This window comes from Anolis carolinensis, chromosome 3, assembly GCF_035594765.1.
Source record: "Anolis carolinensis isolate JA03-04 chromosome 3, rAnoCar3.1.pri, whole genome shotgun sequence".
NCBI lineage: Eukaryota > Metazoa > Chordata > Lepidosauria > Squamata > Dactyloidae > Anolis > Anolis carolinensis.
The window spans coordinates 260,596,944-260,721,301 of NC_085843.1; the positions used below are offsets into that span (position 1 = coordinate 260,596,944).

Here is a 124,358-nt window from a genome sequence, read left to right on the forward strand (position 1 = left end):
TTTAAAAAAAAACATAAAAATATAAAGGTCTAAATTTAAAATGTCTTCTGCCTTTTACTTGCCAAGCATAAGAATCAATCAGTTGTTGCACCTGGTGTGCATCAATAGTTAGAAAAGAGCAATTATTTCACAAGTGAACCACAGCAACTAGGGCTGCCAGGTGTCTCTTATTGTAAGAGTCATCCTTATATAGTTATCCTATATAGGCAGCTACTATATGGTAGGAGCACAGAACCATGTGCATAGGACTCCCTTCACTGCAACCATTCTGATTTCCTTGTACAGTATATACAGCCCTCCCTCCATATTCACAGGTTCAGTATCCACAGGTTCAACTATCCAGGGCTTGAAACTATCTTTTTAAACTCCAAAAAGCAAAACTTGATTTTGCCATTTTATATAAGGGACACCAATTTACTGCCATTGTATAAAATGAAATGTAAGCATCCATGGGTTTTGATATACATGGGAAATTCTGTAATTGAACCTCAGCAGATGACAAGGGTTGACTGTTTTCTTATATTTCATTTAATACATATTTTTAAAATTCGAGTGTCTCACATGGAAGTTCCACAATGCTGCCACTGATTAAGTCTTTATCTGTTTAACTTGAAGACTCCTATAATGTCATCTTTTCTTTGATTTATTAAACTTTTTAATAATAATAAGTTTGAAACTTGCAAATACTCAAGATATCCAATTTAAATAAGTAATGAAGCTAGAAATGAAGGCAGAAATTGCAGTAGCATGACTGGAGCAACTGAATACGGTAGGTAATATTTTTTTCCCTATAATATATAGTTTTGATGTGCAAGCAAGTTATGTTATTTAAAACTCCCCTGTAAAGGTTTTCTCTAAATATTCAAATAAAATATCTAGTCATGTGTTTTATTTTCATTTATATTTAAGGAAAATAGAACATTACTGCAAGGTGTTTTCCCTCCCTCAGAGCCCTCCTACAGATAATATGCTAACAGAATGAAATCCTTAAAGATGCATTTGCCTGAAATGAAATGCATTAGTGTAATTACAAAGCGGAATTTGACTTTGATATAAGCATGAAAAAAGGAAAAACAGCATAGTTCTGATATAAATAATAATCATTATAAAAACTACTATGTGTGATAATCCTCTAGAAAACACAGCCAGTTCTGACCGCCTACTAAGATTTAGGAGGGGGACAGTGGAAAGGGAAGCCTTAACAACCCACCCATTGACCAGGAGTATTTCTCTGAAGCAAAAGTGATGTAAATACTTTATGAAAGGATTGATTTGAGAGTCCACTCCTGCCTTGCTTCCTCAACAGCCATTTACAAAGAAAGAAGGGAAGAATTATGCCTTACAGTTTCAGTAGGGAAGGCAAGGTTTCAGGCAGATAGACTGATTATCTGGAGATACAAGGATCCAACAAATAAATACTCACATACTGCACATATGGGCATCCATTTTACAGGTTGAGAATGCCTTATCTGAAATGCTTGGGACCAGAAGTATTTTGGACTTTTTCAAATTATAGAATACTTGCATAGGTAAAGATAAATGCTTCCCCTTGACATTAAATCTAGTCATATCCGACTCTGGGGTGTGGTGCTCATCTCAATTTCTAAGCCAAAGAGCTGGCGTTGTCCATAGACACCTCCAAGATCATGTGGCCAGCATGACTGCATGGAGCGCCGTCACCTTCCCACTGAAGCAGTACCTATTGATCTACTCACATTTGCATATTTTTGAACTGCTAGGTTGGCAGAAGCTGGGGCTAATAGTGGGAGCTCACCCCACTCCCTGGATTCGAACCACCGATCTTTCGGTCAGCAATTTCAGCTGTTTAACCCTCTGTGCCACCAGGGGCTCCTAGAATACTTGCATATACACAATGAAATATCATGGAGATAAGAAACTCTACACATGTGACCTGAAAATAATTGTATACACAATATTTTCAGTAATTGTGTGCATGAAACAAAGGATGTATCTATGTTTACCACTTAAGCCAGTGTGAAACCAGCAGAGGAGTAAGTGATTTCACATGTGAAGTCCTGATACGGTCAGAAGTCTAGCTGATGTTTATAATGTACCAGAGGCTGACCGCAAACTGGTTCAATTGCTTCACAGCTAAGGAGGAATTGTGTCCCGCCCCCACTTTCCGTCATAATGCACATGTGCAGATTGTTAGCGCATCCATCACTTAATCGGTTTTCTATGAGATGTGGTTTACAGTTAGTCGGGCTGATGCGCATTACAGGCGTTATTTTCAGTTTAAAGCCCTTAATGCACACTGCTGTGCATGTTTGAGGTATGTGTCATATAAACACACCTTCTAAGTGCCTTAAGTGGTTAGTGTAGATGTGCCCAAAATGTGTGTACACTGAGCCATCAGAAAACAAAGATGCTACTCTCAGCCAGCCATTTGGACTGTTTTGGATTTTGGACTTTGGAATTCGAGTGAAGAATAACATATACAAACATATTTCATAATCTGTATAAACCCAGTACTGGGTTTGCTATGAGATAAAGATGTAGGGATGAACTGTCAGGATACTGGTATTCTTTCTTCACTTTTATTTTTCTGATATTTTAAACCAAGCAGGCATTATAGTGAAGCCAAGACTTGGCAAAAGAGAGCATTGCAACTGTTCTGTGCTGTCAACAGCTCCCTTCACCCAGCCCTCCTACTGCCAGCTTAATGCCTTTTAGCAAACAAAGGATCCAGCTCAACGCTTTGCCCTTTTCTACTCTACTCTGTCACTACACTCATGCATACAGCATTAATCGTTTTTAGTTATTAACAACAGTAACAGAAGATAACACGAGGCAACAGCACTTCATTTATCCTCTTGACAAGACATAAGCCACCATTTTGACAGGCAGGCAGGCTCACAAGGAGGGCTCTCCCATCGCTGACAATCACCCACTTTGTGTGTTACAGGGGTCCATCTGCAATGCCACTGTCAGCAATGGAAGCCTGGCACACATAAGTACCATATGCTCTCAGCTGTTATCCTGTTACAAAGCTAAGTGACACAATAAATTAACAAATCTACAAGGATGGTTTATAGTTAATCACTTTATTGTTAAAGCATCTGAATTACTGCTAGCAATTAAACAGATTAATATTTTAATACTTAACTGGTTTGCCAAGAACAGGAAAAGTCATACAGAATCATTTATTTTTCTGTGTCATAGTTATATTTTTTTCTAGAGTCGAAGCAAGATTGTTAAAATAGTAGTCTCATCAGACCAGTTAAGCATTTAAATAAATGGTTTAGAACAACCAGTAATACATAATGTTCCTCCAAAGTAAATACAGTCATGTGCTCTCATCTTACGATCAGGTCAATTAATCTTGGAAGGAGGAGTACACAACAACGGTTACGCGGCAACAGACTTGATCTTCGGTCCAATGAACACTGCCTTGAATGCAAGCCCAACATTTCTAAGTGGATTTGTGACTGCAACCTCAGAAAGTGGTCTACAAACATAATGCACAGGTACATTGGTCTGTGAATTTTGGCCACCATGAAATAAACAAAGCTTGAATCTGAAAAATCCAAACAGCCACATTCATACCAGTCACAACAAAGTGGGTGAATGCTTCTATAGCTATTCAGGTTGCATCTGCACAACAAAGGGATAACAGGATGTTTGTGTAAAACTGTGTGCAATTTCCCTATAGTTCAATGGCTATCACCCATAAAGTAATAGCTCACAAAAAGTTTACAAGAAAATCAAGTATCCACTTGGCTGCATTAGAAACAAAATAAGCCTCAGTGTAAACTCATGTTAAATATGAGACTGTTTGGGTTGGCATCATTTCTACCTCTTCTGGATTACTACAGGTATATAATACACAGCTCGAGCTACCAAGGCTGCAACTACTTTGCTTCGATATATACAATGACAAGAACGTGTAGTGTCCACAGAACAGAGTACAGAGCTCATAATATCTTCATGATTATTTTAGTTAATTGTAGGTTGGGTTTTAGGAAGCAAATATCATCTGATTATGAAAAGGCCGTTGTTTGTGCTGCTGGCATGCACTCAACTGAACCAGGAAAACTTGAAGTAAGTCCAGCACCTAATGGCAATATGAACTTTACATCTTGTTAGAAGACAATGTAGACAGAAGTCAGCATAAGCTGACTAGGTTCCCTACCTATCATTTGGTTTTGTGAACAGAGCCTAATATCCATTAAAAACATAACTGGAAAAAGGTATTCTGCTCTCAACAACATAATATTCACTCCTATAAATCAGCAACCAGATCCACACACCGACAGATATCACCAGCACTTTCACATCACGCTCCACTCATTAAGCCTTATATTTCCTTCTTCTGCTGGGCATCTAGAATGGAATAGAATGTATATTCAACTTATATGAATTTCCAGTCATGCAACAATCTCAAGAAGTATTTTCTCTGATGTTTTCATTTTCTTCCAAGACAGGAGCCACCAACAGAAGAGAAGGCATTTTATAATATTATTCTGATAGAAAGAATATAATGCTACATCCTGTTCCATCTGGTGTTTCCCCCCAAAAATCCCTGTGCTTTCAGAGACGGGTTCTTAGCCAGGTTGCAAACTGTTTTAACTTTTGTAGATATTTATTATTGGTAATGTGCTCTCTAAGTTTCTCAATGAATGATTCTTCTTTCCAGATTCCTTTATGTTTCTTGACGGCTTTCAGTTCAGCTTGAAGCAGCCTTTTGTGAAGCTTCCAGTATATCCGGGATTCATGTGCAAGTCCTTCAATGTTAACTGTCTTGCCAAGACCTTGCCTCAAGATGTCTTCATTCAGACAGACACTGGAAAATCTACCCTGTTTGGAAGAACATTGAAAGCATTGCTGTGTGTGTCCTTTACGAGAATGAAAGTACAATCCACAGTGAATAAGCTGAAATTATTCATTGTATCCACATCTCAAGGAAAATGACCTTTTGAGAAATTTGCTGGGTCTGCCAGGCAATTCTATGGTATGCTTTCCCTCGAAATTACCAAACAGTCACACTGCAGGACCTAGCAAATTCCCAGAGAGGATACCACCCTAAGAATTTCTAAGTCTCCCAGTGCAATTCTATGGTCTGCTGGAACTGGAAGTCAGATGATTTAATAGCATTTCAGATATATCTCTGGTTTCAGGTAACTCTAGCCCAGCAGATATGGAGGTCTTAACTGTGGTAAAGAAAAAGACTGCAATCCTAAAGTTAACCTAGTGGGACCTACAGAGTAAACATGCTTAGAATCTGGATTCCCACTTTCCCCTGCATTATTTACCTTTTTGATCACCACAAGGCAATGAAGCACTGAGTCCTTCCTTTCCAGAAGTTGGAACCACATCATTTGTGAGGGTTTTATTTCACTTTTCAACCAGATCGTGCCACCTGGTGCCAGCTCGACACCAGCAAGCCTGACCAGCAACAATCCGTCTGCATGCCCTAGGGACACATGCATAATAACATTTTGTTTTGTGACGTTATCAGAACAATATTATTGACTTTCTTATTCAATTTAAGCAGTGTAGAGCAACTGGAGTTCTATGCTACTTTGAAATAAATGACTAAATTTAATTTTAGTCTCAGCTGGAAAAAAAGGAAATTCATAGGACTGACATTAGCACTGCCTAACAAATTCCATTTTTTTCAATACGTCTACTTTACTTGGGATTAATATTGGATATAAAACCAAGAACCAACGGTGCTATTACATTATCAAGGGTGTTAATATGAGATTCAGGAAACAATTGTAATCTAGGTATTTTAATTTTCTGTCTCAAAAGTGATGATAATTTATAGACAGAATGAAATATTTTAGAATGTTTTACTAAGAAACATTAAGGTCACAGCCATGTACTGTATACCTCATAACGAAGTAATATTTGAGACTCACAGATGTTTTAAAACTGTGTTTATACTAAAGAAGCCTATTGCAAGGGGCTACAATTTGGGTTCCTGGCATTCATAAGACAAGTTCTGGATTGGGTTGCACTCCCCCTGAAAGACTGTGTCTGCAGCCTGGGAGTACTCATGAATCCATCTCTCCAAATGTCAGCCCAAGGTGCTTACTACCAATTTCTATGACAGTCAAGAGGGCTTACTACCAATTTCTGCTGATATGCAGCTGAACCCCTTCCTAGATTTGGAGGACTTGAAGATAGTAGTGCATGCACTAGCAACCTCAAGGTTCGAATTCTACAATGCATTGGGCTACCTTTGTAAAAAGTTTGGAAATTCCAGTTAGTTCAAAATGCAACAGCCAGATTGGTCACAGGAACATTTAGAAGTGAGCACATTACACCTATATTACAGCCCACTCCATTTGTTGCCAATTACTTTCCGGGCAAAATACAAATATATAAGTCTAACAAATAAGTATTTAAAGAGATTAGCTGCTAAAAGTCTTCTGAAATATCCACACACGTTTCATTTGTCTTGCATATCCCCCTTTAAGGACACTTGTTCAACCATGCTCAGGCAACCGTTCATGAATGTTTTATTTTATCACTATGAGCATATTCACAGATTTCATCCTACTTACATCTCTTCTGCAAAGATGAAATAATTGGAATGGTGATAGGAATATGTTCAATTTCAAATCCTTGATCAGTTATTTGGTGTAACCGTCCACGAAGCTTAACATTCTTCTCTATAAATTCTGAAGGTATTTCCAAAACATTTGTGAATTTGGTTGTCTATTCATAAAAGAAAGAGAGGAAGAAAGAAAGGACAAAAACATGAAAATATAAAGGAAAGGTAACATTAGACTAGACCACTGTAATATATGCATGACTGAGCAGCAAAACTTTTAATCATTCATTAGAAAGGTTCAGTCTATGGCAAATTCTCACTGTACAAACTGGTCCTATAGAACTTAAGCACCCTTAGCTCTGTATTCCACATTCATTATTACCTAGATCAAGTTCTTGAGATGAAATGGTCGAAATAAGAATACTGCAACTTTCTAGTTCACCCATAACCCTTGCTCATCCTTGCCACCACAGTCAATGGCGAGGAATGCTAGGAGTTGCAGTCTATTTTGCCCATCTCTGAACTAAAACACACAAATGAAGTTTTTGTTTAGACATTTCTAAGGAAAAACTTAGTATTTGCCATAGTCTGCACATTATTTTATCCCTGTACAATTTAACTGTGAGCCATTTCTCACATTAGTAACGGTTTTCCCCCTGACATTAGGTCTAGTCATGTCCGAGTCTGGGAGTTGGTGCTATTGTACTTTGGATATATCATGGAGACAGTATGACTCACTGGAAATGTTTTAGAAAGTGGAAGACAACAGAAAAATTAGGAAGACTACAGTACAGATTGATTGATTCAAGGGAGCCACATACTTGCATTTGCAAGACTTGGGCTGTTAATGACTGAGTCCTTTAGCGAGTTCTCATTCAAAGGGTGACCAAAAGTTGGAACTGACAGATGGAAGCAAGAACAACAACAAGGGCTGGTACAAACAGCTGGAGTTTCCTACTAAAACTGGCTCTTATATATGCTGCTCATATATTATCTGGCCTCTAGTCAGACAGGTGACCAGAACTTAATTTATTTCCCAAAATTTGAGGCATAAAACCTTGCAAAGGCCTTGCATCCGAAGGTTATGTCAACAAACAAAAAAATAACTCTGGGGAATGTTCACAGTTTGATACTTCAAGGTCTAAAAGCAACTAACATTTATAAAGAGGACATTCAAAGGAGATATACAATAACCTTGGGCTCCATTCTGGGATGAAGAAGATGGGGGTGCAAATAAACAAATATTCTTAGATGAAAATACTCAAATTAAGCAATGTTTGTGGCAATAAAATTTGATTAAAATCAAAACGGTTAGGATTTGTAGCATACTGAGGCTGACTTAGGCTTTATATAGCTGTGCTATAACTGTATAAAACATAGCAGAAGCCATTCCTCATAAAATACAGCACATAAAAGAAGGGCAGTGGTGATGAATTTTATTGATGTTATACTTTTAGTGTTGAACTGTTAAAGCTGCTTTATAATCTTATAAATTGTTCCACTCAGTCCACAACTTACCAGTTAACACTCTTTGCCAGTAAAACTACTCCAGCTATGGCCATTCCAGTGCTGATATTCTGTAGAAAGTAATGAGATAATTTTCAGATCATTGGCATTATACATATTTCCCCTTTGAATATAGAAAGACAAATTTACATCTAAATTGAAATAATACATGGTTAAAAAGATTCCTGGAAAATTATACTTTTCATCCTGCAAACTGATACACAGAAAGCCATAAAAAAGAACTCATTCCAAAGGGTTGACCCAATAAAAGCAAAGCAACATTAACTGAATAATAGTCAACTAAAGAATACTATTGATGGAAGCAATGCCACACATGCATATTTGGGAGCAAGCCTTAATTAACCAGATTTAGTTTTTTGAAATTTGTTTAGTACAGACGTATGCACTTTGCAGAGATAGATTTAATTGCAAGCAAACATGCATAGGTTTATGCTAAAGTATTTATTTGGAGAAAAGTCACCCTTATATCAGCGAGATTTGCTTCCACATAAATATGTATGAGACAGGCTATACTTTGAAAATGGTCTTCATAAAAGTCATAAAGATTAGACTGTAGAAGACAGGCAGACAGAAGTTGTTCCAAGATATTTTTATTCTGGAACTAACCCATAGAAAACACCAGATATCTGGTTTAATACATATTTCCTGCTTAGTTTCTATGATGTTTGGTTCAGATTCCGCAGAGAAATGGCCTAGTGCAAGCTCAGTGGTCACCCAAAGGGACTATCTTGAAATCCTACAATATAGGACAGAATACATAAGGTAAAGGTAAAGGTTTCCCCTGACATTAAGTCCAATCATGTCTGACTCTGGGGGTTGGTGCTCATCTCCATTTCTAAGCCAAAGAGCGGGTGTTGTCCATAGACATCTCCAAGGTCATGTGGCCAGCATGACTGCATGGAGCGCCGTTACCTTTCCGCCGGAGCGGTACCTATTGATCTACTCACATTGGCATGTTTTCGAACTGCTAGGTTGGCAGGAGCTGGAGCTAACAGCGGCCGCTCCTGGGGTTTGAACCTGGGACCTTTCGGTCTCCAGCTCAGTAATGATAAAGTTGCAAGCATGAAGAATTTAATTTAGGATTAATTTGAACTGAAATATAGTAAAAGTTACAATGTTTCTTCAATTAAATCTTTTGAGTAGTCAAAAATGCCCCAAAAGAAATTGTACATCATTAAAAAGGAGGAAAAAAAACCCAGGATTTCTTCTAGATTTTTTTGAAAGGGCAGATGTAACAGAGGAGAAAGACTGATCTTCCCAGATGCTATTTGCTCCACTTGGAAAAACACATAGGGTCCTTGTATGTCTTATTCCAAGATTTTCTATCTAGTAAAACAAATTAGCAAACTGGTATCTCACAAATTGATAAGCACCGTGCAGAATACACACCTTTGCATCCCAAAGGGACATCTAAATATGCAGCTAAACACTTCCTTTAGAGATAAATATTCACATCCATTTCCTTGCATCCATCACTGAAGTACATAGTGCATGGAAACAGAAACAGAATGAACTAAATCGGATGAGTCCCAAAATACACCTCCATGTTATTTAATCCAGTCACCTGTTACAAGTTAATTGTCTCAAGTTTGTTACCAGGCATGAGATCCAAATCTGCTTTAATCCTGATTGAAGTATGCCATGTTTTAATAAAGAAGAGAGCCTTCTGAGGACATACATAGCATCCTAACTACAACCTGAAATGAACTGATGATTCAGTGAAAAAGGCCTGTGTGGAAGTCTAGTGGTGAGTCTAATGACACACCACTTCTTTTACAGGATGTCCTAAAAATGTATACCACCTTACAAAACTAATTATAGGAATGGTGATTGTTTGATGGCCAAGCCAATATTCTTACTATGAATGATCAATGTTATAATTATTTCATCAAAATTACACATTACACATTTCATCTTACATTATCATTTCATGTTCAAGGGTTCAAATTGTCACCCCTGCGCAACAATGCGCTGCTCGAAGCACAGACTTTCAAATTTCTACTTAAAAGTTTCTCCTATAATTTCGTGACCTTTCTTTACTTCTAGAATGTTTAACCTTGCTATGTTTACATTTTTACAGATGCAGAAGGGCTGTACAGGCAGCCCGTCTGTATCCAGATTCAGACATCCCTGGCTTGGAAATATTCCAAAACAATTCAAAAATCTAACCTTGATATGACCATTTTATACAAAGGTATGGAGCCGTGGTGGCACAATAAGTTAAACCCTTGTGCCAGCTGAACTGCTGACCTAAAGGTTGCCGGTTTGAATACACAAGATGGGGTGAGCTCCCAACTGTCAGCTCTAGCTTGCGGGGACATGAGAGAAGCCTCAGGTAACACATCTGGGCGTCCTCTGGGCAACGTCTCTGTAGATAGCCAATTCTCTCACACAAGAAGCGATTTGCAGTATGTTCTCAAGTCGCTCTTGACACGATAAGGGTATTACGCCATTATATTATGGAATATGAACATCCACATATTTTGGTATCCATGAGGAGTCCTTGCTCTAATGTGTGTGTGTGTGCATGTGTGTGAAAACATGCAAAACAATGTAATAATCCCAAATTCTAAACTCCTAAGTGTATATATATATTTGGAATAAATTATAAACCAGTAAGAGAAAATACCCTAGAGCAGGCATGGGCAAACTTTGGCCCTCCAGGTGTTTTGGGCTTCAACTCCCACAATTCATAACAGTTGGTAAGCTGGCTGGAATTTCTGGGAGTTGAAGTCCAAAATACCTGGAGGGCCCAAGTTTGTGCATGCCTGCCCTAGAGCCAGTAGTTCCCAACCTGTGCTCCGCGTCTGGCTCCAGGAAAATAAAATATATAGATTATTAAATGAAATTAAAGAATAAGAAACAAAATAAGAAAACTTGAAAATCAATTATCAACAAGAAAAAAAATTGGCAAGTTGAATTTGCCACTGTGCAAAAAATAAAATGAAAATGCAACCACAGATATGTTATTTTATGCTATATCTTAATTTAGGCCGATTGTTGCACTACAGTGCACTCTGGTTCTGTTGCTAACAGAAGTGGCTTGATTGACTGAACTTTGGAAGAATTTTTATGTATGGTTGAGCTTTGACAAAATCATGTGGATACACCTCGATTGGGGTAGCAGGCCACTTTAGTTAACAGAACAATTTTTTTAATCTATTATTTTATAAAGTTTATTGTTAATTGTTTGCTTGTGTGGTATCCTGTTGTTTTATACAGATTGGATGTGTTATTAATTGTTTATTCCACTCTATTCCTTTACCTTTACTATTTTATTGTACTTAATGTTGTGAGCCACTCTGAGTCCCTTTGGGAGATAGGGCGGGATATAAATAAAGATTATTATTACAGTAGTCTTGGTTATCCAACGTTCTGGATTATCTAACGCAGTCTGCCTCCCATTTGTATCTACAGCTTTCTCTAGGCAGCGAGGACTGAACTTTTTACGGACTTAACTTCCAACAATGTCATTTTACGCAATTCTGCCTTTATTTGTAGTCAATTTGTTAGTAGTCAATGTATTTATAATCAATGTTTTCAATACATTGCGATGTTTTGGTGTTAAATTCGTAAATACAGTAATTATCACATAACGTTACCATGTACTGAACTGCTTTTTCTGTCAATTTGTTGCAAAACATAATGTTTTGGCACTTAATTTGTAAAATCATAACGTTTAATAGGACTTTTCCTGAATCCCTCCATATGATCCAACATTTTTGCTTATCCAACGTTCTGCCAGCCCGTTTATGTTGGATAAACAAGACTCTACTGTATTATTATTATCATTATCATGTGGTATGGGTGATAATTGAGAACCTATTGAGATATTATAGATTTCAAAGTTTTTAAAATAGTTTTGTGGCATGGATATTGCATGGTTGTTTAGATATCTCTTTACATTCCCTTACTATTTATCCTAGGAATGGGCAAACTTGTGCCCTCCAGGTGTTTTGGACTGCAACTCCCACAATTCCTAACAGCCTACCGGCTGTTAGGAATTGTGGGAGTTGCAGTCCAAAACACCTGGAGGGCACAAGTTTGCCCATGCTAGAATCCCCTCTTCCTCGTCCCCCCCCCCATAAGACATAAGGTAGGCCTAAGTGGCTCCCCCATAGAAACTGATTCTAAAAAGTCCCACAGGAGCCAATGCGTGTGGGAACCACTCTGGCCTACTACAGGTACTACAGACCTGGCTTGACACTGGAAGCCAAGCAGGAAGGCCACCAATGAACACCACAGGTGCGGTTTTGCCTTTCCCTGACCAGGCCAGGCCTCCTTCCCTTCCTTCTTCCCCTCCTGGGGACTCTTTTGGGCAACGTACCCGGAGCAGAGTCAGGTGTGCGTCCGCCCATTCGGAGAGGCGGGCCACATTGTGATGCGCCGCTCCCGCCCCACTCGGCTCCCCCGCCATCAAAACACGGAACTCCTCCGCCACCAGCACTTCCTCACTGCTTTCGCCCGACGCCCAGTCCGCAGCGCCACCTACTGGAGGGTTGGCGGATGAGCAGCAAGAGCCAAGGTCCTCTCCTCACAGCCTAGGACAATGATGGGCAACCTTTTGTGTCAAAATTCACCAAAAAAAACACCTAGCATGACTTGGGTGGTGTGTCACTTTGAGAAAAAAACCCCATAATTTCGCAATATGTATAGTTTAAATAACAAAAATATATAATTGTAATATATAACTGTATTTAATAAATCAAAAACTATTTACTACCATTATTTCCATGTACAACAATATATGGTACCTCTTGCAGCTTCCACGCTGATTTCTCTCTATTCTAGTTTCCATGTAGTCATGAATAATAAATACAGTAGAGTCTCACTTATCCAACATAAACGGGCCAGCAGAATGTTGGATAAGCGAATATGTTGGATAATAAGAAGGGATTCAGGAAAAGCTGATTAAACATCAAATTAGGTAATGATTATACAAATTAAGCACCAAAACATCATGTTATACAACAAATTTGACAGAAAAAGTAGTTCAATACGCAGTAATGCTATGTAGTAATTACTGTATTTACGAATTTAGCACCAAAATATCACGATGTATTGAAAATATTGACTATAAAAATGTGTTGGATAATCCAGAATGTTGGATAAGCGAGTGTTGGATAAGTGAGACTCTACTGTAATATAATCTATATATATAAAAGAGTGATGGCATCAGGGCAGCGGACAAAACAACAAAACTACAGGCCCCCCAACCTCGAAATTTGACATCACAACCCATCATCCACGGCTCTAGGTTGATACAACAAAAAGAAAAGAAAAATAAAGTCCTAATTAGAGGGAGAGCAATAATTGTTTTTATCCAATTGCTGCCAGTTACAAGGCTAAGTTCCGCCCACTTGGTCTCCTAGCAACCTACTCAGCCCAGGGGACAGGCACAGTTAGGCCTCACTTAGGCCTCTTCCACGAATTATCTAATTTGCACTGGATTATATGGCAGTGAAGACTCAAGGCCCTTCCACACAGCTATATAACCCATTTAGAATCTTATATTATCTGCTTGGCACTGGATTATCTTGACTCCAAATGCCATATAATCCACTTCAGTGTGCATTTTATACAGCTGTGAAGAAGGGGGCTCATATAATCCTGTTCTAAGCAGAAAATATAAGATTATAAATATACAGTAGAGTCTCACTTATCCAACATAAACAGGCCGGCAAATGTTGGATAAGTGAATATGTTGGATAATAAGAAGGGATTCAGGAAAAGCTGATTAAACATCAAATTAGGTAATGATTATACAAATTAAGCACCAAAACATCATGTTATACAACAAATTTGACAAAAAAAGTAGTTCCATGCGCAGTAATGCCATGTAGTAATTACTGTATTACAAACTTACCACCAAAAAATCACAATGAATTTAAAACACTGACTACAAAAACATTGACTACTAAAAGGCAGACTGCGTTGGATAATCCAGAACATTGGATAAGCGAATGTTGGATAAGTGAGATTCTATTGTAATATATACCACCATACTTCGCCACAGCAACGCGTGGCCGGGCACAGCTAGTAATAATATAATAGTATGATAATATACTACAATAATAATAGAATAATAATAGAATATATATATAATGTAATGTGCATAATTCCCATGGAGTAAACAACAAAACCACTGGACCAAATCACACCAAATTTGGCCACAAAATACATAGTCACCCAATCAATCTGCATGCGGCAGCGTGTCAGCAAAAATGGCTAGGCGTGTCAGTGCTGACACGCATGTCATAGGTTGGCCATCACTGGCCTAGGAGGAACAAGAGTGCTCTTTCCTGCCCAGCAAGGAGGAAATCTACCCAAGCCTGGCATGAAAGTCTCTTTGAAAAGCAGCTTCAAGCCAGGCATGGGCATACTTGGACCCTCTAGGTGTTTTGGACTTCAACTCCCACAATTTCTAACAGCCAATTGTGGAAATTGAAGTCCAAAACACCTGGAAGACTCAAGTTTGCCCTTGCCTGGTGAATTTGTCCTTTAGGAATTAACATAGCAAAGGCATTTGCTTTCCCCCTGTATCCCTTTTCTAGCTATAAACCAGGCTTGGGCTGGAACATAGCTTTCCAAACATTTCATGTCGGAGACACACTTGTTATAAATGCATCATTTCACAACACGGTTATTTCAGTTTTACTAGCCAACGACAGGGTAAACCAACCCCCTTTAAGAGATATGAATTGTGATGGCAAAATGTTGTCAGCAGGGCCGTAGCCAGAAAAAAAATTTCGAGGGGTTTTTTTTGAAAATTTTGAACCCCCCCCCCCCCCCCCCCCACCGGCTACAGGACTGTCAATACAGTAGTCTCACTTATCCAACATAAATGGGCCGGCAGAACGTTGGATAAGCAAATACGTTGGATAACAAGGAGAGATTAAGGAGAAGCCTATTAAACATCAAATTAGGTTATGATTTTACAAATGAAGCACCAAAACATCATGTTATACAACAAATTTGACAGAAAAAGAAGTTCAATACGCAGTAATGCTATATTGTAATTCCTCTATTTACGAATTTAGCACCAAAATATCACGATATATGGAAAACATTGACTACAAAAATGCGTTGGATAATCCAGAACGTTGGATAAGTGAGACTCTACTGTATCTGCTTGAGATAGTACCTGGAGGGACTCTTAATTTTTTGCGTCTCATAGACTTAGCATGGGGATTTGGTTAACCAGTTAAAATTCATGAGTAAACCAGGGTTTTTTTAACCTGAAAATTTTGAGGGGGGGGGGGGTTAACCCCTAAACCCCACCCCCAGCTACTGGCCTGGTTGTCAAAGGTTTTCATGACCAGAATCACTGGGTTGCTGTGAGTTTCCCAGGCAGGAAGCAGCCAGACCTTGAAACTGAAAGGCTATGCAATGCTAATCAAGGTGGCCAATTGAAACATCCACACTTGCCTCCAAAAGACAAAAGTTCTTTCTCCCACCCTGAACATTCCACAGATATATAGACCCCATAGACCTCACAACTTCTGAGGATGCCTGCCATAGATGCAGGTGAAACATCAGGAAAGAATGCTTCAGGAACATGGCCATACAGCCCAGAAAACTCACAGCAACCCAATGGCAAAATGTATAGTGATACAATGTATCCATGCTGTCCATGCAGTCATGCATGCAGTCATGCCGGCCACATGACCTTGGAGGTGTCTACAGACAACGCCGGCTCTTCAGCTTAGAAATTGAGGTGAGCACCAACACCCAGAGTCGGACACGACTGGACTTAACATCAGGGGAAACTTTTACCTTTACCTTTTTACAACATATCTCAGTGAAAGCCTTTGCAGCATATTTGTGTAGCATGTGCATAAATTTGCACAGATTGAGCATACCTTCTCCAAAATTCTTGAGATCAGAAGTGGATTCTTTTCAGCTTTTGGAATACCTGAATATATACACATACAAAATGTGATACATTGGAGATGAGGCCGAAGTCTGAAAATGAATATATTTCCAAGATTTGTGCCCTTTCTCATTACATTTGCAATACACCGTTTGGAAAGCTCTGGACTACAGAACCAGCCACATTCAAAATGTTTTGGGGACCCTTATTCTATCATCATGTTGGCTGAATTTGGTAGAAATCGCAGTCGTAACACATCTGGAAGACATGGGACAAGTTTTGATTTGGGGTAACTTGGGCCAAGGCCTCTTAACAACCTTAAACTGCATTAAGAAAATTGCACTCCAGATGAAATATTCAAGTTCTGCACTCCAGATCAGCCCTGAGGTAAAGCGCCCATATAGCGTAATAAAAGCTCAGTACATTTATTGGTTTCTGTGTTAGCGGAGCAGTGAATCCAGTCCAGTTTTTTGTTTTAAAGGCATCACACAAGGTGCTTACTCTCATCCAAGATAAGTACTGTAGCTCCTTTAAGCTTCAGAGTAAAACCTGGAATAGATTCACCACCACACAAGACACAAGAAATCATGTTTCGACTAACAAGTCAAATCCATTATAGTTGGAAATAGCAAACAGATTTTGCCTAAGATGGAATATGTTCCATTTTAGAAGTTGGAAGTGTTTCAATGGGCCAGCAGTATCTCCCCATCTTTCAGGACGATGAACAGTCACTTCTAAAAGAATTTAAAAATAGCAATACAGTACTTCAATTTACAGCACATTTTCAGGGTGCAGATAAATGGGTACTTACAAATTTTGACAGAAATATATGATATACGTATAATTCATCTCCAACAAAACAATTAGATAGTATAAAGAAGCTCTTCCTTGTCATCTAACTGGTCTTGCTAACACCAATAGTAAAAATTTAATTTGGATATTATAAAGTCCCCTCTTCTGGAAAACGAATTTGTTTAAATAGTTTGCCTCAAGTACTGTATTCTAGGTTTCTTCAAAAGGCAAATGTACTGCACCATACTTCAACACCCACATTGGGTCAAACTTTGCAGAACAGGCAAAAATAAAGAATTACTGTATTAAACTACAGTATAATATTGAAATGTTTACAGTTCATGGAAAACCCAGCATTAATGGCCTAGCTTTGTAAAATGAAGAAGGACAAGCGAAGATAGCATTGCAGAGTGCTGGATACTATCAGCAGGCTAAGTAGTTCAAATGATACGTATCAAATAATACTTTTATCAGACCTCAACATATCTCCTTCCTTGACAGAAGGTGGTTATTGCAATAAGAACAAGTAAGGCTGTTTCACTTTTCATGAGATAATTGTACTTGATTTCCTAAAAGCAATCTATTATTCTGAAAACAGGAAACAATTACATGCCAAGGGGATTTTATATTATCATATATCAGGCTCTACATTAGAAGTTTCCTGTGTAATTTACATAGCTTGCAGTTGAAATGTTACATTTACCTTTTCACATATTACGGATAGCTCTAATAACTACAGTTTTAATGGAATGTCAGTTTATGTAATATATTAAAAGTCAAAAGGCAGGTGCTACATTCCACAACCTGCTAAGCCATAGTGATTTCATATACAGTGTTCCCTCACTACTTCGCGGTTCACTTTTCGCGGATTCGCTGTTTCACGGTTTTTCAATAAACTCTAAAAGACTACTATAAATCATAAAAAATTACAATTTACAGCCTACGGAAGGGAGGAAGGGGAAGCTGAAGGAAGAGAAAAGGGGCCCAAGCAGCAACAGGAGGAGAAGGAGGCGATTTATCAACACACAATTGGTTGATAAAGACTTAAAATAGTGTATAACTACTAAAATAATGTATAAATATTTAAATAAATGTAGTGTCCCTACTTCGTGGATTTTCACTTATTGCGGGTGGTCCTGGAACCTAACCCCAGCGATAAGTGAGGGAACACTGTACTGTAACTAGCTGTGCCCGGCCACATGTTGCTGTGGCTTATGGGAATCATTTGTTGGCCAGTTGGAATACCAGTGAATAGCCTTGCAGCCTCAAGGCTTGGCTGTCTTCTACCAAGGTTAATCCTTTGTTGGTCTGGTTGAATTGTACAGAATAGCCTTGCAGCTTCAATGCCTGGCTGTGTTATAGCTAGGAGAATTCTTGTTTGGCAAGCTGGACTAGCACCCTCAATCAAAGAGCCGCTTTGAAGCCTGGCTTTGTAGGGGAATCATTGTTTGGCCAACTGGAATTGCACTAAATAGTCTTGCAGCTTGCAAGCCTGGCCGCTTTCTACCTTGTGGAATCCTTGGTTGCCCAGGTTGAATGGCAATTAATAGTCTCGGTGTGGCAAGTATGAATGATGCAATTAGTCACCTTGATTAACATTTAATGGCCTTGCAACTTCAAAGCCTGGCTGCTTCCTGCCTTGGGGAATCCTTTGTTGGGAGGTGTTAGCTGGCCCTGATTGTTTTCTGTCTGGAATTCCCCTGTCTTCTGAGTGTTGTTCTTTATTTACTGTCCTGATTTTAGAGTTTTTTAATGTTCTGTTTTATTATACCACAGTACCTTTATATATTATATTTATAATCTTATATTATCTGCTTAGAACTGGATTATATGAGGCCCCTTCTACACAACTATATAAAATCCACACTGAAGTGGATTATATGGCAGTGTGGACTCAAAATAATCCAGTTCAACGCCAATACTGTGGATTATGTGCCTTGGCATTCAGGGTTATATAGCTGTGTGAAAGGGCCTTGAGTCTACACTGCCATATAATCCAGTTCAAATCAGATAATCTGTATTTTATAGGCATTTCTAACTAAATGAACTGGAAGGCACCCTAGCACAAAGGACAGATCAGAGACTATATTTTGGAAATCAAAAGTCTCTGTGAGGAAAGGAAATCTTTGAAGTCTATTCAGTTCTGGATGGTTATTGCCACACAGTATAAAGTCCCAACATGACTGGATTCTATGTATCTTTCCACTGACTTTAATACAATGTTTACATGACTTTATGCATCACTGTCTTATATGGCTTTTGAATCTAATTTGAATACAATTCTGATGTGACTTGAATTAATACAGTTCAGACAGACTTCGGCTAACTCCTTCTAGCTTCCTATGCTTCCTTCCAGGGCTACACACTAACTGACAAAAAAAACTACCATTTGGAAGCTGGTGGCATGACAATGGCTCTTCCTTGTCCTCTGATTTGGACTTTATTTTTCTAGAATTTTTTGATTGAAAAACATACCTTGGATGACTTTTGTGGCCAGATTTGGTGTGATTGGGTTCAGTGGTTTTGCTGTTTACTCCATAATAAAGTGCCACATTACATTTATATAGATAGATAGATATCCCAAAGGGAGGGATATTGTTCACACTATAAGGATGCAACACTGATTTAAGAATATTAAATGTCTATGAATAGAACAGGAAATGATGGTTTACCCTTGGGTTTCCCAAATAAACATTTAGAAGCATAAACATACAAGAAAGCTCCCTAAATTAATCTCTGAAGGTTAAACTTAAACTCATCCACAGACATAAAACCAGGAGGTCTGAAACACTTTGAAGCTCAAGGTTTTCAGAATGCCAAGTGGAGTTCTTGGATCTTCTTCCCCATAGAATCGCAGAGTTGGAAGAGACAACATGGGCCATACAGTCCAACCCCCTAATCCACCTAACAGTAGTATTATCGAGCCCAGATTTTACTGGTTTATTTCATCAAAGGCCCTACATCCACAGCATTTAAAGGCCAGAATACCATTCTATGTGTCAGAAGCTATTTTGAACATTCACAGAATTTTAAAAGTGACATTGATAAATATGGGTGAGTGAGGATAAGGTGTTAGAGAAATGTTAACCCACAGACCTCTTCAAAGCAAGTGGATTTGTTAAATGATCCTTTGGATCTCATATATTATGATTAAAATGGTTCTCCAAGTCGCATTTCATTTTACTTTGGCTTTGCTATAATGCTGTGCTTTAATTACGCATTACAAAAACTCTATAGCATTAGATTTTAAAAATGCATAAACTTTATTTATATTGGCACACTGTATAAACAGTAATACAGAAATGAAAATTTGATTGTGCATGTTCAGGAACCCAGCACCCTTTCCTAGAAATGTTCCCATCCCAAATGCTACCTAGAGATAAGAAATGATTTTTTTTTTGTTACTAGGTATTTTATTTATGCTGTGACAAAACAAAACAAAAAATAGAATAATAAATACATGTTGAAAGGAAACCAAATACCCACGAATGAACTACTCTATGCATATATCACTGAAGCTAATATTTTATTTGCACTCATCTGGATCAAATATAAGGCAAACAAAATCAGATTATTGTCAACAATGAAAAAAATGAGAATACACCAAAAGCACTAAGCATTTTTCATTCAAGTAAACAGGTGTGTATATTATAGTTATATGTCACTGCTATATTACAATGACATGACAAGGGGAGAAAACTTAAGTTTCAAACTCTGTGAGGCACAATGCAACAAATCTCTACACTTAAAAAACATATAAGCTAAGTCACTAGCAAATTAAACACCGTTACTTGCACTTAATATAGTTCAGGTCCATGGATTACATCAAAGTAATCATATTATGAATTGGATTATCGATTTTAATGATGAACAACAACCTTGAAACTTTTTACATATGGAGCTATTTTAAGGTTATAGGGAAAATCCAGGACTGCTCTAAATTATATATGGGACAGCCATAAGAAGTACCAGTCTCTCAATTAAAATTGCTTTAAAAGAGTTTCAAGGTTGCAGTCTTCCACTGAAATCTATAAAGCAATTACCAACAATATTCTGAAGTAAATCTAGCTTTTAGTGACTAATTTATTGATGACTTAGGTTATGCACCCCTTCCATGTCAATGTAGTGATGATCACTGCATTCTAGGGAATAGTTTGAACTTTAAAGGAGCTGTTCAAAATGATAACCCTTTCCTAGAGATCAGCCTTGGACCATGGACATAACTTTCAATGCTGCCACTGAAATTCAGAACAAATTCACTATATTTCATTTAACTGGATTTTGTTCCTTATATGGTGATTAATACAGAACAAATGAAGTCTAAAGAATTTGTGCTGATAGTGTTAAAACTCTTTTTTGATACTAGAATCCCAATCTGATCCTTGGAAGCAAGAGCCACTCCCTCAAGAAAGTGTGCTTAAGATATTTAGCTTCCTTTTCCTAGACTTAAGATTTATTTACACTCTGAACAGAGTTTTATAAGAAAAAAAAACTTGTGCAATATAAATCCTACAGATTCACTTGGAATCAAAAATCAATATACATTTCAGAAAGAAGTGACTTCTTGAAATAACCAATAAAACAGAGACAAAAATTGATATTAATATTTCAGCATTTCATACCAGCATCAGAAGTATGACATTAGGCTGTCACACCTTTTGAAAGTATGTGAAAGATGTAAAAAATACATCCATACAGTGCCCCTTTACGGTACATCATTAAGGCACTAAAGCAAAGATTCCCTCTTAACAAGGATAATTATAACGAACTACTTTATCTGCTACAGATTTGTAGCATCTGTGGGAACAGTTGAATGATGTACATCAAAATCTCATGCCTGCTCTCAAGTATCATTGACCAGCTTTTTCACAACAAAAAAACACAATCTCTTTTTCCTGCTTCTTTTGTGTTTCATACACTAGCAAAGTGTATTCATTTCTTAAAAATCCATATATTTGGGTTTTTTTACACTGAAACTGAATTTACTGCTATCATTCTTGTTCCTCTTTTGAAAGCTTTGTCCTCAGTACTGGTTCCAATGCCTTCTGGCCTCTTTGCTGCTTGCTCATGACAACTTAGCATCCCATGAGCTTATTAACACATCTTCATACTTATGCTATAGTAAAGAAAATTATTTGCAAATCAAAGTGCCTTTGAAGTAAAGTGTGTATGCTTTGTTTTTTAAAAAGCTATTTATAAAAATATTTCTCTTATAAATCTTTAAAGCTTATAGCAGCCAGAAAAATACATGTAAGAGAAGTTTTGCTAGGTGTTTTCTCCTACAAAGTATAATCATGACCTAAATTATAAAAAATTAAAAGAAAAATATTTCTCTCTTTTATAACTTTTTACTATATACATTCAATGTTTATATTAAATCAAAATTTTGATGTACCCTATCCAGGTGTTTTTTTGTTCTGAGGTAATGTTAAATAAATCAACCAGAAGGCAGCAAACAGTCAATGGAAGTTTTAAAAATCTCTGGAGATTTTGATTACTTCTTTGAAATCTTAAGATGAATTCTGGATGGTGAGGACAAATTTTATTACTGACCCATATACTTCTTTCCAGGGTTTACTTTCTTCGTAAAGTCATTTGGCATGACTAAACTAACCATTTTCCAATATGTATTATTTTATCCCCATATATAATATTTTTCTCATTCTTTCTGGTCTTCTGTTTCCATTAACTTGTTCTCCTGCATTTCCATGAAGATGCTCTTTCATCCTGGAGCTTTTTGAATCTAGGTCCAAGAAACAGCCACCAAGCAAATCCCAAAGCAACGCATACCAGAGACTCGACATAATAACCGTCCAGTGTAATAACACAGGATCCACCCTCTTTGGTACAAAGCTGCAAGACAGAAGGGGTAGGGTGGTATTATATTAATTACTTAAGTTAAAAATGCATTAAGCCTAGTAAACAACTAATTGCTTTTGACATCAAAAATACGAAGATTCCTCCATTTATTTCAGTTGATTTTCTAAGACTTTAAATTCTATCATAACAAAGCTCAGCAATGATATACAGTTGAAGGCTTTGTCAAATGTAATAGAAAGCCAGTGGTCTCCAAAACGAAATCCAAATTCAAACAATAAATACATTTTAATAGAAATGTAGAGAACATGTAAAAACAAAAATAACCTAATTTGTCTTATAAAGCCTTTGAAACAAGGAAATCAATGTAGAGTATCAGTGCCGTCATGTAAACTAAAACGGGGAACTTCTACTTACTTCTGTAGCAGCTGCAGTGGCACAACTGTGTCCTTGAACTCCAATGCACTCTTTTGCTGTAAGTGGATCCACAAGCCAAAGGGCTACAGTGGCAGGCCAATTTCCTCCCAGATTTGACACTGTGTTAAGTAGTGTCATATATGTCCCCCCAATAAGCGGGTCACTAACTTTGGCATTGAAAGCCATGATTGCAACATACATACTGTACACCGTGACCTAGGGAACAATAAGCAATAAAATACTCAGAGAATCAAGGTAAGGATGTAATTTTTATGCAAACATTGTATTACATTAGCTCTCCTGAAGTATTTGATATTACTAATCTATCTTTTTGAAATAATTCAGTTAAACAATGTGGAGGAATTAACAAGAGATGACACCAGACATAGCAAGATTCCAGGGCACCAAAAAAACCCAAAAATAGCAGCTTGCTCCTGAGCCTCAGGCCCCATCTACACTGCCATATAAAATCCAGATTATCTGCTTTGAACTGTAATATATTAGCCTACAGTACCAGATAATCCAGTTCAAAGCAGATAATCCAGATTTTATATGGAAGTGTAGCCTCATTCCTATCCCATAACATTTACAAATGCAAGCAGTTGAAGCTACTTAATCATTTCTGTTATTCTCCAACAAGATATAGCCAAAAATGAATAATATGAAATGGGATACATGTTATGGATATTATGTTGTACTGTCTTTCCTTTTTACTGAAAACATAGAAAAGCAAGGAGTTAGGAATTCTGAGTCTAGATTGCTATTTTTTCTCACAACTCTGACACATATTATCCTGCCACACACTTCTATTATTGAGAACAAATGAAAGAAACAGGGTGAAGATGTTGAGCAGGATCACTTGTGCTTTCTGCTCTCTTTTAGATTAATTATGCTAACTAGTAGCACATGCTAGAGATATCTTGGAAATCAATACTGTCAAAGGCTCACAGTTCTAATTGCTGCTATAGTTGCTTTTACCAACGACTGGAAGTGAATACCTGAATAACAAACAAGTGTGAGTTTGTTTTTGTTTACCTGCTGTTTGCATCACAATAAAAATACTATGAACCTGCTCAGTTTTGAGTATTATTTGCACAGAAAGTGGAATTCAGGGGAATTCATTTCAATTCCAGCTTGTAACACAGCTGTTAGTCTAAATCAAGAACATTCAAGATAAGCACATCTGCAAGGTCCTGTAATTAAACCGGAGTTTGCTACTGCAAAATGTAGTGGCAGCTGCCAACTTGGACAGGTTTAAAAAGGGATTAGCCCATGGAGGATAAGGTTAAGCTGAAGGCTATCAATGGTGACTGGTCATTATAGCTATATACTACACTTAGTATCAGTGGCAGTAATAAGCCTCTGCTTACCAGTTCCTATAGAAAACAAAGACATTACTATTCAGGATTTGAATACAGGCTTCCCACAGGCAACAGGTTTGCCATGATAGGAAACAGAATGCTGGACTCAATAGCTGATCCAGCAGAGCTTTGAAGAAATTTTAATCATGCAGTTACATTTGTTTTACTGACTATATGATGAAAATATATGATCTACTTAAAGACTTCAGAAAAGAAGACAAGTATATGTAATGAACCTGCATATAGTTATAGCAAGTTTGTGGGTCACACAAATCCTTGGACTCCCATCTATGGGGACCTCAAAAGCACATTTTAAAGAAATTGTGTGGGTTTCAAGCTATTTTTGCCCACAAACTATGCAGAAAATTCCTCAAATGCATTAAAACATGCAAAATTCCACAATCCCTTAATACTGTACCTCTGTTTTCTTCCACAGACATCCTTGAAATGGCAACAAGAAGTAAAGGCAACACTTTGTTACCATTTTGAGAGAAAATGAAGAATGAATGGAGCTGTTTGGGATAATGCATGTTTATGGGAATGAGGCAGTTCACAAGAGTATCTGGTGGGGGGAAATTGGTCCCACCACTGTAATAAAGACTACTGCAATATACTGGGGCTGGGGATATGTGTGTATGTATGTAGGTAGGTATAATAACAGATAACTGTTGAAAATGAACCTTAATTTAAATAGGAAAATTATAATAGTGTTACCTGGTGTAAGGCATAACTCAGCAACAATACAATGTAGTAATAGATCGGAAAGCCTCCTTCATATTTAACTTTAGGAGTCCACCACACCAAGAAGGCAAATTCCAATCCAAACAGTAATCTGTAATGGGGGAAAAATGAGAAAAAAATCCTGGATTGATTAACAGAATATAACTTGATTACATTATTCAACAGAATATAACTTGATTAGACTACAAGTTATGATCATAAATAAATCAAAGATAGCTGCAAGAAAAAACAAATCATGGTGCCCACTAGACAATTTCTAGTGCCCCCATATACTGCCTGTGAAAAACTCAGTTTGAATTAACCTTAGTATGAATGAAACAAAGCAGTAAAATGTATTCTAAAGTTCACTTATCTCAGAGTAATTATGGCTTATTTATAACAGAAATAAATCATTCACATGCATCCTACTTTATAAACTTAAAGGATCCTGTTTAATCATAGAAATTCTTATTGGGTTTTGATGGATAAAAGAAAACTGAAAGTAGGACGATACTTGCAGAGACACTTAAACCTAATGCTTTCCATACAGAAATGAGAAGCCCAGAAAGAATGAAAAAAACCCACAAAATCAATTTAAAGAAAATATAGCACAAATTATTTCTAGCATCAAAAGTACCATTAACCATATGGAAACATGATCTGTCTTCACACATTTAAACCTTTATGTCCCCACTTTGCCTTGTAGCTATCATATAAGTTCAAAATAAACTGAAAGTTCAGCACAAACTACAGCGTCACTCATTTGTAATTAATACAAATGCAATAAGTAAAATTTCTGTTGCCAAACACAGTTCTTGGAAGGCCTCATTCAACCACATTACTTTACTTCAGAATAAGTTCCCCTACTGAACAGTAAGAGAAGAAACCCCAACATATACACCTCATTGTTCTTAATTACTACAAAATAGTTCCACATTAATAAATTAAGCTGTATATTAACAAACAGAAAAACCAACATATTTTACCTAAATGGCATAGCTTTGTAAAATGTATTCAGAGGCTGTGGACCTGCTGTATATTTGCTGATAATCACAGGCAATATAATTTGCAGTGGAACCATTGGAACAGCAAGTAGAGCTAAATGTTCTTTAGGTACTCCTTCTTCTACCAGTTTGAGTCCTGTTACTGCATCTGCTGCTGAGAATCCAACCTGCAACATAAAGTCTTGTTTATTTCTATTATGTTGGTCATGTGCAAAGCATTTTACAATCTGTCTCATACTCATCTTCATAACAAGTCATATAATAGGTCATTTTTTAATACTTGCACCTGGTTACATATCAAAGGATTATCTGGAAAGACAGCAAAGATCAAACTCCCAACACTATGACCAAGAACTGCAGGTTAAGTTTTTGTGTATAAAAAAAATCCAGTGGTTAGCTAAACCGAACCCTGCCTGTCTGCCTTATACAATAATGACTGTATTGAAATACAGCACCATTAACAAGCCATGGTTTTCATTGTTTTCCATCTAAAACCGTGACAAGACAAGAAACCAGAATAAAATCCCAAGAACAGAGGCTGTTTTGGAAATTCCTGTTGATGGTTGCTACATCACAGGGGTAGAAGTGTGCTGATGAAGATGAGCATGGAGCACATGGGGTATGAAAACAAGTAAATAGCTGTAAAACATAGCATGACTCCTGTGTATTTTGAAGGTTAAGGAATGGTATGGGTTTAGTTGTAGTTAGTACAATGTCTATACTTAGGCAGCATGATCCAAGGAAAGAATCTGGACAGCTACTTATCCTAGGAAAGCAGCCAACTAGAAGGCTAACCTATTTGTCATGATGGCTCTTAGCCAAATGAATTTTGACTATTGTGCTAAACATTGACCCAAAAATACAGCTTGGAACTCTGAACAGGTCCTGACATAAAATTTCCTTTAGTCTTCTATAACCAAATGTCAAATCTGATTTACCCAAACTATTTCAAATGTTTGTTAACAAACAACACATCTTAAAACAATCTATCAGGACAGATAAGAGGAAGTTGTTCAGCAGTACTATGAAGATCTTGACTATCAACATTGCCTAGGAAACAATCTGAAGAGGAGATTTTTGTGTGAGATAAACAGGATCTACAACATTACAGTAGAGTGCTCCAGTTCCAGCCAGATAGGTCCTTTCAAAAATGCCCTATTCCATTTCACCGATACTTCAGTTTTTCTATGCTACCTATGAAATGCAGGATTTTGTAGTGATTAAGTATACTCAGTCCTTACAGAAGAGGCTCTCAGGCATTGTCCTTTAATGGATTTGTGTTTCTATGCTTTTCCAAATGAGACTGAATGGGTAACTATGGTTTAATGGGTAACTACATTAAACCATGTGTTCACTACAGCACATCATGAAAGCAAGAGGGAGCAGGTTGCAAAGCTACTTCTTCTCTTGACTGATTCAACCAGCCAGTGAGGCCCTAGATTATTGCCTTTTCCCTTCCTTTAATGTTCTTGATACAAGATCAGTCTGGAAGACAGAAAGAGCAGCATTTTGGAAAAATAAGAGATGACTTGCTTTGTCTTTCCTACCACAGAGATGCAGGAGGGCAAAGCAGCGGCATATCCAACCTGGTTGGATGAGTATTATAGGCCTGGAAGGATTTATGTCTGGAACAGATACAAAACTGCCATGTAGTATGGACTTGTCATGTCATGTGGAATGGTAATTCTTCATACAGGCAAATGGTTCAATTGTCTTAACCATTATGCAAAGCTATTTTGATGGCATGTGAATTAGTTAAAATTACATAAGCTGTAGATCACGGTGTGCTTAAACTTTGTCCAATTTTGGTTTAAGCTAAATGCAGGATGATATCTTAGAACCTATGTCTTGGTCAATGAGCCCAGTATTATCTCTCTGATTGGTATCAGCTCTTGATATCTAAAGCAGAAGTTTTCTCTATTATTAACTTAATGCATTGAAACTGAACCCGTGACTCTTCATGAAAATATTGCAGTCTAATTGTGATGTATGGTCCCTTCTTTGCAGAGCCTTGAAAAAGATAAGAGGACAAACTACTGAAAATGTATACACTTCAAATCACTGTACTAGAAACAGTGTTCAGGCATTAATTTGTACATGTGGGTACAGCTGTGCTGTTTACACATGCTGCTGTCAACCCATTCTTGTATATACTAGGTATTATGTCTAAGAGAACCAGTAATGGGGACTGTGCAGCCCTCCGAATGTTAAACTCCCATCTCCCATGGCCTTAACAGTGAATTATACATCTGTATAAGTTCAATCATTGCCTTTAAGAAGCAATTAGATAGACATGGGTTGGCTATGCATATAAGCTTGCATGCACACTATAGGTTATGTATATTATGTATTCATACTATGTGTGTACTTACCGTAGGAGCTCTGCCAGGCATTGCAACGGAAGTCATCACTGTACTAATACTATGCAGGTATTCAAAATAGTAATTGAAAAATGCTTTCATCCTACTGCTCCTATTAAAGCGCATGCCTCGGGTGATACAAAGATCTCAAAAATCTTGCAGAAACCTTTGCATTAGTACACAGACAAGAGAATAAAATTGACACTATTGCTTTCTACTACATCGGGGAATGGGGGGAACAGAAAAAATATATTTTAAATCACACAACAATCACAGCAGCCTTTCCATTTATTACTTGTCACTGCATGCACATCTATGGGTAAATAGCAACTTATAAAAATGACATGCTAGTAATTGCAAAAAATACTCACCTTTGCAGTTAAAATCATGGCACAGAACATTAGGACTGCAGGCATTCTAACTATTGAGAAAAGCAGCTTGTATGTATCCATGATGCCTTTTGTTTCTTCTCTTGAATGAGAAATTCTCTTATCTTCTTTTTTCAAGAGTGCTACCAAGGTGGTAGTTATTAAGAAAACAGCACCCCAATAAAAGAGGAAATCTGCAAAGACAAATTATTCTGCTTACAATTTAATGTATTTTTCACTGGTCAAATGCAGTAATACATGATTCAAATGTATATTTCCCGTCACAAAAGTACACTATTTATTGCAAACGTTTTATTCCATGCTTTGACTTTAGTGTAGTTATCTGTTGTTATATGGCTTTAGCTCATTTCTAAATTATGGTAAACCTAAACTAACCCTGAAGAGCAAGCATGGAGTAATGGGTTGAGTGATAGTCCAGAACTGGGAAACCAGGAATCAAATCCTACTCAATTACAGAAAGCCACTTGTGAGCCTTTCATACTCTCTGAGACTCAAGGGAATGTAATGGCAAATTCCTTCTGCACAAATTTTGCCAAGAAAACCCCATGATAACTTGACCTTGTAGATTGGAAATGACAAAGATACAAAACAATAGCCACAAGCAACCTACAATGGCCAATTTGTTCAGAGGGAGTTTGCCATTGCTGTCCCATTGCTAAGTGTGCATTTATATGGAAGAATCAATGCAGTCTGATACCATTTTAACTGTCGCAGATCAATACTATAGAATCCTGGGAACTATAGTTTGGTGAGCTGAAGACCTCGTAAAACTACAACTCCCATGGTATTGAACTATGGAAGTTAAAGTGGTGTTAAGCTGCATTAATTCTACAGTGTAAATGCACCCTGAGACAATATGATCTTCCATAGTCGATCCATTGCTGAGTTGAATTTCAAACTCTTAGTCTTCAGGAGCCCCAGTCCAACACTCAAACGACTATTCTATGCTGATTCTTCTTAATTCCCAACTAATAAAATTTGTGAATAATGATTAATTTGATTAACTGAACACATAGCAAAATGTAAGAGCAGCCATCTCGAAGTCCCACAGATTTTTACTGCATCATTGTTTGTTTGATTTTTAAAATTTTATTCTGCTAGAATTTAATCTCCTAAAGGCAGAAACTGTACAAATGATTTGCTTCCATATCCCCCTGAAAATGATTATATAATACAAGGTGATAGTATGTACTTTACTATTAAATAAAACACATATTTACAGTGATTGCAGGGTATTGCCTCTTAAAATAGACCGAAGTCATGAAATTATTTTATGGTATACAATTTCTCCCAGTGCTATAAAATAGCTGTTTTTCAACGCAAGCTACTATATACTGTACAAAACAAACAAAAAGCACTGATAGTACAAATTGCTATAAGCACTTCTAGCAGTGCAAAGCCACACTTTAGTGTTACATAGATGCAGAAAAAAGATAGATTCAAATGAGGTTATAGAGAGCAAGAAAAGTGATATAAACAACGTGTTAAAACATAGAGGGGTGACATGGATTCTCTTCCTGGCATACCTCATTGGATTGTTGCAAAGATAAAATGATGATTGTTTTATGAATACTATCCTAGAAGTTCTTCCTTCCATTCTATTTTTTTTTAAAAAAAAACAGAGCTTGTGAAAGGCTTTTGTAAAACAATCCTATTTAGATTGTCTCCAAATATGTTTCTTTTTCAGAGAAAGAAGATGCCAATTTTCACAATGCTTAAATAACAGCAGGCTTTTGATGGTTGTAATTTAATAGCCCTTAAGTTATTTCCACAATGCAGAAGTATTACAAGAGCTGACGTAGCAGACTGATCTGTTACAGTAAGACAGAGATCTGAGCTGATATATCTACAAGTGTCTTCATAGTCTTTAAAAGTAGCAAAAATAGATTAAAGAGAAAAGTTTACGAATGCTATTTTTATAAGAATTAGCTGTTAATTAATACCATCACTACGTCCTGTCCAAATATTAAAAAATAAGCCACTAATTGGCATAATAGCCCGTATGAAATTATTACTTTTTATTTTTAAAGAATCATGTATTAAATCTAGTTCCCAACAGAATATTTCACTCAACATAAGAAAGCAAAATAATAAAGTGACTGGACTTTACAAAATATTATTTCCTTCGCCCTTATTGGTTCCCACCTGGGTCAAAAGGACAAAGCCTGCTCTTCATTCCAGATAGTAGGACCAACAAAGAGTATAGCCCCTAAACTGAGGTTGTCGTACTTTGGCCATATTATGAGAAGAGATGACTCACTAGAAAAGACAAAAATGGTTGGTAAGGTTGAGGGCAGTAGGGAAAGAAGATGACCACATTTCAGATGGATAGACTTAATCAGTGAAGCAACAGCCCAGAGTCTGCGGGACAACAAAATCCCGTAATGCATGCCTTTACTCTTCCACATATAAGTGAACTTCCCACCTAAGTGAATTAATCTATATTTGGGATAGATCAGTTTTGAATTTTAAAATACTTTGACGAGAAAAAAAAATCCCATTACTTTTTACAATGACAAGACTAATTCCAACAGGAAATCAAGGCCACTCTGATATTCCTCCTCTGAAGAGAAATGAACAAATTTGAGAAGACTTTAACTATTTTGTATAAACATTATAACAATCAAACCACCCTTGAGTGAACATGACATGTATTAGAAATATTTTCTCTCTCTTCCATTACCTCTAAGCTTGGACAAAGGTAACTTGACGTAGGTTCCTTAATGAAAGCTATCGTCATAGTGTAGGCATAGCAATAGCATTGATTAATGAATCCCAATTCTTGATGGTAATCTAAACAAAAAATGCAAATATAAAGCTGCCATCTGGTACAAAGGAGCTTTATATTATTTCATATTCTCAATGTATATTCTAATACAGCAGCATGCCCTATATTGTGCATACTGGTTTTGTATTAAGCAAACATATTTCACTGGATCTATGGCGCTATCGAATGTAAGGCGCACTTCATTTTTTAAGCTTCAGTTTTAGGAAAAAATAATTTTCTAAGAATATTTTTTAGGATTTCCTCTGCATGCACAATACCTTTTCAGTGGAGTCTTTCCTGTGGAGTGAAGAGTGTGTGAAGAAACCAACAAGTTATTTGTCTGCATGAGTCTATAAAGTATTAGGTCTATGGGCCTGGTTGGGAAGACACCAGGAACAGAAAATGGGGCTTAGCACAAATATTGGTAAGCAGCCGTCTGATTGAGGCTATGCAAAATGGAGGGGGCATGGAAGAGCTGCTTGGAGCTGGGGCCCTTCCCCCTTCTCGTCACTCGGAGATAAGGCAGTTTTGAAAGAAAAACTCAAAACCAGATAACCCAGTTCAAGGCAGATATGGTGGGATTTTCTGCCTTGATATTCTGGGTTATATGGCTGTGTGGAAGGTCCCTAGTTCTTCCCACAATCCACAAGAGGGACCTACTCAAAACTTTCTCTATTAGCATGAAAACACTGTCTTTACTTACTACGGTACAGATGAAGAATTTTTCAACCTGAAATGAATTTAATCTTAAAAGTGGAATATAAGTTATCTTCATGAACCCCTGCATCATTAACAGCTGAATGGAACTGGTATGACACTCAGGCTAGGTTGGCTTTTTAAATTGTTATTATCCGATGTAAATTGCTTATTTTAAATTTCTGTTGTACAATGTTCAGTGTTGCTTTTTCATATTTAAAATTTTAGGGCCATTTTTTATATAGGCATTTAATGTTTGCCTGGTTTGTTGGAAACCACCCTGAGTCCTCATGGGGAGATAGGGTGGGATACAAATAAAGTTTTATTATTATTATTATTATTATGGTTATTATTATACTATAATTACTACTATCCTATTCAGAGAGTGAAAGGGATAAACCTGTCAAAAGGCGCATCAAGCCAACCCTGACTGGGACTGACTTTCACCTGAAATCCGATGCCCTTACTGTAGAAGAACATGCGGATCAAGAATAAGGCTCCAGCCACCTACGTATCCACCACCAAGATACTACACTTGGAAACTACTGAACAGACTGCACTCTAGCACCACGAGATGCAGAGCCAAACTTAAGAAATTGTGCTACAAAGTGGAGTCCATGACATGCAAGTGTATGGAAGAGCAAACCACAGATCACCTACTACAATGCAGTCTGAGCCCTGCCACATGCAGAATGCAGAACCTTTTTTATAGCAACACCAGAGGCACTCCAAGTGGCCAGCTACTGGTCAAAGGACATTTAGTATAATGCCAAGTTTTTAACTTTGTTTTTTAAATACATTACAACTGTATCCTTGGTTCACTTCTGATACGATAAATAAATACTACACTTGAAGGACCATCATACTCGGACAACAAGGGATTGGCTAAGTTAGTAAGTATTCACTTCAACAAATAATACCTGAAAGTGTAACAATTCCTTGGGGTTGAGGCTGAAACCGCAAATACTTGTTGCAAAAAGAAGCTGATTCAAGCGCTAAGAACAAGACATTCCCCAGGAAGTAGCCAGCCGTCTGGCCCACAGAGTTGCAAGTGGACGCATAGCCCACATTCTCTCGAGACAACATAGTCAACGCCCAGCCGTCCACTGCAATATCCTGAGTGGCTGCCAGAAACTCAAACAAGAAGAAGGTGACAGTAAGGGCCAGCACGTCGGGGCTCTTGCCATCTGCTCCCCCAAGCAGAGAGTCCACCTGCATGGAAAGGTACATCATGAAGAGGCCCAAGGTGTATTGAGTAGGCACCAGCCAGGACTTGCGGCGGCCGAAGCTCTTGAAGTAGACGGCATCCACCAAGGGGGCCCAGAGGAGCTTCAAGCTGAAGGGCCAGAAGACAAAGCTAAAGAAAGCCTGGTCCTTATAGCTCACATTCTTGCTCTGCAGGATGAGCGGGATGCTGCCCGCAAGTCCCAAAGGAATGCCTTGCAAGACATAGAGGAAAAGGAGGAGTAGGATGCTGCCCAGCTCTGCTCGGTAGCCTTGAGGGTGCCCAAGAGGGCTGGCATTGGGTTCTCCAAGCAGGGCCTCACGGTCTCCGCCGGCACCCGCCTCAGCAGGGCCGTCTTCATAGAAATCCAGGCCCGAAGTGTCGTTCTTCAAGACGTCTAGGGAGCTCTGGTAGTTGCCAGGCCGGCGTTGGCGGCTGCTGTCCTTGCAGGAAGTGATGGGGGACATATCACAGACGTAGTCCAAGGCCGTCGTCCTGGGAAGGCGAGGAGAGCCCTCCCCAAGGCCTGACACACAGGAATGCCTTACAGGCCCACAGAAGAGGCCCAATTCTGACCAGAGGAGGTGTCAGTGTCAATGCTGTCCTCTGAAAGGCTCTCTGAGTGGGCACCTCTCTGGTAAACTCCTCAGGAAGGAGGCAGAGAATGAGAGCAAGAGTCAATTCTTCACCTTTTCTGCCCTCTAATGTTAGGCTCTGCCTCACAAAGCAACACCACAGGGCTCAGAATGGAGGCGCCGCTTCTCTCTTCGGTATGACTCCCTTTTTCCTCCCATCCAAGTCCCCACATCAATTACTTTCCGCTCTTGGCCCGGCTGAGTCCGACCCTCAAAAGCTTCCGGACGGGAAACACAAACCCACGATGTTTGACTACCGCCGAGACAGCGAAAGCACCTGGGAGCCGTGGTGTTTTCCTACTGGCCGAGGAGAGGTGAACGTCACGAGTGAGACAGCCTATCATAGCAAAGGCCTGGGAGAGTAGGCGGGACCGTAGCCGTAACGAGGCAGGTTCAGTGCTGTAAGGACTAAGCAGAGGGTCAACGGGAAGGAGCCGATTGCGAAAGGACGGCAGTGTTTCCTCTATTCGAGCCCCCTCCAGGTTGTTTTTTTTTGGACTTCAACTCCCAGAAGCCTCAGCCGCCGCAGCCAATGGTCAGAGATTCTGGGAGATGAAGTCCACAAAAACCTAGCCGAGCAGTTTGGCAAACTCCTGACGTTTCGCCCTCATCTATGGCAGGCATCCTCAGAGATTGTGTGGTACAGTAGAGTCACACTTATCCAAGCTAAACGGGCCGGCAGAAACTTGGATAAGCGAATATCTTGGATAATAAGGAGGGATTAAGGAAAAGCCTATTAAACATCAAATTAGGTTATGATTTTGCACATTAAGCACCAAAACATCATGTTATACAACAAATTTGACAGAAAAAGTAGTTCAATACGCAGTAATGTTATGTTGTAATTACCGTGTTTACGAATTTAGCACCAGAATATCATGATATATTGAAAACATTGACTACAAAAATGCCTTGGATAATCCAGAACCTTGGATAAGCAAGTCTTGTATAAGTGAGACTCTACTGTATATTAGAAATTGTGGCAGGGCCAGGGTGGGAGAAGTAACTCTGTCTGTTGGAGGCAAGTGTGAATGTTACAATTAATCACCTTGATTAGCATTGCAGCTTCAAAACCTGGCTGATTCCTGCCTGGGGGAGTCCTTTGTTGGGAGGTGTTAGCTGGCCCAGAGCAGAGTTTGGCAAACTCTGCTCTGGGTTGCTGTGAGTTTTCCGGGCTGTATGGACATTTTCCAGAAGCAGTCTCTCCTGAAGTTTCACCCATATCTATGGCAGGCATCCTCAGAGGTTTTGAGGTCCGTTGGAAACTAAGCAAGTGGAGTTTATATATTTGTGGGATGTCCATGATGGTAGAAAAAACTCTTGTCTGTGAGGCAAGTGTGAATGTTGCAATTAATCACCATTTGAACTGCCATGGCTCAGTGCAATGGAAGCCTGCGAGTTGTAGCTTTATAAGGTCTTTAGCCTTCTCTGCCAAAGAGTTGTGGGATTTCAGCAAACTACATCTTCCAATATTGCATACCATTGAGCCATATTACCTAAAGTGGTATCAAACTGCATTCATTCTACAGTGTAGATAAGGCACGGGCAAACTTCAGCCCTCCAGATATTTTGGATATCAGCTATGTCAATTCCTAACAGCCTACCAGCTGTTAGGAATTTTGGGAGGAAATCTAAAACACCTGGAGGGCCAAAGTTTGCCCATGCCTAGTGTAAATGCACCCTGAGTCTTGTAAAGCTTCCTCCCAAGTAAGGTAACAAGTTGGGGTTTCTTTCTTTTCTTTTTTTACATTTTTCTGTAAGAAGGCTAAAATTTAATAATATAATAATAAAACTTTATTTGTTTAAAGAAAAAGTGTTCTGACACCATGATTCAGGGAAATAATATCGGAATCAAATGTCTAAAAGCTTAAGCTACATACTAAGATAATTACCGTTGAATTTTAAAAGGAGAGGGGGGAAAAGATAAGAATGGAGAGAAAAGGTGGCCATAGCTCTGGAATAAAGGTCCTACATAGATTGTCTGGCATTTTAAAGTCAAGGTTCTTACCCAAGTGGAGAGCCACTTTATTTATATTTGTTATGTTGATATCTCATATTTTCTCTAAAAAGTTCAAGAGGCACACAAGGCTCCTTCTCTGCCAAGTCTTAAGTTTACAATAACTTTGTGAGGTAGGGCAAGCTAAAAGCATTCCTCCAGACTCACCATGTTCTGCTGCTGCTTGGTTTTATTTTATTAAGCTTCATTTATTTATTCAATTTACTGAATATTCCACCTTTTTCCTAACAAGGGACCCAAGTTTAAACTAAAAACCTGTTAATACAGAAAGAAAAAAATGAATTAGCTATGTATAAAAACACCCATAATTTAAAACAACATAAAATAAAGTCATAATAACAATAATAAAAATGCAACATACACACCCATTAAAAGTTCTTTAAGGGTTTTTACTGAGCTAGCCCTACAATCATATACTAGACATTAAATAATTTCTCCCTCCCCTCTGGTGCATCCAAGAAATAAAGGGGGAGAAGGAAGCTTAAATCAGCTTTAACCTCACATGCAGGTATATTTTGTCTATTACAGTACTGAACAGTTTATTTCAGGAATGAACTGGCCACCTATGAATTTTCCTTGCCTAAGAAAATCCTATGAATTTCACGGAGTTGCAATAAGTCAACAGGCAACTTGAAGGTACATACACCTACGCATAGTTTAGAGGACATGGGGATCAAGCTTGTTGACACACACAAAATCCACAATCCTTGCTGATTTACATTGTATCAACTGTACTGTAGTTGGATCGGACAGTCAACAGCTCATCATGGAAATGGATTGGAAGGGGAAGCTTTTCAGGTCATGATGAATTTTCCTTATGTCATGTTGGTTTAGAAATCCTGCTTGGAAAAAAAACGACAATTTTGACTGTTCAGAAGGCCGGATTGCTCTGTTGAAACAAAAGTAAGAGATTATTTTCAGAGGCTGGTTGCTTGGCATCTGCTAGTGCACCAGCACCATAGGAGCACTTACTGCAGTCGTACCCCATGGAAAAGCACTTCCTGCTATGAGTTGTCTCTTCTGTCCCTGGGTAACAGTATGACAGAGTGGTCTTCAATATGTCCAGAGTGATTAAAACCAAATCCCTGCTTGATACTACAACTTTTTCACCTGAAAAAGTAGTGTTCTTGCTCTACATGAAAGAAGCTATTCAAACAGGCAATCTATCACATGAGACAACTTGTGCAAGTTTTCAGTTCTATATAGCAGTAAAAGGCACAGCACACCTGCTTTTCTTTTTCCTTGACCTCCTTACCAAAACTCTAAATGTCTGTAGCTTTATCCTGCTCTTTCTTAATTTTGTGGTGATACCCTTGGAACTTTTTCAATGTTCACATGCTAGAGAAGATGTAGAGGGACATTCTGGTCTTTGAGACTAGCTAGAAGACAATAAAGTCCTTTGGGACATCTCCTTCCATGGAATGGCAAGAGGAAGATCAGCTAAGCCTCAGACATCAGCAGCAAAGGAACAGTTGTAGGGAACGTTTCCTTCATATCTCTAAGGCCAGAAGAAATTCTGCTCTAAGTGCTATTTGCCCTTGGACCACAAAATCAAAGGAAAAGTTTCTGATGCAGCCCAAGAAAGATGAAAGTGGTAAGTGAAAAATCCAGAAATAACACTCTAAAGATGGGTTGCTGCTAGTTTTTCAGGCTGTACAGCCATGTTCCAGTAGCATTTATCTTCTGACATTTCACCTCCATGGCCAGCATTTTCAGAAGTCTGTTGGAGGTGAGGCAAATGGAGTATATATGCATCTGTAGAATGCCCAGGGTGGAAGAAAGAACCCATTTCTGTTTAAAGAAAGTGTGAATGTTGCAATTAGCAACCTTGAATAGCATGAGTAGCGATGAAGCTGCAAAGTCAATCAGTGAGGGTATCTGCATAGAGGTAGCCTAACCTCTGTTGCCTGGAGGCATCCTTTATTTGGGAAGTGTTAACTGGCAACTGATTGCTTGCTGTCTGGAGTTCTCCTGTTCTGAGTGGTGTTCATTATTTACTGTCTTGATTCTGATATTTTTAAAATATTGATAACCAGATTTTGTTTATTTTCATGGTTTCCTCCTTTCTGTTGAAGTGGTTCACATGCTTGTGGATTTCAATGGCTTCTCTGTGTAGTCTGACATAATGGTTGTCAGAGGGGTGTAGAATTTCTGTTCTCAAATAATATTCTTTGTCCAGGTTGGTTCATCATGTGCTGTACTATAGCTGACTTCTCTGTTGAATTAGTCTGCAGTGCCTTTCATGTTCTTTGATTCGTATTTGGGCACTGTGTTTGGTGGTCCCTATGTAGGCTTGTCCAGCTGCATGGTATATGGTAGACTCCTGCAGTGGTTAGAGGATTCCTTCTTATCCTTTCATTGAATTTTCTTAGTTGGTCTGTAGATTGGTGTAGGTTGTGTTTCTTCATCAGTTTCCCTATGCAGTCAATAGTTCCCCTGATGTATGGTAAGACCACTTTTCCTCTAGGTGAATCTTTGTCTTTGCTTTCGTGGGTTGTTCTTGGTCTTGCAGCTCTTCTGATGTCTGTTGTAGAATACCCATTAGACTGTAAAGCCTGGTTTAGGTGGTGATGATTTTTTTAATTAGACCAGAACATATGTGTAGGGTTTAAATCCTAAACTGCTTGGGGCTTTAAAGGTCATCATCTTTAGTCATGCCCAGAAATCTATTGGTAACTAACTAAACCAAAAATATGCAAAAAGGATTCAAGAGCTGTACATAAGGTTGAAGACTTGTTGCTGTTTTATATGGTGGGATTTTTATCTATATCTGAATTAATAATTTTTATTTGAACTTTATAATAACAGTATTATTTCTTTAAAAAATACAACTAGCAGCCTCTAGTGAGTAGAACATGGAACTGCATGATCAGTCTACACCTTAAAGCCAGAACTCTGGTCACTAAAACATTCACTTATTGCTCTACAATTCTAATGTTGAGTGGGAATCTTTATCTTTTCAGAGGCTTTGGATTACAACTACCAGAGTTCCTTAACATAGGCTATGCTGTTTGAGACTGATGGATATTGTAGGGCAAAACAATCTGGAGGAGTGAGTTTCTCAACTGAATTGAAACACACAGCGTAAGATATTTGATAAGTCTTAATTGCACTTTAACTCTATCCTGCAATCATGAACAGTGGAATGGGTTACCTTGGAAAGTGATGGGCTCTTCTTCATTGGAGATCTTTAAGCAGGTTGGATGCCTATCTATCAGGGGTAGTTTAGCTGTGGATTCTTTCATTGGTTGAGGTTTGGATTAGAGAGGCTTTGGGATCCTTTCCAAGTCTACAATTCTTTCTACTTCCTGTTTCAAAACCTTGAACATTTTGCCAGCAAACAAATCATGATTATAAACATTTCTCTTTCCCCAACTTTCTTCCAGTCTTATAATTACTTTGGTATGCTGCCAAAGGGATAAAATATGCCCATAAATTTCCAGAACATGCTATTACCTGCTATTAGTATGACACTGTATGTTTCATGCCTGATTAATGTAAGAATACAGCATTTAGAGTGTTTACACTGTATCACGCCAGATATATTTACCTAGGATTTGTGAGAGAACTGCTATTTATTAAATATAGTACAGAGATGAATGTCTTCAACTAACTGTTGTTTTTTTCTTATATCTTCCTGGATTTTGTATTCCATTACCAAGCACTATATGATCACAGGAATGTACTGTCTTGCAGTTTAAAAACTGGAATAAACTCAGCACTTGACATTACCTGGGCAATTGATGCTAAATGAGCAAAAGTACACATTCAAAGCCAAATAAATAATTTACATAATTAAATGTACAGCTGCACTCTAGATGAGATGAAGATTTGTAAGTAATCATTTCCTCTAACTCAGAACTGAGTCTACCAAAACTGGAGAATTAGCACCCTTTCTCCTTCCTGGAGACAACCCACAAAAACTGGATATTCAGGGCCAGGAATTTGGCAGACTGCTCATCTGTCTGACAACGTTCTTTCCATAGACATGCAATTTTGCTCTTCCTTTTCCTGGTTTATATTGCAAATGTAACACATTTTTAATCTGATGTCTCAAGCAGTGTGCCAAATGTAGTGGAATTCTCATTTCTTTGAAAGCACTTGCTGTTGAAAATATGCTTCTCCTGAGACTGCTTAAAGCTGCTTTAAATCTCCCTGAGAAGAGTGAAGGGTCAAAAGTGAAGGGAGTGTGTGTCATGTGTTCCATGATCCATACGATGGTATACCTTTGCATTACATGTAAAGAATCCAAGAGAAATAGATTTTCAGTGTCTTATCTACACAGCAGCATTGAAAGGAGTGATTTTGCTTACCTAAGGTGCAAATAAGAACAGCAAAGCGACTATTTGTTTATTTAAATTCCACAATTTTCTTGGGGTGCATCTACATATACCTTAAAATCTGAGACTAGTTCAAAGAGAGCCCTTTCTTTTTTGGTCATGTGGATGCCTCTGCTAATGTCAGCAAAAGCACCTGGCTATGGCCAGGAATTATTTGGAGTGTGACAATAAGAGGGTGACATGGATCCAATCCGTTCCCTTTTTCCTGTGGAAAACATTAGAGCTGGTCCTGCTGTCTATCCACATTCATCTGAACCATGGAGCTGCTCTGGTGTTTTGCCAAAAGAGCATTCCTTGACTTGGCACATAATGCAGCAAAACTGAGTTAACCCATTTTACCTTGTGTTATGAACCTTAGAAGGAATATATTGACAGTAAGAGCAGTTTGACTATAGAGCCAATTACCTAAAAAGGTGATGGCACCTTCTTCTCTGGATATCTTCAATAAAAGGCTGGACAGCTATTTGCTGAATAAGTTCAGCTGGGGCTCTTCCTTAGAGCAGAAGACTATACTTGAAGGCCCATGTGGCTTCTTTCAACTCATTGATTATATAACTCTAAGTATTTTAAAAGGCAAATTATAAGGGGTATATAGTGTTCCCTCACTACTTTGCAGTTCACTTTTTGCGGATTCGCTGTTTCGCGGTTTTTCAATAACCTCTAAAGACTATTATAAATCATAAAAAATTACAATTTACAGTCGAAGGAAGGAAGGAAGGAAGGAAGGAAGGAAGGAAGGAGAAGCCAAAGGGAGAAAAAAGGAACCCAAGTGGCAACGGAAGAAAGAGGCGATTTATCAACACACGATTGGTTGATAAAGACTTAAAATAGTCTATAACTACTAAAATAATGTATAAATATTAAAATAAATATAGTGTCCCTACTTTGCGGGTTTTCACTTATTGCGGGTGGTCCTGGAAACTAACCCCAGCGATAAGTGAGGGAACACAGTAAACAGAAAGATTGGGTATTATGCCATTTTTAATTTGGAAAAGCCGCTGAAGATTTGCATTCATATGAATCAATAATCAATTACTTAACCATTCCTTATTTCATGACAGCAGAGAAGTTGATTACTATTAAAATCTGCAAAAAAGATGAACATATGAAAAGTCTGATAATTGGCACAGTGAGAGGAAAAACATAAATAGCAGCATATTGCATTTGTCAAATGTTGAGTTCTTTTATCGAATCTGGAGAATAAAATATGATGTACAAATTAACACGTACTCATGTTTTACTGCCTCAGTAATTAAATTAATGAGCTTTAATAATTTAAGAATTAGATTAGAAATATTACTGTGAAACATCTTGTGTTTTAAAGTCTACATTCAAGGGGAGCTGATGAAACTGTTCCTATCAGCAGAACGAGGAGCAATCTCCCCTCCTGTGCACCCCCAAAATTGCCTCCTAGAGTAAGCTTTCAGGTGATTCCAGAGGAAGGAATGTTGTTTGCTAATGGAGCTGTTAGTAATGAAATATTGAGATGGCGATAATAATTGCCTCTGTCAACAAAGAACTACCTTTCAACAAAGAATGTGGAGAAAAACCGCAGAAGCTACAATTTAAAAATGAAAGATATGGGGTGAAAAAAAATCTGATGCTACCTTTTCCTGGTGGCATATTTATCTATGTTGATCGATTAATCAGTAGATGTCCATGCCTTTCTGGGCTGTTGTATTACACTCAATTATATTAGATGAGTTAAATATTGGGCATGGAATACTTAAACAAAACACTCATTTTTACTCTGGAGAATTTTCCAGAAAACCCATATCCCCAGTAAAAATAGGGCAGGAAAAGGCTGTGGAAACCATCTGTACTGACTGGCCTGGTAAAAGTCCTTATTATTGCTTTAATTCTTAGTGTTGTTATGTTGAGCAGAACAAGATGTTCATTTTATTTATCTGTAGCATTTTTGCCCTGCTTTTCAGCTGAAAACAGCTCCCAGATCAGCTTACCAAGATCGATAATAAGACAGGCCCTGTCTTTGTTTTATAGTCTGAAAGTCACACAGCAAAATGATTGAGAGGGAACCAAAGTAATTACAGAAAACTGTGGTGCAGAAGATATATAAATGATTTTTTTATTTGTAGAAAATGTACAGAAAAGATACACATTCAATTTTATGCAAATCCATTTTAAAAGGAAGATGGTATGTTGGTTGGCATTCTGAATATCACCCTATTAACAAATCAGTGGAAGAATGATATTTTTTTTAAAAAAACAAAAAACAGTAATTTCCCCACTCCAAAACATTTTACTGCCCAAGTAAAAGATGGGCCTTGGACCGCAAGAAGATCCAACCAGTCCATACTCCAGGAAATAATGCCCGACTGCTCACTGGAAGGAAGGATATTAGAGGCAAAGCTGAAGTACTTTAGCCACATAATGAGCAGAATACCTTGGAGAAGATAATGATGCTGGGGAAAATGGAAGGAAAAAAGAAGAGGGGCCGACTAAGGGCAAGATGGATGGATGGTATCCTTGAAGTGACTGGTTTGACCTTGAAGGAACTGGGGGTGGCGAGGGCCAGTCCATGAGGTCATGAAAAGTCGGAAGTGACTGAACGAATAAACAACAAAAATATGTCTATCTTTCCCTCCAGTTCCCTGTATACTGGCAGTTAAATCTTTCTTCAGTACTAACCATAGAAAAGCACTTTGTGTGGCACCCGCAGAGCACCTTCCTCTAAAGTGCTCAAGGTAGAGCATGTGGCCAACACCTTTTGCCATCTCCTAGCATTTCTGCCTGAGGTAATCAGGTCACTTTATCTTTGTTTGCTTTATAATCTTGATAAATGTTCAGTTTTATATTTATTATTCTATACTGCAATATGGCTTGTCTCTTCACAGAATGTCCTTTAGCCATTCCATACAATTACTTCAGCCTGGCATTTTCTTCTTGGGTTTTGCATTATGTACACCTTGCCTTCTTCCTCTTTCCATTTTTTGAAAAACCACTTAAGGCAGCTAACATCAGGGAGAAACAAAATCAATAAAAACAATCAGTTTTTTTAAAAGAGCACATCATTTAACAAAGTTAAATCAAGGATACAATTGAGCCTGTGACATTTCAACTTACAGCAAGAGACAAAACAAAAGCCCACCTCAATAATATGAGCATCCATACATGGCAACATACTGAAAGTGGGAGTAAGGACAAAGCTCTTAAGGAAGGGGGACTTATGCATCCTGAGTGCCTCCACAGAAAAAGTAGGACTCGAAAAGGTTTTCTTGGAGGGTTACAACTTGCAGAATCCTTCAGCCAGCATTGCAAGTGTTGTCATAATTTGCCATAAAATCAACTTCAACCCTATAGATGAGAGACCGACAACATCCTCAGTCATCAGGTGCTTTGCCCAGGTCTTGCAGATTCAAGGCTATGGCTTTCTTTGTTGGATCAATCAAGCATTATGATCTTTTCCAATGAATCACATCATTTAATGACATGTCTAACAGATTATGGCTTCAATTTAATCATCATTTCTAGTTTATGCTTGATTTATTCTAACAGTTATTTGTGTTTGACAGTCTGTACTATTTTCAGAACTTTTTGCCAGTACCACATTTCAAACAACTTCATCTTTCTGTCAACTTCCTTCATTATTCAGCTTTCACAATCATAAAAAAATTGTGGCTTGGAAAATTTTGGTATTTATTTATATGTCTTTACACTTGAGGATCTTTTTTTTAAAAAAAAATATAAATGTTTTTAATTAATGCATTTCTAATACACTACTACAAATAAGGGAAAGGGGGTTTAAGGGAAAGATGGGGTGGGAAGGGACTGATGAGTGGGAAGGAAGGGATGGATTGGGAAGTGGTAAGAGGACTAAGAGGGACTGGTCATACCACTGGGGCAGGGGAAAATGGAAGGCATGGTAAGGGAAGGGGAAAAGGGGGGGGGGGAAGGGGGGGAGAAAAAAAGGAAAAAAGAGAATACAGCAAAAATGGCGGGGGGGGGGGGAGGTTGACTTGAGGATCTTACTCAGTTCTTTAATGGCTGCCTTTATGGCAAAAAGTTTGAGGCCAGTACCAGTGTTCCTGATCTGTCCTGAAATGATGAAAAGCTGCTATTGGTTAAGCTTCACTTTTCTGGAATTCTGAAATCCCAAATACTCCAAAATCCAAAACTGTTCATATGGGTAGATGAGATAGTGACACCTTTGTTTTCTGGTGGTTCAATGTACACAAATGTTGCTTCATACACAAAATATTACATTTATCATGTATAAAATTACTTTCAGGTTATGTACATAAGGTATTTATGAAACATAAATGAATACTATGTTTAGAATTGAGTCCCATCTCTAGGATTTCTCATTAAGTTTATGCAAATTCAAAATCTGGATAAAAATCTGCAATATGGAACACTTCTGGTCCAAAATATTTTAGATAAGAGATATTCAACCTGTGCTTAAGTTTGCTTTGTGCTGTCATTTCTTTTTTATTTCTTCATCTGCTGTATCAAATTATTTTGTTTTTCAGATTTGATGCAAAATAGTATGAATGTGTGTGAGAATAAGCAAGCAAAAGTATAGTGAGGAAAATACTTTCCACGCAGAGATTTCTGCACTGAGGAATATTTTTTGAGTCTGTTCACAGTTACTGATCTTTAGGATCTGCAGTTGCGTCATCACTTTTACCATTTGGAGAGTATTGCCCACGTTCTGGCCTCTCCTTCCATCTCCCACACATAACTGCCTCTTTCAATTGCAGAATTAACATTAATCATGCAGAGGTAAGCCGAGATCTTTGAGTGTAGTGAGGCATACTTCTGTGTAAATAAACATACAGTGTTATTGCACAATACTTCTTTTAAGATGGATGTGCCTGACAAGACTTTACATCCTTAGTGGAGAGCTTATGTACATGGAAAGGATAGGGATGCTATTGTGTTCCCCACCTCAGGCAGCAAAATATCTCAAGGCAGCTCAGTCAATATTGATTCTTCTACCCCAAGCTCAGGGTTTTTCAGAAACAATTTTCTTCTTCACCAGGATGCCTCTCCCCAATGAACTTTATACACTTAGCGTGTACTTTTACAAAGTGATTTAACATGTATTAAGGGGGGGGGGGGGGAATGGGGGAAGAAAAGCATGTGAACAAAGGCACTCACATTAATGACCCTATTCCCCTCCTAAGAAAAATCATAAAGTTGACAGTCTATAAAATACATGTTCACATGTTAAGCAGTAAGATCTTCTGATCTTTGAACCCCAGATGATGAATATTTTATCTTTACAATCTTTGGACGTAAGTCTTTGTTCAACAGTAATACCATGTAGAATCCAGTCAGTTAGATTCTATATTGCAAAGTTTAAAAAACAGTTTAAAATAGTATTTGTATCTAAAGATGCTTAAGATTTTTAAAATAAAATAAATTTGGTAAGGTGGAAAGTGGATAGACTCCATATGGGAAGTCGTAGCCCTTTGCTTGCAAAAACTTAGTACAGGCATGGGCAAACTTGGGCCCTCCAGACATTTTGGACTTTAACTCCCACAATTCCTAACAGTCTCAGGACCCTTCCTTTCCCCCCTCGGCCGCTTAAGCTTAAGTGGCTGAGGGGTAAAAGGAAGGGGCCTGGGGCTGTTAGGAATTGTGGGAATTGAAGTCCAAAACACCTGGAGGGCCCAAGTTTGCCCATGCCTGCCTTAGCAGGCCTGTGAACAACAGCGTATCTTAGAGGTCTTGCATTAGCTGTGCCAAGAACCAAACTGATAGCAACAAACAACAACATTATACAGTATTCAGCAGTATTTGGTATAAGAAAAAATCTTGCTGGAGTTCAACGGAGATAGAACATGGCCAGCTAGCTGAAGAAGTAACATAAGGTATGAAGTGGCTCCAGATGAGGTTACTTCAAATAGGAACCCAGCTCTTGCAGATGACAATAGATTAATTACAGAGCAATAATGTCGTAAAGTACTTTGCTTTTTTAAAGAAGAAAATCATTTAAATTTTCTCAGGTAATACAACCTCATTTATCTCTTGAATTTGTTTTGACTGCACGTTGTTTCATTTCTGCTAAGCTTTATCACTCATACGATAGGTTAATAAAAAGAACACCACCAAGTATAAAACAATTGGTGGTTCCATTATTGTCTTTTCATTTTTCTTCTGTTAATTTGTTTCTAGATTTTTGCATGAGAAATCTTAGAATGCAGCTTATGAGACATTGCCATGCTGTGCAGCTTTCCTTCACACAAAGCACTATGTTTTTTTTGCATACATAATAAGAAATGACTGTCAAGACCTTGCAATGTAAACAAAAGACTATTTCTTTGCAAGGTAAGAGGCCTTTTCTTGAAAAATTCAAAAGTGTATTTTATTTAATATGACCTCAATTGAAGGACAAGCCATTTGAATATTAGTTTCGGCATGCAACAAAGCAATAAAGTGCTGGTGCTTTTGGACTTCTAAGTGGCATTCAATATGATCTGTAACTTCAGTCTCCTACCTTCTACTGAATTCAGTGAACTTTACTACCTCGTAAGTATGAACAGCAGTCTTAATGTGAATACGTTTCTAGGAATGTGGCTTATGGTATAACAAATGGAATCTGTATCTAAATGCTGTTGTGTGTTTTTTTTGTTCGGGATGCCAACTAGCCAGTCAGTCTTGCTCCTTCCTAGCAATTCCATTTCACTATTTACTCAGTCCTTCATCCCCTACAAACTCTTATGCCAGAGCATGCTTAGAAATCTTTAAGATACAAAAAGGTGTCTTAATTTCTGCAAACTTCGGGGATTTCTCGAGCTTGCTGCTATCTCCCTCTAGTGTTGGCTGTACTGCCCTGGCTACATTAATGATCAACACTTGGAAGAATGAAATTGCCAAGAATTGTTTTATTTTTTAAACAAATCCATATAAAAGACAGACTTTGCAGGTTGCAACTATGCTCTTTGTGACAGTACATGAGCGTGGGAACTATCACAGTATAATAGTTTGAGTGTTGGATTGAACTCTAGGAGACCAGGGCTTGATTCACAAGTAAGCTGTGAAATGCATTGGGTGACCATGGGCAAGTCTCAGCCACAAAGGAAACTCATCTGAACAAGTTCAAATTGGTGCTTTTGGGTCACCATAAGTTGGAAACAACTTAAAGGCACACAAAACAGTAAAAGTATTCCGTGGACTTAAAACCCCTAAGCACAAGTATTATTCATTTCCTCAAATTATTTCTATTGTCTCTTCCATTTAAAAATAAATACAAATCAAGCAGCTAATAAAAAATAACACTTGGCTCCAAACACCCACCTCCAGTGGTTCTCAACCTGTGGGTCCCCAGATGTTTTGGCCTCCAACTCCCAGAAATAATAACTGGTAAACTGGCTGGGATTTCTGGGGACCCACAGGTTGAGAACCACTGCTATATACCAATATCTATACTAAGAGTACAAAATCTGGATTGCAACTCACATCATTATTAAATAGAATGGCTAACAGTATGGGATGCTGACAGTCTGTTTAATATTTTATTTGTTTCCTTTTTATTCCACCTTTATATTCCAATTATTGGTACACATGGCTCTCCTCTACTCGATTTTATTATCAGAACAACCTTATGAGGTAAGCTAGTCTGAGAAAAAGAAAGCGATGAGCCTCAACGACGCTGTGAGTTTTATGGCTCTGGAGAGTAGAACCAAAATCTCCTGGGTCCATTCACATTATACACTTATAGTAGTATGAGTCAATTTTAATTGCCATGGCTAAATCCTGCGGAATGATCAAATTGGAGGTTGATGGAAGGGTATTTAGAACTCTCTACCAGAAGGCTTTAATCCTTCATCAGATTACAAAGACTAAGATTCCTATAGGATGCGGCCATGGCAGTTAAAGTGGAATACAGCACTATACTTATGCAGTGCTAAAGGGAGGTGGTGCACTATATTCATGAGGATCATGGTTACCTAAAACTTCTGAACACTCTTCCTGGTTGGCACACACTGAACCATAAAATCCAATGGGATCTATTAATGCATAAGAATTCATTGGTTTTCAGTCTTTTCTGGAAATAAATCTAATCGATTTCCTACTATTAAGGAAGTGTAGTTAAGAATAAATCTTGAGTCTCAAACCAGTAATATTTGAACCAATCAACCACGTATGATTTGGTGGAACATGAACATAAAATGTTAGTTTGGAAGGGACATTAAGAGAATACAAAGGCTTTGAGACAATCTGTCTATACACATAATAAAAGTGAAAATCTGTATGTGAGTATGTGGCACAGGTGTTCACTCACACAGACAGCCTCCGGCCTCCACAAACCGGTTATAGTTCCCAGTGCTGTGGAGCCACCAAGTCACTCCCTCCCAGGACATTGCAGGTTACAGCGAGCACATCCCTGTGTTCCTTTCTCTATTTGCATGCCCCTACCCATTGCCTCTCCCTTAACCCTTTTCTACCCTTTCCTATAGCACACAGCAGACAGAGAAACTGATAAGCAACTGAACATACTACATAGAGAGGTTTAGGGAGAATTCCATGATTTCTAGGAGTTGTAGGGACTGGGATGTATAGTTCACCTGCAATCTAAGAACAGTCTGAACCCTATCAATGATGGACTAACTTGGCACATAGACCCAACATGGCCAACTTTGCATACTGGCAGTGTTTGAAGGTGATTGACCTTGACATTCAGGAGTTATAGTTAACCTGTATTCAGAGAACATTGAACCCACCTGATGACAGATCCGGACCAAACTTGACATACAAATTCAACATGGCCAACTGGGAATACTGGTGCACTTTGGGGTGATTGACCTTTAACTCTGGGAGTTATAGTTCACCTGTATTCTGTGAGCCCTCTGAACCCCACCAATGACGGATCTGGACCACATTTGGCACACAGACTCAACGCTGCCAACTTGGGGTGATTTACTTTGGCATCAGAGTTATAGTTCACCTGTATTCAGAGAACATTGAACCCAGCAAGTGACGGACCTGGACCAAACTTGGCACACACACCCAACATGGCCAACTGTAAATACTGGCAGGCTTTGTGGGTGATTGACTTTGGCATCAGAGACTTATAGTTCACCTGTATTCAGAGAACACTGAACCCAGCAAATAATGGATCTGGACCAAATTTGGCCAACTGTGAATACTGGCAGAGTTTTGGGAGGGTTGAGCCAAGACTTTTGGGAATTGTAGTTCACCCACATCCTTGTGTATTTTCTAATGGGGGCATTCATAAAAATCAAAAGCAAAGACTTAGTGGGGGTTTTTTTTTCTAAGAAATAGCGTAACATATGACCAAACTGATATTACCCAACATCTAAAAACAAACAAGGCCCTTTCCAAATAACCCAGGAATCCTCGGATACCCAAGCTAATTTAATAATATATTTGGCCACAGATGCCAAAAGCATTTTAAGAGACAAAGTATTTTTAGAATTGCAGCTGAATATCTGATTTGTTTTCAGTAAGTTCAGCTCTTCTGAAAAGCTGTGCTTTAGTTATGAATGTTTTACAGAACTATTCAATCAACCTTGAACTTCAGTATTGTTAACCTGCCAAATTAAATCAAACACGAACTTTCAACTTGCAAAATATTACACTACGTAACATGATGAGGTCAATGCTCTTTGTATATTTAAGTGGATTTTGAGGACTCAATAAAGCCAAAATCAGAAGGATTTTCACCATCATTCTATATCACCATTAATATGCAATAGTCTGCTGCAGGAATATTACAGAAGAAGCTAAAAGAAATGAAGGTACCATATAAAGTCATAATCAATTCTTGCTCATGTTCTGGTGCGAAGAAGAGTTTGCTTACGCTCATTTTTTTTTCTTCCCACAGAAAACGCATTAAATATCAGAATACAGTAGTCTCACTCATCCAAGATTCGATTATCCAAGGTTCTGGATTATCCAAGGCATTTTTGTAGTCAATTTTTTCAATATATCATGATATTTTGGTGCTAAATTTGTAAATACAGTAATTATAACATAACATTACTGCGTATTGAACTACATTTTCTGTCAAATGATGTTTTGGTGCTTAATTTATTAAATCATATCCTAATTTGATGTTTAAAAGGGTTTTCCTTATTATCCAAGATATTCGCTTATCCAAGGTTCTGCCAGCCCGTTTAGCCTGGATAAATGAGACTCTACTGTAGTTGCAGATTGAATGCAGAATGATAGCCCAAAGATATGTGTTATGATTGAGCCTCGTGGCTCTGTTACTGACAGGCGTGGGCGTAAGACTCCTCGAGAGTCAGATACTCTCGAGGAGCGAGAGAGAAAAAGACTGCGAGACATATTTGCAGCACCATCTGATGAAGAGTCTTTCGAGGGGTTTACGGAGAGAATGGAGGAGGGGCAGGTTAGCTCGGAGGAGGATGAGATGGATTGGACTCGGGTAAGGGAGGAATTGGGTGCCACTGGCCATGATGGGGCAGAAGATGAATGGGGACCTTCAGGATCAGATCCATGGCTTAGCTGGAGGGATGGGACGGGATCCACAGCTGGAGATGCTGCTGGGCGTAGTCAGAGGTGTTCCAGCTCTGACGAGGAAAGTGATGAGGAAACGCCCGGGTTAAGGAGGACAGCTGACAGTGATGAAGATTTGTAACTGGCATAAAATGGGGCTTGGGAGCAATTGCAAATTGCGTTGGGCAAGGTAATCTGGGCAAACGCTTGGGATCCGTGTGTGTGTGGGACGCTTCCCTGAAGACTTGTGTGCTTTCCTGTGCTGAGACCTTGACCTTCCGTCGTCTTCTTGACGGACGCCATCTCCTGCTTTGAATACCCGGACTGAACTGACCACGGCTTGGCTTCATCCCCTTCTTGGACTTGGGAAAACTACAAACGTCTGCTTCTGGCTTTTAACTACGGAACGGAACTGGTCTACTCTACTGCTGCATTCCCTGGCTGATTTGTTCGTGCTGGAAATCCTGTCTGCTGTGTGTGTGTGGGAGCGACGCAAGTTACTGTAAACTCTGTGTTGGCAGCAGAGAGGAATCTGCTGCCAATTAGCTGCATTCTTTGTATCTTTTGTTCTTGGCTCTCGTTTTGTTTATATTCAGGCTGAAGCAAGCAGTTTGTTTTTTACCCAGATTAAACTCCGGTTTAATCCGGTTTATCTTTTGAACATTTATTTTGCCCCTTTTTGCTCCTAAAGGCAAATACTGCCTGGCCCTTGTGTTTTACGGGCTTGTTTTGAGTTCTGTAACCTAATAAACTCTGTTACTTTGAATCTCGTGGCGTTCATGCTTTTCCTACAGACACTAGTAAGGTGGCCTTTATTTTGAGTTTGTTGACCGGTCCCGCAGGACAATGGGCCACTAATTTAATTTTGGGCAATGACCCAGTCAAGGACAATTTGAATGATTTCAAAAAGTTGTTAACTGATACTTTTGGGGATCCTCTCCGCACAGAGAATGCTGGGTGGGCTTTGTATCGGTTAAAACAGGGAAAGGGGACTGTTTTGGATTACTTAAATAAGTTTAACATGTATCGCCACCAGCTGGATTGGGGGGAAAATGCATTCATGCTTTTATTTACTGCTGGGTTAAGTGATATGCTCCAGGATGAATTAGCACGCTTGGAGCCGGCTGAAAGTTGGGACGCCTTAGTTGCCAAGGTGCTGCGCTTAGACGCAAGGTTCGAGGCTCGTAAACACTCGAAAGCAATGTGTGCGCCATCTATGCATGTAACCAGGGCACCTGTGGTGATGGGGGAAGAGCCTATGGAGCTTGGGGTCTTTAAAAAGCTGTCTACCGAGGAAAAGAGCCGTAGGAGGCAGCTGGGCTTGTGTTTGTACTGTGGGAATGCTGGGCATTTTGCCAAAAACTGTAATGTGAAACCTTCCCAGCTTTCGGGAAAAGGCCAGCCCTAGTGCGACGTGAGTCCAACGCACTAGGGCTCCTCAAGCAGTCAACTGAGGGGAGGAAGCATGTTTTCGTACCCATTACATTATCTGTTGGGGGAAGGGAACTTGTTTCTACTTTGGCACTGCTGGACTCAGGGGCTACGGTCTCTTATGTAGATATTGAGTTTGCTAAGAAGCATGGCATTCCTAGAGTGCGCAAGGCATGCGACGTGTGGGTGGAAGGAGCAGATGGGAGACTGCTGGAGACTGGGGTGGTTAACCATGAAACCTCAGCAGTAACGTGGGAGGTGCAGGGAGTAACGGGAACGTTTGTGTGGGATATTACAAGCTTGCCTAGATATGATGTGATCCTGGGGATGGATTGGCTAGCTGTAGTAAACCCACAAGTAGATTGGGCTACACGTAAGGTGATCTTAAAGAGGCAGGATTGTTGCACTCTAAATGTTACTCACTCTGATATGGAAGGAGTGCCTGCTGAGTATGGGGAGTTCTCTGATGTATTTTGTAAAAGGGATGCGGACAAATTACCACCGCACAGGCCTTATGATTGCGCCATCAAGTTGGCAGAAGGTGCGAAATTGCCAGCAGGGAGGCTATATGCCTTGACTGTACCGGAAAGGCAAGCTTTGCGGGAGTTTCTAGATGAAAATTTAGCCAAGGGGTTTATTCGCCCATCTAGTTCTCCAACTGCGGCACCAGTATTCTTTGTAGCCAAAAAGACTGGGGAACTTAGGCTGGTCTGCGACTATCGGATCCTAAACAAATACACCATTCGGGATAGGTACCCACTACCCTTAATCTCGGAACTGTTATCAAGGGTGCAAGGGGCTAAGGTCTTTACCAAGCTTGATCTGCGGGGGGCCTATAACTTAATCCGTATACGGGAAGGGGATGAGTGGAAGACGGCATTTAATACGTGCTTCGGATGCCACGAGTTCCGAGTCATGCCTTTTGGGCTTTGTAATGCTCCCGCGGTCTTCCAGAGGTTCATGAACGATGTGTTCAGGGACCTAATTGACCAATTTTTAGTGATTTATTTGGATGATATCTTGATTTTTTCTAAGGACGAGAAAGAACATCGTCAACATGTCAAGCAGGTTCTGCACCGACTGCGGGCTAATGGGCTTTTCGCCAAGGCTTCCAAGTGCGTCTTTCATGTGCCTGAAGTGGAGTTCCTAGGTCATGTAGTGTCAGGTAGGGAACTTAAGATGGACCCACATAAGGTTGACGCCGTCAACTCATGGCAAGAGCTAAAGACTAAGAAGGATGTACAAAGGTTCTTAGGTTTCGCTAATTACTACCGGGAATTTATTCCGAACTTTGCAAAGCTCACGGTACCTTTGACGCAGCTTCTGCGCAAGAAACAGCCATTTGTGTGGGGGCGGGAAGCTCACGAGGCGTTTCTGCGACTTAAGTCTAGTTTTCAATCGGACAACGTACTAACCCATCCTGATGTTGACAAACCGTTCGTGGTAGAAGCGGACGCTTCTAGCTACGCGTTGGGGGCTGTATTGTCTCAGAAGGATTCCTCAGGGACCTTGCGTCCCTGTGGATTTTACTCACGGCAACTAACACCCTTCGAGCAGAACTATACCATATGGGAGAAGGAGTTGTTGGCGATTAAGGTGGCGTTTGAGGTGTGGCGGCACTGGCTTGAAGGGGCACGGCACCAGATCGTGGTCAGGTCTGATCACAAGAACTTAGAGCACTTGCAAACAGCAAAGAAGTTAAACCAGCGTCAAATCCGCTGGGCTTTGTTTTTCTCCAGGTTTAACTTCAAGGTGCAGTTCGTGGAGGGGAAGGCAAACTTGCGGGCCGATGCTTTATCCCGCAAGCCGGAATTTAAGACCAATGAGCAGGTAGTATGTCAGACCATCTTGCCTACTGCCTCTCTGTGTGTTGTAGATAATGAGCTCGGGTTACATGACCAGATCCTTGAGGCTCAGAAGGATGATGTGTGGACTCAGGAGCAACTGATGCTGCTCTCTGCAGGTAACCGTACCATACTGCCGCATCTCCAGGATCAAGACGGGGTATTGGTGCGTAGGGGGCAGGTTTACGTACCAGTGGGGGCCCTCAGGTTGGAGGTGATTAGAGCCCACCATGACGAACCCATGGCTGGGCACTTTGGCAGGTTCAAGACCGTACAGCTTATCACCAGGAGCTACTGGTGGCCAAAGATGCGGCAAGACATTCTGCGCTTTTGTGACAGCTGCGCCGTTTGCCAGCAGAGTAAGACGCCTGTTGGGCGCCCTAGAGGGTTGTTGTCGTCTTTACCTGTTCCGGAGAGGCCATGGCAAATCATTTCCATGGATTTTATTTCAGATTTGCCTAAGTCTGGGGGTTATACTTGTATTTGGGTGGTGGTGGATTTATTTAGTAAACTGGCTCATTTTATTCCTTGTTCAACCATTCCGGCGGCCCCTACGTTGGCATTACTATTTACAAAGCACATCTATCGTTTGCACGGAGCACCCGAGGTGATTATTTCAGATAGGGCTCCGCAATTTGTGTCACGCTTTTGGAAACACTTCCATGAGTGTTTGGGGACTAAGTTAAACGTGTCTTCAGCCTTCCATCCGCAAACGGATGGACAGTCGGAACGGGTTAATGGGCTCTTAGAGCAGTATTTGCGTTGTTTTTGTTTAGATCAACCCACGGCTTGGGTGAAGTGGTTACCGGTGGCGGAATTTGCTTACAACAATGCGGTGCACACGTCTAGTCAGCATACGCCATTTGAGCTTACTTATGGTTTTCACCCACGGGGAGGTGTGGCGCCGTCGACCAATGTGGTCTCTTCGGACCCTGTGTACCGCTCTACGGAAATGGCTGCATTGCACGATGTTGCCCGTCGCTTACTGTTGGAAGCTAAGGCAACGCAGAAGACTCAGGCTGACCGCCACAGGCAGGCAGGGGAGGAGTTGGAAGAAGGGGATTTGGTGTGGTTATCTTCCAAATATATTAAGCAGGCTGGGGGAAAGTTTGCGCCTCGGTTTTTGGGTCCCTTTCCTATCGTTAAAAAGATTTCTTCCGTTGCGTTTCGTTTGCGTTTACCGTCTAGTTTAAAGGTCCATCCAGTCTTTCATCGTTCGCTGTTGAAACTTGATACCTCTAGTCGTCGTGGTGCTATAGCAGAGGGTATCACTGCCACTTCTCCACCATCGGGGGAGGAGGCCTTTGTGAGAGGGGATAGTGTTATGATTGAGCCTCGTGGCTCTGTTACTGACAGGCGTGGGCGTAAGACTCCTCGAGAGTCAGATACTCTCGAGGAGCGAGAGAGAAAAAGACTGCGAGACATATTTGCAGCACCATCTGATGAAGAGTCTTTCGAGGGGTTTACGGAGAGAATGGAGGAGGGGCAGGTTAGCTCGGAGGAGGATGAGATGGATTGGACTCGGGTAAGGGAGGAATTGGGTGCCACTGGCCATGATGGGGCAGAAGATGAATGGGGACCTTCAGGATCAGATCCATGGCTTAGCTGGAGGGATGGGACGGGATCCACAGCTGGAGATGCTGCTGGGCGTAGTCAGAGGTGTTCCAGCTCTGATGAGGAAAGTGATGAGGAAACGCCCGGGTTAAGGAGGACAGCTGACAGTGATGAAGATTTGTAACTGGCATAAAATGGGGCTTGGGAGCAATTGCAAATTGCGTTGGGCAAGGTAATCTGGGCAAACGCTTGGGATCCGTGTGTGTGTGGGACGCTTCCCTGAAGACTTGTGTGCTTTCCTGTGCTGAGACCTTGACCTTCCGTCGTCTTCTTGACGGACGCCATCTCCTGCTTTGAATACCCGGACTGAACTGACCACGGCTTGGCTTCATCCCCTTCTTGGACTTGGGAAAACTACAAACGTCTGCTTCTGGCTTTTAACTACGGAACGGAACTGGTCTACTCTACTGCTGCATTCCCTGGCTGATTTGTTCGTGCTGGAAATCCTGTCTGCTGTGTGTGTGTGGGAGCGACGCAAGTTACTGTAAACTCTGTGTTGGCAGCAGAGAGGAATCTGCTGCCAATTAGCTGCATTCTTTGTATCTTTTGTTCTTGGCTCTCGTTTTGTTTATATTCAGGCTGAAGCAAGCAGTTTGTTTTTTACCCAGATTAAACTCCGGTTTAATCCGGTTTATCTTTTGAACATTTATTTTGCCCCTTTTTGCTCCTAAAGGCAAATACTGCCTGGCCCTTGTGTTTTACGGGCTTGTTTTGAGTTCTGTAACCTAATAAACTCTGTTACTTTGAATCTCGTGGCGTTCTGTCCTTGACAATATGTCTATGCAAAAACATCCAGTCTTCATATATATTGTTCATATTGTCCTTATAGTACATATTTATGGTCAATTATGTGCAAAGAGTGGGAGTCAGGTCTTGGAAATGTTATTTTTGGAAAAGCAGATCTCAAGATCTTGTCTACCTCTAGTCCAGTGGTTATCAACCTGTGGGTCCCCAGGTGTTTTGGCCTACAACTCTCAGAAATCCCAGTCAGATTAAATCAGGGAACTCACAAGTTGAGAACCACTGCTAGTCGCTGTGCTGGCCATGGATTCTGGAGTTTATAGGCCAAAAAGGAAGTTTTCCAACCTCTGTTGGGGTTTTGTCATCTGTATACTGAAGGTAACGGCGTTCCATGCAGTCATGCCGGCCACATGACCTGGAGATGTCTATGAACAATGCCAGCTCTTCAAATTAGAAATGGAGATGAGCACCAACCCCCAGAGTCGGTCACAACTGGACTTAACATCAGGGGAAACCTTTACTTATACTGAAGGTAAGATTGTTCCATAGATGTGTACTAAATGTACACACACAGCGGCTGTATTTTGGATCAGGAACTTGGTTGGGTCAGAATTCCCAATATATCTCAGGTAGAATGAATGCAGGTTGACACCATTTTAACTGCCATGGCTCAATGAGATGGAATCATGGGAGTTGTGGTGTGGTGAAGCATTAGCATTATTTGGCAAAGAAGGCTAAAGACCTTGTAAAACGTCAACTCCTAGTGAGGCGGGAGGTTAAAGAACCCCAGGAAATACCATATATGGGCAGAGATGGCGACAGCTAGCAACCCGGGTGCATAAACTCACAGAAACATGTGACTTCTGGGAAATCATGTGTTTCTGAAGAAATGAAAGCTAAAGATAAACAAACAGCGCATGCGTACGCAGGCGCTCTGAATGATTGTGAGCACGGCACAGAAAGAGTGCGGCCGGCCCGCTGGTCAGCACTGATTGGGTCCAAGTCAGGCAGCGTCACAACTCTAAGCCAATGAATTTGCTTGTGGGCGGGCATAACCCGAACCCTGTAGTGTGTATAAATATTTACTCAGCCCGCCACTGGGGGTTCTCCCTGGAAAAAGCACTTATTTTGTGCGAGGGGGAACCCTAGTGGCCATTAGCCAAATAAAACTGCTTTCTTGGAATTATTCCAGTTGTCCGTCTCCAATCCATCCACTGCGCTCAACAAGGACCGTAGCACAAAGGTTCCGCTACACTATGATTCCATAGTGTGGAGCCATGGCAGATAAAGCGTACAGGGGTAGTGGGGTACAGGGTTCACACAACCCCTCTGTTACAGCAGCTCCACTGGCTACCAGTCTGCTATCGAGCACAATTCAGAATGCTGGCTTTAGCCTATAAAGCCTTAAACGGTTCTGGCCCAGCTTACCTGTCCGAACGTATCTCCCCCTATGAACCATCTCAGAGTTTAAGATCATCTGGGGAGGCCCTGCTCTCGATCCTGCCTGCATCGCAGACATGATTGGCGGGGAGGAGAGACAAGGCCTTCTCAGTGGTGGCCCCTCGTCTGTGGAACTCCCTCCCCAACGAAATTAGATCAGCTCCTTCTCTCCTGACCTTCAGGAAATACTAAATACGTGGCTTTGGGACCAAGCTTTTGACAAGTAATTGGCGCAGTGCCAATAAGTGACCACGAATCAATGTGATTGATCAATGGAACAGCCCTGGATTATGTTTTGGGTGGTGTGTTTTTAATTTTAATTGTTTATTTGATACATGTATGTGTGACATTGAATTGCTCCCTGTTGTAAGGCTATCTTGAGTCCCCTCTGGGGTAAGAAAGGCGGGATACAAAAATGGTAAAAATAAATTCTATGCTTACAGTTGATCCACTATCCTGCTGATATTACAAAATAATATTTATTTATTTATTTACAACATTTATATCTTGCTCTTCTCACCCCAAAGGGGACTCAGTGCGGTTTACAAATCAAATGAACATACAAAATATTATTAACATAGCACAATATAAGCATTAAATTACTGTATTGTACTATATCATTATATGGTAATATTATTTAATGTATAATATATAATTAATATTATTGTATTATTAGTAGTATAATATTGTATCCATTATAATATTATCAATATTATATGTATATACAATATATTATATATTTATAAATTATTATAAATTATATATATGTGTGTGTATAAAAATTAGCGTAGCATGTTGTTTTATTATTATTATTTAATAATAATCTTGTTATATTAAATGCTGAAATCCACAAATACTTACTGTCTTCAAAACAGAGACTTCCTCAGGAAGATAGGGAAGGAAACAACCCTGATGAGTGGGACATTCCCCAAGTTCAAAACAGCCTCAGGAAGCTGGATGGCCATCTGTCGGGGGTGCTTTGAATGCGATTTTCTGCTTCTCGGCAGGGGGTTAGACTGGATGGCCCATGAGGTCTCTTCCAACTCTACTATTCTATGATTCTATATATGTTTTCTGCTGCCCTGTAGACTAGGACACGGAACAATGGCTTCAAACTACAGGAAAGGAGATTCCACCTGAACATCAGGAAGAACTTCCTCACTGTGAGAGCTGTTCAGCAGTGGAACTCTCTGCCCTGGAGTATGTGGAGGCTCCTTCTTTGGAGGCTTTTAAGCAGAGGCTGGATGGCCATCTGTCAGGGATGCTTTAAATGCGATTTCCGGCTTCTCGGCAGGGGGTTGGACTGGATGGCCCGCGAGGTCTCTTCCAACTCTATGATTCTATGAAGCAGCCTGTTTCCAAACCCATTAAGGCCCCATCCACACACTGGCTATTTTTTTAAATTTATTTATTTTTATTGAAGTTTTACCTTATAAGATAGAGTAAATTAACATTGAAAGAGTGAGAAAATTTGATTGTATTGAAAGTAGGAAAACTGAGATTTAAAAAGGATCAAAAAGGGAGAGAGAGTGCTAAATTCGTAAATACAGTAATTATAACATAACATTACTGCATATTGAACTACTTTTTCTGTCAAATTTGTTGCATAACACGATGTTTTGGTGCTTAATTTCTAAAATCATAACCTAATTTGATGTTTAATAGGCTTTTCCTTAATCCCTCCTTATTATCCAAGATATTCGCTTATCCAAGCTTCTGCCGGCCCGTTTAGCTTGGATATGTGAGACTCTACTGTAGTAGTAATACTCTGCCTCGGACTGTGGTGGAGGCTCCTTCTTTGGAGACTTTTAAGCAGAGACTGGATGGTCATCTGTTGGGGGTGCTTTGAATGCGATTTCCTGCTTCTCGGCAGGGGGTTGGACTGGATGGCCTCTCTTCTAACTCTACTATCCTATGATTTGGCCATCTGTCGGTGTTGCTTTGAATGCGATTTCCTGCTTCTCAGCAGGGGGTTGGACTGGATGCCCAGTGAGGTCTCTTACAACTCTATGATTCTATGAAGCAGCCTGTTTCCAAACCCATTCGAATGAATGCATTCGAAGCTGGCTTCTAAAGGAAGCAGCAGGGCAACAAACTCCCAACATTAAAAAAAAAGGCGGGAAAGGGAATCCATCAACACCATCACCATCCAAAGGGCCTCAAATGGGTTCCAGCGTTTCCAATGTAACTATGTCTGACTTTTCTTCCTGTTAATTGGGTTTGAAACTGCGCTAAATGTTCGGTGTGGACGGGGGCCTGGAGAGGAGGCGAAAGCTTGGGACTGACTCCCCCGACAGATAGGCCAGCGCCTATCAACGGATAAGTCTACGTCCCTCTGAAGCGTGAGGTGAACAAGAAGGCCTCTTCCTCGGAAGGGGACGAACGGGTGCTTGCTTGCTGAAGGCGGGCCCCGGGGAGGCCGCGGCTCCTCCTTGCGGGAGGCGCCTATCTGCGGGGCGGGCGGCCGGATTAGCTCATCTCGGCGGCCGGAGCATTGGAGTGAGCGGCGGCGTCCTTCTTCCCTCCCTCCTTCCTTTCCTTCAGTGTGTCCGCCTCGTCTCCCTTCCCTGCAGCCCTTCCTCCTCCTCTTCTTCCTCCCACCCAGCCGGCTCCATGGCTCTGTGCAATGGAGAAGCCAAGGTCAGTGCCGCGGGAGGGACGGGGAAAGCCGCCAAGGAGGGAAGGAAGGAAGGAAGGAAGGAATCAAGGAGGGAATGCTGCTTGCTGCTCCTTGCCTCCCTTCCTCCTCCCGAGCGGGGCTTTGTGTACAGCCGGGGTTGAGGGCAGGAAGGAAGAGCTTGGCAGGGTTGCTTTCTCTTTCTCCCCTTCTCTCTCTCTCTTCCATGGCGGAGGAGTAGGGAATGGAGGGAGGGAGGAAGGAGGATAGGAAGGGGGCTGGCACTCGCCCCTTCCCCACCTCGGGCACCGAGAAGGAAGGAAACCAAAGCGGGGAAGGAGGAGGGAAATGCCCGCCGCCTCCCCAGCCGGGAGTCCCTCCTCTTCCCTTCGGGCACATGTCCCACATGGCTCCCCTGAACAGCCAAGGCCCTGTTTTGTTGTGTGTATATATATGTGTGTGTTTGTGTTTCCTGGGGGGGGAAAGGGTGGTGTGTCACTTCTGTGATGAGGCCCTGACAAGGAAGGAAGGCAAGGAGGGAGTTTAGTTGGAGTTTTGTTACATTTTTGTAGTAGGCACCTCACTTCCTGGATAAGGAGAGAAGAACCCAGGAGTGTTAACCCTGCTTAATAATAATAATAATAATAATAATAATAATAATAATAATAATAATAATAATAATAATAATAATTTTATTCTTATATCCCGCCCCATCTCCCCGGAGGGACTCGGGGCGGCGTACATGGGGCCATGCCCAGACACGACAGCACAAATTAGATAAAACATTAAACCGAGCAGTAAAACTTCAACATGATTAAAAACAGTCATAAAAGTCAATATACACAATAATATTAAAATCCCGATTTGGGTCAAAAGATCCCAGTTTGTTTTTCTATCAAAAGTGGAATTTAAGGCATGGGCAAATTTGGGCCCTCTGGGTGTTTTGGACTGCAACTCCCACAATTCCTAACAGCCTACTACAGCTCCCAGAAGCCCCCAGCCTGCGAATGCAGGCTGGGGGCTTCTGGGAGCTGTAGTAGGCTGTTAGGAATTCTGGGAGTTGCAGTCCAAAACACCCAGAGGGCCCAAGTTTGTCCATACTCATTCTACACCTTGGCTCAATGCTGTGGGGTCATTCGCTTTCTCTGGTTGTGACTCACCAAACTACACATCCCAGGGTTCCATAGCAGGGAGGTTGTAGTTTTACAAGGCCTTTCGGACAATTAGTGCCACACCAAACTATAAATCCCAGGATTCCATAGTGTTAGATCAAGTGGTGTCCAACTCTATCAGTGGTTCCCAACTTCTTTTTTGGTTATTTGGGGTGTTGATTCAGAAAATTGCATTGGATAGACCATATCAGCTCTAATTTCTGTTACAGAACATATGCCATCCAGTAGTTGCCGAGTGGCCACAGAAAACCATATTTAATACTCTAGAGCTGATGTAGTCTATCCAAGGCTATTTTCTGAATCAGCACCCCAAATAACCCAGGAACAGTCCTAAAAACAAAGATGTCAAGATTTTGTTGTTGTTGTGCTGTGTTATTATCCGTAGTAGTAACGATGAGGTTGCTGACCATATTTTAGTTCTTATGGACCGCTGGTGATCCACGGACCAGTGAACTATATTGATTCTACATTTTAGATGCTCCTTTTCAGTGGGTGAGTGAGCACTGCTTCACTTCTCTTATGTAGTGGCAACATATTATTATATTTATTTATACCCAGCTTTATCTCCCCAAAGGGAACTCAAAGCGGCCTGACATAAAAGCATTAGTATTCAATTTAAAATATGTGTTGTCAAAACTATCATGGCTGGAATCACTGGGTTGCTCTGAGTTTTCTGGGCTGTATGGCCATGTTCTAGAAGCAAACTCTTGTCTGAGTTCTTTCCCCCACCCCTGGACATTCCACAGATATATAAACCCTACTTGCGTAGTTTCTAGTATACCTCAAAGCCTCTGAGGATGCCTGCCATAGATGTGGGAGAAACGGCAGGAGAAAATGCTTCTGGAACATAACCACATAGCCTGGAAAACTCACGGCAACCCAAATTAAAATATATTTATTTTATTTATTTAAGATATTTGTACCTCACCTTTCTCCACTAGTGGACCCAAGGCGGCTTACAAAATGTAAACACACAATCCAAATGTTAAAATATGGATACAAAGGTAAAACCATGATAAAAGCATATATTGAATAAAAACCAATTACAAAATATACAAACATTAAAACAGAATTAAACACAAACAGCACTAAAAATTCTGTTAAAATCTATCAGCATACCTCCAATTGTCATGCTCTGGATAACCTTAATACTTCTCCCTCTCTTAAACTCTCATTGGGATAATCAAATATTTGAATTTTTTTGCCACTTTCCAATGTATGTTTGCCTCTAAAGTGTTTTGTTTTAATTCTGTTTGTGTAGTTCTGACAAGTGCTTTATTTTGAAAGGAAAGGCAGATAGTGAAAACCCTAAGAAATTGCAACACTGCTTCTGTGCTCACTTCAGTGCTGTTTAGTTGTTTTATCCCACAAAACAGCAATGTTGCCTGAAAGAAAACTACTTTAAAAACTCATTTAGATACTATAGGTATGTTAGTGTCTTGCACATCTCATTCCCAGATGTGGTGTTTTCTCAGAACTTAATAGTTTTGTGCATCTGGGCAAAGAGAGCTCTCATTCAGAAGCAAGAAAGTTAGTTTTCCACCAGCAAAGTAGATACAGAGAAAATAATCTTATTCATAATTTTGCACAACTTGAAATATGCAAATGATGGGTGCACATAAGAGAAGATGTTAAATGAATTAATGATATTGTTTTGACTTTTATCGGTTAATTCTAACCTGAGTAAGTGGCAGAAAAGAATATAATAAGATAACAACTCTTTCTGAACCAAGTGCAGTAGACATATACATGATATAAATGTGTCCACAGTGTACAGTTTAATAGTTTTGGTTATAGTTGAGAGATAAGAGCAGTTCAAAATGAAGAGTGATACTGATGATGTTGAATAGTCTTTTTTGGTGTGAGGCCTCTGTGGAATTGAAGAGATAATTACAAGTTCTTATTGTGCTCTCTTGGCCTTTACGTCCAAATGATGGAAGAAGCATGAACACTACAAGAAGGGTACTTCTGCTACACAATATGTGTGTAGTGGGTGGAAGTGGCATTCCTTCTGTCATTGTGACAGAGACTTCTTTTAAGTTTCCCTGCCAATGTGAAAGACTTAGGGGTTGGGATAAAGCCCTTATGGTCGTTCAGTTTTCTTAAGTCTCACTTTGCAACTTGGAGGTGAATGTGTAAAGTGCCTGTGTATGTAAGGAGTATAATTGCTATTATAAATTTATTGCACAATTCCCTTTTTGGTTTCTTATTCTTCCCAGTCATGTTTGTGTCTAAAACACTTAGCCGAATAATTCATTTCTATTGTATTTATTAAATATGTTATGACATAGTTCTCTGGCTGGTAGACAAGAAATATTTACTTCTAAGACACTTGTCCAAATCATTCATTACTATTGTATTTGTTAAACATCCTATAATTTAGTTCTCTGGCTGATGAATACCAACATTTAGTTGCTCAGTGAGTTTGGGAGTGAGAACATAGTTCTGAGAAGTCATTGCATTCTGAAGAGGTTGCCTCAAAAGTTTCAACCAGATATTAGTAGCTTTCTTAACTACATCCCTCTTCTGTTTTTGCTGTAGACGGTTAAATTGAACTACTTAATTACTGTGTACATCTTCAAAATAAATATAGTTCTTGAGATTTTGTATTGTTATTTGGAGAGATCTTCTATTTGCTTCTTTTGCATCAAGATCTTCAACCAACCAAAATTGATAAATTCCATTTAGGATTTGTAGCTGTTCTTTTTTGAGGTTGTTCTTGTTGTAAACCTTCAAGTTGGTTCAACTTCTGGTGACCATATCATAGGGTTTCTGGGGCTGAGAGTGTGTGACTTGCCAAGGTGAGTAAGTATCCATGGCCAAGCTGGAGATTGAACCCTGGTTTCCAATGTAGTCCAATATTCAAACACTTCATCACTCTGGCTCTGCAGGGCTTAGATGTCCTTAAATAAGTCCATTCAAATTAATATGTTTCAATCTGTAACTTTGATTTAGGATTGCAGCTTCCATTTGTCCCTTTTTAAAATATGTGCATTTTAAAAATTAGCCAATCTGCTTATTTCATGTATCTGTCGATACTTGATATTCCAAATCAGTGATAAGGATACACAACAATACAAGATTGATTGCAGCTCCCATCAGCAGTAGCCAGTGATGAGGTGTAATATTATTTACAGTCCAACATCATGTAGAACCCTCTTCTCCAATGTTTTATCCCTGTTCTATATTCTTCATGGCAGGAAGAAAGATGAACAAGGTGTACCTTTTCTTATACAGTAATCTTTTCTACAGCAGTTGTGCACACTGACACTAATAAGGCATCTCCCGTCAGAATGATGGCATGCTTTCTGTCCTTCATAACTCTCTTCGAGACAAATTTTCCCAAGCTTCATTCAACATAACTTGTATGTGTCAGGAGGATGAATTTAGGGCAGTCAAACAAATCTGAGAGGCAGCAGTTGGGGATAGTTGCGTTCTGCTTCTTGGTGACTTTGCCTCAGTTTCTCCATGGTGCCTCTGTTACCTCCTTAAAAAATAACAGGCATTGTGAATGTCCACTCAGGATAATCCATGCCTTCACTTAATTTAATCCATGCCCTCTTGAAGTAAGGAAGCTCAGTTTCCCTTTATAATTTGTAGTCTCAGGGAGCCTGTAGCCACTGAGTGGCAGCAGGGAGAGGAGATTATTTACTTGAGGAGATCTTGAGGTTTTTTATTTTACCTGAGGCCTTGATCCCATGTTCACCCTTGATGATAAAATAATCTCCCTGTGACTTTCTCTTGTCAATTCTATGTTGGGGATATTTGTTATGAACAAGCCTTACCAAACAAGAGGTTTGACAGCTGACAGTCTTTGTGATGAGATAAATATGGAGCTGTCACTATGTAACGACCATATAAGAAGTACTCTCCACGTGATTCTGATAAGGTAAAATAGCTATATTTGCTGTAACAAAAAAGGAACATAAAAATTGGGTTTTGGGGAGTCACATCAGATTTAAGTTTTTCCTAGGGCCCTTCCAGACAGGCCCAATATCCCAGACTCTGATCTCAGCTCAGGTTTTATGTTTATCAGAGATTATCTGGCAGTCGGGACTCATATAATCCAGTTTAAAACAAAATCTGGGATCTGATCCTGGGATATAGGGCCTGTCTGGAAGAGCTCCTAGGAATGTCAGTGCATTCCCTTGATATATATGCTCTTTAAAATAAGAAAGGGGCTTGTTTGGGAGGGGGACATGTAACTGATGCCTCTGAATCAAGAACAGATTGTTAGTTTGAGGTAAGTGAACATTCATCTTCGAAAGCTTGTGGAAATAACTTTTAACATGCTGGTAATGTGACTTTAATCTGGAATCAGTTCTGAATACTGTAGAGTTTTCTGAGCATATTGTGGTGGGTGGATCTGAACCAGTCTATATCTCATCTTCACAGTTCTATGGTTGACATTAAAAAAAACCCTGCTTTTTCTTGGGCAGCCTCATTGTCTGACTCTTCCACTTCTGGAAAATAAGCAGAAACTTTCACTACCACAACTCAAGTGACATTTAAATTTATTTGAAATACTTTTTAAGGGTAAATTAATGATAAAGGAGGTAGTGGCTTTGACATAGATATGAAGGTAAAGCTTGTGCATTCCTGAGATGTGGTAATGATGAGTCCATTTAATATCTCCTTCCGCCTCCTACGTATATGCTTAGGTGTGCTTCTTTCATACATGTTTTGCCTTAGTGCAAGAATGGCAGCAGGAGCACTAGAACTACTTTCAAAGTGGAGGGTGGTTTCAACATTTGCAAGTATGCCATTATGATTTTTGTGTATTTCATGCATGTTTCTATACAACAGTAAACATACAAAATACAGTGAACAAAAACAATAATAATGCCATCAGCTACAGCAGTTAAGCCCTGTTAGGTGAATGTTCATGACTATAAAGGGGAATCAGGTACACAGACATCCTGATGATTCTGATCTCTGGTGCTTGATGATTTTGGGGTCCACCCCCAGCATAAACTTGAAAGGTCTCAAATCTCTGTCTCTTGTTTCGGGGTCCATGATTTCCAATGAAGCAGCTGTTGTGTTTCAAGTATTTCAGTGCCAAAGTAAAGAATGCTGGTAGGACAAAACATTATTTACTTTTTATACACACACTATGCCTAAAACTTGACATAGTTGTAAAGCATCACTGCAAAGGAAATACTGAACTGACTTAAAGATATTTCCTCATGCAATTGGTTTATTTGGTTGATTGGCCACAGATGACAGCATGAATTTCATGAATTAGCCTATTTCTTTCCGCATGGATTCTTGTGATTCGAATTACAGTAATCTACACAATCTGATAGCATGAAAGAGAGAAAAGAAGAGAGTTTTATGTTATTTTACTTGAACCTCCTGTATGATTACACTGTTCTTTCCTGGATATAGTTTTGTAAATCTATAAAGTATAAAAAGTATTCTTACCTGGTTAATGATTCTACGTTTTGTCTAATTCCATTTGTCCTTGAGACTATTTGTATAGCATCTGATGACAGTAACTATGGGCTCTAGTGCTGTGTGGATTTATATAACTATATCTTCAAATGATAAGTTTTTTGTGTGGTAAATCTGTTCAGTTGCCAGTTACTTCTCTCCAACCTATAAGGACAATCAATAACCGTGGTTTCCTGTAAGCAGTTCTGCCTTTATAAGCAGCAGCTATTGTCTCTATAAACTGTAATGAGACATTGAAAGACTGATCTGCATCTGCATGGTGCTTGAAACGCCACTGTGTACTTGCAGGAGTAGCAATTGTGTGTGTGTGTGTAGAATTGCAGCTCCAACTGGAGTGTTTGTACATTTTTGAAGTTCCAGGGTATATAAAAAGGAACCTTTTCAGACTCTGCAATTGATGGTTTGGCTTTTTACTGGCTGCTATTAAGTCTAACAGATATATCTGAAACATATGAAGGCAGAAAGGCCAACACTACTGTGACTTCATAACAGCTAAACTCAAAATGCAGTGATTGCTCTGTTCTTCATTGCGGCACTGAAGTAGCACACGCCATGTTATATCATGAAAAGTGGGGTAGACGGGTGGCTACAGGGGACTGTTAATGCATGGTAGAAGTGAAAAGAGGAATCTAATGTGTGAGAATGGAAGGCTTGTGAATATATGGCTGTCATATTTGGTGGGCCCTTGTTTTAGCTAGTAATTATTGGAAGCCTCTTAAATGGGAAATCATTTTATCATGTCTTTTTTGTTGTGTATCCACCATAAATTATCTGTCAGGTTGATGTAGTCACAGTTAAAACTGTGATATCAAAAGAAGATATTTAGGGGTCTATGGATCTTGTCTGACTACTATCCAAACTGCGTTATTGTTTGCCAGTCATTTTGCCTTCCCATAAGAGGAGAGTGATAGCAACTTGTTGCTGAAGTCATACTGAATTTGGGAACATTTCTTAAGTTCAGTGTAGCAAAGAACACTTGAGTCCTCCTACAACATGCCTCTGAATAGCAACTATTGGTAAAACAAGAAAGGATACCTTCTGCCCTTGTATCCTGCCTTATAAGCTTCCTTCAGCCACCTTGTTGCCCACAGTGACGAATAAAGTATAATAACTTTATTTTTCTATCCCGCCACTATCCCCATGGAGCTGGATAGCTTAATAAAGTGGCTGTAGAAAGCTTATAAATCAGGACACATCCTGACTTACAGCTTTCTCTCTTGAGAAAGGCATCCTCTCTTGTTTTATCAATTCTTGGTATTCAGAGGCATGTTGCCTCTGATCCTGGGGATAGCTTAATAGTCATCATGACTAATAGCTACTGGTAGCTTCAAAAATTTTCTTACTGCATTTTAAAGGGCAGATTGGTAGCTGCCTCTGATAGCAACTACAGTAATTCATGAAGGGCTCATGATCAGTGGCTGTAACAGAGAAATAGACAGGCTAAGTTAAGGTCCTACTACATTTCGTATCATGACTTGATCTCTTTCTTTTTTTGAAAAGCACCACAGGGATTTGTAGAAATGTGCTCTTGTTCTCTGAAGCAGAAAACTGAGAAGTCAAGTTGTCAAAGTTACACATTCAGCTTTTCCAATAGCTGGGAGGGAGATCTGAAACGCTGAACTAATTTTGCAGGATTTAGTAATATCTGTAGGAATCTCTGCAATCTTCATTGTTACATTTGAAACCTAGTTAGGAGTTCATGTACAGAATTCTCAATTATTTCAAAACTGGTAATGCATGTTGACCTTAATGTATAGAGTATTTGCATTCTTTAAGAGATTCATATATCTTCTAATGTCAAAGTAGTATTCATAGCTAGTAAAAGTCATAGCTTAAAAATAACAAGTTTCTTTTTAATGGCAGGGTCAAAATTACAAAAACATTGATTGGTCCACAAAATAAATCCCTGTCAGATTTGACCCCCCCCCCCCCCCCAATGAGTTACTTGGATGGAGTAACTTGGGAATGCCTTCTGTATTTCCTGTATTGGCAGGGGGTTGGACTAGATGGCCCATGTGATCTCTTCCAACTCTATGATTCTGTGTTGTACCTGTTTGGAATTGATGGGTGCTGTCTAGAGAGCTGCTCAACAACTCCTCGTTGTGGGCATGGATATAAAGATGAACCCTGTTCAGCCTGTGGGATGAATTACATGGTCAAACAGCTCTTGAAGTCTGCATTACAATGGCTAGGGCCAAAATAACCAAATATTTTAGCAGTAACCCAGTAGCATGGCGGGTTACACTGCTGAGCTGATGAAATTACTGACCGAAAGGTTGATGGTTGGAATCCAGGGACTGGAGTGAGCTCCCACTGTTAGCTCCAGCTTCTGCCAACCTAGCCATTTGAAAATATGCAAATGTGAGTAGATCAATAGGTATCACTCCAGCGGGAAGGTAACGGCGCGCCATGCAGTCATGCCGGCCACACTTCTTTAATCTGGGTTATCAAAAATTAATGCCACCATGAGGAAAAGACTGTCGGCTTTTTGAAAGTGCAGGGAAAGGCGGATTTGATTGCAAAAGATTCAGTCCCAGAGCCTGAGGTTCTTCACTGCTGCCCTGCAAAGAGCTCTGGAATCCCTTTTCAAGTTTGGAATGAAATTTGCCAATAGGGATGTTTTTGTGGATGCATGGCATATGCACACTATTCTACCATTGCCAGTGACTTTCGCTTACCAGTACAAACAGTCACCGAGTTATAAACGTCTGACATACAAATGATGAACACAGGGGGTGAGACAACAAGAAGTGAGAGAAATAGACCCTAGGAATGGAACTTCACTCCTGACTACCTGACATGGCAAAAAAGGTGTCTCAACTGAGGCTTTGTCACCAGTCTTTGTTTCCACAACAAGCCAAATTTTTCAAAATCACATTATCACAGGGACAGAAAGTGGGGTGAAATCTTCTGAACAAGGGCACAGACAGCAAAACAAACATCACAGGGGTGTTAACCCTTCCTTTGCTATTCAAAGTATATATACTGTATTGCACTTTAAAAATGTACCTTTTACGATTTACATACAAATTTAACTTAAAAACAAACCTACAGAACCTATATTGTTTGTAACTTCAGAACTGCCTGTATATGTGTCACATTCCTGAGCAGCTGGTTAACTGTAGAGTTTAAAAAACCAAATTGGATGATCACATGTAGGAGCAAGGAATGATTTTAAATTTTCTTACCTTAAACAACAAAAACAAAGGTGTCAGAAATGTAGTTTTCAATGACAATTTTATTTTTCATTGGTCCCTGTCTCCCACAAGAGTGATTGTATGCTCACAGATAATGTGTTTCCAGGCAATACACTTTCATGATAGCTAAGGAAATTGCTGTTAATTGGACTGTATTGTGTATATGCATGTATTTGTTGATTCCATGTGTCAGTTGAGGACTGATGTCAAAGTGATGGATTTTGATAATGACCTGTGATTAAGTCAAGGGTCATTATGTGTGTGTGTGGGGGGGGGAGGGGCAACCTCCCCTGGCTACTGCCATTTCCTTACCTAGTCATTCAAAAAGTCTAAAACAACCCCAAGGTGGAGAAATTTGAAGGGAGCAATGCTTATTTTAGGTTCTCCCAGAACAGACCAAGTTTTCTATGTTAATGCTGCTCAAAAAGAAACTTTCAGCTATACAAAGGATGATGAAGGAAGGGGGGGGGGGCTGTGCAGATGTAAAAAGACTTCACAAAAAGGAGCCTTTTTGTCAGGTTTCAAGGAATCCAGTAGTACCTTTTAGACCAAACATGGGCAAACTTTGGCCCTTAGCAGCTGTTAGGAATTGTGAGAATTGAAGTCCAAAACACATAGAGGGCCGAAGTTTGCCCATGCCTGTTTTAGACTAACTGTATAAGCTTTCATGGGCAAAGTCCATTTCATCGAGTACATCAGATTTATTGTAATATGGGGTTTTTCAAATGAGCTGACTCTTTTCCTGTCAGCTTGCTTCACTGTCTAGCTTTCACAATCAAATTTAGAGGTTGGAATTATGGTGGAACTCTTATTTCAGTGCCACATTTATTGATCTGCCACTGTTTCCTAACTCCCCCACCAACTTCATATTAAAGCCAGGAGACTTGTTATATTTTCCAAGAGGGACTATTCATCAAGCTGCAACACCTTCTGGTATATCTCATTCTACCCTTGTAACTATCCACCTATCAGAACCAGTGCCTTATGTCTTATTGTAGCTATCTTGCAATTGACTCTGAACTGAATGAATCTCCAAGCTGAAATATTTTGCTTTGAGTGAAACTGGCTTAAGTCTTGTATCTGTTGTTGTATGCCTTCAATTTGTTTCCGACTTACAAGCAGAGCCGGTCCAACAATGAGGCGAATTAAGCAGTCGCTTGGGGCACGAAACATACGGGGGCGCAGTCAAGACTGCTTTTTCTGTTGATTTGTTATAAAACATGATGTTTTGGTGCCTAATTTGTAAAATCTTAATGTAATTTGATGTTTAATAGGCTTTTCCTTAATCCCTCCTTATTATCCAACATTTTTGCTTATCCAACACTTTTATTTTCCAGTGATTGGTTTGGGGGGGGGTGCCAAAATTCTGTTCGCCTACACTTGAAAAATACCTAGGGCCAGCTCTGCTTACAAAGTTCCTATCATTGGGCTTTATCTCTATATTGGTTCTCTATATTACAAGGTCCCTATCAATGTGTTTTGTCAGCAATATTGATTCAGAGGAAGTTTGTTATTACCTTCCTCTGAATCTGAAGAGTGTGACTCGTCCAAAGTCACCCAGTGGGTTTCCATGGTTGAGCAGGAATTTGAACCCTGGTCATCTAGACTCCTGGTCAAATATTCAAACCACTACATCATACCGGCTCTCGTTAAGTGTTAACCTTTACCTATTTTTTTTCTCCTTTCCAGAGAATTTAAATATCATGGATGATTTGTATAGATACTTTGCAGCCTTATTTATTAAACACTTGTGACAGCAGGACTGCTGACCAAAAGGTCGGTGGTTTGAATCTGGGGAACAGGGTGAGCTTCTGTCTGTCAGCTCCTTCTTCCCATGTGGGGATATGAGAGAAGCCTCCCACAGGATGGTAAAACATCAAACATCCAGGCGTCCCCTAGATAACGTCCTTGCAGACAGCTAATTCTCTCACACTAGAAGGGACTTGCAGTTTCTCAAGACGCTCCTGACGCGGAAAAAAAAAACATACCATGTATGCAGTACAGTGTTCCCTCACTTATCGCAGGGGTTACGTTACGTTCCAGGACCACCCACAATAAGTGAAAATCCGCGAAGTAGCGACACTATATTTATTTTATGTGTGGAGGAGAGCAAACCACAGACCACTTACTACAATGCAGTCTGTACTTTATTTTAGCAGTTACAATATACAGTACACCAGCAGAGAAGAAAAATGGAAGCTAAATAACCCTTTTTTATTTCCAACCCTCCCCCCTCCCTTTATTTCTCCCTTTCCCCCTTCCAAAACCCTTTGCACACCACAAAAACCCGCGAAACAGCGAAAACACTGTAATAAATGGTTATATTAATATTTATTGAAAACTCATGAAACAGTGAGGGAGCGAAAAGTGAACCCCAAAGTAACGAGGGAACACTGTATAGCTATTATATGCAGCACGAACTGTTACAAGTATTACTCTGATCACCCATGTGAATCAGGTAACTGAAGTGCAGTCTAAGCCTATGGGATAAGACATGAATCTAGATATTTTTAGCGATTGGAGATAATTATATGTCCACCTTTTATTTTCCTGAAGGTAGCGTGGATAACTAAAATAGTATAGTGATATTTTTAAAGTTCTTGAGAATTTTTGGGAGAATACAGCAATGAAGAATTAAGCATGTTTACTCTTAAATCAAATGGATTGTATAGCCTGTGAGAGAGCAGAAGATAAGCCTGGATCTCTTGTTAGATTTCTATATGATTTACGGTGGGTCTATGAATCAGACAGGCAAACACATGCCTGCCTTTTGAACTTGTCCCACATACATATGCAGGGCCTTTATATTTAATCTTTGAATTTAATATTTTCAAGTGTTCGTATTTTTTTCATTCCCAAATTAGTATATACTGTATGAAGGAAACTAATTTCCAGTGCAATAAAACATTTGCAAAATAGATATTTATGTGAATTTCCTTGGGCTTTTATCCAGAATGCCTAAAACATTGCCTTCTACAATATCATCCTACCCATATTCTGGGATTTGAAAATCTGTTTTCGGTATCTCAATATGAATTGTTGGACTATGGCAGAAGGCCTATTTCGTAGATGTCCCTAGGTTCTGAGCTCTGTGTGAAAGTGATTTGTCACACTGTTTTTCAGTATTATATCCTCTGTGTCATTTGATACTGTATTATAGTGGTATGATTTACCACTATACCTGCAATGAATGGCTGCACCATATGGAATCCTGGGATTTGTAGTTAGGGCACTAGAACTCTGGCTGAGAATTTCAAAACCTCTGCTGCAAATCCAAGAATTTCATTTGATGTAACCATAGCAATTAAAAGTGGAATCATAGCACTATCACTGTGTAATATGAAAGAGACACCGGTGAATCCAGAAATAAGTTGTCTCCTTATTTCCAGTGAATACTTACACTTTAATTTCTGGATGTGCTGTTTCCATGATCGATTTGATTTCCCTTCCCCCTTAAATTTTGATTAATGGCTTTGTGTCTAAAATATGGTTGGCCACCTTTATTGTTCCAGTTTATTAATAGAAGGGTGAAAATACTGAATTATTGAACTCAGTAATAAATTTACCAGGCAGGTAGGAAGGAAAATGCAAGACATTAGGAGACAGCTGCAAATTAGTCAGTTAGTGGCTATTCTTTAAAGTTTTGAAAATAGTATGCAAAAAGAAATGAACACCAACTGGTCTAAATCATGTATGTGCGTAGAGGGGAGTAACAACGCATAATTTATTTATAGACATCTGGTTTCCTTTCTTAAGTAAATGTGAATATTGGATCTTCAAAATAACATTCTTGGGGGGGGCAGTATTATGAGAAAAGAGCAGGGAGAGGAAATTAGTGTAAGAGAATCTGATATATGTCCACTATAAATTCCTTACTCAGCATTATGAATATTAACTATGTCTTTTTCATTGTTTGTGCATAACCACTTATGATGTTCCTGCTTTTTAGGCATTAATTGTATAATGAAAAAGGAGCAAAGGGGCACACTTTCTCTCACTATATATATATACTAGCTGTGCCCGGCCACGCGTTGCTGTGGCGAAGAATGGTGGTATGGGAAATAAAGTATTGAGGAATTGGTGGTAGTTAAGGTAAAGGGTAAATGTTTTCCCCTGACGTTAAGTCCAGTCATGTCTGATTCTGGGGGTTGGTGCTCATCTCCATTTCTAAGCCGAAGAGCCGTCGTTGTCCGTAGACTCCTCCAAGGTCATGTGGGATGACTGCATGGAGCGGCGTTACCTTCCCACCGGAGCAGTACCTATTGATGCACTCACATTTACATGTTTTTGAACTTCTGGGTTGGCAGAAGCTGGGGCTAACAGTGGGGGCTCTGTCAGTTCCCCCAATTCAAACCTGCGGCCTTTCGGTCCAGAAGTTCAGCAGCTCAGCGCTTTAACATGCTGTGCCATCAGGGGATATTATTTCCTAAAGGTTGTGAATATACAATATTTCTGATTGTTTTTTTTTTTGTCTGTTGGAGGCAAGTATGAATGCTGCAATTAGGAAAAATGATTAGGATGTAATGGCCTTGCAGATTTAAAGCCTAGCTGTTTCCTCCCTGAGTGATTTTTTTGTTGGGAGGTGTTAGCTGGCCCTGATTGTTTCCTGTCTGGAATTACCTTGTTTTCAGAGTGGTGTTGTTTGCGATATTTTATATGCTTCTACTGTCTGTGGCCCTGAGAAAACAGAGGATTGGCCAGACTTTGATGATGGGAATCCTTTGTTGGGAGGTGTTAGCTGGCCCTGATTGTTTTCTGTGTGGAATTCCCCTATTTTCAGAGTGTTGTTCTTTATTTAGTGTTCTGATTTTAGAGATTGTATAGTTCTGTTTTATTATACCACATTAATTTTTATATATTCTGATTTTAGTGTTTTTGAATACTTGGAGCCAGATTGTATTCATTTTCACGGTTGACCGCAACACAATAATAATAATAATAATAATAATAATAATAATAATAGTAAGGATAGTAATGATAGTAATAATAATGACTTTGGTAATACATAGTGCTTCACTGCCTTCTCAGCTTCCTTTCTGGAAGAATCCTTTCTTGGGAGGTGTTAGCTGGCCCTGATTGTTTCCTTTGTGGAATTTCCAATTTCCTTGCTTTATTTACTTTCTTTATTTCTTTATTTCTTTATTACTGTCCTGGTTTTAGAGATTATATTGTTCTGCATTATTCTATCCTAGAAATTATTTCATATCAAAGTAGAATCTCACTTATCCAACATTCGCTTATACAATGTTCTGGATTATCCAACACAGTCTGCCTTTTCATAATCAATGTTTTTGTAGTCAGTTTTTCAAATTCATTGTGATATTTTACTGGTAAATTTGTAAATACAGTACAGTAGAGTCTCACTTATCCAACATAAGTGGGCTGGCAAAATGTTGGATAACCGAATATGTTGGATAATAAGGAGGCGTTAAGGAAAAGCCTATTAAATATCAAATTAGGTTATGATTTTACAAATGAAACACCAAAACATCATGTTAGACAACAAATTTGGCAGAAAAAGTAGTTCAATACGCAGTAATGCTATGTAGTAATTACTGTATTTATGAATTTAGCACCAAAATATCACGATATATTGAAAACATTGACTACAAAAATGCGTTGGATAATCCAGAATGTTGGATAAGCGAGTGTTGGATAAGTGAGACTCTACTGTAATTACTACATAGCATTACTGCGCATGGAACTACCTTTTCTGTCAAATTTGTTGTATAATATGATATTTTGGTGCTTAATTTGTATAACAATTACCTAATTTGATGTTTAATCAGCTTTTCCTGAATCCCTTCTTATTATCCAATATATTTACTTATCCTGCCGGCCTGTTTATGTTGGATAAGTGAGAGTCTACTGTATATTGATAATCTTAAATTATCTGCTTAGAACTGGATTATATGAGGCCCCTTCTTCACAGCTGTATAAAATGCACACTGAAGTGGATTATATGGCAGTGTGGAGTCAAGATAATCCAGTGCAAAGCAGATAATATAAGATTATAAATGGGTTATATAGCTGTGTGGAAGGACCTTGAGTCTACACTGCCATATAATCCAGTGCAAATTAGATAATCTGTGGAAGAAGCCTAAGTGAGGCCTAAATTTGCCTGTCCCCTAACTGAAACCTGGCTGTCCCTTGGTTGCTAGGCAACGAAGTGGGCAGAGATTAGCCCTCTAAACTGGCAGCAATTGGATAAAAACAATTATTGCTCTCCCTCTAATTAGGACTTTATTTTTCTTTTCTTTTTGTTGTATCAACCTAGAGGCGTGGATGATGGGTTGTGTTGTCAAATTCCGAGGTTGGGGGGCCTGTAGTTTTGTTGTTTTGTCCACTGCCCTGATGCCATCACTCTTTTATATATATAGATTGGGGGGTGGGGAGAGAAAAATACACTTCCCCTCATTGTATTGTCCTTAAAATTTGTGGCAGAAGACCCATTTGTATCTTATGTTAAAATATGTTAAGACAGGAATAGACAAAGTGCAGTCCATATGCTGCATGCAGTCTCCAGAGCCATTTTTGTGGTTCTTTTGCCTCCCTCCACCCCCCCCCCCCCGGCTTAAAAAAGAAATTGCACCCAAATGCCCTCTAGGAGACATAGGACCATTTTTGGAGCTCTTGGACCAGTTTAATGACAGGCCTATGGTGTTATTAGAAGTGACTTTTGGCTGTGGGAGTGGAATAAAAATGTGGCAAAAATGCCCCCACTGCCCCCAGAGGGCATTGACAGACATTTGGGGGAGGGGGGCATTGGGTTGTTTGCAGTGGCTGGTTGGCCGACTGTGTGAGCAATATTATAAATACTATAAAAGGTTTCCCTGAAGCCGTAAGGATATTACTATATCCAAATTTCTCTCTTACCCATGTTTTGAGAGGCAGCGTATTGTAATGCTTTAAGTGTTGGACTAGGACTATAGAGACCAGGATTCTAATCTCTACTTGCCCATGGAGACCTGCTGGGTGACCTTGGGGAAGCCACACTCTCTCAGCCCCAGATGAAGTCAAAATCTTTCAAAGAATACACTTATAGCCTTGCCTTAAGGCTAGCATGAATCAGAAATGACCGGAAAGCAGTTGTGATGTGATCAAAGATATTTTTCTTTCTTCTATCCCTACTTTCACGTTCTGATTATTGAGTCAGTATCACAAACACTGACTGGTAGCAGCTAACTATAATTTCAGATAGTGATTTTCCCAGCTGTCTCTGGAGATGCCAGGGATTAAATATGCAACCTTTTGCATACAAATGATGTGCTCGACCAGAGAGTTACATGAAGGTGCTGTGCTACAAAGAATGCATTATACAGGGATGCCCGATAAAAAGAATCCATTCTCATCCCATTTACAAAAGCTGCCCAACAGCATTTGCAAGCAATTTATTCTTGCCAGAGGTGAGTAGCCATTTAAATTTGGTGGCTCTCCACAGTTTTTTTTTCCATCCGAGTACCATCCCTTCCACTGTCAGATTCTGCTTGCTTCTGCTGCCTATAAATTATAACTCTCCGTTTAACTGGTATGAAGTTGGTAAGATGTAAGTAATTGCTGAATATTATGAGCATCTAATATTCTGTGTGTGACTAAACAGATATGGATTTCTCTCTTCACTACACTGATAGCTGTGGTGTTTTGTATAAGTTGTAGAGTGTGGTCTGTAAAGTATATTTTAGTGAAAACCTGTCTAGAATTAATTTTGCATAAGAAGACATTTTCATTATTTGCCCCAGTCTGAATGGAAAGAATGAATTCTGGCCCAGAATTTGGACTGTCCCCCAACTTAGGGCCTGCAGTTGTCCCCACTGCCATCCCTTGTGTTTCCAAATTTGAGCAATCGGGCACAGGATAGAAGTCCCCTTCTCCTGCCCTCTGTGTCACAGTGTTCTCTGGCCATGATGTGGTTCCTACCTGTCCACCACTACATGCAGTGATGTTAGACTAGTGGTGGAGCATACTGGGAAGGGTGTCACTGCATGCTGCGAGAGATAAGTAGGACCTGTGTCATGGTGGAAGACTTCCACAGCAGGGAGCGTGGGAAGGGGGCAGTTAGGGTAGCTGAACATCAGTGCTGAACTACTGGGTCTTGAAGTATACCTGCCATCTCTGCAGTGGCTGCACAGTGACTTATACATAGTATATAGGGTGCTTCCCATATACTGGAAGAATTTCTGATAAATAACTGATGTGTGTGTGCTCGCGCATACATATACACACACATACACAGGCAGTCCCCAAGTTAGGAACAAGATAGGTTCTGTAGGTTTGTTTTCAAGTTCACTTTAATATGCAACTCCAGCTCTCTCTCCCTCTGTGATGTCTCATGGGCCTTGTAGTCCCGTTCCTAGTGCTATTGTGGCAGATGAGGAGGAAAACATGGGATTTCCACCGGTTCAGCTTGAATCGGAGCCTCGCCACCTGGAAGATGTTTGTCCTCAGGAAGTTAACCAAACAAGCCTTGGGCAGAATTCTCCCCCGTTTTCCCGAAAGGACAATTATAATAGAGATAGAGGAGTCAGGGAGGCTAATCGCCGGAGCCTCAGAATCGCTGCCAGACAATTAGCTGATTAGGTCTGCTTCCCTTGGGAAATTCTAAGGAGTCATGCATCTGGACAGAGTTGGGTTTCGCTTCTTGTTCTCCAGGGAAAGTGTTCTGTTAGCGGAACACCCTATATAGGGGTTTTGCCGCAAGGGGAACCTTGCGGAGTCAATTGTTCAGCTTGAGGAGAGATCGTGTGTGGACTTCGTACCCCAGTTTCCCGGATCAAGTTTCCAGCCTTGCCTTGTTTCACGGATCAAGTTTCCAGCCTTGCCTTGTTTCACGGACTTCTCTGGACTCAGTTCATGTTTCATGTTTGCCTTGTTTCAAGTTTTGATCTAGCCAAGAATCAAGTCTATTTTCCAGCCTTGTTGTCAAGCTACTTTGGACTTTAAAGACCCTGTCATTTCCCCACACTTTGCTTGGCAAAGTGTGTGTTTCGGTCAAGTGGATTAAAACTTTGAACTCTAGTATCTTATAATGGACAATACATTTCTGGACTATATTTGACCTCATCTGAAAGGTCTGCTTCTGAACTATATTCTTCACTTGTTTTTATTGACTTTATATATTTCTTTAATAAAGATATTAGATAGATTCTGGTCTCTGCGCATGGTTATTGGTGCTCTGCAGCCTGGATCCTGACAGTTTGACTCCGCCACCTTAAGCACCAATTAACCTAAGGCCAGAATGTCTACAGGAACCGGAGCGGAGGCTCAACCGGCCAGTTACACCATTTCCCAAGAAAAATTCAATAGAATCCGTGATACCCTCCGAACGCAGGAGGGTGAAATACTAGGCTTGAAGGAACGCGGTGTGCGTCTCCCTGCCCTAGCGCTACCAACCAAGTTTTCTGGAGAAGCCTCCAAGGTTCATGTTTTCCGTCGCCAATGCCAGGCATACTTAGAAGCCCGCCAAGCTGAATTTCCTCAAGAAGATGTCAAAGTGGCGTGGATCTACAGCCTCCTAGATGGGCCTGCGGCCAATTGGGCGACGGCGCTGTTTGATGCGGGTTCCACGCACCTAAGCTCTGCGCAAAATTTCTTGAATCACCTTAGAAAGACCTGGGGGATCGAAGACGACGAGGAGGCGGCCGGCCATAAACTCCGGCGTCTCTTTCAAGGGGACAGGCCGTTGTCCCAGTACATAGCCGAGTTCCGGGTGCTGGCTCAGAGCACCGGCTGGAATGATGTAGCCCTTAGAGGACAGTTTCGTGAGGGCCTCAACTTCGAGATGCAGGAAGAGATCTCTAAGGTGGATCCTCCAGGGACTCTTGAGAGACTCATCAACCAGTGTTTACGAGCCAAAGCCCTAATTGCCAACAAAAAACAGTGGCTCCGAGGCCAGAGTGGAAGAGCCGGAGTGAAACCCCCCGCTTCTGCCAGTGTTCAACCACGTCCAGTATGGAGATCCCCACCGCCAGCCCCAAACCCCATGGGAAGCGAGGAGGAACCGATGTAGTTGGGCAATGTGCGCCCCAGACTAGATGTTGCCGAAAAGGCCCGCAGCCAACGTTTGAATCTGTGTTGGTACTGCGGGAACGGGGGCCACTTCGCCAGAGAATGTCCAGCCAAAAGAAAGCCCGCCGCCCGCCTGGCGGCGGCGTCCTCCACGGAGACGGCCGAGGCGGCTGGAGCAAAGCCGGCAGGGGAAGCCAGCGACCGGGCATAGAGAGGCTCGCCAACCCGGTCAAGAACCCCACTCAAGAGCCACAAACCGGGGTCCTATTTCTCCTAGTGGTCACATTGTGGTCAGCGAAAAAAGGACCCGTCATGATCCATGCCATGATAGACTCAGGGGCAACAAACAACTTCATCGATAGAGAGTATGCCGACTCTCTAGGATTACAATATCATGATTTCAAGAATGCCCGGGTGGTGCAGGCCATAGATGGCCGTCCCCTAAAGACAGGTCCAGTAAGCCAATGGACTGAACCCACCAGGATGTGGATAAGGGAACACATGGAAGAAATTTCCTTCTTCGTTACCGAGGTTCCCCACTTCCCTGTGATTTTGGGGATTCCATGGCTGACACTCCATGACCCAAACATCTCCTGGTCCAACAGAGAACTACAGTTTGCCTCAAGATATTGCCAAAACCATTGTCTAGTAGCCAAGGTCTGTCATGCCACGGACGCTGAACCCATTATCACCTTGCCCAAGAAATATTCGGACTTTTGGGATGTTTTCAATGAAAAGGAAGCCGAGAAACTACCCCCACATAGACCCTACGACTGTGCCATTGACTTGGTGGAGGGGGCCCCGATTCCGCGAGGACACCTCTACTCCCTGACTGAACCAGAGCAAGAAGCTCTCAGGGAGTTTATAGAGTCAAACCTTCGCAAGGGGTTCATCAGACCCTCTCAATCCCCAGCTGCTTCCCCGGTGATGTTTGTGAAAAAGAAGTCAGGGGACCTACGCTTGGTTGTGGACTATAGAGCATTGAACAATATCACGAAACGGAATCGCTACCCCCTGCCTTTGATCTCGGATCTATTAGACTGGCTTCGAGGGGCCAAGGTTTACACCAAGCTGGATCTCCGGGGGGCTTACAATCTAGTTCGCATCAGGGAGGGGGACGAGTGGAAAACCGCTTTCCAGACTAAATTCGGATTATTCGAGTCCCTGGTCATGAATTTCGGTTTATCCGGAGCTCCCGCAACGTTCCAGCATTTTGTCAATGATATGTTCCAGGATTATCTAGATCGGTTCTTGATCATATACCTAGACGATTTTTTGGTGTTTTCTAGATCACAATCGGAGCATGAGAACCACGTCAGATTGGTGTTACAACGATTGCGGGATCATGGACTATATGCCAAGTTGGAAAAATGCGCTTTTGATCTGCAAGAGGTAGATTTCCTGGGATACCGTGTCTCGCCACTAGGGCTTTCCATGGACCCGGCAAAGGTTTCAGCAGTATTGGAATGGCGGGCGCCAACCAACAAGAAAGAAGTGCAACGCTTCTTGGGGTTCGCGAACTACTACCACAAGTTCATTCCAGACTTTGCCCGCTGGTCTGACCCAATCACCAGCTGCATCCGTGGAAAACAGCCTTTCCGCTGGACGGAGCAAGCAGAGAAAGGGTTCCAGCAACTAAAGAAGTTATTCACGTCCCAGCCAATTCTACAGCACCCTGATCCTAAAACCCCTTTTGTTGTGCAGGCTGACGCCTCCGATGTGGCAATTGGGGCTGTACTCATGCAACCAGTGGGAGAATATCTTCATCCTTGTGCTTTTTACTCCCGTCAACTAACAGCCCCAGAGAGAAATTACACTATTTGGGAGAAGGAACTTTTGGCCATAAAGGCAGCCTTTGAAAATTGGAGACATTGGTTAGAAGGGGCCAAATTTCCCATTGAGGTTCATACTGACCATCGTAATTTGGAACATCTAAGAACTGCCCGCAAGTTAAATCAGAGGCAGCAGCGCTGGGCTTTATTTTTTGAACGTTTTGACTTCCAGATCCATTATGTAACCCCAGCTCAGACCAAGCAAGCAGATGCTCTATCACGGAAACCAGAGTATGCTGCAGGGCGCAGAGAGACCTTCGAATCCCAATTGCTACAGCCCGAAAACTTTGCCACGCTCACAGTGGGAAACATCAAATCCACCGCAATTGAACCAATTCCCTCTACTCCAGGACCCCTTTGTGCTCAAGTACTTATAGCCAGTCAACAGGCGGATGCCTGGGCTCAAGATCAAATTCGCCAAGGACTACGTTTCCCCTTCTCACTTAAGGATGGGCTACTATGCTACAGGAATCATGTCTACATCCCTCCAGGACCAGGCAGAGAAAAGGCACTTCACCTGTGTCATGACTGCAAGCCAGCAGGACATTTTGGACTTTTTAAAACCATGCACTTGATCCTACGGGATTTCTGGTGGCCCAAGATCCGCAAGGATGTAGAGAAATATGTCAATACCTGCCCAGTATGTCAGCGTTCCAAGACAAGAAGGGAGAAGCCGTCAGGGCTACTGCATCCCCTTCCTACTCCATCTCGCCCATGGGAGATAATTTCCGCGGATTTTATCACTGACCTACCACCCTCCCTTGGATTTACCACGATCCTAGTGGTGGTGGACCTTTTTACCAAGTTGGCCCATTTCATTCCCTGCGGTGGTCTCCCCACGGCCAAACAGACTGCAGATTTATTCCTTCAGCATATTTTCCGGCTACATGGATTTCCCAAGAGTTTGGTCACTGACCGTGGATCTCAATTCACCTCCCGTTTCTGGAAGGCACTACAACGGAGCGCACCAATGTCACTTTGGAACAATACCTTCGCTGTTATATAAATTACCAACAGGACAATTGGGCTTCCCTGTTACCTCTGTCAGAGTTTGCCTACAACAACGGTGTCCAGGCTTCAACCAAGGAAACCCCGTTCTTTGCAAACTACGGCTTCCATCCACGTTTCTTTCCTTCTGTCATTGAAACCTCAGAAGTCCCCGCAGCGGAGGACTGGCTGCAAGAACTCACAGCGGTGCAACAACTATTGCTCCAGCAACTGGACCAAGCCAAGGAGGACTACAAACGCCACGCTGACAGTCATCGCCAACCGGGCCCCGAAATCAAGGTAGGAGATCGGGTTCTGCTGTCCACTCGCTTTTTGCCCTCCCACCGTCCCTGCCGGAAGCTAGATGCCCGTTTCATTGGTCCCTATCCAGTGGTGGCGCAACCTAACCCCGTGACTTTCAAACTCCAACTTCCGCGCTCTATGCGCATCCATCCAGTGTTTCATCGCTCCCTGCTCCTTCCGGCGGATGGTGTGCGCCCTGATGCAGACCGGCCGGCCCCCGCCCCTGTTTTGGTGGACGGGGAGGAGGAATTCGAGGTTCAGGACATTTTGGATTCTCGCTTCCACCGCCCCCGCCTTCAGTATCTCATTGACTGGGTGGGTTTTGGCCCCGAAGAACGCTCTTGGGAAGACGCTTCCACAGTCCATGCCCCCGATTTAGTCCGCCGCTTCCATCAGGCCTACCCTGCCAAGCCGCGGCCCCGCTCCTTGGGAAGAGGGCCCATTTTGGAGAGGGGCCTTGAGGAGGGGGATAGTGTGATGTCTCATGGGCCATGTAGTCCCCTTCCAAGTACTATTGTAGCAGACGAAGAGGAAAACTTTGGTTTCCCACCGTTTCAGCCAGAATTGGAGCCCTTGCACCTGCAGGATGTTTGCCCTCCAGAAGTCAGCCAAACAAGCCTTGGGCAGAATTCTCCCCCGTTCTCTCGTAAGGATAATTATAATCGAGATAGAGGCGCTAGGGAGGCGAATCGCCGAAGCGCCAGAATCGCTGCCAGACAATTAGCTGATTAAGCCTGTTTCCCTTGGGAAATCTTAAGGAGTCATGCATCTGGACACAGTATGGGTTTCACTTCTTGTTCCCCAGGGAAAGTGTTCCTTGGCGGGAAAACAAGATCCTATATAGGTGTTTACCCGCAAGGAGATCCTTGCGGAGTCAATTCGTCAGCTTCGGGAGTGAGATCGTGTGTGGACTACGCTACTCCTGTTCCTTGTTTCCAGGACCTTGTTCTTGTTCCAACCCTGCCTTGTTCCCCGGACCTCGCCACGGACTTCGCCACGGACCCTGTTCTTGTTTCTTGCTTCTTGTTGCCTCGAATCAAGCCTTGTTTGCCAAGAATCTAGTTTGCTCTCCAGCCTTGTTGTCAAGCTCCATTGGACTAAAGGACCCTGTCATTTCCCCACACTTTGCTCGGCAAAGTGTGTGTTTCGGTTATTGGATTATAACTTTGGACTCTAATATCTCATATTGGACATTGATTTCCTGGACTATATTTGACCTTTCCTGAAAGGTCTACTTCTGAACTATATTCTTCACTTGTTTTTATTGACTTTATATATTCCTTTAATAAAGATATTAGATAGATTCTGGTCTCTGTGCATGGTTATTGGTGCTCTGCAGCCTGGGTCCTGACACTGACCGTGGATCTCAATTCACCTCTCGTTTCTGGAAAGCACTACAGAACATATTGGGCATAGACTCGTTTATCTTCAGCTCACCATCCCCAAACGGATGGGCAAACTGAGCGCACCAATGCCACTTTGGAACAATACCTTCGCTGTTATGTAAACTATCAACAGGACAATTGGGCTTCCCTATTACCTCTATCGGAGTTTGCTTACAACAATGGTGTCCAGGCTTCAACTAAAGAAACCCCGTTCTTTGCGAACTACGGCTTCCATCCGCGTTTCTTCCCTTCTGTCATTGAAACTTCAGAAGTCCCTGCAGCGGAGGACTGGCTGCAAGAACTCACAGCAGTGCAACAACTCTTGCACCAACAACTGGATCAAGCCAAGGAGGACTATAAACGCCACGCTGACGGCCATCGCCAGCCAGGCCCTGAAATCAAGGTAGGAGATCGGGTTCTGTTGTCCACTCGCTTTTTGCCCTCCCACCGTCCTTGCCGAAAGTTAGATGCCCGCTTCATTGTTCCCTACCCAGTGGTGGCGCAACTTAACCCCGTGACTTTCAAACTACAACTTCCGCGCTCCATGCGCATTCATCCGGTGTTTCATCGTTCCCTGCTCCTTCCGGCAGATGGGGTACGCCCCGATGTGGACCGGCCAGCCCCCGCCCCTGTTTTAGTGGACAGGGAGGAGGAATTCGAGGTTCAGGACATTTTGGATTCTCGCTTTCATCGCCGCCGCCTTCAGTATCACATTGACTGGGTGGGTTTTGGGCCCAAAGAACGCTCTTGGGAAGACGCTTCCACGGTCCATGCCCCCGACTTAGTTCGCCGCTTCCATCAGGCCTACCCTGCCAAGCCGCGGCCCCGCGACTCGAGGAGAGGGGCCATGTTGGAGAGGGGCCTTGAGGAGGGGGATAGTGTGATGTCTCATGGGCCTTGTAGTCCCGTTCCTAGTGCTATTGTGGCAGATGAGGAGGAAAACATGGGATTTCCACCGGTTCAGCTTGAATCGGAGCCTCGCCACCTGGAAAATGTTTGTCCTCAGGAAGTTAACCAAACAAGCCTTGGGCAGAATTCTCCCCCGTTTTCCCAAAAGGACAATTATAATAGAGATAGAGGAGTCAGGGAGGCTAATCGCCGGAGCCTCAGAATCGTTGCCAGACAATTAGCTGATTAGGTCTGCTTCCCTTGGGAAATTCTAAGGAGTCATGCATCTGGACAGAGTTGGGTTTCGCTTCTTGTTCTCCAGGGAAAGTGTTCTGTTGGCGGGAAAACAAGACCTTATATAGGGGTTTTGCCGCAAGGGGAACCTTGTGGAGTCAATTGTTCAGCTTGAGAGAGATCGTGTGTGGACTTCGTACCCCAGTTTCCCGGATCAAGTTTCCAGCCTTGCCTTGTTTCACGGATCAAGTTTCCAGCCTTGCCTTGTTTCACGGACTTCTCTGGACTCAGTTCATGTTTCATGTTTGCCTTGTTTCAAGTTTTGATCTAGCCAAGAATCAAGTCTATTTTCCAGCCTTGTTGTCAAGCTACTTTGGACTTTAAAGACCCTGTCATTTCCCCACACTTTGCTTGGCAAAGTGTGTGTTTCGGTCAAGTGGATTAAAACTTTGAACTCTAATATCTTATAATGGACAATACATTTCTGGACTATATTTGACCTCATCTGAAAGGTCTGCTTCTGAACTTTATTCTTCACTTGTTTTTATTGACTTTATATATTTCTTTAATAAAGATATTAGATAGATTCTGGTCTCTGCGCATGGTTATTGGTGCTCTGCAGCCTGGATCCTGACACCCTCCCCTCTATATGCACACACACAGATACATGCATGCATACACACACACACACAATCTTTGGGTAGCATAAGAAAGAGTTCACGCCGCTGTAGTGTTTGTTTTGCCGTCTGTGCCCCTTTTTCAGAATATTTCACCTCACTTTCTGTCCCTAGGATAAGTGGGTTTTGAAAAATTTGGCTTGTTGTGGAAGAATTGGAGATAACGTTTCAGTGGAGACACTTTCCCCCCATGATAGATTTTTCAGGAGTGAATTTCCCTTCTGAAGGGAATTTCCCTTCTCACTTCCTGTTATGTCACCCCCTTTTTTAACTATGAGTCATTTGTAAACTCGGAGACTGCCTGTATATAAAGATTTTAAAGGTGTCTTCTGGCTTTCTCTTTTTGCTTTGCATGGATTATGTGTGAATAAACCACTCATGTAAATGATGTTCACATTTCTAGCTGGAGAACGCTGGAGAAGATCTCAAGGATGGTTTATGTCGCTATGAAGGAGCTGTAGTAATACTTGACGCCGGAGCTCAGTATGGGAAAGTCATAGATCGCCGAATCAGAGAACTCTTTGTCCAGTCGGAGATCTTCCCCTTGGAAACCCCTGCATTTGCCATCAAAGAACAGGGATTCCGGTAAGATTGATCTGTTTGTTTTGCTTTCAGAGATATTGACTTTTATCTGTAAGATCAGATCAAAGTCTTGCCTAGAGCTTTTATTTATTGTGAGCTACTTGGCTGTCAAATTTATTGGACAATATTTTGATTTCCTCTGGAGTTCTTGAGAGAGAGTTTACACATCAATGAAAATGAAGGGATCACACCTCTCTAAAACTAGAAGATGCTGCTAGGAGATTGTATATTTGGTGCACCCAAGGTCACACAGGAAAGTGCTAATGGGAGAAGTCTAGGTTAGGATTCTTCCTGCAATTTGTGGTTTCCATGTGCAAGGAATTTTTTATGGGAGCCAATCCCCAGCCACTTTATAATATGTTACAGTACTAATATGTTAAAGTATTCCATGCTCTTTTTTTCCTTTATACACAAACTCATTGTTGGCTGTGTTCTAGAAGCTTAAGTGCATCTAAGGACTAATGCAAGAATTTATGTGCAGTCATTACATATGTGTAATTTTAGCTCTGCATTTCATCACTTCACATAATAGCAATGGGTTAATCTGGTTGAATGCTTTGGATATCTTTTCAAAAAGTAATCGAGTCCAACCTAAGATTACTAAAGTGACCTGTGGCTGGCTGTCAATATGCTATCCTCAAGTATAAGGTTCCTGCTATTCCTCTGCAAGACTCCCAGGTTTCAGAAGGAAGGAATTCATTAGTTCTTGAGATAGCCAAGAGTATCCCTATACGTTCTTTCAAGGCACACAGATGATAAATGTAAACAGATATTTTGTACCAGGGCGCTCCTCGTGGCGCAGCGGGTTAAAATGCTGAGCTGCTGAACTTACTGACCAAAAGGTCGGCAGTTTGAATTCAGCTAGCGGGGTGAGCTCCTGCTGTTAGCCTCAGCTTCTGCCAACCTAGCAATTTGAAAACATGCAAATGTGAGTAGATCAATAGGTACTGCTCTGGTGGGAAAGTAACAGCACTTCATGCAGTCATGCCAGCCACATGACCTTGGAAGTGTCTACAGACAACGGCAGCTCTTTGGCTTAGAAATAGAGATGAGCACCAACCCCCAGAGTCAGACACGACTAGACTTAATGTCAGGGGAAAACCTTTAGCTTTGTACCAGCCTTAAGGTGAATGGTAGGATTTCTTGTTTGGACTCTTCAGGAATAGAAAACCTTTACCTTTGTACCAGCCTTAAGGTGAATGGAAGGATTTCTTGTTTGGACTCTTCAGGACCAGAATTCTGCCAGTTACGGCCAAAGTGCTAAGGGTGTTAGAAATAGCAAAACAGAGGGATCAAGTTGATTATTATCAACATGATAATGACATATCAATTCCAAATATTTAGGCCAGTTCCTTCAGTGTAATATAAAATACTGGACTGGAGAAGTTCCATTGGTCTCCCTTGGGAAAGAGAGAGATGAAGATACAGTCAGTTGCCTCTGATCTCTCAGTTTAAGAACAAGATCAGATCTTCAACAGCCCTGGGAACTCCCACCAGGTGCCATGAAGGTTATCATTATGACAATATGAAAACTAACAAGATTCACAAGCAAAATTACTGTCAGTATCAAAGTAAAGATGATATAAGTGTAATCTAGGATCCCCATTGAAAACAGTATTTTCAGTGCCTACTGTTCCAAGGATTATGCGAAGGAACTGAATGCAGATACCCTTTACTTGCTAGAGTGCATATAAATTCAGAAACTGCATGGATTCACAAGCCTATAAAAGTCCAACTGAGAAGAACATTATAAGTGTAATGGCAGCAGAGACAGCAGGTGTGCTATTGTTCTTCTACACCTGCTGTTCTATCAAACAGTCTTTAAAAGTTAACATTGCAATTTGGTCCTTAGTTGTAAAGTGGTTGTATGATAAGCGAGAGAGGCTCAGTCAACAGAATGGCAGGAGAGGATCTGCTGATGAACAGGGTGATCCAGCGGTTTTACCATTTCAGTTGAACCATCCATAGAACAGCAATCATCATGTTTTCTCAAGAGATCTAGTATTTAGACTTATCAATGAGTTCTTGAAGTGAACTCATGCAAAGTGGGTCATGTGCCTCTGACATAGGATGGGATGGCAGAAACAGCTACTCACACATTTTTACACTTGCTTCTTTTTCATGCTTATTTTAAAATAGAGATGGGTGAGTAATTCTTTCAATGTTATTTCAATGTAGTATTTCAAGGTAACTGTATAATATGTACACTTCTGTAGCCTAAGCATGTATTCAAAGCCATTTGAAAGTTGGAGATAAAGTTCCCTCCACAGTAGATATTTTAAGTGTTCATTTAAAATTTAAACATGCTTTGATTGTGTATTCCTCCATGGCAATGTGTTTGGACTGAATGGCTGCTGTGGTCACCCTATAATTCTATGCTTACACTATTTTGAGGAATGTATACACAAGCTCAAATGGGAGAATAACTTGAGAAAATACATACATTAAAAAATATTATATTCCTGAAGATGTATGATATCACACATATTTCAATAAGTGTATGTGAAAATATGATTGTTATAGATTACAAGTTAATAATTTGCAACTCAGTCATGAGATGGGATAGAATGAAATATAACAGTGCAACAATGAGAAGCTGAAGGAAATTAAGTTTTACAGATTCTCCTTCAAAAATTTACTTATATAAACCCTTCTATTTAGAATGCCTCCGCAACAGGGACAAAAATTGGTGAGTCTCTTTCTTCATAAGTTTAGGGACATGCCATGACAATATAAGGAGCCCCGGTGGCGAAGTGTGTTAAAGCACTGAGCTGCTGAACTTGCAGTCTGAAAGGTCCCAGGTTCAAATCCCGGGAGCGGAGTGAGCGCCCGCTATTGCTCCAGCTTCTGCCAACCTAGCAGTTCGAAAACATGCCAATGTGAGTAGATCAATAGGTACCGCTCCGGCGTAAAGGTAACGGCGCTCCATGCAGTGATGTCGGCCACATGACCTTGGAGGTGTCTACAGACAACGCCGGCTCTTCGGCTTAGAAATGGAGATGAACACCAACCCCTAGAGTCAGACATAACTGGGCTTAACGTCAGGGGAAACCTTTACCTTTACCTTACCATGACAATACTGTGGTCACTGTGTCCTTTTCAGACTCCTTTTTTCTGGATAAGAGGTACAAGTTTTTTCCAGTTTAAAACATACTGACTTTTCTTTTGATTCTAAAATATATAAAGATTGAAATAACAAAAATAATCACTACTGAGATATATAATTGGGCAAAGACATATTTTGTATGTTTATTCACCAATGGGGATATTTGTTTGTGGTTCCACTTTTGTGCAAGTGTCAGAAAAATGCTTGATTCACAACTTGGATTAAAGATGCTTTTTATGTGCGTACATAAAGACTCTATCTCTTGGCAGCTTAATTCAAATAAAAGGCCTACTGGGGATTTTTTAAAAGAAATTCATTTGTTCTTATTTTTGTTGGAGAAAAAGAGACATAAAATACTGGAGGAGTCAGAGTGTATAAAGTGTATCTCTTCAATGTTAGAAGTTCAGAAATTTGAACAAATGACACATCATAATTTATCAGAATTCTTTATTTTATTTATTTTAGAATAGGTTAGTTGCCTAGATACTCACTTTATTTGCAGCCTTCTTTGTCTCTAAAGCTCTCAGTTGACTGTTTTATGTTAATCTAAAATGCAACTGTTCAGGAGATCCAAAATCATTGTGTGCCAACTGCAGACTTGCTGTTTTTGAGAGTATTATTATTATTAACTTTATTTATACCCCACCTTTCTTCCTGTGGGGATTCAAAAATGTGATAAATATACAAACATGCATCTTTACCTACCAAGTCCTAACTGACTTTTCCATGAAGAATCACACCAGTTCAATTTCTTGTATAAACTGGAATCTAATTTTTTAGTTGTTGAGGAATGAATTTAGATGAACACGGAGCTTGGCTTATAAACTGGCTTAGGGTATGTCCAGAAGGTTGCAAGGCCCAGTTTATGTAATCAAAAGGTTAATTAATTATAAGGGTTTCTCCCCTGAAGAGCAACACATCCGTTTGTATGCTTCTCAATGCACCAGAATGAGACATCAGGGTTCACATTTTGTTGCAGAATCCACAGCGAACTGGGTTTACAAAATAGGCATAGTTCTTCATTGACATCTTAAGACTTGTATACATAGTCCCAGCTTTCAGCCATTGAAGTACCTCTTCTTATCTGCCAATGAAATTCAGTGAGGAAGGGGGAAATCCCTTGCCCATTTTCCTTAACTGACTTTACTTGCCACTCAATCAGTCTGAACATGCACTCTGCCTCAGCCATTGCTCTCCAGAAGGAGCTGATCTTTTCACTGCCTTTTTAGGATCCTTTTTGCTGCTGTGAACCTTCACTACTGCTTACGGGCCAGCTATCAACAACAAAAGAGAGGTAGTTGAGCAACAAAGAGGATCCAGAGAAGTCATGCAAAGGATGAGAGATCCAGCTGTTCTTCCAGGTGCAACAAAGGGATCCTCGGCCTGCCTGTCTCTTTAGAGAAGTTGGACAGAAAGAGACAAACTTTCCGAGGATCTCTCCGCTGTGACTAGAGAAGTGTCCGTTTCTTGCCTGATTTCTTTGGATACTGTTTGCTGCCCAACCTCACTCCCTGACTGGCTAACAACAACCAAGGTTTGGCAGTGGAGATGATCCAGTGAAGTCAGCTGAAAGGCAAGAAATGGTCTGCCTCTCCAGCTGTGAAAGAGGGATCTGGAGAGAGTGACAACTAGGTTGGACCCCACTTTCAAGCTGACCATCTGGCTATGTAGCAAGGCCAAATTGAGCACGGAAGAAAATGAATGGTCAGCGACTGAAGAACATTTGATGAATTCTAAAGAACTTTGGTGGTTATCCACAGCCAGCCTGCTTGTCTCCTCAGGTGAGCCAGCTGTGGACAGCCAAGGGCAAAAAACTGGAGATTGAAGAGTCTGTTGGGGAGAGCTCACTGTAAAAGAAGCACTAACCCTGTCCACTCTCCCTGCTAAGGCAAAATAAAGCCAAAGATCTATGACCACAGCAAGGAGAGTGGAGAAGTCAGCATCTCTTTTAGGTTCCCCTATAAGAGACTTTAGCAAAAACTTAGTCTGTATGGGGAGAGCCTGCTGTAGAGAAAGGACCGATCCCTTCTGCATTTCTTGTCTTGGCAGGGAAATGCCAAAGACTCATTGCCACTGCTATCTTTTCAAGCAGGTATTCCCAGGTTTTTCAAGTACACATTCCAGTTCCTTTGCTTGGTGAGCAGAGAAAATGCATTGGTTTGTGTACAACTCAACCCAGGATTTTGGAGTCAAATTTTGGCATACTTATACAGAAGTATATTGCAGTTTGTATTATAAAGCGGGTAAAGAAATGGTATTGGGATTTTAGTGTCTATTTGTAGGGGATAGTAAAAAAAATCTATTGTGAAATAAAATGTAGGTTGAAAAGTGGGAAATAAGCCAAATAAATAGAAGCAACAAAGGTTAATAGCTGACTTGTACCCTTTGAATACCATCTTTTAGATGAAAGTCAGTCTTTTGAATTGTGTCTGAAAGATGGCAGGAAGTCAATATAGATAGATCATCTAGCACTGGTGTAATGTGTTTTTTGCCAGTTCCGCTCTTTCTTAGCAGAGTTGGTGCAGTGTGCAACAGCTACCTTTTCCTTTTAGTCCAGACAACATTCTAATCTTGACTGTTTGTTCCACAGAGGTGCAATTTCCTGCTTTTGTCAATTAAAGATGTCTTGCATTTGTGTTGAACTGCTTTAATTGGATCTTGTGCAAATGTATAGTAAATATATAATTTATTAAAGCAATGTTGACTTTCAAAATCCATGTTTATGTTTTTTGTTGTTGTTTTAAAAGGTCTGTTTCTTTCCCAGGGCTATCATCATATCTGGAGGTCCAAACTCAGTCTATGCAGAAGATGCTCCATGGTTTGATCCGGCAATTTTTACAATAGGCAAACCAGTTCTAGGAATCTGCTATGGCATGCAGGTGCTGATTGCATTTTGTACAGATAGTATTTTGTGCCTATATGTTAAAGAGTCTGGTTTCTGCATAATATGTAGAAGAACAGTGTATGGAAATTATAGCACGAAGTAGATGTCTTGATATGGACTTCAGACAATGACTCTTTTGAAAAAAACCTGAAAAACAGATATCATTTACTATAGTCCCATGTGTACTATGTGCATGATTGCAAGGATTCTGTAGACATATGTCTTGTAAATATTAGCTTTGTAATGAATCATGTTTTTTTTAGTCCATCACTGGGAAGGAAAAACATTACTTTTAATAATGGGATCGCAGTCACCTATCAGTTCTGATATTTAATTTCAACACTGATATTTGTTTGTAGCATTTACCAGAACTTGCAGTCCAAAAATTAATTTTTAAACTTCCAAACTATTTCAGCCATTCATGATAGTTTGTGGTGACAAGAAGTATTTTCCCCCAGTTCCAGCTTTTAGGAAAATTAGTGTGGTGACTAAGATACTATGAGCAGTTTACATGGACAGATATTGCATTCAGTCATCCCAAAATAGTTTTTCTAGACACTTCCTCCTCATTTATCATTTATAGAAACACGTTAAGTATGCAAAATGTGGTACATGAGTAGAATGCAGAAGGCCTTGACTGAAGGTTTGTAGTCAAGGTAATACCATTGGACAAAAAGGAGTGGTTGTTTGGAAATAGTAAGGTCACCTAAAATTAAAAACAAAATTAAAGGGTGGGGAAATTAAGCCTAACAATAAGAAAATAACCAGAACAAAGCAGTAGCAAGAATGAAGTGCTAATGACAAAAGAGGTGTATTTTATACAATTGATTTAATGGGGGTAAAAAGGGGAACTGACAAATGAATGAATGGAGAGAGTTCGTTGCACACAAGGGACCATGTGGCAGGCTGTGAAAGAATACAAGAGAAGAAAGCACACAAGGGAATGGCAGCTTAATAAGGAGATTAGTATTTGATGAATGGTGAGACTGAGAAGGAAAGTAGAGCGCAAACAACAAAAGATAAGTGGGGCGAGACCATGAACTGACTTGAAAGTTAGAAATTATTCAAAATTTTAATATGGGACAATAGAGAAAGCCAGTGAAGGGAAACCTGTATAGGTATAATATGATTAAAGCGTGAAGGGAAGAAAATGAGGCATGCCAGAAATGTTGAGACTGAAGAATAAGTTTAAGTGGAGAGGTAGGGAAAACAGTGAGCAAAATATTGTAATAATCAACACAAGATAGAATGTGGGTGTGAAGAAAGCTGTTAATAAGTAGATAAGAGAGGATGAAATTCAGAAGTATTGGAACTGACAGACCTTAGCTAGAGCAGTAATGTAACACAAAAAAGGATTTAAAAATATCACTCAAGCTCCTTAACTTGCTGGGAAGACTGAAGAGTGATTTTGCCAATGAAGGGAACAAATGAAGGTTTAAGAGGAGATGGAATATATATTGAATCTGAGGTAATGACCCAGTATTGAAGCTGTAGTAACTGTAAGAGTCAGATATTAGCAAGAGCAGAGAAAGGGAACAGAAAGGAAGTACAGCATATTGTCAGCATAACAATGATAGCACAAATCAAAGAAGGGAATTGGGTTGCCAAGGGGGAAAGTATTAAAGAGAAGTGGGTATCAATTGGTCTCTGGAGACAATTGACAGGAAAAAAAGAAAATTAGAAGATATGTCAATAGAAGCTGTAGAAAAGGAGTGGGCAATGTACGGCCTACTTTGCACTGGCATTTATGACCCCTGAAGCCCATTCAGTGCCCTCAAAGCTTCTCAAATCTGTCCATTAAAATTGATGCTATTGTCAATCAATCTTTGCCCCCAGATCATGCAACCTTAGCTAATGTAAAATAGTTTTCCCACTTCATACAGCAAAATTTTAGAATTCAGACTTGTAGCAAAATTTTGCATTGCTGAACACAAATCCCTTGTGAAAGACAGGTTGCTGTGGCCTCTTTCTTGATATTTCATTACCCTCCTTTTCCTGTTTCCTATAGTCTCAAGTGTATTTCTAAAATAAAACCAAAGCATTTTGACAACACTTTCACTTCCATCCAGTTTGGACTTCCAGAGCTATAAGTCTCACAATTCTCTAAGATGAAATCATAAAAGTTAATGTTGTCAAAGCTCTATCATTGTGAAGAATGGATACCCTAATTTTTTTAAAAAATTGTAAAGACTCCATGTATACTGAGCATAGTCATTCTGCACTAGTCTTTTTTATTGATGATGAAAATCTTTGCACAACGCATCTGCAAAACTTGGAATTCTCCCAAACTCCCTGTACCTAAATTTTGGAGTTTTCCTCTATCTAACAGAATTTAGAGAAACAAAGTTGCTGTTGGAATATGGAAGTGTGATCTACAACAAAATGTTGCAGAATGCATTGGAGAGCTTCTGAGAAAGTTACTGTTTTACATTCTCCCCACTTAACTGTCATTTGCTGATCATACTAGGTTCTTATTGGGCTATTTTGCCAAAGGAAGAACCTGAATTCTGGACACTAAAATTTCTATTAGTATGTGAGATCTGTAAGACGAAGTGGAAGACAACCTGCATTAGTTGTTCAGGTAGCTTGGAGAACAAAAATTGTGAAAACAAGGGTGGCAAGATGGTAAGATGTCTCAGCCAAAAATAAAGCATAGAAATAGGATGAAAGCCTGTATTTATAATGAATGAAGACAGACACTGAAATTTGTGCCAGAGGTACTCAGCAGCTTTACGGCAAGATTGAAAATAGCTGAGGGGAGACCAGTACGTTAGAAAGAAAGTAGGTTGAAGGAAGCAGATGTAAAAGAGCAAGTGTAAGAGCAAGGAACAAAAACTGCAATAAGAAGATATAAGGAATGAAATGATGGAAGCATAAGTAAAAAAGCAACTGAGAGCTTGTAAGACTGAAGTTTTTGGAAAGGTGTAGAAATCTAGCCCACAGAAAGTGGGGGAGAAACTAAAAGACAAAGAATGAAATGGGAGTCAAAATACCGTTTGGAAATAAAATGGTGTGTAGAAATGACAGTTTCTAAAATTGACCAGCAACATAATTTGGAAAAAGATGTTTGCAACAAAAAGAAGAGTGAAAGAAGACTAGAATATGAACAAGTTCTTTGATTAGTATAGTTAAATAAGAGTATGAACACAAGGTGAGGGGAAAAATAGTCTAAATTGGGTTCTGAAAGGATGGGTCAACCCAAACAGGAGCACATATTCATTCCGCCTTAGAGTAGACACATTTAAATTTAAGTATTGCCTGACAAGGCCCATTTATCTAAATTGTCTATTCTAGTTGGGACAAAAATGGGAAGATATATGACTACTGAACAAATTTAAGTAACCCAATGTACAAGTTGTATGAACAAACATTCCTCCCAATTAATCCCAAGAATTAATTAGCATAATGAAGTTAAAAAATACATGTTTTTCTGTGAATAAGAAGAAAAACATGTGTGGCCAACTCTTTTAGAAATGTCTTCTCTCTCTCTCTCTCTCTCTCTCTCTCTCTCTCTCTCTCTCTCTCTCTCTCTCTATGTGTATATATATATATATATATATATATATATATATATATATATATATATAAATGTTTTCTGTGATAAAGGCAAACGGGTACATAGAAGTCCTTTAGAATCCTTGATTAAGTTCAGAAAAAATTTGGTAACTTCCATCCATATGAATAGAAATGTGCCCTGTGCTAGGACCAAAACTGCCATACAGTAATGCACAGAATCAAAAACTAGCATCAAAATGTGATCCTACCTGAGTTAGTGCGAAACTGTTTTCAGATTCTATTCATCTCTGAAACATCAAAATACAACTGTTTAAAATTTGTTGTAACAATGCAGAAACAGTCAAGCGCAATAAATGCCATGTCAAAACAGAACTCCCTCAAATAGCAATGTTTCATGAGAGATCAAATACGGTATAGTGAGAAATAATAATAAAGCAAGTTTTAAATTGCTGAATGCCATAGTCATGGTTATATGTACAAGGAGAAGACTGCTGTTTGTGTAGTTTGTAATCCAAGATAAAAAATAGCGGCTTACTGGTGGTCCAAGTGGATGAATAATCTTCCTCTATGATATGTTGAAAGAATAATAATCAGCATTTTCACATCTGCCTGAACGCTGTAATTAAGGGAGGTGGGGGGGGGGGGAGAAGTATCCCTTTGCTTTATATTACAGATCACACAAGGAGCTCTTTCTCAAAACCACATATAACAATAATTTGCATGTTTTTGTGTGTTCAGTAAGGGGGTCAGTGGGAGCCTAAGAGCCACATTGACACCCCCCCCCCCGACTTAATGAAGTCCATAGGATGCATGTCTCCCACTCTTACTCTATGTATAGGAAATTCTTAAGGAAGAAGAGCAATTCCGTACAGTCCTACCTGTAGTCTCAGCAATAGGATGGTAAGAATAGTCTTTCCATTCAGCTATTAACAAAGGTCTAATCAGATGCTGATACCTTTGTATGATTAGCAGCATAGAAAGGATGGGAAGGTGACATGTGCTGGTCCACTCAATCTATCTGTGTTCCTCAATCCAACACGACCCTTGTATTATGGCCAAAATAGGGAGATCCCAGCCCCTAGGCTTGGTATGGACCACAAATGTCTTCTGTTCTCATCTCCAATCACTGATCAGAGATAAGAAGCTATTTAAAACCTGGGTAGTTGTTGCATGAAACTGAACTTTGGTTTCAACCCCAGGAATACATTGTATGAGCAGAGCTCTGGTTTAAAGCATGAGAAGCTATTTTTGTGGGACCTTCTCTTGCGTAGATATGCATTAACTTGATTTCTTGCTTTGTATGGTATGCCTGAGCTGTTGCTTTTGCAGATGTTTTAAACTGGTAAGAATTCAATTTGGCCTTGCTCACTTTGCTTTGTTTATACACTCTGTGTGAGCTCTATAAAATGCTGGTATATAGTCCACGGAGATCCTTATGAAACTGGTATTTGTCTCACAGAAGGGAAAATATTTTCCCCATTCCGGCATTAGGAGCATGTTTGTAAAATATTCTCCTTGAAACAGTCTTCATAGGTTCAGCAGGTTTCTTTTGTAGCTGTTTGCACAATAGACTGGCAGAGGATGTGACTGGCACAGCAGACATCTCTAAGCTTCCCCAGGATATTAATAATTTATGATTAATTGATATTTAAATAGGGTTTGAGAACAAGGCAAACGTGTTTATAACCAGTAGTAGTTGGGTTTGTTGGTTATAGTGGAGAACTGATGAGCACATATGAAAAGTCAAAGCAGATTAGTATACAACATTGCATGTGCTTTATTTGTTTTAAAAAGTCCAACACCTTTCAGCCACTAACAAGAGTTGGTCTCCTTCAGAAGTTACAATAAAAATGCAAATATAATGTCTTATTGAACCTAGCTATTTCTCCCTTGCAAAATGGGAGTAGACTGCTATTATTAATAATTATTTGCATTATTATTGTTATATTTATTTATATCCCACTTTTCTCTTCAAGGCTGCTTGCATTAAAAGCAATTCAATACAATTGTAAAATATAAACATACAAATATTGAAACATAATTAAATATCATTAGTATTAAAAACAACAAAAACTTTTGACAACAAAAACAATCCAGTTAAAAACTAATCAGTTCTACATAATGTTTCAGTGAAAATTGGAGAGGGATAGAAGCAAAATGTATAACACTGAGTGATACATGAATGTGATTTTTTTCCTCCTTCCCAGCCCTTAATAGCAAAATGAGAACTAAGTGGCAGGTCTATAGGAGTAAAGAGAGATGCAGTGCAGGTGACTATAAGCAAGGGAGGTTTACCTAACTTTGTTTGAAATATTGAACTTAATGTTTAGAAGTATGTGCAGCTTTGACTGATAAAAGGTTTCTGGTACACTGATCATATCACCTGCTTTATGGCTGATTTGTGCACAATGGTGTTAGTGCAGATGGAAGCAATATAAGGTTAACTGTATTGCGTGATTCATTAGCTTTTCTATTTTTCACAGATGATGAATAAGGTATTTGGAGGTACAGTACACAAGAAAGATGTTAGAGAAGATGGCGTGTTCAGCATCAGTGTAGATAATACGTGTTCACTCTTCAGGTATGCAAATTCTTTGGTAAAAAATGAGGATGGATTGGAGATGGGTTTAAAAAAGATGCTTTTTATAACTAATTTTTATCCATTCCAAATAATGAAAAAATTATCTGGAGCACTTCAGTCCACTGTGTATTGTTTTTAGTTGATTGATGTATATATGTGTGTGTGTGTGTGTGTGTGTGTTAGGCAAACTGATTAATTATGGAATAGATGGAAACATTGTCAAATTAACCATAATTGTTTCGGAAGTTACTCATAGAGTCATCATCAGTAGTTGCACTTCAAATGAAAGGAGGTATCAGAGTTCTGCTCTAGGGCCATTACCTTTCAATATTTAGCCTTCAGTGACTTAGATGGGAAGGAATCCTTATCACATTTGCAGTGGGCTGGCTAAGACATTGAAAGATAGGAAGAGAATTCAAAGAGACCTTGATAAACTAAAAAACAAATGTACAGGTATAGGATGGGAGATACATAATTTTGGAGTACTATATTCTTAGGGCTATTGTTTATCAGAAATTGAACATGATGCAGCAGCAAAGAAGGTAAATGCTATTTTTGACTGCCTTAGTAGAAGCATAGTTTATAAGTTGAGAGAAGTAATAGTCCCGCTTTATTCTGCACTAGTGATCACTCATCTGGAATACTATATTCAATGCTGGACACCATGTTGTAAGAAGAAGATAGACAAGTTAAAGTGGTCTGAAACAAAGACAAAAATAATGATACAAGGTGTAGAGAACAAAATATGAGGAAAGGTTGGAGGAGTTGGGGTGTTCAATCTGCTTTCATTTTAAATACCATTAAGGACATCAGAAAGAGGAGGGAGTAGATCTCTCCTCTGCTGTTCCAGAGGGAGGGATCAGATCTAATGGTTTTATGTTCCAAGCGGGTAAATTTCAAATGAACATTAGAATGAACTTGGGATGTTGCATGAGCAGGTGGTTGGACTTGGTGGCCTGTGAGGTCCCTTCCACATCTGATTTTATGTTGACAATGTTGTGGTTTTATTCAATCATTCTGTTCTTATAATTCTGTTTTAGGGGACTTCAGAAGGAAGAGATTGTACTCCTCACACATGGAGATAGTGTAGATAAGGTAGCAGATGGATTCAAAGTTGTTGCACAGTCTGGAAATGTTATAGCAGGTATGTTTTTTCATGCCATTTAACTATTTGATTTTCTCATAGTAATCTATTAAATGTACAAATATATCTCAGTAAGTTTAACTCAAAATATGTATCCTCTTAATTTCTAGACAGAATTGGGTTTGTTTTTGTTATAAAAAAATACTCATCTGGGGAGTTCAGCCAAAATTGAACAGTATAGTAGTTGATTCCAGTTTTCAATTATAACTTTATTTCAATATTTACATTGGAGTAGTTTGAATATGACAGTGTAATAACAGGGGACAGATATAGTTTGTATTGCTAGACCTGCACAGGTTGTTGTGTTCTGTTTTATTGTGCACACACAAGCATACACTCTGTGATAAGTATACTTTGATTTTGGGTTCAATTTTTCATGCTTTTGACCATGTACTTAGACTTAACTTGAAAGTGTTTCTCCGTGGTAATAATACATAATTTGTATTAAAAGATAAAGAGCGGAATGTCATACTTGAATTTTTAGATCATTTTATTTCTTTTAAAATAATTTTCAGTATTTTATGCAAGTGAAAATCTTACAGTACTTACAATTTAGGAGGTATTTTTAAACTTTTATTTTAAAAACATTATTCAACATCTTATTCAGTGATTATGTCATCATAAGCCAGATTTACAATCGCACAACTTTTGGAATTTGTTATTATTGTCATTAATAACCAGCCCCCCTCCCCACCAAGGCCTACCTTTTCAACCAGGAAGCACCTCAGCAAAGGAGTTTTCAATGCACTCTGGATCAAAAAAACTGGGAAACTATGGTTGCAGCTATCTCTTGATGGCAGAGTGCATTGAGAAAAATAGTTGCAGCAGGATATTGAGGGTTTTCCCCCCAGTTCCCTGTTTTCAGTGTGCCCTGCAACCAGGCGAGCACTACAGCCATCATTTCCCAGCATCCTTATTTGTGGCAGCATGGAAACCCATTGGTTGGGGCACCATTTGACTGAAAAGGCAGGAGTTTGGGAAGGGGATGATAGTATAATCATATGTAAGTATGGCAGTAGAACACTGTTATTGTAGTTAACGTCTCATAAGGCGGAATCTCTTTTAGTCTGTTTATAAGATCAGAAGCCTTTGTCTCGTATGTTCATATTTTTGTGAAAAAGAATGATTTAAAAATTCTATTTCAGTGAGCTGTAAACTGCAGTTCTACAGTGGAAGCTTTATGTCTTCTACACTTGTGTACGATGGAACTAGGGGGCAAGTGCACATTGTTGCTGTAATACACCTTCAAGTCATTTAGAACCTATGGCAACCCTAAAGTGACTCTGTCACATGGTTTTATTACCAACATTGGTTCAGAAGAGGTTTCTCATTGCCTTACTCTGAGGCTGAGCGGGCGTGACATGGCCAAGATCTCCCAGTGGCTTCATGGCCAAATGGGAATTCGAAACCCGGTCTCTAGGTTCGTAGATCAATGCTCAAACCACTACACCATACTGGCTCCTAGCATGCAAACAATGGTTAGCTTTGTCGAGGGTGCTTTGATCTGTCGGGGGTGCTTTGAATGCGATTTCCTGCTTCTTAGCGGGGGGTTGGACTGGATGGCCCATGAGGTCTCTTCCAATTCTATTATTCTATGATTATATGATTCTATGATTCTATGGTTAGCTTTGTCATAGAGATGAATGGAAATTCCACTGGAATGTTTCAATGGAATTATGTAAAGTTCTTGTTCTACTTGCACACTCAGGAGTTTTTCATTAGGAGTGTGTGTTATAAACTTGTACTACAACATAAGAGTATTGTCTTCCTATTTTGATCAGCAAATGTAAACTGCTGGTTATGGAGCAACAGTTTATGTCTTTTCCTTGGATGAATCTAAGTCTCACTTCACTGCATTACTTTCTGTTATGTATTTCTATGCACAGAATATACAAATAGTCATTTCTGTTCAGAAATATTAGAATCAAGTGTAATATCTGTGACCTGTGTCTAAATCCAATTGATAAATCAACTAAATCAGTGAAACTCACATAACTATTGGCTTACCATATTTGGACTGATTCATTGGGTCTACTCTCGTTGGGACTAATTGGAATTAGTACAATGTATTCAGGAAATGGAGCATATTTTATTTTAATGCCTTTGATCAGGTTTATTGATATTCTATCAGGTTGTCTTTATTTGATCTTCTTGGCCTATTTCTGACAGGAAATTATAATATTTCATTAGAGTGGGTTGTATATTTACATTTGCCAAAATATATATTCTGACATTTTAATAAGACCTTCTAATTGTTTTTTATCATTTATGCAAAGTTACCTCTTCCCCTATATATGTAGTTTCTTGTCATATCAATATATTTTTAAATATTCTACTTTTTTATACCTTCTTAGCTATAGCAAATGAATCTAAAAAACTGTATGGGGCACAGTTTCATCCTGAAGTTAGCCTTACGGTGAATGGAAAGGTGATGCTGAAAAACTTCCTTTATGATATTGCTGGCTGCAGTGGTACCTTCACAGTTCAAAACAGAGAATTGGAGTGCATTCGAGACATCAAAGAGAAAGTAGGGTCATCAAAAGTTTTGGTAAGGTTTGAAATTTTGATCCACTTTTCCTATTTTGCTTAATAAGAGTTGTGTTTGCATATGATCCTTATTTAGTTTCAGTTTCCATGTTTGGGCAATAGCGGCTTTCCTGAAATCTGGGGTGCTTTCCTTTCTTTCTTCACTTGTTAACTTCATTGTATTGTGAGTTGTATATTATTAAACACAAACAATAAAGGAACTACATTGCTGTATTTGAATTGTGGATGTCCACCTGTTTACTAAATGCATTAAACCTTTGACTTTGTCTCCTTTTCTCACTCTTTTCAGGTTTTACTCAGTGGAGGTGTGGATTCCACAGTATGTACAGCATTGCTGAATCGTGCTTTGAATCAAGACCAAGTAATAGCCGTGCACATAGATAACGGCTTCATGAGGAAGAGAGAAAGTCAGTCTGTAGAGGAGGCACTCAAAAAACTGGGAATTCAAGTCAAAGGTACTGATATGGTTGTCGAGTGTCTTCAAGTTGTTTTTGATTTACGCTGATTCTGAGGCGAACCTATAATGAGTTTTTTTGACAACAGTTGTTCAGAGGGGTTTGCTTTCATATATTGGATTTCAGCAGTCTTCTATAACCCTGCTCACATAGTGGCCAACCACTTGTTTATGAGAAGCAGAAACAGGATGTAAGTGCAACTGCATGTTTCTGTTTGGTTGCTATGGAATTATCCATCCTCCAAGAATTGATTCAGTCCCCTTTTAAAACTGTTCAGGTTTGTGGACATCATGTTCTAGCAAATTTCACTTAGTTTGTATAATAATAGTACTTAAATACTGAAAAGAAGCTTGGGTTTTTAAAAATTGAAGCCCCAGCTTAGTCAAGGATCCTTGGCGGCATCTGCTTATGTATTGCCAGAGAGCCTATCATCCTACCAAAAAGCTTTTAACAACTACTAGCCTAAGTAATAATAGGCATGGGTCAACTTGCAGGAGGGTTGTATTTTTTTTAAAGCAAAACAGTAGGACTGTCCCATGTGCTGAAGCCTCCCCATCTGAATTTGGACCTGAAAGGCCAAGGAAAACTACGGTTATTGTAAATTATAGGCAAGCATAATATGCAATACTGCATATAATTTCTGATCCTGCACAAATCTATTAAGGCACCCACCATAAAATCCCTGTTCTAAAACTGGCAAATTTTTGCTTTGTTCTTAACCATTCAATAGTCCTGTTTTGACTGACAAACAGAGGCCTTCAGCTAGAATGACATAAATTCTTCTGCCAAGCCACACATTAAAATTATTCATTCCCACTTATCGTTAGCTCCATCAAATCTCCCTTCAATATCTAAACTCATTGTAAATCCTTAAAATAGAGATGCTTTTCTCAATTTTGCTATTCTGTAAATTTCAATGAATGATGCGTTTTGATAACAATGAGCCTAGTATTGTTTAAGTGCTGAGATGTTGGGAATACATACATGTACTCATGAAAGAAAGGAAGTATTGTCATTTTTCTCTTGTATTATGTTATGCCTATCTGCAATTTAGACTTTATGCTTTTTGTAAACATAATTTGAGATTTTATTTATTCAAAGTATTTCTTGGTCATCTCTCAGCCCCTAAGGACTTCCAAAGTGATGAACAAATGAAAACCAGTTAAAATAATAGAAAAATAAAAATGTTTTAAAAACTCGTAAAAGCCATCTAAAAACAATTCTAGATCAGTTTTATGTGGTCGCTAAAATGAACACCTGATACCAGTCTGACTGCTGTATGAAATTCATTATGTTTCTTAAACCTTTACATATTTCAGATTGCAATATCTGTCAGCCACTGTTTTAAGCAACAGATACGGATCAGCTCACAGGAGTCTTAACAAAATAGCAATGCCTTTCCTTAGGATTTTGTGTTTAACTTAAATTTTCAATAAATACAGATTACAAATGTCAGAAAGAAAAATGGGAAGGCTTGGTTGGTGAGGTAAATTCTTGATAGAGTTAGTTGTCCAGTGCCAAATCCTTGGAAGGGGAGTATGGAAGAACCTCAGTGTATCAATTCCAAAATCATTTGTGTCTTGTGCAGTGGTAAATGCAGCTCATTGGTTCTACAATGGTACAACAACTCTGCCTATTTCTGAAGAAGACAGAACTCCACGGAAAAGGATCAGTAAAACTCTGAATATGACTACAAGTCCTGAGGAAAAACGCAAAATTATTGGTGACACCTTTGTGAAGGTACCTGCTTTACAGTTGAAGAAGAGTTCCTACTTGTATCCTTTCCCTCATTTTCATAGGAAGTATGTTCAGCTGTATATAGTCACCATGTTCAAAGAGTGTGTGTATACCCATACATGCGCACCTGTGTTTACATGTTCTTCTGGTTAGTCTGTTGGTTGATTTGGATGCTATTCCAAATCCAAGCCTCCAGTCAAGCTGCTTTTAAAAACATTTTTGGATGCATCTGTTCAGAAATGTGAACACAATATTACCTAAATAATCACCATTATGAGATATATGGAAAATAATCCCTATTAGGTTTCTCACGGAAAATAAGAGATTTTTGCTCCACTCTTTATTCTTTACCCAAATTAAATATTAATGGAGGTCTTGGCCTTTTATCACTGTGGTATCCCTGTCTTCCCTAGCTATTATCAGGATTATTCTGCCACAGGAGGATCCATTAAGACCAGGTTATTTCATCTTGGAGGAGCGCAGGGTGAAGATGTTTTGCTCTAGAGATGTTTCAAGACTAGGCCTCCCATCAGCCCCATTCAGCATGATCAGAAGTAAGGGCTGTAAACCATAACATATTGGAGTATGTATTGGAGAATCTATAAGATCATAGGATCGTCATAACTCAACAGGTGACTTAAAGGCATATGGACAGGCATATATACCCTAGTAACGGGTTAGAATTTTAGGCAAGTGAAACAGAATAGCTTCTTGAATAAGCCTCACCTTTTTGTCCAGTAAGGGTCACCACTACCTATTATATTTTGTGGTTATTGAAATAATACTATTACGTTCTACTGGTTATCAGATTACAGTCAGTATTTAAAACTCATTTGCTTTGTTTCAAACTCCAGTTCCATTTCTATTTGTTTTTCAAATTCCTACATTATTAAAAAGATGTTTCTTTTTTTTTTTACCTTATAACATTTTTTTTACATTATAACAGTGTACAATTTTCCTTATAGTGCATAGAGGACTGCAGTTCATGAAAACTGTGTTAGCAATAAAAAATTGGTAGCTGAATCACAAAGAAGTATCTTATCAACTTCTTATTTTTCTCCCTTTTCTTCTCCCCTACCTATATTATAGATTGCTAATGAGGTTATTGGAGAAATGAACCTGAAACCAGAAGAAGTCTTCCTTGCTCAGGGCACCTTGCGGCCTGATCTTATTGAGAGTGCGTCTGTTGTTGCTAGCGGCAAAGCAGAAGTCATCAAAACACATCACAATGACACAGAACTCATTAGAAAACTGAGGGAAGAGGTAAACTAAAGGGTGCATCTGGTTTTTCAATTACTTCAAGTGTCAGCTAAATGTACAGGGCAGAAGCAGATTTCAGACTTTTCACATTTATTTTGTTTTGAATAGAACCCCCAATATCCACCAACTAGAACCAGATGCAAAAGATACTGCCTTGGAATGGGAAGGGGGAAAAGCAAAATGTAATATGTTGTCACATAGAGCAGTGGGTTGCTTTTGCTGTAAGCCTCCAAAATGGCAGTTTGCCTTGTTATTTAGGTTGCAGCTCCTCCTTGCACTGTTTCATCTTTTACAGTTGGCCCTCCATATTCACTAGGGATAAGGGCATAGGATTCCTGCAAAAGTGGGGAAACTGCAAATAAAACAACTGCTATATTTTACCTGAGAAAAACTTCTCAGGGAATCTCTAGATACTCTAGCATGACTCTGTTGACAATTTCCACTAGAAGTTAACCATATACTTGCACTGAAGAAGTTAGAGCTGTTTTCTGTAAAAATCTCAAGGTTATCCAGTGTAACTTTTTGGTCAAACTCCGCAAGAGAGAACATTCCAAACAAATCACCGAATAATCAAATCTGCAAATATGGAGAGTCATTGTGAATGCTGTGGTCTTCTAAAACCAGAAGCCAATTTCCATCCCTTTTTGATTTTAATGTTTGCGGAATGGTGAAATTTTGGCTGCCTGTATGTCTGCTAAAGGCTCTCAGAGGCAGATTTATTTTTGAGTTCACTGCAGTTGTATACCTTGCTTAGGAATGAATAGATAGAGTCCTTTCTGTGAATACATTATGAGCCATAGAATTTGATTTGAGTACTAAAATTGAACTGAGCTCACAGTTCTTTTACAGGAAAAAGTCTACTCCAGATGCCAGTGTTCAAATTTTTCTTGGAAAATTATTTTGTTGTTGCTTCTTAAATACAGTAGAGTCTCACTAATCCAAGCTAAACGGACCGGCAGAAGCTTGGATAAGCGAATATCTTGGATAATAAGGAGGGATTAAGGAAAAGTCTATTAAACATCAAATTAAGTTATGATTTTACAAATTAAGCGCCAAAACATCATGTTATACAACAAATTTGACAGAAAAAGTAGTTCAATATGCAGTAATGTTACGTTATAATTACTGTATTTACGAATTTAGCACCAAAATATCATGATATATTGAAAACATTGACTACAAAAATGGCTTGGATAATCCAGAAGCCTGGATAAGCGAGGCTTGGATAAGTGAGACTCTACTGTAATGGGAAAATAAAAATATTTGATAATAATATGCAAACACTCGAAGATCTACAAATATATCTACCTAATAAGCAGCACTATATTTCCTATTTACTGTATGTAGCAAAGAACATCGATAGTATTTTGAAATAATGTATAAATATGGGGGTGCAAACCAGTTGGAACAATGTATGTATAATGTTGCCTAGGCTCGTGTACAAAGAAATTTTTTTGCTAAATAAAGAATAGTTTCAGATTCAGTCTTAGGTATAACTCATAATTTTTGTTATTGCTTACACGGCAGCAGGAGAGGAGAACAGCTAGGCTGCATTAATTTTATGAAATGTGTGCATGTACCTTATGACGGCAGTTACTTAGCCTCCCTACTGAGTGCTCTGAATCACTTCGCTGTTTTCTTGGTCTTGTGACATTTCATTGCAATTGCACAGGCAAGGTTTAAATTACAACCTTAGCATTGGTGGTATTATATTAGAAATTGGTTTTTCTCAGTACAGTACTTGTGCATTACTTCAAAGAGAGATTCTGAATGCAAACGGCATTGTGTTCCTTTGCAGGGCAAAGTAATAGAACCACTAAAAGATTTCCATAAGGATGAAGTAAGAGTGCTTGGGAGAGAACTTGGCCTGCCTGAAGAGCTGGTCTCAAGACATCCATTTCCAGGTATAATGTTACTGACATTTGCTAAGAGCCACAAAACCCTTCACACGGCTCAACAAGGAAGTAGAAGACAGCAAAACCTGGAAAAGTTCCTATGCTGCAGAATCCATCAGCTGCTGTGGCCAGTGGTTATGATGGTTTGGTAATTCTGGAAGCTGTAGTTAAAAAATTATTTTCCATTCTTTTGTATAAAGTCTCTTCCTCTAACAGGATTTTTTCTGACATAGCAGAGGAATCTTTCTTGAGGACCCCCCCCCCCCTTCTTAATGCTTATTTCATGGCCTAGGAAACTGTATAGATTATTTTTATTTTATTTTTTAATTTATTTATTATTCAAACTTATATGCCGCCACTCCCCTAGGGATTTCTCATGACCTATTGTAGTCATGCAATTTGCAAACTTTTCTTCAGTGCTTCCACAGTAATTCATGGAACATTACCAAATATACTTTTTCCTTTTGTTTGTGATTTTTTAATTGAACCCGTTGTCTATTATTAGCAGTGTTTTAAGAGTGGATGTGGTATAAGGTGGTAAATGGGTTTGAAACATGAATAAGGAAAGCTTGCTTTAACTTTGAACTCACTCCCCAGTTGGTTTAAGACCTATTACCTTAACGTGAGTTCACTGCCTCTGCCATATGAAAATAATCTTACTGATTTGGGCCCAACTGGTCCTTTTATATATTGGAATTAAAATTTGATCTCTCTGATAGCTGAAAGCCACCCATATTCCATCTAGGAATGATTTGAAAAGCCCCTTGCAGCTAAAAAGGGTAGGAAATAATGCCTTGTGTGTCCATGTACAAAAGTTAGATGTGTGCTAAAATTATATCCAAGCACAGAGTTCAGATATTGAAAAGTAGTGGCTTGTCATATCAGCTTAACATAGTATTAGATCTGACCATTGTATACCTTATCAATGGCTGTTACACTTGTTTAGATGGCTGTGATCAGCAGCAAATTAGTAGAACGGGGAGGGGGGCAGTAATCTAGTATAAGTTACAAGCAAGATTGCTCAGGATGCTTACAGCTTATATTAAAACCCCTAACAGAAACCACCTCTGTTCAGTTGTATATTGACAAAGTAATTTTTAATGGACTTTCTTTAATTTCTTGTCCCTCCTCTAAAACAATTTTGTAGCTTTGATTTAATTGGAGAATTGAAATAAGTCCAGGCTTCTTGGTGCAATGTGGAAGTAGGGATAAAACAGATATAGGGCCAGGATTGCAAAGTAAGGGAGAATAAGGAAACAATATAGTGTGCAAAGGTGGGAAACAAGGATGGACATGTAGCCCATTTCTCTTTTTGTAATAAAACTTCAGAATAATAATAAGAAAAAAAATCAATGGTGTGGTAGTACCAGTATTAGACTAACCCACTGAATAGGCACAAAAGAGGTTTCAAGGTTTCAAAAATTTTGTACATATTTTTGTACTTTCTTGTACAAATATGAGTTCTTAAATATTCCTTAGGACCAAGTCAGCTAACCCTGTGTTTCATAATTGATCAATTTATTACATATTTCTGTTGTTCATAAATAATACAGCAATCATAATTCCTTCAGAAGTCAGGGTACAATATATTTACCAGCATTTTGCTAAACTATTTGCAGATGGATGGTGCTGTAGCCAAAATGTTTATGATTGCATTTCCAAAATGTGACATAATTTTTATGTAGCATGCTGGTAACATGCTATTTTAATATTGCATTTTAGGTCCTGGCCTTGCGATTCGTGTAATATGTGCCGAAGAACCATACGTTTGCAAAGATTTTCCCGAAACAAACAATATTTTGAAAATCTTAGCAGACTTTTCTGCAAGTGTTAAAAAGGTAATTTTAGTAAACACAAAAGACATAAATTTAACCGATCAGATTGCATTTGTACATTGCTCATACTTAAATTAGAATTAAATTATTTTGGAAAATGGTATGTAATTTTCCAGCACACTCTTTTATTGAGAAACTTTCAAGCCTGCTTTATTTATCTCTTCTCTGTTTTCATAGCTTCCCTACCCAGCTGTGTTAAATCAGTAACTTCTTCCTGTTGAGGTAATTTCGCACTACACAATTATAGCTTTAAGATTCCACTTTAACTACCATAGTTATCTCATAGAATTCTGGGATTGGTAGTTTAGTAAGGCACCAGCACTCTCTAGCTGAGAATTCTAAGTACTTCACCCTAAACTGGAAATCTCAGGTTTCCATGGCATGTTTCCATGACAGTTGAAATGGAATCAAAGTGCTGTAATTGTATAGTGTAAAAGGGTCCAAAGTCTCTATATCTACCCACCTGTTTCCTTCAAGATATTTTTAAGATATTTTCAACATTAATCTTTATTCTGCTCTTAACTTTTATCCTCATGTTCTGATTCTTCATAGGCCAGGAATTTACATCTTGTCTCCTTCATTCTTGCTTATCTCTTGTATAACTACATTGTGAGCCCTCAAACTGCATACTTCTCAAATTTTGTCTTTGGAAATACCAATTGTGATCAGACCTTGTGGTTATTGGAGGCTATCTGCTTGACAGCAATGTATCTGTCCTCTGATTATGAACCTCTTTTTGAGCTAACATGTCCCCTCATACAAACCACTCAATGACTAATGTGATCATAATTTTGAAATTTTAAGTTTTAAAATGTTTTGTTGATATTCTTCTTTGTTTGCCTAGCCTCACACACTATTGCAGAGGGTCAAAGCATGTACAACAGAGGAAGATCAGGAGAAATTGATGCAAATCACAAGTCTACATTCATTGAATGCCTTCTTGCTGCCAATCAAAACTGTGGGAGTACAGGTTAGTAAAGCCTGAGTCTACAGTTGTGATATCTAAAGATGGTGACTGGTGGATTACATGTTACATGAACACCACTGTCTGAAAGTGATGGAGTATATTGAAGAACACCTCCTTTTACAGAAGTGAGGACTTTCAGATGTCTAAACCAGAAGTGGGCAAAGGCAAGGGGTTCCTTAGTTGTAAGGCAAGGATGGGCAATTGCTAACTTTTCTGGTACTGGGGCTTTATGGACTGCAAAACAGCAAAAACTTGACGGTGGAAGGGGGGGGGGGGACAGAAGTGGTTAAGAATTAATTTTGTGGGGAAATTTGTATTTTAATTTTAAACAGTACAAGCCATTTAAGAGGTAAATTTCTGCTTGTGGAAGCCTCCAGAAGATGCAATACATTATTTTCAAAGTGAGGTAGAGAAAGGACATTGTGGGGACCTTAAAGCTTCAGAGACTTCAAAAACAACCTGGAGGGAGGATTGCATTTTGGTACCTCTGATTTATATGGTTAGTTTGATAAGGCATTAAATTGACCATGATACTCATATAATTACCAGACCTTCTTAATTATCAGGTTCAGAATGTCAGTGAAGAAATGGCTTGCAACACTTCATGCAATCTATTTATTTTCTCAGAGCAGATTGAAGTGTAGTGAAAGGTGATAGCAATGTCTAAAGTACTTGAATTTTGAATTCCTGAGACAGTCCAAGTACCTGGCTGTCACAAAGCCAGTTAAATGCTCATAACCACATGAAGTTGTAGTTAAGAGGTTCACTGGTCCTAGAGAAGGTTTCAGTTAATCTAGTTCACAGATGTCTGGAAACTGGGCTTTTGTTTGTATGCTTTGCAGGGTGACTGCCGTTCTTACAGCTATGTGTGTGGGATCTCCAGTAAAGATGCTCCGCACTGGGAATCCCTGATGTTCCTGGCAAGGCTCATACCACGCATGTGTCACAACATAAACCGGTATCTATACATAATATTTCTAAATGTAGTTGATGTTCAGTTGCTCGCTTAAATTTCGCCTTTGGGGGTGGGTTTTGCTTTACACATGAGAAGTAAAAACAAAAATGCTTTGTAAGAGTACAAATTATTGCTTTCTTTATATCCCTTTCACTATACTATTGGGAATAAGACATATGGAGAGGGAAGAGTCAGAAGTTCTCCAAGCTCCTGGTTTCACCCAGTGTCTTAAGCCCTTGATCTGCAAGCTGTTTTGTATTAGCTTGGACTAGGGAACCCTTACTAATCTATTTTATCTATTTCTTGGTTGCATTTTGCATCCTGCCTTTCTTTCAGTGAGCTTAAGTTGGCAGGTGTATTTTTTCTTTTTCCTCACTTTCTTCCAAGTACCCCGTAAAGTAGGCCACACTGACAAGGTGCAACTGGCTCAGCATTATGCAGTGGAGACTAGAACCAAGATCTCCTAGGTTGTAGTCCAATACCCTGATTTGTAATTATCTCATTTTGTACTGGTTAGTGATGTGGATGGAAAGCTGGCTAATACTTTAAAAAAATAGCTAAATCAATACACTTAAATATGCTCAGAGCAATGCTGCCTGATTCTCATATACTGGAGAGTTAGGGGGGGTTAAATGTATAAGTGCTGCATGACTTTAAAACAAGGAAGGGAAATAATTATTTGTTTGGAGCCCTAGAGCAAAGACTACAGGCAGAACGTTCACAGTCACAATTTTCAAAACAGGATACAAGCATAAATGAACACATCCCATAGGGGATGCCTCTCAGAACTACTGGCAGTGCTGTAAAATTTAGTTGGTTGGTTAAAGTAAATGGTGTTTATAATGCTCTACAGAATTCTTGGCAGTACATTTAGCTATATTGCTTCATAAGAGAGTCAGTCATCCAAGATTAAAGGCTGCAGTTCAATGCTCGATTTTCTTCCCTCTGTAGAGTTGTTTATGTGTTTGGCCCACCAGTCAAGGAACCTCCTACAGATGTTACTCCCACTTTCCTGACGACAGGAGTCCTCAGCACATTAAGGCAGGCTGACTTTGAGGCTCATAATATTCTCAGGGAGTCTGGTTAGTATGTGCTTTTTCTTTGGTGCACCATACTTATATGTTTGCAGTAGTCCAGTTGTATGTAGGTTTGCAACACTTCAAGTAAAGTGTTTTTGTTTTTGCAATAATTTCGAATAAGTTGTCAAATAAATCAAATATTTATCTAAAAACGTTTCCATACCTGATCCTCTCCCACCCAGAAATCTGTAATAGGGATTAAGATAGGATAGTGCCTGGCCCTAAGAACTGGGTCTTTCTATTTCAACAGTCTCACCATTTCACCATTCTGACTCTCTTGGTCAGTCTAACAATGCATTGATTGTATTTTTTTTTAATTTTGTTAAAGGTTATTCTGGTAAAATCAGCCAGATGCCAGTAATCTTGACACCGTTGCATTTTGATCGAGATCCCTTACAGAAACAACCTTCCTGTCAAAGATCAGTGGTTATTCGAACCTTTATTACTAGTGACTTCATGACTGGCATTGCAGCAACTCCTGGCAATGAGATTCCAGAAGAGGTAAATTAAATTGCTACTACCACCGCTGCTGTTTGTTGGCTTGGATTTCTGGAAGTTGTAGGTCAAAACACCTGGGGACCCATAGGTTGAGAACCACTGCTCTATAAACTCTTTTTTTCTAATTTATACAAATAAAACAACATTCTCCTGGGGAGCTTTCACACTCAACAGATGTAATGATACATTGCATTTTAACTGCCATGGCAACATCCTGTGGAATCAAGGAATTTGCCATTTATGGAAGGGGTATTTATGATCAGGCTGAGAGATCTAGAGCTTCTTCAAACCACACATTCCAGGTTTCAGGTGGATTCTGCCATTACAGTTAAATTGGAATTGTCATAATATAACAGCTTAGTGTGAAAGGCCCCCAAGTGTTCCAATAAACCCTGAAGATCTGATTAAGTAAGGGCTACACTGTAATGGCAGAAGGAACCAAAAGCAAAACCTGGGACCAAAATAACCGTATATTTTATTTTGAAATATTTTACTGCTAGAAGCACCTTAGAAGTGTAGTATGACTTCAGAAAAGAGAACACATACAGTGTTCCCTCCCTACGTTGTGGTTCACTTTTCACTCCCTCACTGCTTCACAGTTTTTTCTGAGAGATGCGCATGCACAAAAGGTGCCAGTTTCCCTTTTGCGCATGCGCCCTCCCTCTCATCGGTGTCCAGCCGGGCCACTCTGGATGGCGACAAGAGGGAGGTGCATGCACAAAAGGAAAACTGGCAGGTGCCGGAGAGGAAGAAGCAGAGGAAGAAGGCTTGCAAAAGGAAGAAAGACCACCTAACTAATAATATAATGTGTAAATATTGAAATAAATATAGTGCCCCTACTTTGCAGAATTTCACTTATTGCGGGTAGTCCTGGAACGTAACCCCCGCGATAAATGTACCTCTAAACAGTGATATCATAAACAAGAAGGTGTGGCCATTTGAGGAACTAAATTAGGATTCCAGCTGGGAATTTGCAAAATTTAATTTTGGCTCCCAAAAGGAATTAAGAGCAGCTCCAGATGTGGTGCAAATGCCTAGATATTGTTTTGGGGCATTCCAGAGCAAAGAACTTAAAAAGTGTCCTACAGGCTGGACATTGCTCACTCTTGATTTGAATCGTAGTTTAGAAGAAAGTTCTGATTTTTCTCCTTCATTCTGTCAAGCGGGAATATTGTCATTTATATGCTTGTCAACTTTCGGTTTGTTTGTTCCTAAACTTAGGTTGTATTGAAAATGGTGACAGAGATTAAGAAGATTCCTGGCATTTCCCGAGTGATGTATGACTTGACTTCGAAACCACCAGGAACAACTGAGTGGGAGTAATTATTTCTCCCCCAGTGAAAGTACTGTATGCAGTTTTAAATTATATCAGAAACCATTCCCAGTGTTGACATGCAGTACTGAGAAAGGAGTGTCTGGAGCTGCTGCTACATCACATGTGATTATTTTTTTCTTTTCTCCTGGAGCGTAATCTGCAAATTAAGAGTGACGATGTGGGGTGGGGGGAGGAGTCAGGTCAGTGGGGCTGAGGATATGTACGGGTAAAATAATTAGGGCAATATTGCCTATGTGCAGATAGATTTATATTGCTTTGCCTTTCTTTTTATTGTATTGCCACATTTTTTTAATGTGTCATTTCAGTGTCTCTTTTTAATGTTTTTGTATACTGTGTAAAAAGAGACCGTTTATTTACATTTACCAAAAGCATTGTTAGAGCCTATTAATAATGTAAAATGAAAAAAGTGACCAACTGCTTTTGAAACAGATTTATTATAAATAAATATTTTGCCAAATGGACTAGTGGGTATTGTTGAATTGTGGAATCAATGTATATTTGTTTGCTGTTTACTGTAAATTCTGTCCCATGTCATTTGGAGTGTTAAGCCCATGGCAATAAGTGTTGACATTCAAAACAACTGGCTTTGGCACTCAGATAATGACTAGATTCTCCCTCTCCCACGTCTTCCCACTTTCCCTCACATTTTCAAAACAAGTAACATTTCTTTAAGAATCTTTAAGAATACATTTTCTCCAGATGCATTGATATCTATATTTAATGTGCATTAAATTGGTTACAAGAGAGCCAGACATGAATTATGTACATAGCTGAGAACACATCTTATGGTTTGCACAATATCAAACAATCTACATTGCAGCCATCATAATCTCTTATGTTTGTTCAGTTTTTGTCATTGTTTTGAACTCTCAGTCCTACCTTTCCTATTAGTTTTCAATTCTATTGGGATATTTTATAAAGGCAAGAAGAATATTGCTTTTATGAATACTTTCAGAAGGTGCATTAAAATGTTCGGTTTATTTGTATTTAATTGATGTTTGCAAGCCAGCTTAGCCTATAGAATAGGCATGGGCAAATTACAGCCCTCCAGGTGTTTTGGACTTCAACTCCTAGAAACCCCAGCCAGTTTACCGGCTATTAGGAATTATGGGGGTTGGAGGGCAGAAATTTGCACATGCCTGCTACAGAATATAAATGAATTTCTTTATTGGTAAGACATGGAGAATAGGCTACCAGTAAGCTGAAAATCAATATAGTTATTTGCTGCCTCTGGTCTGCATTGAGGCCAGGCGCTAGATGATTCTGCATATGTGTGGTTTATGATTTACATAGCATGAACTCAAATCAAATTGTGTCTGATTTATATTGTTAAAGTAACTGGAACGGAGGAAAGCACTTAATTGCTATAAAACATGGATACCTTCTGGCCCCCCAGATGCAATTTATAGCAACCCAAGCCAGCAAAGCTAGAAGTGAGGGATGGTGTGCAACATCTGGAGGACCAGAAATGCCTCCATACATTCTATAAAGAAAATACCCTTCCTCTAAAGTTAAAGTGCCGGTTATCAATGCCATTGGAGCTATTGTGTCCACCATAAATCAATTCAAACCCATATACAAGATTGCTAAGACACAAAGGACTGTGTGCTTAGAAATTCATCACACTACTCATCTTTGAGGGGAGGAAATGAAAGAAGCTTTTCTGTTCAAGCTTTTATGGTAAAATACGTCATTCATTCATTGCATTCAATATGAGTCTACTGTAATTATGTTAATGTATTGCCCCAGTCTCTGCTTTCTGGAATGGTCTCTACTGGCTAAATGGTAACAGCAATCACCAAGGGGACACAGTAGGAGGAGAATACAGGGTGATGTATCAGAAATGTTGGGGTATATAGGCCTGGTGTTTGGATAGATGGAGGTTTTTTTCTTGTACTGACAATCCTGCTGTGCCATAGAACTGTTTGCTGGCTTTTCAAGACCTTCCTGTGAAGATCATGCAATGTACATATAAGTTACATTAGGAAAGATGATGCAAAAAAAAAAAACCCGTATTGGATGATTTCATGCAGCTCATGGTGAACAGTTTTATTGCTTTGTCTGTTGTTCAAGAAAGAGTGTGATCAAGTAACTAATGGCTACTAGGAAATGCTTTTTGTGTCCTTGCTGGTGGGTTTGTGGTGGTAAAGTCAGATATAATAATTGTTTGGAAATCTAGCAGGTCTTGGGAGACAGAAGCTCAAATTCCGGTTTGAGGGATCCTGCTGCTTCAGGTGATGCATGTTCACAGCATTGGGATACTTCTGGATTTCTTTGGTGTGTCTTTTGGCACTGAGATACTTAACACCTTTTCTTTCAATTTAAATGCAACCATTTTGAATGCTTTTTCCTAGACTGTTAAACATTATATTATATCTAATCCTGTCATAGCAATTACACAGTCTAGAAAAAAAGGTTACACTTGTTACTTCCAAAGGAACCAAGAAATTTAACTGGTTTTAGAATACCTTGTTTTCGTGTTAGGAAAGCACATAGTCAAATTCTCCAGGTGTTTCTGTCCTAATAAATGTGTTGATTTTGTCACTTCTAAACCATAGCTTCATTCACTTTATTTTTAAATAGGAATTATGAATAAAATGGAGTTAAGGAAACGTAAAGACAATTATCCTCGAACCAGAAGTAAACACGTGGGATATATTGCATTTTAAGAGAGTTGTTTAAAATTCAGTTGAGATACCAGTGTTGTATGGAACAGGTCTTTGTTTCTTAAAAACATGAGTCTATTCAGTTTGTGAGGGAAGTGAAATGTGGTGTATACCTTAATTATCATCCTTCTAGTCCTTGAATGTACTTCATAGTGTTAATTCATGTAATGTCAGCCAGATGTGGAAACACACATGACTCTTGTCGTGGTCCAGAAGGGAATGTATAACATGTGAATGCGGTTGCTCTTGTTCAGTCTGTTCACCCTCTAGCCTTCAGTGAGACATGTCAACGTTTTCAAAGGAATTTGTATAGGGAATAATTCCTACCATTCTCATTTTTTTAAAGAAAGATAGCAGCAACAACATTTTCTGCTTGTAAATGATAAAAGTACTGTGAGCCTTAATTTTTATCCACAAATAAAGGTTACCCATTTGGATACTTGTCTGTTTTTAATTTATATATAAAAACTTTTCTTTGCAATACATTCACTTTTTCCTTCACTCTCTAACAAAGTGTAATTCATCAGTCTTGGGCCCCTTGGGTGAAAGAAAGGGTTTATGTTGAATAAAGAAAATAAAAAAAATATTGAAGGGAACATACTTTTGGGGGGGTAGTTAGTAACAAATTGGAGAATTGGCACGAAAGAGAAAAGAATAAGGATTAAAAAGTCCAATGCATTTCAAATTTAGGTTTGTTGTTCCCAAAACAATTTCATGTTCAGAGAATGGGTTCTACCTGTGGTTTATGTGAAGGGGGGGGGGGAGGGATAAAATCTGATTATGGAAACTGAGCTAGGTTAGCCCTGGTTAATAACTGGATGAGAGATCACTAACAAATCCCAGGTGCTATAAGCTATATTAAGGGGAAGACTGCCTTTTGAGCATTCCTTGCATAACAAAACCTTTTGAAATTGTGGAACCACTATTATCGTAAGTCAACAGGTGACTTGAAAGCATGTGCTTACACAGTAAGTACTTGGAATATCAGGTGCTGTAGGCCATATTTCAAAGGAAATCAAATGATCTCTGAGCCATTCCTTGCCCCAAAAGACTTATTAAATTCATGGGGTCACCAGAAGCCAACGGACAACTTAAAGGCACACCAGAACTCAGACGACATATAGATATTCTAATAATAAATCAATTTTTTTCCAGAACTGTACTAGACTTTTTGTTCTGTATTTTAAGTTAAGTAAAACAGGGTTGTTGTATGTCTTTCGGGCTGTGTGGCTATGTTCCAGAAGTATTCTCTCCTGACGTTTCGCCCACATCTATGGCAGGCATCCTCAGAGGCTGTGTGGCATGGATAAACTAGTAAGTAAAACAGTCTAGAAACTTAGTACAGTACTGAAAATCAGTAAAGATGAAAGCCTTGGAAAGAAATTACTAAGGCATTTATGGTCCTGGTTGCTGAGCCAAACTCAAACACACATTCTCTGGAAGGTATAACAATACAAACTGGCTTAGCGGCATATCAGACTGCAAGCCCAAGTATTTAAATTTGTGCTGCATGATCAGATTTCCCTTGATCTGATTATCATTGGACAGTCACATGGATGATTTCTTGGAACTCATGACCTCAAAGACACAGTGCTACACACGAGCTGGTCATTGACCGTAATAAAAGTTTACTACTACTACAGTGCTACACAAACAAATTATTGAAACACAGTTCTATCCCCCAGGACTTTATTGAGGGCCTTGTCTAAATCTTATAATTAAGTCTACCAGTTGCCTCCAGATTAGGCAGGCTGTGAAGTCTGCACAGCTGGAATAGATCAGGCTATAATGTGGCATATAGTATATATCCAATATTGAATCTGCTTTGTATTTGGCAATTATGTGATATTTTCAGGTGTGAGAGAATAATGGCGGCTGGCATGGGAAGGTTCAATATTAATTGAAGTGCTGTTATAGATACTATCCAGAATATTGTATGGTACAGAGCCAGTGTGGTGTAGTGGCTTGATTGTTGGGCGATGATTTTGGAGATCAAGGTTCCCCGACTCTGGAAACCTATTGAGTTTACTTGGGTAAGTCACATGCTTTTAACCCCAGAAAACAAGGCTTTCCCATAAGTAGGAAACGACTTGAAGGTATACAACAACAAACCTGAAGTCTACTCTCTGCTCATTGTTTTATCATAGAATGCTGCTGAGATAATAAACTTTACAATAAATACCATTGAAATCAATGGATCTTCCCCTCATGTAACCACGTTTAGAAGAAGCATATTAAAATAATTCTGTATATTAAGAATGCAAAGGTTTTTTGTACCACCTTTGGAATTAATTTGAAGAAGGAAGTTGTAGTATAACTTATTATAGGCTTACTCTATTCCTTAGATGCAAGGAGAAGGCTGAGAGGAGACATGATAGCCATGTACAAATATGTGAGGGGAAGTCATAGGGAGGAGGGAGCAAGCTTATTTTCTGCTGCCCTGCAGACTAGGACACGGAACAATGGCTTCAAACTACAGGAAAGGAGATTCCACCTGAACATCAGGAAGAACTTCCTCACTGTGAGGGCTGTTCGGCAGTGGAACTCTCTCCCCCGGGCCGTGGTGGAGGCTCCTTCTTTGGAGGCTTTTAAGCAGAGGCTGGATGGCCATCTGTCGGGGGTGCTTTGAATGCGATTTCCTGCTTCTTAGCGGGGGGTTGGACTAGATGGCCCTTGAGGTCTCTTCCAACTCTACTATTCTATGATTCTATGATTCTATGATTTACATAGAAACTCTGGATGATTTGAAGACTGGTAGGAGATATAGTTTTGAATGCTGGAGTTTTGTGTGTGTGGTATGTTACATTTTAATCTTCTAATTTAGTGTGGTTCCTCATGGGTCACAAGTACCTCACTGAGAGGAATCGTTGGCAAAATACTCCTCCTGTCATGAGGATAACCCTGTCATATGCTTCCCAGCCCTTTAAAACAAATTTAAGCCACTGAGATTTTCAGTGCTCCTTGTAAATCTCATTGTTGCAGGCTATAAGCCAGGAAATTGAATTAGTATGTTTAATTAAATTGCCTTTCTGTAGCATTAAATATTTTAACTATCTGATTCATTCAGGTCTTCTTGTTTTTAAAAAAAATCATTTTAGTAAGTGTTCACAAAAGGAAAAATGTCTCAAGAGCACGATTCTTGTTAACTTGCACCATATTTTCTTATTTGTCTGACCAACTTTTTATGTTTTCCATCCCTCTAATGGGCTCAGAGAATACAACCCTCAGCATTTTGCACCCTTCCAGACGTTGCTTGGCTGTAACGTGCATTGTCCCTCACTATGGGCTTTCCTGCCCCCAGCATTTATGGAAAGTGCAACCCAACATCATACAGAAAAATCAAAACGGCTCACTCTTGCTTATAGAAACAAAAGTTGGCAGCTATGCTGATGCTATCGGACAAACTGTTTTGCACAACGTTTCATCCTTCCCCTACTTTTCAAATATGATGGAACTTCAGTGTTTCAAAGCACAGGGTTTTTGATCTTCCTTCAAGTAAGTCTGGAGGCAAGAAGCTGTCAAATTAATGACTTAAATCGCTCTAGTAGATTTTTTGGATGAAGGATGGAACATATCTATTTCCCAAAAACAGTTTTTTCCCATGTGTGAGTAATAGAGGCAGGAGGGAGGGCTATGGGGCATAGAAATTAAATGAATAAAAGAAAACACAAAGAATGATAGTAACACAAAGTCCTCATTTTTGTGAACCCATTTTTTGTACTCGAGCTTCAGTGAGGCCAGCAAACTTAATAGCGTAACACAAAACATAGACAAGAAGAAAAAAACAGTCAATTGCAACCGATTGCTGTAAGAAGAACAGCATACTTGTGAAGTTGAGCTTTTGTGGGTAAGTTAAGTAACAACTTCCCACTTTTCAAAATAAAATTCTTGGTCCTGCTGGAACTGTATTACCAAGGATTGAATTCATTCAGGCCTCTCTACGACAACAGGCTCAGTGCTGAAGAGAAGGAGGATAGTTTGCTCTCCTTCACTCCCTGAACTTAAAGATGTTGCTGTTATTACTAATATTTTATGGAAAAAGATTAGAATAAATTCATGGTTCATCCCAGTAAGTTCACTAAATTTTCTTGGCATTTCACATAACCTCCTAGATTCCATAATTAATGCTGCTTTTAGAAACTGGCTGTAGTAAATTGTTATTGTTAATTTATATTTTATATAAGTTTGACAAGAAGAAAAAACACCCATACATAAAAACACATGTACGAAAGGGACGGAAGGAATAATGCAGATGAATCCGTCATTAATAATCAGAACATAGACGTCCTAACTTAGGATTGGGCACCTCTCTGCCAGTCATAGGTAGGCTTGGTGCTGTTGAGTGATTTCAGTTCCTCAAGAATGCAGGTTTGGGGCCCAGGATGTCAAGCTCCAAAAGGGCCGAAGAAGACATGCCTGGTTAGCTGTTGTTGCTGATTGATCTCCAGCTTGGGAGGAAATTTTAATAAATTGGGTGATCCCTGTGATCCCGGCCATGAAAGCCTTCGACAACACTTTTAATAAATTGTCATTGCTCAGTTTGAGGTTTTGTGGTTGTTGCTTGTTCTGCCTCTCATGGGGTGTGTGAAGGAAAGAATGTGGGTAGGTTTGAGGTAATGGATACTATTCCTCAGCTTGGGAAAGGACAATGGTCCATGTTGGTGAAAGAGTAGGGAGCAAACGGGTTGCCAGGAGAAAGACAAGGGCAACTTCCATTATCCTTGGTTTGACTCCATTGTTAGGTATGCGGAGGCATTGTTAGGGGATTATGTCTACTACCTGAAACGGAGATTGGGTTTTCCTATCCCTCCCCCCCCCCCCAATGAGTCAAACTTGTATGTCCAGGCTAAAAATCAGCTGTGGAGGTTAGCTCAAATTAGGTTTCCGGGTGAAAGGTTGTCTTGGACTTTGCTATCAATACCTTTCAATTGTCATGGGTTTTGGGATTCTCCTTGGGGTCCCAGGGTTTCAATAACAGTGCCTCAAAAGAAGCAGTAATATAATGGGAGCAGGGCCGGCCCCACCATGGAGGCACGTGAGGCCGCCGCCTCGGGCGCAGGTCCGGGGGGCCGCCGTCAGGCTGGGCGGGAGGCGGGGCCCCGCCCTGACGGTGCCCCGTCTCCCGCCCAGTGCGCCCTGGCCTGGCTGGCCTTACCCAGCCGGCAGCCAGCCGGGCAAGGCCACAAGGCTTGCCCGGCCAGCTGCCACAAGACCAGGGCGCACTGGGTGCGAGGCGGGGCACCGTCAGGGCGGTGCCCCACCCCCCGCCCAGCGTGCCCTGGCCCCGCCTCCCACGCAGCATGGGAGGCGGGGCCAGGGCGAATAGCGTGGGAGGCGGGGCCAGAGTTGGCCCCGCCTCCCGCGCTATTCGCCCTCGCCTGTCTGGCCTTTTCTAGCTGGCCAGACTGCAGCGGAGGTCCCTCCAGGCCACAATCACGGCCTGGAGGGACCTCCGCTGCAGTCTGGCCAACTAGAAAAGGCCAGACGGGCGAGGGGGAGTAGCGCAGGAGGCGGGGCCAACTCTGGCCCCGCCTCCCGCGCTATTCGCCCTGGCCCCGCCTCTCACGCAGTGTGGGAGGCGGGGCCAGGGCACGCTGTGTGGGGGGTGGGGCCAGGGCACGCTGGGCAGGAGGTGGGGCCAGGGCACGGGAGGCGGCGCCGGTGGGGGGGGCGCTTTTCAGCACCCCCGCTTAACATTAAAATGTATCTCCGGCCGGCCCTGAATGGGAGGAAATGTGTCACATGGCTTTATTGTTATACTAACAACAGATTTCTTTGTGACTACATAATGGAAGACAAGAGAACGAACTACTGGGGCCCAGCTGAGATTGCTTGGTGGGAGGAACACAAGAAGAGACAAATTCAAAAAAGGTGAAAAATGGTAAAAGAAGGAATCTGGTCTTGGAATGGAATTGGAATGGAGTGTTTTGTTAGTTTAACAAAAGACCATGATCTCAAGCTACCAGAGTTCTTTTAAAACAGTGATTCTTAACCTGGGGTCCCCAGATGGTTTTGCCCTACAACTCCCAGAAATCCCAGCCATTTTACCGGCTGTTAGGATTTCTGGGAGTTGAAGGCCAAAACATCTGGGGACGCCAGGTTGAGAACCACTGTTTTAAAATGTTCCCTATCATGGATCTGTTTGGAAAGTCAGGGAATATTTCAGAGGAGTGGAAATGCATTGCGACTCCATTCATTAACTTCTCTATTTTTTATATTTTGGGCTAATTTCTATTGTTTATTACTGTATGGTATCCACAACCATGTATAATACACATTGTTGGTTGATTTGCAATGAATCCCTTTAAAATGCTCACACAGTGCTGTGTATTTAGACAATTAAGTTAAAAATAGTTCCTTATTCCTTCTCTTTCAGGTTCTTGCCTGTTTTTGGACAGTTATTCTCACTGAAGTGGCAGGATTTAAAGTGGATTTATACATGAAGATTTTGGGGAAGGTGTCTGTTGTACTTTGTACTTCTTCTTTATTTCTTTATTTATGAGGCACCACTCCTAAATCTCAAAAGAGGTCTTTTTTTTTGGGACCTACTCCACCATCTACCTTAATTTGGTCTTGGATCTT

At 39.9% G+C, this 124,358-nt stretch overlaps 3 protein-coding genes and 1 long non-coding RNA gene across 6 annotated transcripts; 2 read left to right on the top strand and 2 right to left on the bottom strand.

Moving 5' to 3' along the window:
* Positions 1–320: 320 nt before the first annotated feature.
* Positions 321–5,566, top strand: LOC103278178 (uncharacterized). Its single transcript, XR_010004776.1, has 3 exons — positions 321–769; positions 3,333–3,488; positions 4,658–5,566. It is a non-coding gene; the product is annotated as an uncharacterized LOC103278178 (long non-coding RNA).
* c3h3orf33 (chromosome 3 C3orf33 homolog) lies at positions 3,050–12,527 on the bottom strand. Its single transcript, XM_062976693.1, is given in 5 exon segments — positions 3,050–4,818; positions 5,274–5,434; positions 6,534–6,687; positions 8,035–8,100; positions 12,378–12,527. Coding segments are annotated over 5 exon segments (738 nt in total). The 5' UTR covers positions 12,468–12,527; the 3' UTR covers positions 3,050–4,551.
* A 7,427-nt stretch (positions 12,528–19,954) lies between these two features.
* On the bottom strand, positions 19,955–34,368 carry slc33a1 (solute carrier family 33 member 1). The gene is made up of 6 exons (XM_003218221.4): positions 33,167–34,368; positions 28,766–28,956; positions 26,017–26,201; positions 25,025–25,142; positions 22,950–23,165; positions 19,955–22,568 (listed from the first exon to the last, which is right to left on the bottom strand). Exons 1-6 carry the CDS (start codon positions 33,936–33,938, stop codon positions 22,401–22,403), a joined length of 1,650 nt encoding a protein of 549 aa, XP_003218269.1. The 5' UTR covers positions 33,939–34,368; the 3' UTR covers positions 19,955–22,400.
* A 3,325-nt stretch (positions 34,369–37,693) lies between these two features.
* Positions 37,694–118,213, top strand: gmps (guanine monophosphate synthase). 3 transcript variants are annotated; one of them, XM_008106128.3, is made up of 16 exons: positions 37,694–37,717; positions 87,137–87,318; positions 93,186–93,300; positions 99,305–99,402; positions 100,443–100,546; positions 102,901–103,094; positions 103,383–103,548; positions 105,137–105,288; positions 106,375–106,548; positions 108,344–108,449; positions 110,163–110,278; positions 111,120–111,245; positions 112,085–112,200; positions 113,149–113,279; positions 113,605–113,777; positions 114,996–118,213. In XM_008106128.3, the coding sequence occupies exons 1-16, from the start codon at positions 37,709–37,711 to the stop codon at positions 115,095–115,097; spliced, it is 2,064 nt and encodes a 687-aa protein (XP_008104335.1). In that variant the 5' UTR covers positions 37,694–37,708; the 3' UTR covers positions 115,098–118,213. The 3 variants fall into 3 exon arrangements, with proteins under 3 accessions (XP_008104335.1, XP_062832764.1, XP_062832765.1); XM_062976694.1 differs by lacking the exon at positions 37,694–37,717 and adding an exon at positions 60,131–60,166; XM_062976695.1 differs by lacking the exon at positions 37,694–37,717 and adding an exon at positions 60,329–60,622.
* Positions 118,214–124,358: the final 6,145 nt, after the last annotated feature.

Bases quoted from the DNA above. Each gene is read 5' to 3' on its own strand.
- gmps (XM_062976695.1), top strand. From the start codon at position 60,596: ATGGCTCTGTGCAATGGAGAAGCCAAG. The intron at 111,246-112,084 runs GTTAGTAAAGCC...TATGCTTTGCAG, and splicing joins TCAAAACTGTGGGAGTACAG to GGTGACTGCCGTTCTTACAG. The intron at 113,280-113,604 runs GTTAGTATGTGC...ATTTTGTTAAAG, and splicing joins TAATATTCTCAGGGAGTCTG to GTTATTCTGGTAAAATCAGC.
- slc33a1 (XM_003218221.4), bottom strand. From the start codon at position 33,938: ATGTCCCCCATCACTTCCTGCAAGGACAGCAGCCGCCAACGCCGGCCT. The intron at 28,957-33,166 runs GTATTATTTGTT...TTGTCTTTGCAG, and splicing joins AGGAATTGTTACACTTTCAG to ATTTCCTCTTTTATTGGGGT. The intron at 26,202-28,765 runs GTGAGTATTTTT...TTTATGTTGCAG, and splicing joins CCATGATTTTAACTGCAAAG to GTTGGATTCTCAGCAGCAGA.